The following is a 133,088-nucleotide window of genomic DNA, read 5'->3' as shown; positions in this document are numbered from 1 at the left end:
TATTTATCTTTATTATTTATTTTTTACCGCTGACCAATAGGGTGCTGACAATTTTACAGTCAATCTTCAAATGCGGTGGAGGGGTGTCTTCGAAAATGAATTTGAAATGAATCTGAGTGAGCTGTTTTATGAACTACCAGACAAAAGTTTGGACACTTCTCCTCCACTGCTCGGCGCTCATTTTTATCATTTTCAACATTGTGCATCCAAACTATAAAAGGGCACATATGGAAATAATTGTTCAACAAAACCCTGTGTTTGTTTTCCAGGAACACCTCTGCTTTAATGACTTCTTTGAACACAATTTGCATCATAAACAAGTCACCTGGAATAGTTTAATCCTGATAGATGTTGTGCTCGTTTACCATCTTGTTCACCACAGAGGGTAGAGCCAAAAATGTCCCCTTGGACTCGGTAGAGAAGGTTAAACACTTGTATTATCTAACTTTTGGGCTGAATGCGTGCGCTTCACAAGCTGCAGGATGCACAAACTGACTCCTGACCTTTGTGCTTGTTTGTCGAAGTTCCGTGTTAATGACGATGACTGCTGACAGTGTGTGTGCGCGTGTGTGTGTGTGTGTGTGTGTGCGTGCGTGTGTGCGTGCGTGCGTGTGTGTGTGCATGATTGTGTGCGTGTGTGTGTGTGTGCGTGGGTGTGTGTGTGTGTGTGTGTGTGTGTGTGCGCGTGCGTGCGTGTGTGTGTGTGTGCGTGTGTGTGTGCATGATTGTGTGCGTGCGTGGGTGTGTGTGTATGGTGTGTGTGTGTGTGTGTGTGTGTGTGTGCGCGCGCGTGCGTGTGTGTGTGCGTGCGTGTGTGTGTCTGAGGTGCAGGGGAGGCATAGGAATATATAGAGGCTCAGATGCTAACACAGTGAGGAGCAGGAACAATCTTGCAGCTCAGGAGGTCAGCGGATCGATGCGCAGGGATTACATGGTGCGATGTGGATGTCGATAGGTCAAGAGACATACTCACTAATGAAGCTGAGTTATGACTCATTCATGTGGCTCCTGGCCACACACGCTGCTATCTGTTATTACAGTACTTACCACTTCATTTTTCATTTAAAATTCCTTACTATACTTCCCATTACTTAATACTTTCTTTCTTTCTTTCTTTCTTTCTTTCTTTCTTTCTTTCTTTCTTTCTTTCTTTCTTTCTTTCTTTCTTTCTTTCTTTCTTTCTTTCTTTCTTTCTTTCTTCTCCTGTCTCCTGTCAGAATTAAACCCTCCTTCCTTCATGTTCTCCCACTCCATTGTCTCTGTTCTTACCCGCCTTTCGTCTTTTTCTTCCTCCCTCTGTCAGTGATCTCAAGTTGCTCGTAACCGAATCTCAGGGTTCTCCATTACCTCCCAGCTAATACCCACCTAATACCTCCTCCCACACACACACACACACACACACACACACACACACACACACACACACACACACACACACACACACACACACACACAGGCATGAGTATACAAAGAAGTGGACAGGATATTGCAGTAAAAGCACAAAAGCCTTCTTTTGCCATGTCTGTAAAAATATAGAGACCTACTGTATCGTCTCAATATCACGGATCCTAATTCAAGCTTGTCCCTGTGACAAGTGATGGATACCTGGCAGTTTTAAACCCATAACTCCATTCTCAATTTCTCTTTGGCTCCAGCAAAGTTCAGGGGAAGAGTCCTTAAGATCCATTTGTATCTCACTTTTCAGACCTGTGTTTTCTATGTACATGTGTGCGTCTCAAAAAGCTGAGACAATAAATAAAATGCGACGAGGGTTGAAGCTGTTTGACTTTGTTTTCAGAAAGTGCTCTGCGGAGATACAGTCATCTGTAATACTGGGCAAAATTGCAGCTTTTAGCACTGCTTTCGTAACCACTCTCTCTCTCCAGGCACTTTGTGCCCTAAAACCCTCTCTGTCATCAGCAAATGGTGAGTTTCTCTTGTTTCTGCCTTTCCACGCCGACACATTATAACGATCTGCTCATACAGTATAAACACCTGCCAAGACGGTGACAGAGTTGCTGAAATGTGGCTCCGTTTTTATAGTCGTGACTCCCGGGTGTGCGACCTATTAGTTCGTTATAAGCCATGTCTCTCTCTCTCTCTCTTGTGCGTATGTTAAACTTCAAGTTTGCGTCTCAAACTGTATATGTGTTAAAACCAGCAGTGTTAAACATAACAAGGACGAGCTGAGGGACAGAAAGAAGAAGGACATCACCGACTTGTAGTTCAGATCATTAAAGCAAACAACGCTCAGCCCACGTAGCACTTATGTGGAGTGAATATGTTTGACTTTAGAGCACAGGAAGAAGAAATGAAGCACTAACAGAGCAATAACAGAGTAATTGGTAACAAAGAAACGAGGGGGGCGGTGTTGCCATGGTTACAGGATAGTCCACCATCCTGATCCTCATCACCTGTCCTGTCTGAGAAACTACAGTGACTGGTTGAGGGCGGCTAAGTGGCCGAGAACAACTCCTGACTGTCAAGTTCCTCCTCTTCCAAACGCACAGTCGACGCGTACAGCAAGCGCCGCAGTGGTAACGCGTTTTAGCAACTTTTAGCCTGTTGCTCTGATTCACTGCTCTAATGTATTCTCCTTCCTGACACCGACAAAGCTGAACAAAAGCACAAACATGAAGTGCTGGTGGAGCACAGTAGCAAAAGAGTTAGATGTCTTCAGATCACAAGAATTCATGTCAGAAATGCACCTCCTGATAAGATTTAATAGAACGGGTTTAGTAGCTCCTTCTCCGTATTTAAATTCCTTTCCATAACACTGTCTTAAATATAAAAGCGCATGATAGTGAGTATGTGGAAAAACCCCATAAAAGCTATATTTGTAAAAGGGAATGTTTTGATTTGGTCGTCGTGATTTTGCCTGGTTCTCCTTCTCCTGTGCAGGCTTTCCGATCCCTCTTACATCTGTCGTAAATCACAAAGGCTGCCAAGTGAATAACATGAATCCAGGAAGTTCGTCTCCAGACCTTGAGACACTCTTCTCTTTGTGGCTTAATGCACAACTTAGTCCTGTGAGGGAAGCATTAACTCCTGCGAGCTCTCAGGAATCCCACTTATCCCACGGTTCAACACCTCGCTTTACTTTTACACTTGCAAAGGTAATGTGCTGTAGATAAAATGAATAGATCCGTCACGCTTGACTGGAGAAGGTCCATTTTCCAGAAGCTGTCGCGTATTACGGAACAGGAAGGGAGAAAATGGCACATCTGGTATGAAATCACTTGAATCACAAAATGACAATAAATACCTGGCCTTAATATCACCCAGGCCAAGGTGACACCACGGTAACCCCCAACATTCTGAAAGTTCTGGTTGATTCATCCAATGTGTGTGTGTGTGTGTGTGTGTGTGTGTGTGTGTGTGTGTGTGTGTGTGTGTGCGTGTGTGTGTGTGTGTGTGTCCACTGGAGCCCAAGCAGCCACTTAGGCCACTAGGACCAATGTGGGACAACGCACAATGGATGGCCGAGTTGATTTCCTATTATGTGCTGGAGGAAGGCTTTTGTCTGTGGGACTGCTGCTGTAAAGCATCGTAATGACAGGACTGTGCTGTTCTCAGAGCAGGAGTGCGCTGCAACATGAGGCCCAATTTCTTCGTCCTAAATTTGTTTGTGTTTCCACCCAGAACTGTTTTATCTTTGTGTCAACTCCTAATAGTGTCAACACATCAAGTGTGTGTGTGTGTGTGTGTGTGTGTGTGTGTGTGTGTGTGTGTGTGTGTGTGTGTGTGTGTGTGTGTGTGTGTGTGTGTGTGTGTGTGTGTGTGTGTCAGATGTTCCTGGTCTCTCTGGAATCTTTCCGTTTCTCAGATCTAACCACATTTTCTCATCTCCACCATCTCTCTCTCTCCTGCTCCCTCATCCTCCTCCCACTATCTCCCCCTCCCCTCCACTCCGACCGTTCCTATGGGGCTTCTCTGGGTGTATCTTTCCTGTTTTCCTCCCCCCCGTCCGATGCAATTTTCTCTTTATCAACATTTGATTTCCACCAAGTGAGCTGTCCTCTGCTGAGAGTGCAACAAGAGAGACAGGACCAGAGGGAAAAATGCAAAAAAATCTCACTTATCTCACTTCCTCCTGCTCTCTCTTTATCTCTTCCCAGCTTTCCTCTTTCTTTTTTCCTGACTCCTTCAACAATTCCAAATGTGGCTCCAATTTTTCCCATACGACCAAGAGCTTGAATCACTGTCCCAAAGCAGTGGTGAATTGACTGCCATCCCATCCTATCTTCCTTCATTACTGCGATTCTTCCCAAGGTGGCACTGGCTTTTTAATGGTTCAGTATCTTAAACACTGGCTATACAACTTAAAATTCACTGTAATTCACTGTAACTGTTTTGGATAATGGTTCCTTGGTTTCAGACCAGTGACCTGTGTGTTTCTAGATGATGTCTGTTGATGTCACTGGCAGGTTATATTTGGGCTAAAATAAGCTCACCAGCACTTCATGCAGTTCTAATTAACAAAGTAGGTGCATATGTTTTGGCATTTGCAGTTGTTTATTATTTTTCTTTGCAAATTAAATTTCCTAATTTGTTTGTGTTTTGTCTCCAGTTTTGCAGGAATCTCTCAGGACCATCAAATGGAACAACAAATGTTCCTATTACCCATGAGGGTTGTTTGTCTTAAATTCAAAAGTTCATTGAAAAAAAATGTGTGCAGTGGTCAAACCTAAGGGCCAACGTTCTTTATTCAGCTCTCATTGCCACATTTAAATAGTTTTAAATATAAGCCACCTCCACACACATGCAGGGCTTTAATGCTTTTTGGCCTCATTCTCCAAAAAAGGAAATATCCTACTCTCATTTTGGTCCCACGCCTAAAGACATCCATTGTGACAAATTCATAATTCAAAGTCCTTTTAATGATGTGATTAAAAAGTCATTTTGAGCTTCTTTGTAATCACCCACCCTCATGCACACATACACACACTAATACATATCACACACACATCTTTTCCCCTCTTATTCCTTCCCACCCTCTATATTTTGTCTGTGGAGTGAAATTGTCTAATTTGCTCCTAATGAAGGCTAACTCCTAATGAGGCCCCAGCCTCCTCTTCAGCCTTCACTAGCTTTTGCTCTCCTGAGCAGCATTGATCATTTGTTGCCCAGTTTATAGACTCAGATGAAACACAAATCGTTGCATTACAAGTCAGGATAAGGGGCAGGCACAGTGATGAGGCTGGAGTATGTTATTGTTAGATTTGACAGACAATGGTTTCAGTGCTGGATTTTTACATCATCGACTTCCTTCCTTTCATTAGTTTAGTTTTTTTGACCAGAAGTAAATGTTCACACAATTTACCAGCTCTTTAAATTGAAATAATCATTATGCTATGCTAATCTATGCTAAAATATGCTAAGCTACGCTAAGATATGTTAAGATGAGCGTGATGCATTCACCTTTCATGGTTTCAGTCTTGTCAGATGTTGCTCACAACAATGATTGCAAACTTATTTTCCAGCGTTTCCAGTTCAGTGTGAGTGTTTGCAGTGTATTGTGTGTGTGTGTGTGTGTGTGTGTGTGTGTGTGTGTGTGTGTGTGTGTCCCTTTTAATTTGATGAGCCATAAAATATGAATCCAAGCCCACAGTCAGTATATGTGTATCTCTATCGAGGGTGGCATCGTTCCTGGTGTATTTCTATCCTTATTTGTGTGTCTCCATGTGTGTCTGTGTTTGTTTATATGTGTGTACAGTATATCTGTTGAGACAGACAGATCTGTGGGCACAGTAGCTATTATGGAGCTGCCAGAGCCAGTGCGCTCCATTAATAAAACAGGCAGAGGCAGTCAGAGGTTGGTCCCTGGGTAGCTGGCCTGGCTTTTTCCGTGGCGAGTGCCTCCCTGCGTGTGTGTGTGTGTAGATCTGTCATTGAGGAGAGACCACAATGGTTTGGTTGGAATAATACGGTTGCAGCAACCCCCTGCTTGGAGCACCACCCTGCTGCCCCTGTGTGGTCCTGACTCATCGTGCGCACACAATCACATGCATTAACAGCTGGCCGTATGCCAGCTGCCCAGAGGTGTGTTTGTATCTAAAGGAAGGTTGTGGTTTGTCAGTGTGTGGTTCGGAAAGTCTGCGGAGGCAGGTACGCGCTAGGAGTGTTTTCATTGCGCGTGCGTGCGAGTCCGTGCGGGCAGAGTAGTCGTCTGTGTGAACGTGTGCTTCCTTTGTCGTACTGCTGAGAGGTTAAAATGGGCCGGAGCGGTGGAGAAACGAGGAAACAATCCATCCTGCCGGACGCAACACAATGGACGCACACATACGTATAAAAGACACACTGACACTGGAACTCACACCACAAGCCCGCTTCCTGCTTCTCACCCACACACACACACACACGCACGCACGCACGCACGCACGCACGCACACACACACACACACACATTTCCCCAAAGCCTGTCTTCCTAGAATGAACACACACACACACACACACACACACACACACACACACACACACACACACACACACACACACACACACACACACACACACACACACACACACACACATTTCCCCAAAGCCTGTCTTCCTAGAATGAACACACACACATACACACACTCACACACACACACACACACACACACACACACCTTAGATAACTCTGACTTTCACCCTCTCCTCTGCACCACAAAAAAGTAGCAACTTGTTCAACATAAGAGGTGAGAGCTGGACTGTGATGGAGCACAGCAAAACAACATCGTTAAAATGAATGGTCAGGCTGTCACTGCATCAATTATACTGACAGCCTCTCCCTCACACACACACACACACACACACACACACACACACACACACACACACACACACACACACACACACACACAGATCAAGCAGACTTTATTTCTCCTCCATCCAAATTCTATCACTCATCCACCATCTCCCCCAGCTCCCTGCAGACCTCCGTCTCTCTTTTATTTCATCCTCTGTGGCTCACTCATTATCTCTCTCAGGCAACAGTTCTGTCTCTCTGATCAATCCTTCCTGTCTTCTTCCTTTATCCAAATCTATCCTCCTCTCTCCCTCTCTCAATCTCTCCCTTTCTGTTTTCTCTCTGTGAATTTCTGACTTTGCCATTTGGACTTAGACATGACTAATCGCTATCACAGCTTATCAGACCACTGCTTTGGCAGCTCTGCTCCGGCCTGGATTGTCCTGTGTGTGCGTCCGTTTGAATTGGTTGGTGGGAAACAGACTCATTGATGGTTGGAGGACCGGTGCTGAATCTAAACAGGGGTTTTAGGGATGGAGGGCCTGGCGGCGCGTCACCTGGAGCCCGCTGTTGCTGCCCTTTCTCTCACGCTCTGTCTGGCTTGTAGCTTCTTGGCAGCTGAGCTTTCTCTGAAGTCTGCGTTAGTCGGCGCTGCGTGGCGATCGGGACGTGGCCGAATATTATGTGATTTCAGGACCAGATGTTGAGCATCCAAATAGAACTAATCAGAGATTTGGTTTTATGTGATGTTAACGTAACATTGCTGGATCTCTGTCATACATTAACATCAGCATCCAGATTTCATTGATCTGTGATGGAGTCTAACCCGTTGACTGTGCCTCCTCCTCCCATTATAACTACATGATGTTCTCTCTTTGCCTATCAATGAGGGTCCTAACAATGAGCCGCCATGCATGACACATGAAGTCATTATTTATAGGAAGACAGTATCAGTTGTACAGTCAATGGTCCTTTCACGTCTGCTTAGGATCCTTCCCTCGGTCCAAAGACATTCAGTTGAGGAAAACAACTGTTTCTTACTGTAAGTCTAAATGATGGAATTCACCACCGCTATTGGAAACAACATCTATATGTACATCAATACAGGTTTGTTTGTTTACTCAACCACCTGCTGCTGAAATTTTATTCAGTCGTGCAACACTGTGTTTTTTTACACTGGTATAAAATGTTGGAAATAAATGTTTGAATTGCTTATTTGTGGTGTTTTTTCTGCCTTTTTCCCAGTTGGTTAGGATTTATAGTGTTATTTAAAATCCTGTATTTCTTACAGTGAGTGCTACAGTAAAGGTTTTTGTCATCCATTGTTGATTTAGTTCAATGCCAGAGGCCAGAGTTATGAAATTATAAAGACTGCGAGGATGTCTAGCCTTTAATATGTAACAACATTATTATGTGATGTTTTATGAGGATACAATGTTTGATTGGCAGATGTGACAGGAAGCGTTTCAGAAGCGACATCAATCAGAAGCGTCCACCTGACTACACTAGGGCTTCAAGGTCGGTTGTCGGAGCAGGACAGGAGCATGAGCGAAGACCAACCAGACAACGAGGAAGTTTGTGTTCAGATCAGAGAAGAAACCTCCAGAACCTGATAGTTGGAGAACGTTTACGAGTGACTTGTTTGCTACTAAAACTAAGTATTGTAGCTGCACATGGAGGCTCAGAGGAATCAGGACAGACTGAACATTTGTCTCATACAGGATAATGGTTCATGAGCGGTGGACTGCATCGTTCATTGCTTCCCCTGTGACAGTTTTCCCGTGGCCCTTTTGAGCGATCTGTGGATCTCGGGCTCCTCCTAGGTCTAATTTTCCCATCATGCAGTTGGTTAACTGTGGAGCGATGCTTCCTCCTCTTCTTCCTGCCTTAGGCCCACGTGGCACCCGCATTAATACCTGATGGTACTGTACCCTGTGCTATTGCGGAGTTGCTCAGCGGTCACAGCTGAGTCATCTTTGCTTCTATCCATCACCAGTTGTGTCTTGCATCGTAGTCTGCGTAAAATAAACGCTTTTGCAGTCAGCTGATGAAACGAGAAGGCAAAAAGAACCAACTCAGGTGCTTTGCACAGGTAAGAGCGCTAAAAAGTAGGAAAGTGTTTTTTCACACTGTGTGTTCAATACGTTCCTGCACAACTAAGGATTTTCTCCCCTCTAACTTAATCTCTGATTGAAGCTTAGTCATAAATATTTGATTATAGAAAAATGCTTTCAGGTATGGACGCTCAGGTTGCTGACAGGAGCGCAGTCTGAAATATGATTTGCTTCTCTGGAGGCTGATCGATTGCAGTGGTTCTGTGAGGTGGTTTATGATCTCTGCAGCTCATGTCTGAGGACGACCCTCACAGCGTATTCGCCTTAATTAGCCTTTTCCATATCTAATACAGTTACTGCAGCACTGAAACTTCCACCATACTATCATTCACTCACACACTAGCGTCTATGAGCCTCCTTCTCTTCGTCCAGTAACAGCTGCAGCAGCACAATGTCCGATTGTGTGTGTACGTGCGTGTGTGTGTGTGTGGCGGTGACCTGATTGCTGGGATGGGGACGGGCTGTTTCCTGTGTTTATTTTCACGTCATTAACAGTGTGTGCGCAGGGGGGAAAGGCAGTTCCTAGCGCGGATCGCTTGGACACTCGGTTGACCGGGCAGCAAACATAAACCCCCTCTTACTGGGATTGGAAAAACAGGGCACGGGGGTTAATAAAATATTAGGCACGCTCCTCATTTAATTTACTGACTGCTCTTAATCAATGCTGAATTACCTCCAGAAATGTCCTCAATGAAAATGTCCCCTTTCAACTCGGCTGTTTACTTTGAGAATAACTCAAAGGGCTAAAATAAGAATGTAATTATGGACTTGCTTTTAGTTCTTGAAGGCATTTTATGACCTGGTACAGTGTAGAGTCAAGAAACAGTGAAGAAAGCCGCTGTAGCTTGAAATGAGTTATTACTGCGTTAATGATTTCACTACAGAAATTAGTGTGACCACAGGAAACAGCCTGAAGCTGGGTGATCTCTGGAGTATCGCCTCCACACAAAGCATTTTGGGCAAAGCCACAGGCCCAGTCTGACAGCTACAGCAGGAGACACGCAGTCACTGACATCATTATTTTGAATCAAAACAATATTTAAAAGGTGATTTATCATTTGACGCAGGTTATTATTTTTAGTTTCTAAATCAAGTTAGTTTTCTGTTTAAGTGACTTCCACAGTTGCCAACTTTAATAAGAAGAAACAAAATGTAAGTACAGTAATTGTATAACAGGAGTGGTTATAACCTGCTTTGTTTGTTGTTTGATGGTTAATGGTGATGCAGATGGTTTCTATTTCAAAAAGTCCTCTATGTAAAATCTTTACCTTTTTGATATATAATTTTTTACATGTTTTCTCCCTATAACACATGACATGAAATGACTTAATCCATCAAGCGGCACCTGGATCATCTGCAAATAATACACAGAGGACTCTCCTTGGACAAGGCTGGAATTATCACAGTGCAAGTGTGCTAAAAATCACTGGATAATTGGTGCCCACTCACACTGAGGGCGAGTCGTTGACAGTTATTACAGACAGAATCACAATCGAAGGGCTTTTTTGCTGAAAGCATAATTTTCTGTCTCTGTGTGTTAGGTAGGTTCGGTCAAGTAGCCCTGAAAGGATGAAAAAGGAGGGATTGCGTATTAAATGTCTAACCGTGACACTCATCATTTCACACCATAGGAAAGGTTGGATGAAATGTTATTGCTCATAATAAAAGCGCTTCTATGACTAGAGAACGACTAATCAGCCTTGTGCAGCTGCAGACGTCTCATTTTGTTTAGGTGAAAGACTCTCTTTCATTATTGTTGTATGCTGTCAGTGTCATTGAGCATAAATCCTTGGGGTATTGTATATTGTAGGTGTTTTAATTATTTAGCAAGTGCAGTGTATGGGTTCTGTATGACGGGATGAAAATGTGGATAAGACTCGCTCAGCACTACACGAGATCATCATCAGCTGCTTAGACCGACTCCTCAAAAATTTACTCATGACTAATTTATGAGATGTTCCAGGGCTGGTGGTGTGAATCTTTTTAAACCTGGTTATTAATATGGAGTGTATTTAAACATAAATGATGCCATGTTCACTCAGAAGTTCTACAAACCACCCAAGTTGGCCTCGGTGAGAAAGCTACACTTCAGCACATTTTGAATGAAAGTGTTTTGTTGTCTGAAAATGTACTTCCTTGAACAAGGATGAAAAAAGGGCTCATTCATTAAGTGGGTAAAACAGCGTTTTCCTGCAACATTTATGATTCAAATTCGTAAAACTAAACAACAAAGCAGACGTTTTTCTCATCCAATATAATAACAATGCCTAATAGATATAATAGAAATGAATCCTGAACTTGTCTGGTTCTGTTGGTACCACTTCATGTGTGTACAGATGGAGCTCGCTGTGCTGTCTGAAAACCCCTGCAGCAGAATGACAAAGCCACGTGCTACTACCCGTCCCCCTGTTTTGTCCATGAAGCTCATTGACCAAATGCCAGTATTTCATGCTGCTGCGCCGAATGGATTTCTCCTTTTCAGTTCAGCGGGACACGAACCCGGCCAGACATGAGCAAAGGATGAAGCATGAAAAAAGGAAAGGAAACAGCCAGAGGTATCATGTCCTGTGTTTGAATCCCATCACCTCTGGAAAGCGCAGGCCGACGCCATTGGAACACATTGGAAGTGTTGTGATTGGCTGTAGAGTAAAGGTCAAGGGTCACTGTCGTCTTCTCATGCTTTCTGCTTTCTTTTAACCCTCTCTTCATTCTCTTTAATCTGGTGTTCTGTCGAGTCGGCAAGTTCCTCACGTTTTGTCTTTTTTATATTAGCCTCCACGTCAGCGTGACTTTGTGGCCCGCGTCCTTTCCTTTCTCGCGTCCTTGTTCACTGCCTCCCTCCCTTCCCCTCCTAGTCGTCAGTCTTTACCTTCCTGTCATTGTTCAACACAGCTTCCGTGAATTCATCTTAAGGAAGTGTTGGTTTCCCAGCTTGATAACACCTCATCTGACCTCAACTGATTCGCTCCAGAAGATAGATCCTCTAATTATTTAATATTGGACAATATTGTATGTTGAGCCTGCTGCATGGCAAAATAATAAATAGTAATAATAATTATAAGGACACTTCAGTCATTATCTTTTGTCTAAGCAAGTACTGCATAACTCCATTAGTTTTGTGCAGAGAATTCTCTCGTGGGGAAAATGCGTGTACATAATTCCAGAGATTTGCAGACATGTGATTTTATTTCCAGAATGATGTATGACGTTCATAGAATCCACTTCCTTTGGTTCCATCATCATATCATCTGCTCTAATTCTGAGGACATGAGACAAGACTGCTAAAGTCCGTTACACGAGTGATGAGAATAGTTGGTGATAGTGAATGTGCAGCAGCAGCATTTCCCACACATTTTCAAACACATTGTATTGAAACACAATCCACGTATGGACCTGCCATTATATGTAGGCTCAAGAAGGTGACTGCATCTGACCAAGAAGTCAAACTCTGGAATTTCACTTTCTGAAAACACACGGGGGCAACTCTCTTAAACTGACTGCGCTTTATTCATCACTTGCAGCATTAAGAGGCATCAATACCTCATTGTTAGTTCTGTTCTGTTCTGTTCTAAAAATGATGATAATGTTCGAATAGTAATGGTGGGTTCATCATTTTATAAATAGTACATATAAACCAGAGGATTCAAAGGCTCAGTGTGTCATATTCTTTTCTGGGTCACTGACACTCAGACGTTCATTGTTCATCCTTTTGTTAGCACCAAAGTCATCAGGTTCATGTTCACTCTGGCTTGTTTAGTTTTTTTTTTTTTTAACTTTGTTACCTTGTGCCACATTAGCCACATTTACCGTTTTGGTGTTAGCCGTGTTAGCATGTTTGCCAGGTTAGCCATATTCATTCATGTTAGTCACATGTTAAATACAAGCTGTGCATTGTGTTTGTCATGCTTTTCTCAGTCTAGTCCTGTCACTGGGCATAATGTTAGTTCTTGCTTTAGTCAAGTAGTCACACGCTTCTTTGAATGTGAGTCGCGCTTTATTTTTCATAGCCTTAGCTTACCACACCTTGTTGAACTAGTCTGGATTTTGTTGTGTTCCATTTACAGAGTTTTGTCCTCCTGACTTATTTTTGTTTGTGTTTTGAATGTTTGTTGTTTCTGTTTTCTCTTTGTGAATTCTGATTTTGTTTATTGAAGGACTCATTTTTTTACTCTGACTTAGGTCCCTCATTTTGAGTGGCAAATGGTGACACAATTATCTTCTTAACAGACAAAGAAATCAAATACTACCCTGACTGATACAGCGTTCATCCATCATTCTGTCTGCGTTTCCTCATAAAGGTCGCGGAGTCAATTGCAGCTGTCACTGGGCTACAGGCAGGTGCCCTGGACGCGTCACCCATCCATCACAGGACACACAGAAATAATCATTTCTGGAGAGAAGATGTTTTTACTACTGTATGTTACACTGATGAGATCAAGGTAACAGTAGCATTAAATAGTATCATAATTTATCCTATGAGTATGAATGTAAGTGTTTATAAAACATTTATTAACATACTCAGTCACAATATTAATCATAGTCACAAGACATGTAAAGACAGTGCTAGGCATCAGTGGAGAAAAAAAAAACTCAGGGTGAGCCGTCTGCCTCGATCGATCTCGATGAGGGTGGACAGGAGCCATACAGGACAAGAATGTGGACAGAACACACAGCAACTGGGCTCAGGGGTCAGCGAGACCTGTTGAAAGATAAAGGGGGAAGTTATTCTCATGAAATGCTACAGTGGCAGTAAGTGGACAGAGGCAGAATCAAGGAGGTCCCCCAGCATCTACTGTGAGTCTATAGAGGCTCAACTGAGAGACGCTTCAAAGTGACCTGAACCAGCTTTAACCAGCTTGTATGGGTTATTGTTTCTGCTTAACTTTCATTCATTTAATGCACTGATTATGTTGCGTTCACCCACCACTACATTTCTGACCTAGGAGGTTCTAATATATTAAACTAATTGCTTTTGGGGTAGAATTCATTAAGTGTCATTTTAAATTCTCAGACGGTTTCATCAAAGTGTCATTATTTTGCAAGCAAAGGTATTAGGAGGTATCAGGTAATTAACTTTAATGACGTTCTATAATAGGGATTCACTGTCACGCCAGCGATCAATTAGTCAGAGCAGGCATTGTGTTGTTTTGTTCTGATGGCAGAGATCTGGAGACGAAGGGAAAACACGGAAGCCAAACACAAACACGCACCATATGTTCATATTTTCCTCATTTATCTTAGCAGCGGAATCTTGTAGGACAGTTTCTAAATACTGGCATCTGATCCTGCACATTAACTCGCAGACATGAACGTAATCATCGCGCTAAGCTGCTTTTAACACATGATCAGCCCTACTTCACTCCCACTTCACCCAGTTCCCCACATATGGTCCCTGTCTTAACATTCAGCCTGCTCCTGTTCATTGAACATTGGTGGTGGTTAAATGTTATATTTTAGTGTGATGCAACAAGTGCAGCACCCTCCACACTGCTCAGGGCAACAAACAGATATATTACTTAATATCCCAAGAAATGACTTGACGACGGGGGGATCAACTTGTGTTTACTTGCACTCACTATCTGTTGTTTCTAGGCCACGTCGCATTTCTAAAGAGGATTAAATTTTAAACCCACAACAGGGGGAAGAGTGCCCAGCAGCAGTGCAACCCAAATATGAAGATTAATCTTCCTTCTCCAGCCTAAACCCCGTCGCCGGCCAGACACAGGTGGAACGCTCCAATGTGACGCCTCCCTTTGCCTCCCAACGCCGTGGCTGAGCCAAAACAACAATACTTCTGGGCCAGACGGTACTTACACCTGATGAAAAATGGATACGCCAAATAAAAAATAGATGCTCCTGAAATGGCATACAGCGAGTGTGTTTTTGCAAATACGTGTGAGGCAAAAGCAACATGAAACAATCACAGTGCAAGAATGAAACGAATGCATAAAAGTCCTTTGTTTTTTATTATTAAATTGTTTGTATTATGAGTATTATTGTAAGTATTATTATAGTAGTATTATTATAGTATAGTATTATTTGTGTTATGAGTCGTTTGTGGATATATATATATATATATATATATATATATATATATATATTACACAGTACAGTGTTTTTTAAAATAAATTAAAGATGAGCGAAGACCAGTATACAATGTGTCTCCCAGTGTCTTCACCAAAGAGCCGGGGAGACAAACCTTTACTGCCTTCACTGAGGTTGAACTGACAGGTAGAAATGGTGGAAACCAGTGATTCAGAGGTGCTGAAGTGGCTCCTTGGGCTGTGGGATGTGGGAGTTACCGTGTAAACAGCGCTGTTCAGTATATGTGCTTCTACTGAACCAGCAGGAATTTCTTATGGACCAAGTAAGCAAATCAGCTCGAATGCCCTCAAATTGCTACTTAGTTCTTTATAAGTGCAGTAGCTTACAAGCCTCAGTGTTGTCCAATAGTGGTCCTTTGGGCAACTGGTTGACAGACAGTTATGAACCTGTAGCCCACTTAATTTGAACCGGTGTGCATTGTTAACCACAACAGAGGCTATGGGCTTTATCTTTGTTGTTGTACTCGACCTTGCAGTAACCCCTGTCTGCTACATGCTGCGCATTCTGATTTGTCTGTTATGTAGTAGTCTAATATACAAACTGTACATACAGTATGGATGCTGTGATCACACAGCTGTGGAGGGACGCGGGGCTCAGTTTGACCATGTTCCCCCATAAAGGATAATAAATGAAGCACTAATGAATTTAAGGGCCATCGGCGAGGCCTGGCTAATTTAGAAAGACCAGTAATTCAGTTCAAAAGCTCATCCTTTAAGATGACCATAAAGTTGAATCCACACCTTTTTAAAGATGTTCCAGTAAAGACAACAATATAAGTTTATAAAGAGGGAATTCATTGCAGGACTGGTGAGCTTCACTGCATTTATGTACTCAATAAACCACTAAGTCACTGGAGATTCAGCTCTTGATTGTAGTATTGGCAGCACTTACAACGACAAAGGAAATGAAGAATCTGGCCATTGTTGTTGGACTGTTGACAACTGCTGAAGAAGGAAGTTGCATTTGAAGGAACATAAAACATGAGCCTCCCATGTTACATCCTCTCAATAAAAGCTCCAAGAGCAAGGGAGACACAAAAACAATGCAGCATGACAGTGGTGGCACACGAGCAGGAGACCTTGGCACAGCCCAGCAGCAGGGGAAGTGCCACGGCCTGGGCGGTGGGAAATGCACACTGGTATCTTAAGTAGGATGTCCAAGGTCAGAGGTCATGCGCCGCTGGCAGGATGTCCTGTTGGTCAGCGTTCCCCTAGGGTTGAATATGGGGTAAAATGAGCCCAGTTCCCATTACTGTACATGCAAGAACACGGGGTCAAGTGCTCCAGTAGTTGCCAAGGCAACAAGAAATATTTAATCAATTAATTTAATTAAATGAGAAATAAACAAAAATCTAACTATGTGGCTGTTTAAAAGGGAACTAGGCCAGATGGATTGAGCTTTTTTTCAGTTTCGTCATGAGGGCAGAGCCTTGAGAGCTGGAAAGTGCTGACAGTGTTTGTGTGTGTGTGTGTGTGTGTGTGTGTGTGTGTGTGTGTGTGTGTGTGTGTGTGTGGGTGTGTGTGTGTGTGTGTGTGTGTGTACTCTGTCTCCGTTTTCTTTCCATGTCTTCATCAAAAGCTCCAGGATCCACAGTGAGTTGGTAGCGGCCACTGTTTCTCCAGCAGTCCTCATGGTCGTATGTGTGATATGGATTAGAGTAGCAGGCCAATTATGAGCACTAATAACTAGCTGTGATTGTTTCCAGTGAGAGTTTGGAGGCCAGACAACCAGAGGACGTAGCTGTAAATCACCCCTGCGCCGTTCCTGGCCACACTCCCACTCAGCAACTCTTCGCGCTACCCTTATAATAACTCCTCCTGCCATGAAATATGGAGCCTCTATTCATACCTGCCCTCAGCACAAAACAGAAAGGGCCCAAAATAAGGCATTAAATATTGAAGCATAGACCATTAGGTCTTTCCTCTCAGTGAGCTGACGTGCCATTACTCTCCATGACAAAGTGTAAGCCAATCGCTTTCCTCCTCCTTAAACCCCGTCAGTGACGACATCATTTCCTTTAATGAGCTCTTGCTTGTAGCGCCTCAGGATCACATCGCAGGTCCGTCAGGAGGGGTTTTACATGTTTATATTATGGCCAGAAGAAGAGCATTTAAGTAGAGTCGTATATAAATACAACTGTGGGCCATTAAACCATAAATGATCATTACAAGTCATTGAAGTTCTACCTGATTTTGATTTGCTGACACTTGGGCTCCAACCCCATGGGCTGATGATGTTTGTCTAAAACTGCCTGTGCAGTCAGCTGTAACCTGAAGTTTAGCCATAACCCAGATTTTAACGTCTCTCCACATCTCATTTAGATAAAGAGAAATATTTATTTCTGTCTATAATATACTCTGACTGGAATTATGCAGCAGGATCGCTTCCATGTGATAAAAAAATAAATGGCGAAGCTGGATCCTGTGGTGGTTGCCACAGTGGTTACAGATTGTCCTGGTTCTCAGTCTCTAGCTCTGCCCTGAAGTGGAGGCTCCAGAAATAATTTGTTAGTCAGTTTTAGTGTTCGTTGCTTTATCGTCTATGAGGAAAACGTTTTCTCATCGTGAAGTAAACATCTGCAAGTTCCCACTATCAATAATAAATAATTGTTATGGAGACAAACGAGTCTGAAGATGGGGATAAATAAAATTTTAAATTGAGATTAAGAATTTCATATTTGTACATCATTTAAGATTGTTAAACAAATTGATCTAATATAACACTTCTACAAAGCCATAAAATTATGTTCTAGATAATGACTCATACAGTAAATGTAAAAACAGTCCATGTCAACAAAACTAATGCAAGAAATAAATAAACATGTTTTTTTTAATACATAGGCAAATGTTGATATTTTTTAGAAACAGCTGTTCATTAAATATTTATTTAGATGTTTGGGTTTTAACTAATGAGGTAATGCTGATGTATCAACCTCAGTCTTGATTTAGACACCTCCATTTTTGTCAAGATTAATTAAAAAAAAAACTCCATATATTGTAAGAAATATGATCAATACACTTAAATATAGTGCTTTTATACTGTACCTCATTGGTACTAAAACATCCTCGTAATCAAGACTTACTGTAGCATTAGAGCAATTCAACCGTCAAACAGCAGCTAAACTCGCGTGTCCGAGCGAACGCTGCCCTCAATGACACCGCAAGCAGTCAAGTAAAAATAGATGTGCGCAATTAATTTTGACGACCTAATCACAGCATGCAATTAATGTGATTAATGTTTTTCACTTCAAATGATTCAAATGAAAATGCAGGAGACGAGAAGGGAGCAGGTCTGCAAATATTATATCACAAAAAGAAAAAAAAAAAACTAAAAATGTTGTGTTTGCATTCTGCTCACGTGGGCTGAGTTTGTTTGCTGCTTGACAGAACCGAAAATGAGGCGCACGTTCCTGACCCGTGCGCGCGGCTGCCTCTGGGAAAAAAAGGGGGAAAGCGCCTTCAGGCTCCGAGGAGAGAATCTAGTGCCCTGCTGTAAAAGTTCCTGTCTTTGCCTGCTGGTGTTTGTGTTGCTGGCACCGCGGGAGACGCGGCGCTTCACAGGGGCCGATTTGGCCGGACATGAGAGACCACAATAAGGAGGTGCAGTAACGAGAAGGAGAGAGAGAGGGAGAGAGAGAGAGAGAGAGAGAGAGAGGGAGAGAGAGAGGGAGAGAGAGAGGGGAGGAATAAACAGGAGGCACGAGGAGCAGCCCAAGAGGAAGACACCTCGGGCGCTTTCCATGTTGCGACACGGCGCCGTATCCCTGCAACGCAGACACCTCCGCAGGCCAAACCGTGTTTTATTCATGCAAACGCCATCACACACACACACGCGCTCACAAAAAAGAAAAAGAAAAGTGCCAGGACTCAAGGCTGCTCAGGCTGTTGCTCAATTATTCATCAAGCAGAGAAATGAATCCTGATTGAAGTTGCTTTGAACTTAGGGCATCGTTCCTCACAGCTGTGTTTATTCTCCTTTCTTGTTTTTTTGTTTTTTTTTCAGCGGTGTGTAGCGCGCCGTCAAACGGAGCCGCGTGGCACAACCCTCCTGCCCACCGGGACCCCGCCTGTTAATTCATACCTGCTTCAATTAATTATAATGCAGAAGCTATTCATGCTAAATTAAGCCCTCAAAATGCCTTAACAGCCAGCAGAGCTGTACCCTGCTGCTCGGGCCTTATGTTTTTAGGTTGGATCCCTGAGGAAACGGGATTTCTTTGTCTTTGAAGGAGTGTGAAGAGGATTATTAAAGTGTGTGATCTGTTTCATTGTGGACACTAATGCTGTTATCGCTCGGCGTGAATGGCTCCTCTCCGTCAGCGAAGGCACCTGTTAGGACGGATGCGCTCACACAGAGCTCACACGCTCTACAGACCACGGGAAATGAGCATCTCAGGTATTTCCACTCCAGAAGAGCATTAAGCTGTTTGCGTCGCTGCCCGCGCGAGCTCCAGCCTAGATGTAGATTCCTCGCGGCATCGCTGGAACGCTTCTTCTCTTCCACACACGCTCTCTTCCGTGGACGTCTCTGCTTGCCTTCGGAACCCAGTTTAACTGAACTCTCATGGCCCTGGCCCCCCGCTGTGCAACATGACGCCGCTTTCAATCAGACCTTCCTCCTTTTTCCCCGTTTTCACTCCTTCTTTCTTAGCATCTTTCAGATTCCGTCAACTCCTCTTCTTTCACCGGTCTTGTTGGAGACGAGGATTTGCCACTGGCTCAGCAGGTCGTGTGCGACTTTGGTGCCGTTGTGTCCCAGCAGTGGAATAAAAGCGAGGCGGACACGTGGCTGGGGGCGCTGGTTCTGGGAGGCAAAGCACACACACACACACACACACACACACACACACACACACACACACACACACACACACACACACACACACACTTCAAAGAAAGGTCAGTTTACGGGTCTGCGTTTGTAAAAGGGCTCAGCTTGAACCACAAGGTTGTGTTTGGATTTCAGGGAAAATTAGGATTACATCGAGGTTGGTGCAGCCAGCACATCACTGCCAGTGTTTACAGCAGCGGTTGCTTTCACCCTGTTGTTATTTTTTCTATGATTTATGAGCATTTAACCCACATGTTTGAGACAAGTCCATCCTGTGTTTGCTGCAGCGGAGGCGTTTCTCGCCCGCTTCGCAGACGCACCGCACACGCGTCTTTACGTCGCGCGTGTCGTCGAAGCTCAGGCCCATCAAAGTTGCTCCCCGTTCAAAACTTGCCGCTTGTTTACTGTGTTGACTGACTGCGATTTCTCCCATGCATTGCCCAGATTTCCAACATGAAGGCACTCGTGTGAAATATTAACTTGCTGCCAGGAAGTAAACAAGCAGCCTCTGCTCGCTTGTTGGGACCAATCAAAAGTCTGAGCAGAGGACATGAAAGCTGGAGAGAGCATGTGGCGAGCATGGGGGGGTGGGGTGGGGGCTGGTGTTTGTGTTGCTGCTGACGTTTTGTATGTATATGTGTGGTAATTTTTGCGCTCGTGTGAAATGCTTCTGCAGAAAATCAACATGCAGACGTGTTTACGCACGAAAAAAAAATAAAGAAAGAAAAAAAAATCAACCTGTATCAAAAGAGCTACGAGCTCCATGTGGCACCATCTCAGGAGCCACAGACCTCTGCTGCAGCGTTTGTTTCGCCTGTAATGAAGAAAACATTTTTCAAATACAGGCTGCCATTCTGCAGTCAAAACATGCCCCGGCGGTAATGTTTAATTCCCAGCCTCGCTTTGAAAAGCGCACGCACTCATATTTTCGAAGGATAAGAAGCAGCTTCTCGCCACAAAGAGATTCCTCGTGTTTAATGTATAGCGCGTTGTTTATTTAATTCGCTCGCATCACCGTTCCCGTTGCCAAGGGAACACTTGATTAAAAGGGTTACAGTTTTATTTCGCGAGTTCAGTTAACGCGTTAGCAGCCGGGGTGCGGGTCCTGTCGCCGCGGCGCCCGCCTCATTAGCATATTCCATCATGTTAAACAAATAGCAGGCAATGAGGGCCTCGGGGACGAGGGGCAAACATGTGCCGAGCATGCAGAGCGATCACTCTGCTTCCAGAGCTGCTGTTGGGACGGACTGATGTACATGTAATACCCACGGTGCACTAATACTTGAGAAGCAGGGGGAGGGCGCCACTCGCTCGCTGCTCATTAGGAAACATGATGTTATTGTTCGTCAGGCAGAATGAAATCCTGCTGGGAAATTGAAAATAAAAAAGTGGCGCATTCAAATATTGTTCCCTTTGTGACCAACACGCTGTACGCAGAATCTGCGGCGAGCGCCTGTAGCGTTTCCTGTGATGTTAGCTCCACCGGCCTATCGCTGTAGGACCTGAGCCTCTCCAGGATCTGCAGCTAGCGCTTATTACCCTCCTGGATCCAAAGGCCGCAACTGCAGATTCCTGCGCTAATTTAAGGACACATATGCTCTTGATAAATAACCAGCTCTTATCGTGCTGCCTATTAAAAACTCCAATTACCGTTGAGGGAGATCACGCCGCCTTCACAAAAGAGTCGGGGGGTGCGGTGCGTTTCATTCAAGCGTGCCATTAAAGTGCACATGGCCTGCTTTCCTTTCACTGCTTGACTGTTTCATTCTCCAAATCATTTTCACTCTCGCTTCTTCTCCTCTTATCTCGTCCTCGTGGTGGAAGAACAGCCTGGATGTTGCCATTCGTTTCCATAGAGACTGAAATAGTGCGCTACCCGTCCAAATAGCTCCCTGTGATACTACTGCGCGTACAGTACTGACCCTACTGATACGGTACAGCAGGTAATCCCACTATCTGGATTTGTCCTCCTTAATCCTTAATATACATGCAACCATGTTGAACTCCAGGCTCTCCGGCTCTGGGCAGAGCTTTTGTTTCATATTCACTGTTCCTGTGCGAAGCCGTAAAAGTGTTTTACTTGGACGACACTGTGAAATCCCAGGAACGTCATCATCCACTGTCTGGCAGCCGTCCAGCAACCATCCACCCATGCGGATCAATAAGGTGGGTAATTATTAATATTGAATGTGGATGTCCTTCGGTGACCTCTGTGATGGACTGAGGAAGCTGTGATTGGCTCCAGCAGAGGAAGTGAAGGCAAAGCGAAGCAATAATGGACGGGTGAATCCCAGCATTTAAAGACATAAACTCCTTCATCTCATTAATGTTTAGCTTGTGAACATCGCAGTGCCACAAACCTAAATACTGTATATGCTAGATTCCTGAAGGATGAGCACACACAATGGCTGATGATTGCGTAGCAGCTTCTCTTCATCACAGCTTATACAACTGAAGACTCTTGGACCCTCGCTCGTGTTCTCGCCCTCTTCCTTCGCAGCACGGAGCCAAGGCGGCTCGAAAGAAACAAGCTCCTCCTGCTCTACTGTACGTCTCTAATTTTATTCTAATCGCCAGAGTAAACAAGGAAATAATTAGAGGCAAACACGTTTATGAAAAGCGTGCCCTGACAAACACGCGCCGACTTCCAGCGCTGCAAAGCTGCAGATGCTCCCGAGCGCTTGTGTACACACGAACATCAGCATTACGATTGAAACAGTGTCCGGTTGCTGTCAGAGGATTACGAAAGCAAATACTGAGCGGAGAAGATAGCGATAGGAATAACAGCAAGGCCGGATAAACGTCAGGTTAAACCACCGCTGCAGCTACTTGTTGCAGTTCTGTGTGTCATTTGTTTTCTTTTTGCATTTTGTGATCATTTGCAAAAGTCAGACAAATAATTGTCAGATTCAAGGCGATCGTGCACATGTATTTCACTAACTTGAACATAACGCGCCTGTATGTTAACACACCCTCATCGGGTTTCACAGGCACAAAAGCTCCCAGCTCACAGCCAGCGGGGCAGAACTTGTGCTGCTCGAGTGAAGAGTTTCTTGTAGTTGCATCATTGTGAGGTTTTAGCATTCTATTAAAGACCTTAAGACATGCAAACGTATACAAAGCCCGTCACACAGATGCCAAACAACAGAGACGCACAAGAGACAGTGCAAAACAAAAGCAAACGCCTCGGCGATGCTTTAAACGCTCTATAATTGCAGTCGTTTATTCTCTTAGTCCATTGAAGAAGCATGTTTTTTTTATTCTTATTATTTCAGCCCATTCACCAACGCCTGCTTGTTATTCCCAGCGCATCACCTTGATATCAAGTCGTATTCAAATTGTCACGCGGAGATCTGAACAAATTGGAGCAAAAGACAAAATTTGGTCGGCGTAATAAATAACAGCGACGCAAACGGTTTCAGTTTCACACAGCGAGCGAGATGGTCCGCATGCTCCACAGCTACAGGCAATATCACATTTAAATGCCACCGCATGGGGGGGGGGGGTAAGGGGGGATCAATAGGGGGAGAGTCACAAGGCCGGGGGAGGAGGGGGAGTGGGCGTAGAGAAGGAGCGGGGGGAGGAGGAAGGGGTGGATTTCTAGGGAGGAGCGGGCGTTTGAAGTCGAGACGGGCTTTTCTACACTGAGCTCACCTGAGGGGGGAGGCGGGGGGGGGGGGGGGGGGGGGGGGGGGGCAGGAACGAGAGGGCAACAAGGCCGTGAGTATTAAACGCCGAGAACGAGAAAGCGAATGCGGAGGCAAAACAAGAAAACGGCAGATGAGGCGAGAAGAAGAAGAAGATTTCTGACAGTCTGACTGAGAGGAGACGTTCCTGGATGTTCAGCGCTCCTCTGCCTCAGCCTGATTGAATCAAATTCCATTAGAAAGTATGTGTTATTAGCACCAGCATACATATAAGAGCATTATAATCACTGCCTGCCTGCAGAGCATTCAGCTCTGCACGTTATGAAATACCGCTTAGGCCAGATTGCCAGGCAATCTGGGGTGGGTGCTTCAGGCTGTTGCAAATGGTTACAATTAAACATATTAATAGGGCTCAGATTACACTTGTATCCACATAATCACATTGCTTATAGTGCTTATCTGCTTGCATGGTTTTCCTGTGAAGCTGCTCTCCACCTCGTCTGTTATTACCCAGCCTCGCGCGCGGAGCTAATCTTTTGTCATTACGCTATCACACAATATCTGTTGCTGATGCTAAAGTCAATAAAAACCAATTAGGCACTTTGGAGAGTATCTGTTTCGTCTGTGAGTGCGCGTGCGTCGTGGAGGAGTGCGCGCGGTGGCGAGCTGCGCATCTCAGCGTGGAGACGAGGCGAGCAGGAAGCGCTGTGCATCTCGCTCTGAGGTCAACGTTCAAGCGCCGGGGTCTCCGCGGTCCCAGGTGTGTCCTTGAGCAAGACACTTCCCCGGGCACCCCCGTGTTTGTCACTGAGGGCATGGATCAATGCAGAGAATACAATGTGCCCAAGGGGATCAATAAAGGCTGTATCTTATCTCTTATCCTTTACCACAATGTTGTATACTGTACTATATAGTACTGTGAAGACTCACTGCGCTGTACTTCTTCAGAGTTGTGTACTGTGTTGTCGCTCACTGCTCTGCATAGTAATTCCAAATTATAGAACATATCAGGATTCTGCGGCGATGCCTCAGTACGACTGTCTATCTTCTTCTCCGTCTGGAGGCGAGTCACACAATCCATTCATTAGCCCCCCTTCCCGCTGCCTGATAGGCCAATTGTTTCTCACTGATGCACTGTGGGAGAGATCCACACCGGGGGCACGCTGTTTTTGATACACAACGAACAAGCAGATACAAGACACGTCGAGAAAAAGCATTCACTCGGTTTTTCCACAGGAAGAGGCAAATCTGTCAGATGAAAAAAAAAAAAAAAAACCCAGTACAAGTCCGTGCAGGGCTTTGAAGGCCAGCGGCAGTCAGCTCCGCACTCATCCGGCTGCTGCTGACAGCAGCGGCGCGCTAATGGGCTCATCTGCGCAGCATATTGACAGCGCACTTCGCCTCCGTTCTGCGGCAGACTAGTCGGAGGCGGCGTCGTGCTTTATTAGAGGCGAGACGTGACAGTTTGAGCGCCGCGATCCCACAACTCCACGTCGGCCGCGCGCACCTGAAAGAGCCGACGACCAAAGTGAACTGCGGCGCGCGCCGGGTGATTCTGCACCGTTAGGGGCCGAATGAAAGAGCCTTTGTTTGTGCGCGTCAGATGTCAGTTTTGTACGTTGTTAGCGCGGAAGCTGGCGTAGAACAAAGGCGGCGGCTGCGCAGGTTTGGGGGACGATCCAGAGGGAGTTCGGAGACGGGATCTCGCTCGTTTGGGGCCAAAACGAGGTGTGATTGGAGACAAACTACTAGCTACAATCCCAGTGTTCTTGTTTATCTTTATTATAAAATAAAGGTCACGTGATTTTGTACAGTGCTGTTTGTGGGAGCCACAGGTAACGTAAAAGCGTGTCGTTTCCAGATGGGTTCAAATTCGATCGTACAGAGTCCAGCTGATTCATACATTACGCCGTGTGTCATTTCTAGATGCGCTGCTCCGACCGCCGACACATGACCGAGGTCCTGACATTTGGCAATGCACAACAAAAATTCACTTATCAAATCAAAACAAAAAAAAAAGAAACAGCGGAGCAAATTTCATTAGGCGCTCCCTGAATGCGGCTGTTGTTTCTACCAGAACCAGTTATGGATTTAGCGAGCCAACGGGGATCATCGGGATTACGTGACGAGACAACTCCAGTGATTCATTATCGTCCAAGTCCTATTTGACGAAGACAAAAAACTAATTATGAATCATGGTAACAAGCTAGAACTGTTTTTCTCACTGTGCCCAAGGTCACATTACCAATTAATGTTTACAGAGCCGTGGGTGTGATCCCAGTGGGAAAAGAGGAATCACTCCTCTTCAAGCTGTCCTCTCCTGTGTTTTTTCATTATCGGCTCTAATCAGTCGTCCACTGTAGCGAGACCTCTGATGTGTTTCTCTCTGTCGCTAAAAGGATTGCTGCAGAATTTTCTGCTCCTCTGCGTTGCAAATGTTGCTCATATTTTCCGAGCGTTTTGCCAACATTTGCAAATATAATGGGAAAATGTGCTGTAGTAAAAGTGCAGAAAAAACTGTGGTTGTGCTAAAAGTAGCAATAAGTGGAACATCAGCGAAGGGAAATGTCATTACCTATTACCTGGATAATACAGTCTTTAATCTAACAAATACCAAAGCCAAGGCTCTGTCTGACACTGATGGGTGGGGGTACATAGGGGTCTGCTTACCCTTTCCTGATTTTCCTGTCTTTGATTTTTCTGACTGTGATGTTTGAAGCATTTATGTAAACCCTGGATTTATTGTTTGCTTTATTGCCATACATAGTAAGAAAAACCTCAACCATGATGTATTACTCACTTAATCTTTATCGTCATAGGTGTCAGAGACACAGACAAACATCTTCCACTCACATCTATTGTCAGTTCTGAGTCTCTTAGAGAGAACCCACACACACGGGGAGACCACGCAGAGAGTAGCCTTCCGTCCACACTCCAAACCGCCTGTCAACATCCAATCAGGACCACTCAACTTTCAGACAAACTGCCTGTGGTTTTCACAGTTCAGTCCACCGGCCTCCGGAGGCGCTGTGCTTCTGTTTTGACTGGTGGTGCCACTTCCTGTTCCCCACTTCCTGCTTCCTGTTACTTACATCTGCTGACTTCTTTCACACACCACATTTGTCTGGTATTCATATTTCTACTCCGGGTTTTCTAGTTTTCGTGTGTAGCTGCTACTCTGGTTCGTGTTCCCTGTTTCCTCGTTTGTTTCTTCAGGTCATCCGAGTGTTAGTGTAAGTTTAATATTGTTCTTGATTGATTGATTCCAGTTGTTGTTAATCCTCTTTCAGTATGTGCTTAGTTCGTTATTGTTGTGTATGATTCTGTTTAGTAATTAAACATCTAAATTCATGGTTGTCTCTCGCTTAGCAGTGACTTTAGTTAGTTCTGAGTTATCTGCTGTGTGCATTCTGTAGGTTTTCATTGTTTAGGTGTGTCTCTATTGGTGTCTTAGTTCATTAAATCATTAATCAATCCTGTAGGTCCGTTGGGTCTTAGGTTTGGGTCCTTAAATTACCCAGTCAGTCAGTCAACGTGTGTGTGTGTGTGTGTGTGTGTGTGTGTGTGTGTGTGTGTGTGTGTGTGTGTGTCCATGTTAGTTTGTAACAGTAGTTTGGCTCCTCAGCAACAGTGAAATCACCACCCGCCTCATGATTGAGCTGGCAGTAAAAAGCTCCATCCATAAACTATGGATCAACCACATCCGTCCAAAACACAGTTTAATGTAATTAAACTATATTAAATAGATGCTGTGTCATATTGATGCCAGCTACTGCATCTGGATGAATGCAAACAGAAAGTTGGCAGAGCTTAACTATGTCAAAACGAGCAGAGAAAGCTAGAAATACAGTTCATTTGATATCAACTCAATAAACCTGTGAAATTAACCATTAACATATTTTATTATTACAACTTCAGTCATGCTGTTTACTTATATCTGCTGTAGCAAAGTGACTTCATGCTTCAGTTTTAGTATCTTTGTCTTAACTAAGAAAAAATGACACTAAATGTAACCACACAGTCTGAGTTTCCGTAAACATTAGTTAGAAGCGTGTTCAAATCCCAATAGCTGCTATTACACGATGGAGAAACATCAACAGATCATTAAGGATTAATGATCAATTTGTTCTTTTTCACAAATATGTTTAATTCTGATCAAAATGCAGCCATCAGGAAACTATCACCACTCACACGAATGAGTCACTTCTGATTATGTCTTTCTCGTTCCCGCTATGTGACTTTAATTTTAATTCCTTGTTCCTCCCTGTGTTTAACAGGCAGCCAGACGCCGTCCTCTATACAGCCATGTAACTACTCTCTTTTACATGGGGTTCATTTCCGTCAGCACTCTGGCAGGAGACTAATAGCTCGGCGACGTTATTAAGATGACAAGGCTCGAGTACAATTTGCTCAATGTGAAGAGCACACTCAACTTCCTGTTGACTCACAGCGAGCGGGAATTGGTATCAAGCACTAAGAGAAGGAGGGGCCAGAGGAGTAAGTGGCTAATGTGATGCTGCCTTCAAGACTTGTGGGGAAACTTGTTGGAATAAGTTGACAGATGAAGTATTTTGAAAACTTTGGTTTCCTCTTGATAAGTGTTTTTTTGCCTGCTAAACATTTCATTCTAGGTTTTCACGGCAACACAAACATTTTGAACTACAAAAGGAAAATTCATAAACTAGCCTTTATCTTTGCGCTTTCACTCCCCAGATGGGCAACAAGCAGCTTTCTTGTAGAAGCGCTGGTGTTCAAAAGCTGCAAGAAGAGTTCAAGCGCTCACATTTCCCATCGTCCTCAGGTGACCTAAATGCATCGTGAGACCCCAAACTATAGCGAGGGCGGCTTCCCCTCCCTCCCCTCCCGGGGCGTGGCAGCATTAACGCCTCAGGGCTCCCTCCACCCCCTCCTCCAGCCTCACCCCCATCCACCCCCCCCCCAGGCCTGTGTAGTTTGTGGCGTTCGATTGCTTCTACACAAGCAGTGAGTCCCTGCGGTCGGCTCCTGAAGTTTTTTTTTCCCTTTTGTGGATGGGGGTTGCCATGATGAATTTACAAGGCCCACATATAGACGTGGCAGAGTAGAATGAGTCTGTGTGTGTGTGTGTGTGTGTGTGTGTGTGTGTGTGTGTGTGTGTGTGTGTGTGTGTGTGTGTGTGTGTGTGTGTGTGTGTGTGTGTGTGTGTGTGTGTGTGTGTGTGTGTGTGTGTGTGTTAGAGAGGGAGAAAAGGTGGGAGAGCAAGCGACTGTGAAGTTAATTAGAACATCCTGTGTCTACTTCTCTCCCTCTCACTCGCTCTCTCTCTCTCTCTCTCTCTCTCCCTCCCTCCCCTCTATCTCTGAGCAGCTTTGATGTGGCTTAGTGCCTGGAAACTTAATGAAAAATGTATAATAGCCTTTCCGTGTACTGTCTCTCCCCCCTTTCCTTCCCTCTTCCTCCCCCTGCGCTGCCCTGCTACTGTGGGTCCTGCCTCTGTGACATGGTGCCTTCACGCCACAAAGGGTAAAACGAAGAAGCTCCGCTCCTCTTCGCTCTACATGCCGGGTTGGCTAATTTGGAAGATTTAGCATATCTGCCCACTGTTCAGCTATTTCTATAATACTTTAAAATACTTGGTGTCCAGTCAAGCTTAAAGCCAAGACCAGACGCCAGATAAGACAAAGCCAGATAAGGAAGCAATAAAAACGAACACTGAGCCCGTGGTTTTTAATTCGCCTTCGCTTGTTGGTGCTCTATGGAAAACGGAACCATCCATCAAGCGGGGAACATGGCAGCCATGAGCTCCATGAGCTCCATGAGCTCCAGGGTGATGCCCCGCCGTCAAAACCGCTACGTCTTTGCCGCTAACAAAGTTTAACCATCCAACTTTAATGACGCCGGCTCCTATAAATGCGACCGTCGTGCTGCTGTGACGCCAGACAAACCGCTGCGTTGTCATTGGGTAAAAGGTTGCCAAAGCTCCAGCAGGGTTTTCACATCCATCCCACCCCCAAACTGTGGGCTTTTCTCCTGAAACAATAGAGATTACAGTGGATGAAAGGCAAAACGCTCACAACTTCACCCTCAGTTGTACTCTCCAGTTTTGACCCTCCCTCTCCTCCTTTCCTACCTCCTTCCTCCCCCGGCAGTGGCTTTCTGCCAGTCAGCACATCCCTGGGCGAGGGAGGTTTGATCCCAGCCTCTCTCTCTCTCTCTCTCTCTCTCTCTCTCTCTCTCTCTCCTTTCTGCTGCTCGCTCGCGGTCGATCGGCCACTCGCACACAAATGGTCTCCATTACTTACCGTCAAGTCCAAGTTCAAAGATGACATTCTCCGACTCTACTAAGGCCCGTCAGTTCAACCCAGTTAAGCCCCTGCAGTCGCGGAAGGGGAAAATGAGACGGTGGAATAAAAACCTGATACTGTGTCATGTAAGAGCGACATCAAGGGCCAGAAGGAATTGGCGTCGAGCGCAATCTCTCGCTGCAGATCAGCGTCATCTCTGGCCACGAGGGGCATCAAACCCGGCGTGACGAGCTCCTCTTCGCTCATTCAATAGATGGCAGTTGTTTTTTTTTTCCGTTCACCTGCTCATTAAGCCTCCTCCTCATCCGCAGTTGTGGCGCTCCCCGCTGTGCGCGTCCTCTCTCATTCAAATCAGCATCTCCCATCTGCATCCTCTCCTCATTCCTTCTGGCCTGTTCATACACATTAGGCTCATTTTTGCCTGTCTGTTAGCGCCTCTGCTGCCTCGCGATGGACCCCTGTGCATCGCCGTGTTTCCCGGCGCGTGTGAGGCGTTCAGGGGCCCGTAGGTTTCTGAACACGGGGCCAATTCATTAGATAAATCGTCACATTTGCTCCCACTTTGGATGTCGCGCTCGCTCGCTCCCCTTCCCTGGATTTGTTTGCAGATGAATCTCTCGGTCTGTTAGCGTCTGCTTCACCTTCCGGTTTCGCTTACAAAGAACTAGAGAAATTCGGTTTCTCGATGCTTCTACCTGCTTCAAACAGCCTCCTGGGCTGATCCTCATCCCCCCCGTATGAAAACCTCACTTATCTCTTCTCTGCCGATGGAGGACGGCGAGGTGCGAGCGGCGTTTGTGCAGAATCAGTGTAACTTGTTGGCTAATGGACGTGGCGCTCGGCACATTACTTCACAGACAGTTTAATTCTTACGGATGGAGAGAATATCTTTTTCATCCGTTCCGTTCTTCATCCGCTGCCATTTCAGGTCTGAGCGCTGCTTTGCCTGCTCTCTCCGTGTCTCTCCTCTCCTCCTGGGACCCTTCCTCCATCATACTTAACTCCTCTTCAAAGCCATCCACCCCACCTCATCTCCCCGCCCCGCGTCTCGTTCCCCCTCTCTCATCACTATTTTGGTTTTATGAGCTGGATGTCCTCTGTCTCCTCCATGCACCCATTCACCATTGCAAAAGTAAAGTCGAGCACGCACCAACAGCCTCCTCTCCTCCCTGCGTGTCCTCACTGGGGTGAGCGGGAGGTCGCAGTCATCAGCGGTCCATTAGGGCACAATGGCGGGAGTTGTGCTGCTCTGACAAAGTGCAATGTGCTGTTGTGGAGGCAGCACATGGAGGTACAGCCTGGTGTGACCCCCCCCCCCCCCCTCAGCAGCAGAGCAGCCAGTGCTGCTCCTTCTATTCATTGTGTGAGGCGCGATGCAGCGCTGAAATGCGTCTCATTCTTCAATGTCTGATTTTATGGGCACTTTAAAATAGCAAAGTAAAACTTTGTTTTCATTCTGCATTTGTGTGACAGTGACATTTCCATTGTGTACCAACAACCCAAAAGTCAACCCAAACAGCTGCAGCAACACAAGCCTCCGTCATCTGTCCGTCGTTCAGTCTGTGAAATGAAAGCCACAGTTTGGTTTGAGAGAAAGAATCATTAGACACGTTATTAAGGAAAACCTAAAATTGCTTTGTGCACCCTGGATAATCGACATGGACTTATTATTTTACTGATTTGTCATACTGTCACTATTAAAGGCCTTAAAATGTATTTTTAATGAGCCCTTTCATGAACGATCTTGTCCTACATTTCCGTTCTTGATTTTCACACTAAACTACCTTGAATTTGATGGATTTGATAAAACTTCCAGACAACCAGATAAAGGTATTTTGTTAATTTTTTTTAATATTTTCCCTTGTAGCCATGGATGCAGAGTAGGTTTATACAGTGCCACCTGCCAGTCAAGGAATCTTATGATTCTGTAAAGAGATAAATCTGGTGGAAATGCTTTTAAATCATCACTGCTCATTTGCAGTGGGACAGAAGCAAAGTAGGTTCCTGGCTAATGTGCTGAGTGGTATTCAATCAAGTGACTGGGTGGGGTTTGGGTCCGATATCCAGCTTTTCCCAGCACATGTAGAAATCACCCCCTGGAGCTGAATTAGTGCATCAGCTCAGCATCAAAGGCTGAGACCAAATGAAACTTTTAGAAATGGAGTTTCGGCCGATCTAATAATCGATCAATCAGAATATATAGAATACAGAATCGACATGAAAATTTAAAATCTAATTTTCAGAGGTTATGACGTGGATGAGAGCATTAACAGGCGCATGTTTCACCTCAGAGGGGGTTCGTGAAAGCTCAGACTGTGGACTCAACATTTCACTTAATCAGTAGTTATGGTGCGTTTCTGTGTGAAGACCATAATTTGGATTTGTCACAGGGAGGAATATATGTTTATAAATATGCAGCGCGACATAATGAGCTTGAGATATTAATATAAATATTTAAGAATTATTATCACTTCAAGGAACATTTTCCCTTCAGGCATCACCTTGGTTCACCAGTAATATTCTGCGTTGAACCAGATGACACAGAAAGGCTGAAACTACAGCCTACAGCACTAGCGCGCAGTGGGATTTGAGAAGTTCCCGTCCTTCTTTTCAATTTTACTTCTAACATTAATTCTTAGAAATAGTCACAGAGGGTATGTTAATCTGCCAGCTGTGTTCCACCCACACTTCACCTCGTGGGTCACCTTCCTGGCGTCGCTTTTGTTAATGGTGACATTTTAGTCAATACTTTGATTGGTTTTGTCAGTCGTAGCCCAAATAAAGCTCCGATTGAAGACTTTGTGACAATTAAGCAAACTGAAGCTCTAGCTTCATTATCTCACGCTCAGGTCTCACATAACAGGCCTGTGTTTGTAGACGAACGGACCGATGTTAATGCGTTAGCCGCTGACGGACTGCAAACCCAGGCAGGCGCTGCTCCCCTAGCATTAGTGATGCTAATGAGCCATTTGCAGGAAGCAAACACCGAACAAACCCCGTACTTTGAAATGCAGATTGGGTTACAACGAGCAGCCCGTTTCAAACGGCGTGCGCTTCGCCAGCCGAGGTCAAGGGTCACGGAAAACCAAAACAGCGAGACAGATGCCGCCTTTACACGGACGCGTTCGTGTTACAATCACAATTAACTCCCGCCACCTGCGACAGGTGCTGCCTGCTGTCGGAGACGAGCGCGCGGCTCGGCTTCTCCTGCCTCTTCGAATGCCTGAAGACGCTGTTATAGCAGGCGACGTATGAGACGTAATGCAACATGACATCCCTCAGTAATTTACTGTGTGTGTGTGTGTGTGTGTGTGATTGTGCAGCTTATTGTGGCTCAGTAATACAGACTGAAGCAGAGCTATTTACCTCGTGTGCCTCTTTCTTTTTCCCTTCTTTCATTTCAGTGTCAGTGCCTCACAGACCGAACTAACCTTTCAAAATGGCACCGTCTGTCCATTTCCTGGCAAAAACTGCAGAAGGATCCCTCGCGCGGCCAATAACGTTGGCTCGGCTCCCCTCCGTCTGAATGACTCCGTATTTTTGTCAATCACTCCATCCTTGTTTGCGCGGGACTCAATTTGCTGATGATTGATTCCGCAGCCGTCCGTCCGTCCGCACGCGCTCGCGTCCTGAATTCACGACAAGTCTTTGGAAATTGTCAGCCATCGATTTTCAATTCGCCCGGCTCTCGGCGGCTGAATTTGTCTCCGCGCTCTCGTCATAGCGGTGCAGCTTAATTAGTTTTAAGATTTGTTCCACTTGGACACAAATGACAGTTAATGGTTCTTGTGGGATTTTGCACACAGTCTGTTGTGCTATTGGAATGGCATATAGCCCAGCTGTGAATGCAAGATGTCTTCATTTTGGCCTCAATTGAAGGAAACCTCGTATTTTCTCCCCGACAAAACATTTAACACGCTACGCCACAGGCGGCTAAATAAAGCCGCGGCCATTGTTAACGTTCCCAATGCTGTTGTTTACACAGGAAACGGCGCTCGCATCATCTAGAGCCTGAAAAAGTGCAATAAAAGTTGAGTCTCTGATTCGCCGAACTTGCCGGCGACTGAAAAGGAGATTTACGGAAGCGCTTTGAGGAGCAGCAGCGGTCAATCAGGCACAGGATGTGCTGGTCCTGTGAAATTCATTGTAATCATGCGAGCACTTATTCGAAGGCCCGTTATTTTTGCACCCAAATGCGCGAGCTGCCTTTCAAACCTTTTCCACGCTAAGTGTCCTCATGGTTGAACCCCCCCCCCCCCCCCCCCCCCCCCCCCCCCCCCCCGCACCCCCCGCTGACAAAATGACAGATGGGACGTAGAGGCTTTTATGACCTCAACGAGCAAGCGAGAGGCGCTGGGGTTCCAGAACCAGGTCATAATCAGTCTTTTCATCCGCCCGGCGTTAGGCCAGAACACAGCGGACGGACGAGCGGACGCTGCCTCGTCCTCCCCGTCCTTCGTCCTCATCCGTCGCTACTTCCTCTCTGTCGTCAATTCTCTCCTTCCTCCCACGTCACGCCTCCTCAGCCCCGTGTGTTGCTCCTCCGTTGCCTTCGCCGGCGCTTCCTGTCTTTCTTTCTTTCTGTCTTTTTGGCCACGCTCCCATTTCCCCCAATTGGCTTAGCGGCAGTCTAATCATTCCACGACACCCCTGCTGTCGTCTCCGCTATCTCTCTGCCTGCCGCCGCCCTAATCCTCTGATCAGTAAATACCCCTCTTCAGCACACATTGCTCTGCAGCAGCCCACTGCCTGCCTTCCTCCTCAGTGCTTCTCACGCTGCCTTTAAAAGCAGGCAGTAAAATTAAAGAAAGCGCAAGTGAACAACCCACAGAAGGCACAGAGATGACTAAAATATTCCCTCTGGGCAGCTGTCCACTCTGACTCAGTTGCGTCAGTGTGATGCTGAAAGACAAGTAGAGGCTGCTGACAGGAATGAGGCCGGTTTACCAAAACATCTCCACTGACTCAGTGCCAGGATCAAATATCTTCTTCTTGTCTTTTGCACGCTCCTGCTACTTTAATTTGATCAAACATCCATTTTTATATATTCTGGGTGACTTCACAAACTGTCTTTGAACTACAGTTAGATGCCAAATGAGTCTTTAAGCACACAGTTTCAATTTAATGTCTTTGTGCAAAGAGAAAACATTACTGATGTCATAAAACAGTGTTTACTGATCTACTCGCAGCCTCCAGTTTAACCATAAGGGTACTGATCTTTCAATTATGGCCAGATTGAAGTTTTATTAGTGTTAGTGGTATTAAAAACACAATTAGTATGACAGTGGAGGGGACGTTGTAATTTCAAGAGGCGACTTCTCTCCTGTTCACCTAATCCAGTCATGTAAACCTAAAAGTCCCTTTTCTTACCCGCTAAGGAGCTAATCACTAATCAGCGCGCTCATTATTAACCTAATTAGCTGCACCGGTAGCCTCCGGCCTCCTGACACTGATGCCGACACTGTATCAAGCCTGCATTGAGGATCAGGATGAGGACGGCCAAGCTGAGGTAATGTGGCTGAAGGATTAAAGGGTTCATCCCCATAATAGGGCATTAACCCCAGACGCAGTAATGCCAGAAACCCAATCTATGTTTTATCAACAGCACGTTGGCGCTGGAAGAGTCCTTGTGTTAAAATGCAATAAACTGAAGGTTAGTAGCGAATTGAATGCGTGTTGTGGTGAGTGTTACCTGGTCTCATCACAGCATGAGGTTTTCTCTGCCTTCGAGCTGCGACTTGGACTGAATGCTTAATTAACAAGGTACGGTAACAAATTTACAAAATTTTAAAGTCAACTTTCAAATTGAATGACCCTTTTTCTAGTTTAGTAAAATGACTGTACTTGAATCTGTGATGAGACCATTTGATCCAATGGCGTCATCACAGCAGTAGATGTAGTTCTGTTTCTCTCAAGGCTCTGCTCCTGTTGTGCGACCATTATCATCTGCCGCCGCCTTTAGACATTCTCGTACATACTGTATTTATCATTATTTGCAGATACCGTCAGCAGAAGTAGCCACGTTAGATTTTAAAGGGACGCAAACATTAATCATCTATTCCCATGTTTTTATTGCTTTTTGCATCAGCAAAGACAATTCAACTAAGCTCTAATGTGGAATGAGGCCTCTACATGAAACTGATTACGCAAACCTAACACTGCAACATGACACCGTCTGCATTTGAATGTGAGTTTTCACTCGTTCATGTAGCAAGCTGTGATATTTGCCGGACCTTTTCTCTGAAGCTTTGCCACAATTAGCTCTATAAACCACAAAATGTACTGTACATGCTAAATGTGGAAACAACAGCAGAACCTGTCAGACTTTCTATTAATTGTTTATTAATAGTTTACATACGAAGGTGAGTTAGGAGTTAGGTGATTATATCACAAAGCTTCTACTTCATCTCTCAGCTGAGTCTTTCTGTTTGGAGGTGGCGAGTGCAGCGCGAGGCAGAACCAAGTGATAATTTTGCTCTTTAACTTGCTTGTTTAAGGTCATAAGATTAGCAAGATTTATATAACTATTCTATCCTCTTGCCAAAAGCAACCTCCACATAGCACGAACGTGCCCACCATTAAAACTCCTTACACTTTCTACAAATCAATGCGTTGCAGAGAGCAGAGCAGAGATTGTTTTACTTCTTTCTAACCCGGATCAATCAAGTTCTGTCAGGAGTTTACTTATTGCCTTGTTCAAAGATACTGACAGCTCCTACACACTTGCTAATAATAGGCCTCTTGTAATTATACAGTATGTTTGAATTGAATGTAACAATCACCGCAATGCGCGTCGGCACAGGCTCCTCTGCTGCGCAGGGAAGGATATTAAATGGAGACGTGCTGCATGAGCCTCGCTTTGAGCCGCAGACCCAGAATCAACTTACCCTCTCTAAATCTCAGCCCTGATCACAGGCAATGAAATGCATAGCTGACCGCTGATCAGCCGCGCTCTGGGGGCCACTTATGACTATTCCCCGTGCCATTCGTCAAAGCGACAGCCAGTGATTGGGAAGTGGACCCAGCGGACATGTGTGGTGGTCCCTGAAAGGGTGCGGAGCAAACCCCGGCGTGTGTGTGTGTGTGTGTGTGTGGACTCCCGAGGCCCAATGACTGGCTTTCACGAGCGGGTACCCCTGCGTCGTTCTCACGGGGGCTGATTCGTGGAGGCATTCATCACATTATCACCCTGTCAGCGACGCACATCCGTCGTTTGTCGTGGCGGGAGTTGCGGGTGACGCTTCACCGGTTCACCGTTATATTAATCAGCTGCAGTCTCACTCCTTTACTGACTGAAGGCAGTGATTAATAGATGCAGTAATCGACTGTTCAACATGTCTGAGCTTAAAAAGTACACTTTTAACTGTGCTGTTGCTGCATATGTGGCACTGTGATGTGTTGTTGAAGTGAGGCGCATGGTGACTGGGTGTCAAATCTATGAATGCGCCCTGCAATGGACTGGCGACCTGTTCGGGGTGTGCCCCTCAGCTATCTGGGATGGGCTCCAGCCCCCCACGACCCAGAATGGGAACAAGCAGTAGAAGATGAATGGATGAATGGAATTATGAATGCATGTTGATGGGTTGCAGGCAGCTGTCACATAGGGAGTAAGGTGACATCAAACCCTTTGCTTCTGTGGCTTAGACAGTCAGCGTCTGTCTAGTAAATGGGAGGTCCTTGGTTCAAATCCCAGAGGTAGCAAGCATTTTGTTTTGCCCACCTTGATTACAAGCCCATGCAAATTGTGTTCATTATCAGTCTAACCAACTTCTCTGTCAAATACATTTGTCTGGAGAAGAGAGTAAACGATATCAATCACAGCTGATTTGGAAGGAATTTCACCGCCGCACGTTGTTTATCGTTCGGCTTAGTGTCTTCTTTCTCCACTGCTGAACTTTGCTCTTTCTGCGGCTCTTTTCTATTTTATTGCATTCTATTCTCCTCATTACTAAAGGAGGATCCAGCGCAGAGGAAGCAGAGCGGGTCATCTGAAGGTCGCGCGCTCGCCGTGTCGACATCCGTCTGACTCATAACTTTTTTGTGGCGTCTCACGCTCACGCGCCGTCTCCCCCTCATTTCTCAGCAGCACGCTGCCGTAAAACATAACCCTTTTTACTGACACGCACCGTCTCCCGCTACGCTGAAGAGGCGGCGAGGCCTTGACTGCTCAGTCAATTAAAGTTACACCGAATGAGATCATCTGCAAAAGGCTCGGGTGGAAATGTCTTAGGTATGTAATTAAGCAATGTGTGAAATGGCTCCACAGACATGCTTTTTCTGTACTTTATACTTCTTTACGCCCTGTGAGTGTCGGGAAACTCCCTGAAGTGGAGCCATCAATCATCATTATGACCAGTGTCCTCGTGATAGATGGCGACGCCTCAGATGTGGCTGTGTCTTCATGTGCTGAAGGCAGGGCCGGGTCATCTCACACACTGACTCCAGTGTTTAGGGCGACAACGCGACCGGACTGCTGCAGCCGTAAATAGGCCTCAAACGCCCCTTTTGCTCTGTTTCTGTTTCTGTAATATCTAAAATTTACAGTTCCTCCCTCGCCTTCCTCCATTTTTCATTTAAATTGAATCCAATCCATTTGACTTCTGTAATCGGTTTAATTAGGTTCATTTACCGGAATCAATTTGTTGCGGGCTCCACTGAAGAAGCTGAAAATTCCAACAGCACATAAGCGAAAGAGATAAGCACGGCTAAAACAAAGCGCATCGGCAAAACGCTGCGTGGAAATGAATAAATAATGCTTAATTTCACTCTTTAAAAATGGCTGCAGATCTTCTGTTCCTCTGCAGTTCCCAGTGGGTGACAGGGAGCTGTTTCCCTGCACTGATTGTACATTTTGGCATTTCATCAAGTAAATCCAGCCGCATTCTCATTATTTATTTCCTTTTGCTTTTTTGTTGTCATGTTGCCAGTTTGTTTTGAGAAAGGGAGCAGAGGGTGTGTGTGTGTGTGTGTGTGTGTGTGTGTGTGTGTGTGTGTGTGTGTGTGTGTGTGTGTGTCTGTCTCCTGGAGTCTGCAGTATTATCCCACTGAGCTGCTATTCTTCTGTGGCATCTCTTTCTTAGAAATTTCTTATTTCCAGGTTGGTAACAGAAACAGCAGTAGCCTCCTACATGTTCAGGAGCCGCGGTCAGAAACGGGCGTGAACACAGTGATTAGAAAGCACAGACACATCGGCGGCGCATGAACGCGCAACAGAAACCTTTTTATTGATTTTTCATCAAGACATGATTTTACCTCACCGCCTCAAATGGAGCCTGAGTGTTTCCAGCAGCGCAGCTCTGGTCGAGGGGGAGCTCATAAATCCTGCTGTCCTCTTTATGAAGAGCTCCCCAGATGCCGTTAGATTGATCCACGTTACGCTGCACTCTTTAATTTGATCAGGGCTATTTTATGTTGATTAACTATCTACAGTAATTGTGGATCTACTATAAATACTGTGTCAATAATAAAGATCGGGCAGCATGAAATCTTTGACTTGTTCAGCATCTGTTGCCACCAGAGACGGGACTGAGGAGCGGTTGACATAGTAACATGCTGCTGGTTATTGTCCATTGTCGGTTTTGCTCCTGAGCTAATGGCTCGTGGCATTTGCTCAGTACGTCGCTCATGCTCCGCTGTCTTCTGCCGCTTCGCGAGCTGACGTCTGCTGCTGCTCCAGAAGTGCTTCCACTGCGTGTGCAGCGTTTATCCCTCAGTCACTGATGTTCCACTGGCGGCGGCCGCTTTTCTCGGCGGTCGGCCTTCTTTTATTCAAAAAAGGGCCCGTCGGTGCGGCTGGAATGGAATATAACTGCCCATAAATTGGTGTCAGCGCTAATAATTGTATTTCCCTGGTTTCCTGAGGAAGTGAATCCAGTAGGAAGAATTGAGAACTCCATTGAACTCTATAAGTCAGTTTTCCAGGAGGCATTTGGACCTGATGGCAGCAAAACAAAACAAAACAGGACTTCCCCACACAAGACCTGCTCCAACCCTCCGGCTTCCGGTTCCACTCATCATTTAGGGAAGCAGCCGAGAAGCCATATTTTTAGTTGCTCCACTTTTGTCATCACTTCAGATGTCACCTGGCCTCACCTCTTCCTGACGCTGCTGACTGACTCCTGCAGAGCGCTACAGGTGCTGCGACTGTCAGACGCAGACATTTACCCTTCATCCGTCACTCGGGGCTGTTGCGCACACATCAAAGCGCCCGCTGCTTTTCTTCGGGCGTCTTTGATTTTAATCGCGTCTTGTACTTCCACTGCAGCTGGAGATCCCAACCCGTGTGATCCGGCGGAAACCACCCGCCTGACTTATTTTTAGCCGAGCCGAGTCCACGCGTCGCGGTGCCGACGGGGGACTTTTACCAGGGCGTCTTTGTAGCCGGCCCGTCTTCAGGCCTCGGCTACAAACAGTCCGGCTCTGACCTTGTGCTGTGCTGGTGGTTAATGGCTTTAAAAGCGGGCAGCGCCGCGTGCCTCCTGCCTCTAAAGGCCACTGGCTGTCTGTGTGCACAAGCCTGTGGATCCCCAACGCGCCACAGTACTGTACCTGTACAGCTCTCCTTGTTTATGCTCCTTACTGTAGGAGAACGTGGCACTGAAGAATGCGTCCTTGAACTCATCGTCCACACACAGCCTTGAGTAGCGACGACCAGAAATCAGATAAAGATGAATTATTAATACAGTAAATATTGATTATTTCCCTCGCTCTCTTATAAATAGAGCTTCTTGCAGTGTGTACATCATGTGGCTGTTACTGATTGTGCCCTGATTTATGTATGTTTGAACCAGTTTGTAAGCTATTTCCATCACTGGAAAAATAGTTACAGTAATGTCAATAGAAATGATCATGGATGGAGGGTCGGTGGAAAATGAAAGCACTTGGTATTTATTACTGTGTTAATAAATTAGAGCTGAGCTGGAGCTGAGTTGCCTGGTTATTATTGTCTTATCCTCTTGCATCAGAGTTGACTGGATTCCTCTGTTCCATTCATTACTCACCTGCCGACCTCTCTGTGCTCCAGCGCAGCACGCTGAGGTTCCTCCCTGCTGCACATCTTGCCTGTTTCTAAGTTTGTTGCCTCAGTCGCGCTCATCAAACCTGAGCTCCTTCAGATTCGTGACCCAGGTGCGACCGGGCTTCCGCTGCAAACCCTCGGCCGGGCTTTTCAAATTAAAGTCTTTGAAACTCATTACAGGCTGTCAGCTTGTTTATGGAACGCAGCTTTAGTCAGGAGCAGCAGACGGTTCCACATTCATCAGCTGTTCCACCGAGGATGCGTCTGTGCCACAGTTCAAGCATCACCGCAAAGATGCTTCAATCCATAAAGCAGCCTCAACCACAATCTGAGTTCTCCCGCTGACGTCTTGAGTGTCATTCTTTCCAACTCCAGAGCCCTTCATTCAGAGGACATTAGTAGCGCTGGATGACAGGAGCAAACTGAGCCTCATGCGGTGTGACCCTCCAGCCTGGAAGACGTAACAGGCCTCATGAATGCAGCTCTACACGTGAAGCTGCGTTTTGTCCCCGGCTGAGAGGTCGGCGTTCATGACGTCGCTGCCTGGGAAAATGAAAGACACACACACACACACACACACACACACACACACACACACACACACACACACACACACACACACACACACACAATCAGGTCAGGTATCAGGTCTATAACTCATATCTGTCTTGTAATGGTTAGCTACCTCTCTCTCTATCTTTCTCTCTCTCTCTTTCTCTTTCTCTCTCTCTCTCTCTCTCTCTCTCTCTCTCTCTCTCTCTCTCTCTCTCTCTCTCTCTCTCTCGGCTCTTTACTGTCCTCATCACTCACACCACTTCCTCCCCTCCTGTCCTCCCATCACCCCCTTCCTCCGTCCGTCTGCCCCGCCCTCTCTCTATTTTCGTCCTTCCTCTTCCGCCCGCCAGAGTGGTGTCTTTTCCTGCCTTCTATTTCAGTCCAGCTCCATGTCTCCCCTTTCCCCTCCTCCTCTTCCTCCTCCTCTTCCACTTCCTCCTCTCCCTCCCTGTCTATCTCGTTTCTCCTCCTTCTCAAGGGTCCTGTTCTAATTCAGTACTCATCCTCCAACCTAGTTTTCCACTCTGTCTAATCCCCCCTTCGCTCCATGGCTGCTTGTAGGCACCTATAGTGCTGATCCACTGCCACAGAGGTCTCCCCCACACAGTCCCACTCCTCACCTTTTGGCTCCTCACCCAAGTTTTCCTCTCCTGCGTCTTCCTTATCCCGTCCTCTCTGTCATATTTCTGCCCTCCTCTTCACATCTTTCCCCGCTTGTAATCTTCTCTCTCTCCTCTCCTGACATTACAAAGTCATGGCTGACCGGAGGGCTGGTTAAGAGAGGCTTTTGACAAGACGACTCAGAGAAGGAGAGACACTTTCTCAGTGAGGAATTAAGGAGACGGCTGCTTATCCACCCTCAACACTTCTCAGTCCCCTTTTTTCTTCTCGAGTAAACAACTGTGAGTCGGCTCTATTCTGCTGCTATCTGTCTGGCCACTGTGACAGGCTCCTTAACACAGGCACGCACACGCACGCACACACACACACACACACACACACACACACACACACACACACACACACACACACACACACGCACATACACACACGCACATACACACGCACACACACACACACACACACACACACACACACACACACACACACACACACACACACACACACACACACGCACATACACACACGCACATACACACACACACGCACATACACGCTTGAACATTGTCTGACATCCCAAAACACACCTGCCCAGAGATGATTTGACTGAGCTCATCCGCTGCCTGTTAGTTAGTTTAGAGCTCCCACACTTTGTAACACATTCAGGTCACAAGCAAGAAAAAACACATAAAAGAGTAACATTTGCTTTTTTGTGATTTAAGACATTTAACAAAAACAGTGAATGATAATGGGAAAGGCCTTGATTTATGAGATTAAAACAGACGTTCTAACGACCTGTATAGAACATTTTGAAAGAACTACCTTTTGTTTTACTTTCTACGTTTAATTGCATTTATTTTTCTTGATCCACTCAACTGTTTCAGTGTCCATGTTTTGATTTTTCATAATTTTTCTGTATGGTCTCCTCCAAATCTGTGCTGAACAGTACAGCAACCAGTTGATTCCGATTTTATACAGTACACTAATACTATAGTAATCAGTTAGTCAAGGTTTGTTTATTATCAATATGTGTGAAATGTAAATATGTTTTAATATGTGTACATGTTCCTTGGTTTATTCTATTCTAGAAGAGTGGTTGTGTGCCTGTTCTAGCAATACTTATATGGCCTCGTTGAAAAAATGGAGGTTTTCATGGGGTGCTAATAAAAGCATACAGTATAAGACTGTAAAAGCACTCAGAGCCTGCCCTCACAGCTGGATAACCAGCCTCCGCAGCGCTATCAGTTCCATGTAGTCGCCAGTCATTCATTGTTAAAGTTGTGCTTAAGCAGAAACGGCTCATGGCGACGCATCGCTCGCGCGCCGCCTGCTAACGCAAACGTAGCGCAGACCCCCCCCCCCCCCCCCCCCCCCCCTTCACCCCCACCAAGCTGGGACTTGGAAGCGTGCATGAGATGCAGCTGAATGGCTCCAAGAACTGGCAGGTCCTCCTCGGTTTCCCAGCCAGCACGAGAAACGCAGCTAGAGGACGAACGGTAATGACGAGGAAGAAATTCAAGGCGAAATCCTGCATTTAAAAGAGCCAAGGCTCAAATTGAAAGAAAGGAAGGAAGGAGGAATTGATTCAGACAGAGTCACGGTAATAAACAGGTCGGCCTTCCTGGGTCCCCCCGGTGGAAAGCTGCCAATGTGAGCGGTGCGGCTGATTAGCCAGACAGACAAATGGACAGATCATGCATTTCTACAACTACAGGCCAGACTCTTGGAGGAGGAGGAGTGACCGACGGTCCCTGGAAGAGAGATGATAATGTTCAAAGCGAAGCCAGAACCCTGTGGCACGCTCATTTCTCTCTTAATTAGATGGCAGTTTGAGCTGCGTGTGAGGGAACGCCGTGGCGGCAGATGGGGAAGGTGTTGGTCTTGGATGTGTGGAGCGTGCGGCTTGTTTGGGTGTTTGTTGTTCATTCATCAAACCTTTGCATGAGCTCATTTTATTCTAACCTGATGCATATGCAACAACTGAAGTTGATTTTTTTTTCTTTTGCTTTGCATTTTGTGCTTTTTCTGTGCCTTCCCTCTCTTTCTCGCTCTCTTTGGGGAAAATGGAAAAAAGATTTCAGCAAATGTTTGCGAACCTGTAATTTCCGGGCTGATAAACTGTCTCTTCACCTGGTGTTTGTGTTGTGCTGCTCTGCTTTAATTATCTTGTTTGCCTGGATTCTGGTAAAACTGACTTATTATTTATGCCTCCCTGAGTAGATTTAGCATCAATAGAGGCTAATTACGTAATGACTCTTTGTAAGCAATTAGCATATGTTATACATTTATTACACGTGTGCATATACAGAATTCCACCATATCGTGTAGTTATGTTGGAACAGCTTGTGTTTATTGATTGTTCGTTGGTATGAATAAACATAATGTGGTTATTGGACCTGATTTTAAAATCCAGCAGTGGAGAAAAATCCAGTGGCTATTTATGTGTATACGCGTATGATGATAACGTTAATAAGCTGAACTTTAAATGATTGTCATGTTTGACCCTGACTTGAGGGCAGAATGCAGCTCAGTGGCGATAGTGATATTTTTACTTGACGGTTTAATAGCACAACTCCCTGTGGTGTAACGAATGCAGATCATTTTTGCTTTAGCTCATCTTCCACATTTTCCACTTCTTCGCTTTGCTCATCTTAAATATATGCTCTGTACCCAACATTTTGGCTACTAGAAGTACTAGATGACATATTGACCAGCAATGCCAAGGTGGTTGGGAAACTGTGTCAGATATCAGTTACTGTCCAGCCGTCCGCCCACGTTCACATCTGCTTCAGCTGTTGCTCTGGCCTCCTTCCACACTCTCTCTACGTTTTACATCCAAATGTCTTCCGTCCTTGTTTTTTTAACATCCAGGCAGTTGGTGACTTTAACTTTCACCAACGACAGCTTAACATTTCTGAATCTGTGCTCCAGCTTCAAACATACGGGGGCAATTACGTTGTATTGTGGAGCTTGACAATGCATGTTGATTGTTAATCTACAGGAATCAATATGTTTTAATAATTAATGTAAAGACAGAAGCCCCGCCTTACAGTGGTTCTCTGCCTGTAGCAGTGGCAGCTCCACGTGAGCGGAGTTGCATCACACTGAGCCTTCTCTTCTCTGACGGCCGGAGATCATTGTTCCTGCAGGTCTTTCCATCACCACAATGAAGCTTTGTTAGGTTGTTGGTTAGCTTCCAGTCCAACACCCCGCTTGCTAATTTACTCAGTTTAGAACTTTCCACTGTTCATATCTGAACAATCTTATTATGAATCATTGATGTGTGAAGTGCCACCGTTTTATCAGGGAGTCCCAAGCTGACTTTCATCATGTATCTGCTTGTATTGTACTGTATGTAGCACATTATTCTCAGACTTGCCCCCTCCAGTAATGATGGTGGGAATCTGGCTGGAGAATACTAAATAACAGAGAGCTATTCAGTGTTTAGACATCCTTCCCAGAATCCCCCAAGAGAGCGGGCGAAGGAGGGAGAGGTGGATACAGGAAGTTATTAGAATCTGCATAGAGATTGGTTTGACCTCACGTCCATGCCTCAGCACCGAGCCCACAGCCTGAGTGGACGCAACAGATGTTAGTGGAGGTGGAGTCAGGGAAAGAAGGAGGGGGGCAGAGATGACAGCTGTACATTGTGCACGCCAGCCATTGTTCTGGAATGAATGAAAAGATGAGAGGAGGAGGAGGGCGAGAGAGAAAGAAAGAAAGAAAGAGGGAATTGTTGATCACTGGCATTTGCAAGTGCATTTGTGCAGTTTTGGCAGATTTGTCAATAATGTGATTGAACTAATGGAAGAATGAGGAGTGAGAGAGCAGAGAAGAAAGTAAGAGACCGAGGGAGGGAACAAACGAGAAGGCTTTGTGTGGAATTACTCAGTGCTCTCTGGGCTCAGGAGTCCGCAGAAATAATGGAATCTGAGGCACTTACAAAAAATCCTCATTCTGTTGCGTATTGATAATAGAAGGTCAAAACTGTTTTAGGCTTTTGCCATTTTAATAATTTATTGTCAATGCTGTTTTGGCCATCAGGTTTAACAGTATTGGCGGCAGGGAGGTTAACGCAGCACTATTTACAGAGGGTGTAAATAATCGATTATTAAAATGTGATTGTTTGTTTCCAGTTCAGAAGAGAAATTAAATATGGGCAATAGTCTCTAAAGGCAGAATATCTGAGTGTGAGAAGGCTTTGATACAGTTGTATATTGGCCAGTGGGATAAGATTATTAGGATGCATTCTGCTGGCTGCACCCGCAGAAGCAGATTAATACTAGAGTGCTGAAAACGGATGAGAACGAAGGAGTAAGTAGGATTAACACAGAGAGACGGAGACAGATGGGCGAGCGAGGGCAGGCATCCCGGACGGTGGACAGCCAAGGCTGACAACTTGATATAGACCAGAAAAAGAAAAACGGCTGGGTCAGGCAAGAAACCCTAGAGGCGAGGGAGAAAATTCATGACATTCACCGCACATCAGCAATATCAGTTTACCGAGAAACAGAAAGGCTGCGCGTGCCCACAGACAGGGCCGAGAAAGGAGAGAAGCTGCAGACGATGGGAGCGATGATGCTCCCACCCGAGCACGGGAGCGGCTCACTGCCGCGGCCCAGAGCCGGCGGAAAAGCCAGCGTCTGCGGAGGTTTGGACCGGCGCCGCCGAGCGCGTCCCGAGGGGGAAAAAGTGACGAGAGCGGTTCCAGCGTCAGCTGTGCACACACACCGCCTTTTACCCACGCTGACCAGCAGCCCGCAATTATAAAAGACGAACGGCAGCAGTTTTATTAGCCCGGAGGCCCAGTCGCTACATCTGTTTTATGGAATTAACAAAATGAAATCGATTGTGTTGACAGACCATTGGTTTTTGGGGGGGTTGGGGTGGATAATGATTTTTAGTGCAGCGTTCTGCAAAGAAAAGCCAGGCAAAGTAAAAACACAAGGAGAAAGTCAAAGACTTAGACGCAAACAGGAGACGTTAAAAGCCGGTGAATGTTCATCGGACGCCGCGATGAAGCTGCAGTAATCGATACATAATCAGCAAAACATCGGCTGGATATGTGTAAGGTAGAAGGAGTCGCTGGAGGAAATGTCGTTTACTGTCGTTCCTTCACAGAAGCCAGATATTCAACTCATAGTAACTGTGTTCTAAAAATGAAACCTGATGAGACTAATATTAAAATATTCCCCTCTCTTAATTAAAAGCCTTTTTTTGGATTTCAGGTGGGATTTTGTGCATTGCTGGTTTCAGAGAGACTCGTAAACCTGCAAACCAGGTCATCTAAGGTTTTATTCTCGTGCGTGCGTGTCTCGCTGTTGTCGCCCGCTGGTCAAACGCGACCCAGCACCGCCTGCTCACAGGCCGGAGGTGTTCGTTTCTGCCTGGAGTGCAATGCGGAGCAATGATAGCGCAGGGACGCCATTAAATATTTACCACTACATCTTCTCCCCCTCTCCAGTCAGCGGCTCTCCAATAGTCTGGACAAACAAATGGCTGGTGCGCACACACACACACACACACACACACACACACACACACACACACACACACACACACACACACACACACACACACACACACACACAAAGGGAAGGTTAAGTTGAAATCTACCTCGTATCCGACACCCACACTTCACGTCGCACTCATGCACAAACAAGGAGAATCTCAAGTAGGACTGTTCATTCCCAGTTCGTACTTTTTTAGAAATACAGAAAACTAGTGATGTCTATTTAGATGATATGAAAGCAAGTTAAGATCTCAAAACAGGGAATATGTTCATCGCGTCATTTGCATTTTCCTCCATCTGAGAAAATCACATAAGGATCCGGGAACCACGACAAATGTTGGATGGTTTCATATAATCAGCTCCTGAAGGAAAAGCTTTTGTGCTACGTGTCAAAATATATTTGTAGCACAAGAGAAACAACAGAACGTTGTAGGTCATTTGAAACAGCTGCCAGAAATATTCAACTCACATCTGATGTCTAGTTACAAAAGTTTAATATTGCACAGCCACCAACTGTTGCTGTCCTCAAAGTTTGCCACGAGGCGTTTGGAGCGGAAACACGAGAACATTGAGTTTGATTCCATTGTAAGAGGACTTGTCCCACATTAACATAAAAAGCAGTAGCAGCATCATGCAGAGGACAGAGTGGTTCAGGGGCTCAACCATGGTTTAGCGTTTAGCACTCGGAGCAAGAGGTTCTTGAGCTCGTTTCCAGGTTTGACTATAACAAAATAGATTCTGCACATTTTAATGGACTAAAGGCACAGAAGCAGCAGCTGGGGTGTCTCCAGTACAGCAGGACGGGCAGCTGCTCCGCTTTGCCCCATGCAGATCTGCCCCTGGTTCCACTGCAAGTGATGATGTGTGTGTTTATAGACGCTCACTCTTTACAGAAGAAATGGGGAAATCTGTATGCAGCAGCTCAGATGGGAACACATGCTTCAATCACGCCACCCCCTGCACACACACACACACACACACACACACACACACACACACACACACACACACACACACACACACACACACACACACACACACACACACACACACACACACTCCTGTGCCCACAGCTCCGGGCCCGCCTGTGTATCCACATCTCAGAGTTGCCATTGTGCAGGGCCACTCAAGCAGGTAATTCAGTGACAATGAATAAAATGAGATGTAATTATTTTGAAGCAGTCACTTGTTGAGCCAGAGCTGAATGGGCTGAGAAACATGTGTTGCTCCCGGACTCCATTACTCCGTTTTACAGTAGCCAGCCAGAGGTTAACGCGCCGCAATCAAATTGGACGCCGGCATGTGAATGAGCGTGTGCGAGTGCTGTGGATCGGCTGGGAGTGGGTGGCGGAGGAGCATTTAGACGGGGGTGTGGCGCTGGACTGATTGGAGAGAGAGAGAGAGAGAGAGAGAGAGGTGAAGAATAAGCCTCTGGCTATCATCACAGGAAATGGCCTGAGACGTCTATGTTTCTGTCTCAGCGCCCCACTCCCTCCGTCTCCCCCCCCCGTTTCTCTCTGCAGCCGCCGTCACGTTCTCTCCCCGTGGCTCTCCTGCAGCTCCTCGTCCTCCCTCTCACCCTCCAGACCTCACCTCCTCGACATCTGTTTAATTTTCCCTCAGCGCATCCCCTTCCTGATATTTTTTTTCCCCGCTCGCTCACATTATCTCCCATTCTCTCGGCCGCTGTATCTCCCGTGCTCTGCTCGTGTCACTCTGCTCTCTGACGTACCAGAGCAGGTGGAGGACAAGCTGATAAGTCCCAGTCTGATACCGGGCCGCCAGCTGCCCTCCGATCCGGCATTAGCCCCCCGGAACCCACCTGCGCCGCTATCTGCGCGTGCTTGTACGGAATATATATGCGGATCACCCTATCTGTGTATATACGTACGACTGCATTACAGCTCGCGCAGATATGGCCACCGCCTTTGAACCACTCACACAAAGGCAGCGCCGCCGCCTCGCCCGCCGCACCAAAGGAGCAATTCCACACGATTTCATCCCGGCCTGTCTTGGTAATTTGCATCCATTTTCTCAGCTGCTCTTTTTTCCCCTCTCTTGGCTCAGCGTCTTTCATCTGCAGGCAGCGCTCATAACACCCGCGCATCCACTGAAGCTCGTGTGGCGGGGGACACGCATGGCGCTCCCCTATCTCTCTCTGCCTTGGCTGGGTGAGGGCGAGCGAGGGCCGGAGTCAGATCGTTTAACATATTACCAGCTCCCAGGGGTTCCTGTTTATGCCGGCGCGCGGCGCGGCAGATGAGTGCTGTTCCGGCGGCTGCTGTGCATTAAGTAGATCTCGGCGGCTCCGCGGGGCCCCGGACGACCTTCAGATCTGACGAGCGCTACTGCACCAACGCTTATTAGAGATATTCAGAAATTTAGCCTCTAAAAGTGCGAACCTCCTCCTGGCATGCGACCGTGGGACGCACAGATGCCAGGAGATGCACTGGTTGTGGTGGACAGCTGTCACCGTGGAAACAATTTGAAAGGAGATTAAAAAGAGCAGCAGGTGTCAGTCGCTGTATTAGCAAGTAAAAATGTAAAGTTCTTCTTCCCATTAGTAACGCTGACATGATAATGAGGCAACTCACTTCCAAATGTTTTGGTTGCTGCTCACATCTCAAGGATGTTTCAGTAATTCAAATAAGTTGGAATGTAACACATTTCATGGGTTTTTCTTAATTCATCTCAGTGTTGCCAGATTTGAATTTAACATCAGTCGTTGCCATGTTTGTGAGTCAGGTATGAACATACTGTAGCGTGGCCATTGTTAGTCACGTCTACGCATCTTTTCTTTTTGCTTTTTCTGTGCAAAACAACCTTCAATGGGCAAACGCCGGGCCCATTTGAATTGCTGAACCATCCTGGCTGCCTTGTTAGCATGTTAGCATTGCTAATTGGAGGGAGAACAGAACCTTTGCTCAGGTTGGCATGTAGCTTATGCTAATGGAACAGCTGTGGCTCGTTGAACTGAGACTAACAAGACTGTGACTAGTTCAGTTGTAATTAGTTTTAACAGCATCCTGTCACGAAACGCTGGACTGAATGTCAGTGTACATTCAGGAAACTTTTCAGTTCGGAATGAGGTCAAAGATAATGCTACATTATCAGTTAAGAAGCTCAGACGCCATGACTCAACCCCCAGAGTCAGCAAAGCAAAAGCTACAAGTAATCTATTCATATTTTTCTATGTATCAATAACAAAATGAAATCAAAGTCTCTAACTAGAAGTCTTTAGTATATATCTTTGTCAGCCTACGCAGTTACACTGTGGATTTGTTTGCACACACACACACACAAACTACTGTGTTGGTGCAGAGCAACCTTGTTACAGTAACGAGTGACATTGCTCACCACATTCGAGTCAGCAGTGCATTCACATGCTCGCCAGTACAACAAGGCCTCTATGCTGCTGCTCCCGCTGGGAGAGGAGGTTCAGAATGTATCCAAAGGGCACCGGCTGAGACAACAGAGGCCCGTGTTCTCCTGCTGCTGCTGCTGCTGCTGCTCTGCTCTGCTCCTGGCCTGGTGGTGGAGAGCACAGGGGCTGCTGATGGAGAAGAGTTTCAGATTTCAAAAAGATTTTTTTCTCTCTCTTTTCTCCATCCAACCGGATCAGGGCAAACACATACACAACACAAGGGTGTGTGCGTGTGTGTGTGCGCATGTGTGTGCGTGGCTCATATCATGAGGAGAGTCCCATGTTGTGTTCTCATAACCACCTGATCCCACCAGAGTCTCTGTGGAAGCAGAGCCCAGCGTCTGAACGCGTGTGTACGCGATGTGAAAATGTGGACAAAGCAAACATGGACTCGTTATGTCACGCGGCCGCAGGCCAGATTCGGCCCATGTGCGCCGCATTATAGTGGGCCACGTTTAGAAAAAGGCATCACAATGCCGGCGAGGCCGGTCAGCGGATACCACCCCAGGGAGTCGCGGAGGGGCTGCAGAAGTTCAGAACCAGGAAGTGTTTTGATGAAAGCAGCCTTGGGGGACGTTTCTCGGCCCCTCCTCCCCCCGTTTGACTTTCCCTGCCAGCTTGAACAACATCTGCCTCAGCCCGACCTCCCTTCCCTCCCCGCACACCTACAGTGCAGCTTCAGCCTCGGCTCAACTCCACCTCCCTGTACTTCAGCCTATAGAAAATAGAATGCATTTGAAGCCTGAGCCCGATGAGACGCAGTGTGTGGCATCAACAACATTTAATTGCTGTAGTTCAATCGAATCTGTTTTGGACATTGTAGATTAAACATGTTTTATGCCTCCGCAGAATAAACATGCTATCAGCAGGCAGGATTTATCTGCCCACGGAGGATTACAATAACCGCACTGTAGCTGAAAAACTATCAAATGTTTGACATTCTCGATGAATTATTTCTTTCATTCGGCTGCTGTTTCTCCTCGACTCTGATCCAATAACGTCCCAAATATGCCACTGCAGTCCTCCCTCAACTGGAATGACACAGCGACAGGAAGTGAGATGACTATCGCTCGTGTAAACTGGTATTCAGTTTGCTTTGGTCTTTTAGCTGCATGATAATAAAAAAATGACTGTGAGCCTTCACTTAAGCTAAATCTGTGTCCTTGCAATACTGTGAGCAAATATGAGGATTTGCTACGCTGCGATAAACAGTTAGATCCTCCACTGTCAAAGAAATCTCATCAACTGTAATTAGGAGACCGCCCAATTAAATTCCCACATTTTCTAACTTTTGTTTTTAATGGGCAAATTTCAAACTGATATTAAATTTTATTATTTTATCAATAATAATTTGGTCAAAGTCTGAATTATGTCTTCAAGATGGCACTAGATGAAAACCCTAACCCTCTTTAGCATTTTTATATGTACGATAGATGTGTTGACATCAGCTATGTACCAGTTAGAAAAACACAGCAGATCTCAGTGATACAACTCCGTCTTACCAGCTAGTGTTTGGACAGACTGTGCTTTCTACCTGGAGAAAAGTGCCTCGTCGCCTACTAACCCACTCCCATTCCCAGAAATTATGTTCTCCTTCTGTTAAAAGTGAAAAAGTCTGGCTTTTAAGAAGGCCATTTTACCTTGAAGTGCTTCTCTGGTCATAAATATCACAGAGAACATAACAGATCCTTGGGTTAAAAAAGACGTTTTGGGCCAAAGTAAGCGTTTACATTTTTAAAATCAAGTCGCACATAACGTCTGCTCTCCATCACTATTAGATAAGGTGCAGCCAGACTATAACGAATTGATGTCAGAGAATGAACAAACGAAAATTAAGAACATATGGCAAATGAAAGAGACTGTATCGCCTTCGCCAGGTCTTGGCACAGCTCCTCCCCCCGTATTATTTTATAGGTCTCACCTCTGCAGTTCAGAAAAACATTCATTCATTATGGGCTCAACTTAGAATTACAAAATTTCCATCAGGACTTAAATGCAGCATAATTGCTGAAGTTGTGCTTCCTGGACCCACATCCCACATCTCCCTCTGCCCAGCGCTCTGGGTCTGGCTGCTGGAGAGCTGGTGGTGTTTTCTTTGTGCAGCCAGGCCTCGCGATCGCATTACTGCACACATGCTGATGAAGCAGCTCCTGCAGCCCTGCTCCACCCCTCCTCCTTCACCTCATCCCAGGCGTTCGCAGCGAGCCGCGCCACAATGGGCTGAAACAAATTACCGTTTCAATTTAGGTAATGCCACATTACAGTTTCCAATCACAAAAAATGTTTCGTTACATTTGTTATCAGCATTTCTAAATATAAGATTAAAGTTGAATTATCCAGGAAACACATCCCACCCACACGCCAGCCGCCCTGATTAATTTTCCTAGAATTAGTCATCGTCCCCTTGTTCATCGCACTGAGCTCAGATGGGAAATGGCATAAAAGTTGACTTTGCCTGGAGGGAAGCTTCTCTCAACTTTGATTTTATCAGGGAGCACATAGAGGAAGAGAAATTAAGTTGAGTCCCAATTTTAGAGGATAAGGGGATGCAGCCGACAATTTTACAGCTTGGTAATTTAGTGGTGGAGAAACTACTTTTCCCCACAGCAGGAATTGAAAAGCAGGTACTGTATGTTAGGCCACTGAAAGGAGTCCAAGCAATTGTGAGTTACATTACCTGACTTATTAATCATGTTCCTTCTTGGCAGCCGTTCGCACAATCCGGGTCAAAATGTGTAATAACTCAACTTTCTGTCTTGCTTGTGACCAGGCTGAACCAACAGAACCTTGGCATCTGGTGTACTTAAACAAAGGCTCGTCTAATAAAACTAGTGACCATGTCACAGCAGAATGGGTTTGAATGTTAAGGAGCCAAGGAGCTCAGCAGAGTAGAGGGCAACAGAGTTTACGCTTCAATAAAACACTATATTAAACAAACTGAGCACTACAGTAGATAAACCAAAAGACTCCTTCTAATAAAAGAGGCTCGGGAGGGCAAAAACTAGAGGTTCAGCAAATCTAACATGATAACATGACTCGGCATGAGCACAGCCCATGATTAACACCTACAAGATCAAACGTGGAGCCATAGTTCCTGTTCCTGCAAAACATAAAAACAAGCTCGCGCTTGACGTCTAAACTGTGGCAAAAGCGTGCAGACGGGAGCATGAGTGGGTGAGGATGCCGTACAGTGAGGCAGGAGGAAGGTTGGATGGTGGGGCTGCTAATGGAGACGGAAAATCTGGAAGTGGGGGTGGTGGGACAGAAGTGGGCGTGGTCAAAACCAATGGGCGTGGTTGAAACAAAGGGGGCGTGGCTGCAAAGAAAGATGGCGCAAAGCCAGGCTAGGGATCAGGACAGACTGTAAAAGAGTGGTTAAAAGTTATTGCTGGGGGCGTGCGGACGTTAAATTTAAGTTTTTAATAATTGTTTTTTCAAACCCATATGTTTGACTTCAACCATCCATCCAGTATTAAAGAAATATCACAAGTGCTGACTGTGCACTGTGCCATGAGCAAGCTCTTACTTTACACATAATATTATTTCTCAGAGCAGATACATTAGTTACATCCCAAGCTACAGCGTGTGATAAAACAACTGCCAGCAATTAAAAAAATTTCAAAAAAATGTAAAGCTTAATTTAAACGTGTATTTTCAGAATTTAAAAAACATTTAAAAAACAAAGGTCAAACAAGTCGCCACTGCCCCCTGCTCTTGATGACGCTTTTATGCAGAGAAGTGGAACCGCTCCGTCCTTGTGTCCTCCGGGTGAAGAGCTCTTTAACTGAACAAACATATCGAGGCCTGACCTTTCTGCACGATAAAGATTATAACAGTGGGCAGGACGGGAAAAGCCACCAGCTCTGGTCAGGATCTGCAGCTGCACAAGTGCCCTCTATAGCACCAGACCACGGAAAAAAGCAGCAGGATCAGTAACACTGTTTATTTTTCCTCCCGGTAGAAAAGGCCTTTATTGAAGATTTTTTTGGATACGCTGCCTTTTCAGAGACACGCAGCACTTCTGACCTGGCATTTCTCCCCCCCTGCTCCATCGTACCCAGAAGCTGGAGGAGAGCTTGTAAAGTCAGCAGCCATATGTTGTATTATAAAAATAATCCAGGTTTTATTGGGATTGCCATGGGAAGGTAGGGGGGGGGGGGGGGGGGGGGGGGGGGGGTTAAGTGGTTACACAGCACAATTCACCTCTTACTAGAAAGAAGTGCACTGTTATATACTGTAGCCACCGACTGCCCTGGAAATAACAGTGATTTCCTGGAGACGGCGCACAAAGGTAGGAGTGTTGACGCGTATGTGTGTGTCTGTGTGCATACGAGGAGGCAGTATGTGTGAATCAGCATGTGGGGGCATTAACAACATACTGGTATTTAAACTGCTCTCCCAACAATGGCTCTTCAGTCTGTTGCCTGTGCCCACAGTCTGTCTGCTAATGGTTTGAGTCCACTCACTTACGCAGCAGGATGGAGACAGTTCAGGCTTCCAGGAAATCCTAAACATCACAAAATAAAGGATCCTATGGAGAATTCTGGCCGAAGTGCCACAACCTGGGGTAATCATCCTATTTTCGCGGATGCACGAAGTTTTAATAGAGGTTGTCAGGAGTTAGATGCAACAGGGAGGCGGATATGTCGAGACGCCCGGGGAACATCTTAGTCAAGGTGGACGGGGCGAAAGGTCACCGAATAAATGCGTCTGTGTGAGCGCGAGAGCCGTCCGAGGCGTTTCCAGGGCGAGACAATCACAGGCGCGCACCGCCGGACAGTCACGTAGCACTTCAAGGCTTGAAGGACAAAAAGGCTCTAGAAGAAATTGATAGATTAGAAAAGGCCACGGTCAGTCATTTGTCTTTTGTTTTCCTTATCAGGCGCGTCTGTGCTGCCGGGGACCACATTATAAAGCGTGGAAGATTGCCTAGCTTATGGGCATTTATGGCAAGTGTAAGTATTTGGAATGTTTTTCACAGCTGACTGACTTGCCCTTTAGGATTGCAGAGACGCCTCAGAAGGGCACTGCGACGCCCCGGCTCCGGAGAATGCAGGCTCAGGGCAACGGGAGCCTTTGGGCCAGGAGGCCCAGTGTCCGTCCGTCCGTGGGGGTCCGGATGCCCCAGGAGCCACCCAGGGGGAAACGCCCCCAGGGGGAAACGCCCCCAGGGGGAAACGCCCCCAGGGGGACGGGCGAGGGCGCGAGTCATATTAGCGCCCGTCTCCGCCGTCAAATCTGTCTCGCCCCCTAACAAGATGAAGCGGTAAAATTAGCCCGCTGGAATGGGTGGTTGTTACGGTGACAGAGGGAGCGCCGTGACAGGGATATTTGCTGAGAATTGGATTAAAGCAGATGGCTTTCTGAAACCCCAAACCGGCGTGATTAGATTTTCGCTGCTGAGCACTGATTGAAGGATGATTGTATTAGATGACACAGGGGCGGCAAAATACACACAGAAACAAGCTGGATCGGAGCGGTGTGAGTCCTGCCGCTACAGTAGCGCGTGGGCACCGCCGGCCACGCTCATTAACGCCGTGATGGGCGGCTCAGGTGTGCGTGTGGAGTCCAGGTTCTGGTCGTGGGGGTGCGGAATGACGACGACGGAGCGCCTTCGGGGGGGGGTCCGGCCGGCGACGGGCTCCACGCCACCTGTCACGCTCGCATGTCGGGCTGTTTGTTGTTCTGCTTGACTTTTCATCCCCATCATTCCAGACGCCCGCCGCTCCCCCCTGTCCTGCACCACCACCCCCCACCCCCCACACACACGCTCGCTGCCTGGCTCGGATGCATCCCTCCTCCCCGACCCACCTGCTGCCCATCTTAATTACCGACTTGTAGTCATGCCAATATGCTTCTCTTAATACTCTGCCAGCCTGTTTATTGTGCCCTTGTAGCCATAGCGATGCAGCTCTTGCCCACTCCTTTGTTTTTTCTTCATCTTTGGACAGATTGGTCCTTTCATATCTCACATTTGTGTTAATGAGTTTGCTTCTCCTCCACACTCTCCGATCACAGCATTAAAGGGGAGCTTTACAGATGCTTCTGAGACGCCAGTATAACTCCAGCACGGCCAACTCGTACCTACAATTGAGTTCATGAAATCTGCGGAGAGAATTGTGGTCAGGACGCTGTCATCAGTTCCAGCTTGATTGTATCTGCAGGTAATTAGTCCGTCTTGTCAAGATTAGAGCTGAAATATGCAAACACTTTGTACTGGAGCTTTTCCAGACCACAGCCACACTGTTCATGCTGTGAACCAGCACCGGGTGCGACGCGGTGGCTCAGTTAGCCTTAAACGCCTCCCGGTTGATGTCACCGGACACAAGCGCTCCATGCTGGAGTGGTGGAGCTGGATTCAACATTCACAGCTTTCTCCAGGCAAACAAGTGGATGCGAATGATGTGCATTCATAGCAAACCGCCAACAAGCCGGAGGCAGAAAATGGCCTTTAAGAAATTGCCCATTTTGTTAAAGCGAGGATTGTTTTCACTCAGACGCTGGCCGAACCTTTGACATTCAAAATAAGAGAATCAAACCGCAGGCATTCGCGGCCGATCCCCGTGTATCCTGCAGAAGAACAGAGGCGCGTGGGAGGTAGGATGTCCATGTATAATTTCTCTCATGTTTGCCTGCGTTTGCATATGCATACAATAGCTGCTGAGAGGAGCTTCGCCGGGCAAACACGGCAGCCAGTGGAGTGATGGAGCTGAGGGGAAGAGAGGGCACTCACTCCGCTGTTTATTATAGCAAGGCAGCTGGGGGCCAGGGGCGTAACAGAAGATGGAGAGCGCTGATACGAGGCTCCCAGGGGCCCCAACCCTGCCTCCCTCAGCAGTTCTTCCCCTCGGTGCTGACAGGCAGCACACTCTCATTTGGGGATTGAAGAAATCCCAGTTCTTGGAGCTTCCAGTGGAATTTAATAAGCCCTGGAAATGACTGTATTTACATAAGATACTGTAGATGATTAGCATGCAGTTATCCCGTGGCGAGAAGGAACCACGCGAAGGCCGTCTTTACACGTATCCAAATTAAGCAGAGATCCAGCCGTGATTTATAGGCTGGGTGCCTTTGTGATGTTTATTAAGTGAGAGAAACTCAGGGCTGCAGCAGTGGTTTATCTCTGTCATCTCGCTGATCTATCACCCCCACTTTTAAGAAAATTAAGTTCTTTTCTAGTGTGGGAAAAAAAACACACTCTGAACAGAACTACCTTACTTTGATGAAAGCCGGATCTATTCTTCCCTTTCGCGCTGAGCACTTCACATTTCATCAGCAGGTCAGATCAAAAACATTAAGCATGTTTGTGAAGCTGTAACCAAAAGTGATTTTTTTTTGCTCTCCCTAAAAAAAAAGCTCTGATTAAAACCTCGCCTATCGCCGACCGTCTGCCTTTTAATGAATGTACGATTTGAATGAAATGATGTTGTGTTGAGCTGTAATTTCCTTTTTCTGTCAAGGGAAGGAGGGAGCCGATCGTCGTATGGGACATGCTTTAATACACTCATCTCAATAGACATTAACCGCCGGGCTATTCCGGTGGCAACAAAAACATTCGGGCCATTCATTTCAGATGAAGACAGGCGATTTCTCCACTTGGTTCCACAAATGTTTACCCATGAAATTGCAATGAGATGAAATGTGACAGATCAGCAGCGGCTTGAAAGCGGTTTTCTGTCAGAAAGCTAACGTTGCGAAAAGACCTTTAGATAGATTATGACAACTGTGGCTCGCCGTCGTTTAGATTCAAGCTGCCACTGCTGGGCGTTAAAACCAGTCATTACTTTTCATTTCAGTCTCATTCCTAATTCTGTTAAAAGGTCACTTCTGTCCACTTTAATTGGACTGATGTCCATCAAGCGGACGCGTCAATTAAGTAAAAATTGAGTATTTGGACTGTGATGATGTCTTTGGAAATGTTACAGGCTGGGTTTAATGTCTCGCATTAAGACATTTAACATTGATCTGATGCAGGAAAAAGCCGTGAAAGTCTTTGTTTCTGTTTCAGCTTCATGAAGTAACTGTTCTCGTGTGAATGTCAGTGAAAGTAGAGGTCTCCCAGCGATGGAAAGTCCGAGCGGAGCAGGCGGAGAGGAGCGGCCCGCGGGAGGCGACCTGTGCTCCGCCTCGTGATGAGACCTTACCCCACTTTCTGCCAGACGTGAGCTAAATAATCGTCCCGTTGCCGCTTGTCAGTCGTTCAACCTTGGCAGTCGCCGGTTCTGGGACACGAGGATGTGGAGCAATGATTTAGCATTTTGACTCCGGCGGCTGAGGATGTACAGTGTATGAAAGGAGGGATTCTTGTTTTTGTCCGGCCTTGAAGCTGAAGCTGTTTAGGGCTTAGCTTCCATCAATACCAGCAAAAATCTCTTTCTCTGTTGTTGCCGGAGAAGATTGACCTGAATTGAATCACTACAGTTAATCCCTCCTACGTTTACTATATGAAGAGTTGGATTTCCTGAGCCCCGGAAGCTAACGGTTTAGATTAAACTGCATTCTGCGTCAGGTTGATGTTTCCCTGCACGCTGCAAATGTTTCATGCCTTTATTTTTGAGTCAGTCCTGTTGCCAGATTAAATTGTTTGAACTGAACTGTCCTGCAGCAGCTGACGCATGAACTGCACAATGCATAAAAAAGTAAACTAAGTAGATATTAGATAAGTAGGAATTGTAACATGTAATGAAACTAATTAGATGTAATATGACAGTTGCTCTAAAAGTGAAGGTTGGGTGAACTATTGTTTGCACACAGACTGTATCTCCAGTGGGTGAGAAATGCGGGGTTGACAGTGTGACTAACTCAGACTCCACTAGATGTTTAAGTCTGCTGAGAACAGTCCCCAGTGAAAGGTGTGACAGCAGCAGAGACAGCAGGCTTGTAGGAGCAGTCCTTCACAGATCTCAGGTGGAGCCGCCTGTCACCGAGCCCTTGGTCGCTCCGTCCCATCGACTCCAGTCTGCGGCTGAGATGCCGCCGGCCCATGCGAAGGTGCCGCCGGACATTCACAGGGAACTTTCGGGGACCGCTTCAGGATCAGGACGCGTCCTCGGCTGACCTCGGCTCGGGCCGCGTGCGCTCCGGCGTGTTTGCTGTCAGGCCAACTAAAGTGCTGCATAAGCTGCTGTCAGACAGCAGAATGTGTTTTCCCGCATGAGGCTCCACGTGAAGGGGGACGGGGGGAACTGTCAAATCAGTGAGGTACCTGTCAGCAACTAGTCCACACCTGGGATGCAACTATGTAGAATTTGTTGTAGCCCAAATGAATCCGGACTAAATGTGTGGAGACGAACACATCGGGTTCCATGTGATCCATCGGCAGCAACTTGTTTTAGTTTCGTTTCGAGTCAGCGCCTCCTCAACTGCGTCATCGCAAAAGTTTAAAATAAGGCAGTTTCCTGTGTCCCACGTTGTGACTCTGTGTGCGTGCGTGCGTGTGCGTGCGTGCGCGTGTGTCACATCCTCCGCTGTGCTGCTCGTTCACTGCTGCAGCCTGTGATGTATTTTCTAATCTTGAGATGATCCATTCAGCGTCTTCCGAGGCGACATGCAAATCTGCCGTAGATCTTTGTATCCGCTGGTGAAAAATTTTCTGAAAAACTACATGCTACAGCAATGCTGTAATTACTTGCATATCCTTGTTATTGTTTATCAGACGCTGCGAGAAAGTGTAAGCGAGAGCTCGGCGCCGCTGACTTGCTATCAGCTGCTGTCTTTCTTTGACGCGCCGTCAGCCATTAGCCTATAATTTATGCTTTCACGCTCTCAAGGCCTTATGCTCAAAGCACTGGCGCTGCTGCGTGCGGCAAAGTCTTCGCTTTCAGCCGGTACGTCGACTGATAAACAGGGATGACGGCAAATCGAGCACTCCTCCACGCCCACCGCAGGTGTTGGAACAAAAAGAAAACAGGGTTTCTCTTTTAAAAAACAGGGAGTTTAAAAAACTCCCATTGGCGTTGAAGGTATGACTTAAACGCCAAACGTGATACGCTTTAAAAGGTTGGACGAAGGGAGGGAAGGTTCGAACGCGTCGCGGCGTCCGTCTATCAGTGAACATGACCATGACGCACAATGAAGATGGAGATGCTACTTGGACGTATTGTCAGATCCACATCATAGATTCCATCAGAGTCAGCTCCAAATGGCTTCTGCACATCTGGCTGCCGCTGTTCAAATTGCCTCAGTGTGTAAGAAAACAAGTAAAAAAAGAGACCACGTATAGCTGCTGAAAACCTTATTTATTCCGAACCTGCCGCTGAATAGGCAGCGCTGCACATCAATAACAAATTGAACTCGAGGTCAGGCATGGAACTTCACACACGACTGCTTCTTCACACAAAGCGTCTGAAGCCTATTCTGTCCAGCCCTGAGCACACGGGAGCCCTCCATATTCATTTTCAGCCCAGTCCCTCTTTATTTCTGTGTTGGTACAGTATTGTTTGTGAGAGACACTGGAAATATGTGGGGAGGTCATGGTAGAACTCGGGGTTTCATATTAAAATGCTTTCTTTTTATTGCCACGCTTCGGGGCCGGATGGAGGAACTTTCAAGCAGCAGAGCCGCGTTTTCTGGACAGAGCGCCTTCGATGTGGCCAAACTCATTAACCAAACAGATCTGTGCCAGAGCGCCGGCGTGGTCACTGAGCCCGGTTCGTTCGAAAACCTGTCCGTGCGAGGACTGAGGCCTCCGCGGTGCTTCCAGCAGCTGAGCATCAGACGCTGCAGACGGTTAATGTGGTGAGTGCATCGCTGGCTGTAACAGACATCACCTCCGACGCGCAGTCCAAGACGTCTCGTCCTCCTCTGGGAAACAGCATACGTTAGTCTGAGTTTATTGATCTGAGCCAGGGTTAAAAGGCCCCGCGGTCTCTGCAGCAACATCGATACTTACACTGAGACAAAAATCACTTGGACTAATCCATAGATGTTTTTTTTCTGATGTTTGCCTTCGTATCTGCCGACTTCATCTTTGGATCATAATCCCGAATTATGCATGTTGTTTTGCTGTTTGCTAATGATTATTGCTCTGCTGCACCCTCATAATAATCACATTAAATCCCCAGCAATTCGGAATCGATAAACGTTTAACTGAGTGTAGATGTTTCCACTGAAACACTGGGATGCAGCCCCGCGGGGAAACCTCTGCACCAGGAAAACAAACTGATCTGTTTTTATGTGATCTCACTATTTTATTGGATAACAGTTTATTGTGCTTTAGAGTAAGTCCCCTGCTTCCACAAGTCTATTGTTGCTATATTGTAAGTTATTAAAGGAGCACTCCACTAATTCCACACAAGGTCGCTTTCCCAGTCAAGGATAATGAATCCGTCTGTGAACGTGGCTGTGGAAGGTTGCCTGTGGCAGGCAGCAGCTCCGAACATCTGAAAATGAAGGTGGGAAATGTTGTAGAGCTTTGAACATATATTAGGAATAAAAGTCAATATTTTAGTCTCAGTTTTTCTGGTTTTATTTCTTTTCCTTTTTTAAGGCTCACTTGTTGGACAATAGCCCTTAAAGGCATCGTATCCGGCAGGAGCAGCGTGCTTAGACTGTTGCCTTACTTCTGGAAGTGACTGCGCAGTGACTTTAGTTCAACAGTAGAGCAGCCAACGACCTCAGGGAGTTTATTGGCTTGTCCTGTTCTCCTCAGGCAGGATGATGAAACTATTCTTCAATAACAGGGCAGAACTTGCAAAATATGGCCCTTTACTTTGCTAATGGGAAATAATGTCCAGTGTTCATGTTGAAAAAACCCCTTATGTTTTAAAACCCATGCATTGAAATGTTTCTATGAAAGCATCAATTATCTTCTTAAAGTTTCGTAAAACTGCAGTGAAACACTTCTTCATCTATGAATATGCAAATGCAAATTATTTTAATATTCAAGTGCTGGAAAGAGACATTTTCCTACTTCAGTGAAACGTCCATTCCTCGTGTCCACTGAGAATTCATAAAATGTTTTAGGAAAATCCTTTTTTTAATAGTAAAGGCAGGAGCCTTGATAAATAGCAGCGCTAATGAGGGAGGACAGCCTCAATTTTTTTATGCTCCTCTAACCATTAGATCACCAATGCAAATCACTGCACTGATGTTGTAAAAGACTTGTTGTTGGCACTGGCACAAAGTCAGGTTCTCATGTGGAGCCGCCTTACTGCCACTTCAGCAGAGCGCAATGGAGCTTGACCCAGCTCTCCCAGTATAACAAGAGTCTGCGTAACAGACCGACCATTGTGTGTTTCAGGTCAGACCACAGGTTGAGCAGCACTTTGCTAAAACAGACCTTCGCTCTCCACACAACGACGCGCTCTCGATCACAAGCGGCGGCGTAATGGCTGCTGGGGGCCCGGCTCGCGTGCGCCGGGGGCCCCTGGTAGCAGGGGCTAATGAGGGGAGAACTGTTTTGGAGCCTCTTTTTGAAATCCTCCCAGGTCCCGCTGCGATGCGTACTGCAGAAGCAGGCTGGGGGCGCACACGCGCCGCAGCGCCGCGCACCACGCGCACGCACATCATTTCCAGCGGAGATTGGCACAGAGACGCAGCGCCGCGACCGCTCCGATACGTCCGTTTGAAGAAGGACTGCTCCAACTTCTGCGCATAGAGACAAAGGGGCGGATGGGTCCATCTGGCTCGTCCCAGATAGAGGATTACATTCACGCGTTCTTTCCTTTTTTTCCTCTTTCTTTCCTCCTCCTCCTGTGGTTTCGTGTTACAAAGCCTTGGGAGGGAGTTGCGCTGAGAGCCAGTTCCTCTGTGTAGAAACTGAATGACAGGATCATATGGCTTCATTTGCCTTTTAGTCCAAACATTTGAGGAAAAAAAGAGGAAAACAGCGGGGGAGGAGACGCGAACCGCGGGCGAATTCATCCGAAATTAACGAGGATGTGGAATAATCGACAAGTCGAAATCTGAAACAAATCCGAGATAACGGAGGAGGAACGGCGAGAAGGGGGAGAACAGGATACTGGATTTGTCGTCAGAGAGAGAGACGGCGAGGAAAGCGCAGGACGCGTCGCCTGTAATCGTCCCCGCCATCACCGTAATAACACGGTAAGTTTGGAGCCGTCATTTATCGCCACGGTGGCCGCGGTGCCGCGAGGAGGCTGGACTAAAAGTGGGCGATGGGGGAGCGGCGGCGGCGGCGGCGGGGAGACTCCGGGGCTCCAACTGTTGCCACGGAGCCCCCGCTTCTCTCCTGGAAACGAGACGCGCCGAGACGCGGACGCGTTTTGCGGGCAGAACCGTCGGGGCTCCGCGTGATGCAACTTTATCCGCCGCTCCGCGCGGAGTAAACGCGGCGCACTGCGGTCGCCAGCAGTTGGACGGGGATCAATCCCGGGCACTCGCCGTGGTCTTTGTCGCCAGCGTTCGCCGCGCTGCCCCCCGAAATTACGGCGAGTTGCGCCGCGTCGCACGTTCAAGGCGCTCCGGCGCTCGAGCCACAATCACCGGGTGGGTCGGAATAAAAGCCGCTCCGCGTGAGATCCGCCCGCGTCATCACCGCGCCTGGAGCGTGCGCTGCCCTGTAATGAACTTTTCTGCGCCTTTCGTTGGGTCGACGGTGTTTTGCGTCCTCTGTGGCATCGGACCGACCCCCATCAACAGCATAAGTTACTCTGGGGTGACTGCTGGCAACAAAGCGGGGGGACAGAGTTGGCCTTTTAACCAGACGTGAACTGTCCCAGAGTCGAACACATGTTCTCAGAGCAACGACATATCGTTTTCATGCAGCTGCTTTAGATTGCACGGACTGGAGCGCTCACCCACTTCCATTACCATAAAAGCAACGAGTCCCTCCACGTCAAACTTGCTCAGCTGATACTCGGAAACTAAGCTCTTATGGTGACTGTAATCCACTGGCTTGAGATATTACTTTGGAGTGCTTCGCCTCCTTATTCCCCCTCCTGGCTTTTTTTCTTGCCTTAATAAAATAAGTATTAGCTTCAGTTGACTGATTATTGTAATTACTGAGGAGGAGGGTGTAGGAGGGCAGGCGTCCACACTGGTCAGCCAGGCTTTTTGTAAGGAGGTGGTGTCAGGAGGAGACCTGGGGCCGATCTGCCTCTTTATGCCCACTACTTTCTGTTTTACAAGCTGGATGGTGGCTGCCAGTTAAGTGACAGACTCAGGGCTGTGGGTGAAGTTAGCCCAGTCATGTTACGGCCGTGTGGGATGGAGAATGACTTCACTGTGTGCGCCTGTTGTTCAAGGATCCACTTCCTGCTGTGATAGTGGTGGTTTTAACCCGTAAACTTCGCTGTAAGATGTAAGAAGTCGGCCTCTGATACGGCACGGTACTGTGTGTGCGCGCCAGTGTGTGTCACTGTGTCATTGGCGGAGATTAATGGAAATACTACGGCGGCACAGTTCTACTGTATGTTCACGCTGAGCTGCAGGTTGACATTTGCAGTGCAGGGGGGGATGGAGCGGCGGATAATCCCGCTGCAAATTCACATTACTCACCTTTTTAATTTGTGAAATCAAGCCCGCGCAGCCTTCAAAACACACAATCCCCAGAGTAGATTAGACAAGATTACGAGGAGAAATGTCTGAAAACCAATTCGGTTGTTTGAAGGACTCATGCTGACATCTGCATTATTTCTAGGCTGGTTTAGAAAAAAAAAGCCTTGAAAATCCAGCCTTATCCAGGGCAGTTGAAACAAAAGCATGCACACGCACACACACACACACACACACACACACACACACACACACACACACACACACACACACACACACACACACACACACACACACACACACACACACACACTGCAGCCCTCTGGCCCCAGATGTTAATGCCTCCATTGAGAGAGCCACAGGACTCCTGCAGCCTCGATCTCTTCATTGTCGGACAGACAATGGACTCCACATCCTGACTGCCAGCCTCCTTCCCATCTTCCCTCACACAGTCCTCCCTGCTCCGCTCCACGCGTCACGCAGGCAGTCAGGCAGACAAAGAACCACATGCATCATGCATATAGTACATGCAACCACACGTGCTCTCACACCCGACTGTGCTAAACTTTCATCTGTCATGGACTGTATGCCACATGGGTCCCCGTGTCCCCTTCTGCTGCTAATGAATCTGTCAGTGATGTTCTGCGTAGTTTTTTCTACATTTCCCTACAAGCCAAGCTGACGCCTACAAACACGTCTTAATCCTCAGGTTTAAACTGGAAAAAAAGGTGCGTTTTGGATTTTCTGTTTTAGCGTCCAAAATGACAAATCATTTATGGAAATAGTGGCAGATTCATTTTCTGATGACTTGATTACGTCAGCTGTTCCTACCTCTGTCAGTGCCAGTGTGTGCCTTTGCCTGGCGTGATATATGTGTGTGTGTGTGTGTGTGTATACTGCATGTGACATAAACTGTGTGGTTTGACACCAAAGGGCCAACACAGCGTCATAGTCGTTACATTGTCACTGCACCAGATGTCTCCTGTCTGCTCCGTGTGTGTGTGTGTGTGTGTGTGTGTGTGTGTGTGTTTAATTGTCGTCACTGTGTCACATGTATCACATCAATGCAACACATCCCGTAGCCCACATGGTGAGCAGCTGAATGCACAGTAAACTCCTGTGATAAGGGGATGATTTGGGATTATGTAACTCAAATGATTCACGTTGAGGAACGCACATGTCGACCAGTGAGCCTGTGTTCACGCAGGCTGTGCTGTTGCCTTACGCGTATGGATCCAAATTTACTGACGGTGAAGCTGTAGGAGAGTTTTGTTCTTGTTTATATCTTCTGCTGAGCAACAGCTGATGTGCCAGGTTCCATAATATGATTCAGATTTCCTAAGCAGGCCATACATCCCACCCGTTATTTAATTTCCTCCGTCACTGGGCTGTATCTGTAGTTGACATCTCCAATCATGTCCTTTATGTTCTAATCCATGAGCAGGAGCACCTTGGCTCAATGTGTGTGTGTGTGTGTGTGTGTGTGTGTGGCAGACCAGATGCAAGGTCTGGAGAGCAGAAGCAGATGGGTCGAGTTTGTGTGTGTGTGTGTGTGTGTGTGTGTGTGTGTGTGTGTGTGTGTGTGTGTGTGTGTGTGTGTGTGTGTGTGTGTGTGTGTGTGTGTGTGTGTGTGTGTGTGGAGCAGCAGGAGGCACGGCTGGGCTGGACAGGCTGATGTTTAGAGAAAAAGGAAGGGAAGAGGAGTGTTTACAAGAACATGATGGTAAATGGGCTTCGCTGGGGAGCAGGGTCACACAGATACAAACCTTATGCCTCCATGCTTTCAGTCTGCAGGAGTCTTCATTATGGCTGGTTGATTATCAGGAACGCAGCGCTCTGCAGAGACGGTTGCGTGCGCGTGTGCGTTTGTTTGAGAGAAGTTGCGATATGTGCACAGCTGCAGCCTGAGAATGACACAGTGACACCAGGATGTCAAGTGCGATTCACTGACTCATCCTCGCACACAAACAAACACATGGCTTCATTTCATTTACAGGTTTCGCCAGATTGAAAATCATGAACTTTGTGCTTTCTTTAACTACATGTTGCGTCTCATCCTTTTTTTTCCGTGGCGATACGCTCTTATTTGTCCGGGTGTCGGGGCCTTTCTCAACCTTTCTGTCTTTCCGCCATCTGCTGTTTTTGCAACGCGTTATCTGTAGCGCAGGAACAGCAGCCTCCGTTTCTCGTCTGTCTCAAGTCTTTTCTTTGTGCTGTAAATTGATTCGGGGGGCGGAATCTGAGAAGTCTCTTCAAACTCAAACACAGGGAAACGCTGCAGGTTGTGCACAACACAAAGAAAGTAGGTTACGGCACGAAAAAAACGGAGAGACGCGTCGACGGGGACGAGACAATATCAAGTCCTGCCGCGTGCGCGCATTTGAACTGGGATGACAGGTTTTAAATGGGACAAACCCCTAAGCGTTTTGCTCACTGTCCTGATGAGCGTGTGACGGTGGCGCTAACAGCTCACCTGGCTGCAGCTTGCATTGATATGATTACGGTGGTCGATGAGGTCGACTCAGCACATGATTAACTGTTATTCTGGTAAATGGAGCCATTAAATAATAGCTGCTTCCTACAAGTAGACTGTGGTCATTCGTGTTTTGCTACTAATGCTCATGTTCATCCCATTTTGTTTTTTCTAAGAAATATACTTACATACTACTTCTGGGTATTGAAGCCACCCATTGATGATGTCATTTTCATCAGGCCTCTCTAGGGTCCACACATACAGACACTGCATCCTTCCTAGGCATCTGCATGAGTTAAAGCTTGTGTGAGTCAGCAGCATGAGCCTGGGACTGTCAAAGGGAAAGGTTCAATTATGAATTGGCCCTAATGAATTTATACAGTCCATCTATTAGCCTAACCCCTTTTAAGTGTCGGGGGGATGGAGTCGGTACCAGCCGTCGCTGAGTGAGACCATTTCAGGTTTAGCATCACTGCAGCGGAGCGCCACCTGTGAAGCTACGCAGTGCACATAGATAATGATCCTAATCAAACAGGCTTCATTCACATAGATTCTGTTCTAAAGGGACGTTTCTGCACGTGCACGCACACCGAGCCCCCTGCACGCGCCGCAGCCCGCTCTCCGAGGCCCAGAGGCCCGTCGAGGAGCGTCCGTCAACCGCTGGGGCCGGATCCAGAGGGCTTTGGCAGCAGTGGGTGATTGCACTTGTTCCGAGACGAGAAGCTTTTGCTCCTCTGAAACGTCGCCTTCCCTTTGAGCTGCCTCTCTCTCACCCACTTACACACGCACGCAGTTTTCATTCCCGCTTCCTCTCTCTCATTCGTCTCGGCTCAAGTCGAGCTGCATAATGAGGTCATTTTTGCATTGCCAAAGTGGAAGCTCTTACCCCTTCTATACTGTAGCTCGGCTTTAATTGAACAGGCGAGTGCGTATTCAGCTTATTGTGAGTGAAAACTATAGAATGGAGCAAAGCAGAATAATCTTTTTGGTGGCTGTGATATTAGTGCCAGCAGCCCTAAATGCCCCGGGAGCAGCCAATATGGATCTTTCTATCTTTCTCAATCCAGTCAAATGAAATGAAGCCTTATTGGCATTATTGTCACAAATTAACATTATTGCAAAAAATGCAATATTTTGAGACAATAGAAGACAAGGCAGTAATAAATATTTGTCACTCCCTATGAATGATGCAGACCCCCTACGGGGCAATCAATAAATAAATAAGCCTGGAGGGGGGAGAAGTGTTTCCAGGAAAGTCAGAGTGGTGGAAAAACCAATATGGTGCACATTGACTTTCCTGAAGGCACAACAGTAGAGTAAGAAGAACCGGATGCAGCAAATTTATCTCATTCTCTATTAAGGTTTTGTTTATCAAAGCTTTGCATTCGGACCTATCATTTCCACAGTCGCTCTGATCAATGTAATAGTAAAAATGTCAGTGTGCAGCGGCGAGAGCCATCGCCCAAATCTAATGACTGTTGTCTGTAGCAGATGAACAAATAGAGAGTGATCCATATCTCCCCACTATTAAATGGGCTTGTGCTCTCCTCCACAACAACAAAGTCTCCGGTGGCGCGGCTGTGGGTGGCTCCGGTCCCCTGCATTATTTATGAGCGGCAGCGTGGAGGTGGAGGACAGCCCTGACCTGCTTGTTTGCTGCTCGCTGGCCACTCGGCCATCTGCTCCCCGCCGGCCTCGTCCCCGCTCGCTCCCCAGCGCCGTCCATGCTTCTGCCTTCGTTATGCAAAGCGGGTCGCGCGGGGGTCCAAAGGGTTAAAACGATTTTGGATTCGAGGCGGCGCAGGGTTCGCGTTTATATGAAGCCATGACGACGGATATTGTCACAAAAAGTTGGACATTAAACTTTAAGCGCCGAGTGACTGTGATGGAGGCAGCTGGTGGCCATCATGCACATGAAAAATTAAAGAGCAGCTTCTGTGATTTCCAACTTGGCGACTTTAGGTTTAAGGAGTGACTCAGTGGGAACGAGCCGCTCGGAGCGACGGTGCAGATGGAGCCTCGCACCATCTACTGCATTTACCCACATGTATTCCACAAAGAAGCACCAGCACCTGTCTGCTTGAGGCTCACTCAGTCAAACTGGCTGCCGCATCCAGCTGAGAAGTAGCCTCACACCTGCTAAACTCAGGTAAACAGCGCCCGGCTGCAGTGACACATGTGGGCCTTTGATTAGCCTCCTCATCTGTCAGCGAGAAAGTCGACAAACGCAATCTTTAAAACATGTAGAGCTACAAGTGCATTAGTTCAGCGTTTCCATTTCGTCCAGTAGTGAAGTTTTAGAAGTGCTTTGTTACCTTTGCACTCATTGAAGTTGGCTTGTTTCCTCATTGGCTTTAAATCTGAGATCAATCTTCTCAGTCGCTGCTGGAACATTGTTATGTCCCAGACTATTGAACGGACTGCAGTGATGTCACACCTGGATCGTTTAGGATAGAACATCTACGTGTGTGCATCACTATCCAGCTATGTATACGATGTTACCAGACCAATGGATCTACAGACAGACTCCAGGAGCGAAGTGCTTGTTGTTGTTGTGACATTCTGCCTGTTTTCTCGTCACACAGCCGCTCTTTCCTTTTTCTTGGACCTGTCCGTTGGGAGTGACTGTAATATGTTCAGCCATGAAGCCAACTGGGTTCCGGAGACGCCGCATGAGGCTCTTAGCGTGTTTCTTCCGGGGCCCTCGACACGCCGGTTCATCAACCGCTTGTTGTTGTGTTTGTTCCGACTCAGCAGATGTTTTCCGGCTGGGCTGTCGTGTACAGGGGGCGCCGGAATTGTTGGGCTTTTTTGTTATTCTGGTTTTAGTGACACGTCAAAGCTGTTTTGGACCCGGTGTGAGCGTGGAGGTTTCCCATTGTTAGCAGTCAGTGGCGGACTCTGCTGCGTGTGTGTTTGCTGCCACAGTGCGTGCCTGTGCTTATTCAGCGCTCCCTCCTTGCTGTTCGCAGGCATTGTTTCCTGGATGGTGGATGCAAATGCGTGCGGCCTAGCAGCAAAAAGATAACGGTAAGAAAAAGACAACAACAACAAAAAAAAAACACTGGCTCGTGGGCTGAATGCGTGGAATTGTGTGCAATAATGTGTGCGAACAATGATGCAGATAAATGGGGGGGGGGGGGGGGGGGGGGGTCAGTGCAGAGGAGAGGAGGCCCCAACCTCCTCTCTCCTGTGCTAACCAGAGCAGGGTAGTTTGTTTTTATGGCAGCCTTTTTTTGGCATTGTTCTGGTCCGGTGGAGCTTGCCCTCCCTGCCGTGGGACTGGCCGTTAGTGGGCAGGAAGTGCCGGGAGCACATACACACACACACACACACACACACACACACACACACACACATACACACACCCGTACAGCCTCTCCCATGCTATCGCCCCACACTTACACATAAAGTTCTGAGAAGACAATAAAAAGTGGCCCTGCAGCTCTCGGCCTGGTAAATGCAGCGTATTCAGGAAGGAGCTGGAGCCGGGCTAATGGCCTCTCTCCAGGGTAGGCACTACGGAGGGGCCCGTGCAGGCTTATCAGGAGGAGGGGGGGGTGCTGCTCTCTGAGGGCTCTGTGCAGCTAGTGTGTGGGAGTAGTTAAGCTTTCACAGCGGCTCGGAAACTGCGAGCTGCCCTGCGTACTTCCTGCGCTGCTTTGTCTACTGTTATCGTGGTCTGTAGAAAAATCAAAGTGAGCCATTAGCTCATTCTAAATGAAAATATGGATGTTTACCCAGTGTAGCACCTCTAATTGGAAATCCAAAGTTAACTCAGCGCTGCACTTCCTAATGGATACCAGCCCTATCTAGTTTTACTAGGGGGTCAATGGTGCCCCATGATTGTTGAGAAATCAATGTTAGACCTGTGTAGATTTTTATTATTAAGCAAGAAATAGGAGTTTCGGAATCACAGGGCTCCTCTGGCAAGTGTGAAAACGATGTCAGACAAGGTGAGAAACGGCGTTTAAATATCTCCACAGCTGAGGAGTATTTCTTCGCCTTAATTGGAAATGTCTCAGTTAAGCTCCTGCGTGATTTGTTGGAAATTATTTTAAAGTGCAGTGAAGAGGAGTGAGATGTCGTGCCCCCCCGACTGACTAATCAGATTTTGCCTCATGTATCCCAGTGGGACGACTCCGGCGTGATCCCAGCCCATGAGTCACTGCTCCTTCGCCTCATCCGCAGCACGGGACGAACGGGTACGGCTGTTAACTCCGCCGCGGTCCCAGGGGATTTGTTAAACGCGGGCCTTTTTCATGCCTTCGAACGGGAACTTGATCCAGGTGGGACGTTATGATGCGCAGATCCCCCAGTCCGGCCCCCTGTTTCTGCTGATGATGCCATCTCCCACCCAGACGCCTGCTTTTCTGTATCGCCCGTGACAGACGCAAAGGGCTGCTGCAGACAATCCGCTCGGTGTAATGGCGTATCGATTAGAGCGGCACAGCTACGTATTAGCTCCTGGTAGACACAGCATTGTATACCAAGTACCAGGAGCTACGACGCCATGGTTCCACACGGTGTCTGCCTGCTCACGGTTGGCGCGCTAGCCATTGTCGGACAACTCGTTAGGTTTCAGTGGTCGCTTTTAATAAAAACAAATGTTTTTTGGTCACCTTAGACACAGATTTTTAGACTTTTATTTTGAAATCCACCCAAAGCCTAGCAGAAAGCGCTAGAAGTCAGCGCATGAAGCTTTTACATACTGTAGTGCTGGTTCTCCACAGGTGGCTCAGTAGATAGTAAAAGTTAAATGCTCCACTAAGAAGTACCTCTACAGTTTTATCGTGGATTTATAGTCGTGTGTTTCTACAGAGAGCATTCACGTAGTGTCCACAGATACCAATCACATTTAAAGCACTTTAATGGAAAACCTACACTCTCAGCATCTTCTTGAGCTTTTTTTTTTTCAAGTATAAACCCAGCTTTGCCCCTTCTTCTCCAGGGCTTCTCCTCCAACATCTGGATTTCTGCAACTCCTTTAAATTTCCTTCAAGCAAGGCTGAGGGTTATTAAAGGTAGCTCTGGTTAGCATTATTAGCTTCACCTTGAGCCCTCAAGTAGCCTCCGCTCTCAGCCCAGCTGTATCAGCAGCTGCAGCTATAATAGACCTGTTGTTTAGGTGTCGGCCGGCCTTGTGCGGTGGGAAAGGAGGGGGGGCAGAGAGAAACAGAGTCTGTGTCTGGCCCCTAACCCTCCCCTATCCTGCTGCAGACTAACCTTTGACCCCCCGACTGGCTCCACTTCCCCCATCGCTGCTCACCGCATCATGTCTGACTCTCAGTAGAGGGATGGAAAGCGGGAAAAACAAGGAGCAAAGCGCTGGGATGCTCTGACAGACAGATGATAAAAAAAGCAGGAGAAAGACAGTTAGGGGAGAGTACAAGGGCTAAAAAATAGAAGAAATACATGGGTTGCCAGATTTGGTCAGCACCTAGAGAGAGAGCGAGAGAAGCTGGAGAAGGAGAACGAAGCCAGCGTTCAGACAACAGCCCTGAGGAACCGAGATAAGAGCCGACCAGCAGTCAACAATTACACCATCAATTTCCAACCCGGCTTTCACCTTCTTTCCTCACGCTCTCTTTCAATCTTTCTCATCTTTCGCTTCGTGGCTCTCGCTCCTGTTTTTTTCCGCTCTTCAGTTTCCACTGCTGTGCTCCCCGTGATCTTCTGTAATGGACCTCTCCACCAGCCACCTGCCACACACACACACATACACACACACACACACACACACACACACACACACACACACACACACACACACACACACACACACACACACACACACACACACACAGGTATGATCTGTTTAGCATGGCGAACAGATCCACAGAGAATTTCAATAAGCTTTGCAGTTATATAATATTTCACTAATATGAGTCAGCTACATACAACCTGTAAACATAGTCTAAGTTAAAAATAACTACAAACTCTAAGATTGTCTGTACATTGTAACTGGCGCACACAGACCTGTGGCATATGGAACCATTTACCTCAGTGTTTTTTTTTTCTCGTACCTATTAGGCAAAGTCTTTTTTAGGAACACCGGGGAGGAGAGAGTGGAGAAAGGCAAACTCTTTATTATGTTTTTTCTTTTTTTGCCTGAGGTTAGACCATCCACGTAGAACCCGTACACCCCCGCACACGCAGGGAAACATGGCAAATGTGCACACATGCACACACTCTCAGCCCCCTCTAGGGCTTCTATATGTCCAAAATCAATAGCATGCTTCTTTAAGACAGTCTGAAAACTAATGAAAAGAGACAATGGGGGAGTGAGGGAGGCATGCTGATAAACCCCACCAGCATCCTGGATGGACGGACGGACGGACGGACGGACAGACGGACTGACGGACGGGCGGGCGGGCGGGTGGATGGACGGACAGACGAAGTACGAAACAAAGAGAAATGTCAAATTGAAGCATCTTTGTTAAATTGCCCTACCTGTTTAAAATTCACTCACCGTCCACCCTCCATCCATCCTACACGCTCATATCTGTACTGCTGAATAGCTGATGTGTATACTAGGATTAAATTCCTCAAATTTGTCTTTTACTCCCAGTGGGAGAAGGCCGTGCTTTTAATTAATTGATTTTAAAATGAAGTTAGTGTGTGTGTGTGTGTGTGTGTGTGTGTGTGTGTGTGTGTGTGTGTGTGTGTGTGTGTGTCATGATTCATGTTACGTGTCACATCCTGTTTTATTTTGTTAACTTCCTGTCACGCTCCGGTTCTCATCATCCACACCTGTTGCTAATTAGTAATCAGCACCTGTACTTAACCTCCACCTCTCACCCACACCAGTCGCCAGATTGTTAGTTCATGTACTCTTTCCAGCATTCCGTAGTAGCCATTCGTGTTTTGACCGTGACCGCCTCGACCATTGATTCTTGCCTGAACCCTGTTGATCCTGCAACCTGTGAAAGACCTGTGCCTGATAATCTGACCGTGAGTTTTTGCCTGATCCTTGTCTGTACTGTCGCCAAGTCTGCTCGTGTACCGAACCCTGCCTGGACCTTGATTCCGAGATTGCCTGCTCCTTTGTATATTGCCTACTGGAACGTACTGTGTTTGACCTGGACTGCCTGACTCTGATTCACCGAATAAACCTGCACTTAATCACATCTGTGTTTCTGCGCCGTGCATGTGGGTCCGACACCTGCCCAAGCCTGACAGTGTGTGTGTGTGTGTGTGTGTGTCTTCAGCGACGCCACTGCACAGCATAGCGCTGAGGCTAAATCAGAAGTGTAAGACGACTGTTTCAGTTTTTACGAGGTGCCGTCAACACGGCCTCTAACACAAAGCAAAACTTGTTAGGATTAATTAAAGAAACTGGATATAAATGTTCAAAAGCATGGTTATTGGAGCCCGTAGTCAGATTTGTTAGCTTTGGATGGAGGTAAAGCTTCCTGGCTGCTGACTGTACAGCGGTATTCATCTTTCTCGCTGCATAATACAGAAATGTGAAACTAATCTTTTAAGAAATTAGCATAAGCAGTGAAAGAAGCAGTGCGGCCCGTCGGTGTTTACGTCCTGTGTGAAATAAAGTAAATCTAATTTTCTGCTAAAGCAGCTAATTGACAGTGGACTGTAGGTTTACATAGCAACACGCTGTTCCAGGCTTGGGAACACGTTGTTTACACGCTTTACGAAGTTCCTACGTTATAATAACAGACGCACCGCCGGGTTTTGTCAAAGACACGTAACACATGCAGTCGGTGCTGTGGGATTAGCGGCGCTGTGAGCAGATACAGAGCTGACAAAAAGGCGCTGAGCTCTGATGATAAACGGTAATCGGATGCTACACGAAAAAGGCTTCCCTCAGCGTAATTACACGCCTCTGCGTCTCCTCACCCAAACGCCTCGCCTGCGCAGCCCGGCTTCTTTCCCAGACCCTCAGCCGGGCTGCGCTTCCTCTTTAAGGGGTCAGTGTTGGACCTAAAGCTGCAACCAAAACAACTGTTACATTAGGAAGAAGCTGCAATCAGCCTAAGTAGTATTTATTGTGTCCTTATGGCATTTTCGCCATGCTGCTCAATGAAAGTACAGGAACTTTGGGAAGAACAGCAGCTGGATGAGTGCCTCCTCTTCAACCTATTGGGATTAAACGCCACTATTATAAAATTATAGGCAGCCAAGTCACAGCCACTTAAGTGTGCATGTGAAAAATGGTTTATAATCATCATCAGTCTGAGCCCGTTGCTGTGCGTGTGGTCCACTCTTCTCCTCTTTGAGCTTCGAGGACACGGAGCTGTTGAACACGCTCACTAGAGCCGCCGTCGCTATTGCAGCACATTGTCTCCGCACTCGCAGCCTGTGATGATTGTGTCAGTCATGTGCAGGCCGCTTTGTGCGTCGCAGCACTGGTGGCGGCGCGGCTGCAGGCTGTCAGGCCCACACTGGCTGTTACAGTGTGTGTGTGTGTGTGTGTGTGTGTGTGTGTGTGTGTGTGTGTGTGTGTGTGTGTGTGTGTGTGTGTGTGTGTGTGTGTGTGTGTGTGTGTGTGTGTGTGTGTGTGTGTGTGTGTGTGTGTGTGTCTCTGCTTTAAAGTCTGTGGTTCTTTGTGTCTGTACTGGTGTGAGCGAGTGTGTGCAGCTCTTCAGAATGTTTGTGTGTCAGTGTGTGTGAGGGTGTGCCTTTGTCTGAGTGCTTTGTGTCTGTATCTCCTGTTGTCTATTAATTATATATATCTACTCAGTGTGTGTGTGTGTGTGTGTGTTATCACAGTTTTATGACAGATAGATCTCCCGCTAGACTTTAATAACAACATTTACTAGGATCTCTGCTGGGTTTCTGAGCTGGAAGATTATGATGTGTGTACATGCACACACACAGACACACACACTGACAAAACCGACACGCAAAGGGTTGGAAAAGAGAAGGTGTGTGTGTGTGTGTGTGTGTGTGTGTGTGTGTGTGTGTGTGTGTGTGTGTGTGTGTGTGTGTGTGTGTGTGTGTGTGTGGTGGGGGGGGGCAGCTTTGCTAAATCAACAAACACATGCGCTGTGGCGTTCTGACACACTCGCGGACGCGCTGTTCTCACATATTCCTGTTCTGTCGTACATACTGCGTCACACCTCCCACACACACACACACACACACACACACACACACACACACACACACACACACACACACACACACACACACACACGCAGTTTAGGATGGACATGAAGCTACTTACAGTTTTGGCCTGCAGGATGTGTGTATAACACGCCGTGTGACTTACCTCACACTCATCATGTTCCAAATGTTACCAAGTTCTGAAGACATGAACGCATGTATCTCTCACTGTGAGAGTCGGTGTATGTGTCTGAGTTTGTGCTGTGGGTTTGCTGATCTCCTGGTTCCAGCTGGTTGATTAATCAATCCTTTGTCATTTATTTAAATAAAGACGCCTCACAGGTAGACAGATCGATCCTTCTGTTGTAATCATTGTGACATAATTATGGTGACGTGTGTGTTTGGTGCAGAGGGGGAGGCTACACAGGATCCGCTGAGCGTGCATGTTTTCAGTAAAACACAGAGGTTCTGTGTTTCGATGACTCTCAGAGGTGCAGTGTGTTGTCCCTTCAGTCATTGCGCTAAGCTAAGCACGCTCCGGTTTCATATGCAGCACCAATATGTGCAATAAAGCTTCAAAGAGGAGCATCGGAGCGGAGACACTGAAGAGGAGCCCGAGTCGAAGGAAAAGGTAAAAGGAGGCCGCAATGAAAGAAAGGACGGAGAAAATCCACACAGAGAGAACGGGAGCCCGAGAAGTGGCCTGAGATGATGAAAGGGAGAGAGGGAGACACCGGCGCGATGCGCACGGGAACAGGAAGGCAGCGGAGACTGCAGATGAAAAAGACGGAGACAGACAGTGTGATTGTTGTCGCCAGCCGCTGTGTGACTTATGCTCAGTGACCACAGGCCTCCTCTGCACTTCATTTATTGTCAGTCTTTATTTGATTTCTTTGTAGTGCTGCACCCCCCCCCCCCCCTCCCTGTTTGCCACCCAGACACCCTGCCGCTTTTGTTTTTCCATTGCAGCGACAAAATGGCCTAGTTCTCTCCTCTAACCTTGACTTAAAGGGCCAGAGAGCGGTTTCTTACTCTTCGATGCTCTTTAGAAAAGTTGTAGCTTCGAGGCTTTGTTTTTAATCTAAGCTACATGATGAGGTTACCTTGGGGTCTGTTTTTACAATTAGGGAATTGAATAAACGTCTCAGTAGGTGTCCTCATTTTCTTATGATGTGATGCTAAAATGCAAAATGTCTAGAATTTGACACCTTCCTCTTAAAGACTCTCATCTGGATTTAAGCTGCGCTGTGTCCAAGCAGCCTGCCCACTGCACATGTGCAGATGCGGCTTCCTTTCACGATGCCACAGACATTTTACCATTGCAAATTGACTGCTGAGCTTTTGATTCGAGGGCTGACAGAATGTGTCAGCTATTTTCGGAGGCAGGTTTGTTTATGTTGATGTTATTCGAAATGGTCTGCAATTTGTGACAGACGATGTAAAGTTGAGAGCGCTTTTTGAGCGATGAAGCTGCGTTTGATGACAGTCGCTCTGAATGAATTACAGGTGCTAAAAGCTGATCTTTATGTCTCCGTGAGGATCATTTCAAGTTGATTTTATTGATGCTCCATATTTGATGTAGAGTCACGATGCTTCTATGCAAACTGCCCACCTTAAGGACTTTCTTTTCTTCGGCACCTAAGCAGCGTTTTTTACTCAGACAGGAATAAACTGCACCAAATCCGAGCTGCTCCTTCTCATTTTTCTGGTCCTGCGTCTAATTGCATCACATTTAGCAGAAACGCTGCAGCTTCGTTGCACAAACGCCAACCTCTCCCTTCCCCGATCCTGGGGGAAATGGACTTACGAGGCCAGACTTCCTGCTCACGCTGAGAAGCGGCATAGTCTTTAACACAGTTTCCTCATCGTCCATTATCGCACCATTGATTCCAGTTAGACTCACGTTGGAAATGGATGGAGTGTAAGTGAGCTGAGGGTCTGAGTGGAGAGCCTCATCCAGCCTCTGCTGCGCCAACTAGTTTAAAGTACATCAATTGGCTGGACGCCCGCTGTGATCTCACGGCGAGGTGATATAATCCTCCTTGGTCACGGTGTCTGGGCTGTGGGTTGTTTACCAGAGCAGTGAGCTGTACGCCGAGGCCTCGCTTCATTTCTACTTTTCAACAGTCCTCGGGTTTACGTCTAAATATACATGCGAGCACGAGGCTCATCAGCAAATATAGTCCCCTTCAAGAGTCGCCGTCCCTCGTGAAGAGGGACTCACACAGCGAGCGCAGTGTGCTGGAAAGCCCCCGGGGCGCCCGCGGTCTGAGCCGTAAACTCCTGGCGCTCAGACTCGAGTGGCGACGCTCGCGCTCGTGCCCCGAGCGTCTCCGCAGCTTCCGAGAAAGCGGCTTCGCGGAGTTGGAGGGAGACGGTTTTATTTAACTAACTGTTAAGCGCAGCCTCGTCGGAGTGAGACCCAGCAGCTGTTCTGCGTTTACTGAGACGCGTCACGTGTTCTGCTCCCGAGCTGCCTTCGCTTTATTGGAGAAGTCATTATTTATCTCGCTGACTCACACATGATGTATTGTATAACTACTCTAGCTAAATTTAACTGTGTTTTAACGATGGATTCATGTTATAGCCTGACACTCTTGTTTTGCGCTTCCAAAATGATAATTCGGCATATTGTCGGTTTGTTTTGTCGGTTTGAGCGTCTGATTTGGATGCTTGGACGTACATTTCATGAGAATCCCAAACTTACTGGAGGGATTAAACATGGATAGATGCGTCTGTCAGCCCCATTAACAAGAGCCCCGTTTTCACAAGGAACACCAGCTTGTGAGCAGAAGAAGATCCACCTGCCGTTTCTTGCTCAAGGGCACTCCAGCGTGCCACATGGCTCCGGCACTGCAGTTATTTCAGGTCAGGCCCCAATGTTCCATCACCAGCCCTCCAGAGCACAGCTAGAGTCTCCTTCTCCAAGAGCAAATATTACCCACAAATCCTGAGAGGTAAACATCCATAAGCAGATAAATGAAAGCCAACAGACAAGCACAAATAAACGTCCATGTAATCTCTCCCTCACACACACATCAACAAACATTCTTAGGCTTTGAAGCAAATTTTAGCTCCACTTCTGGCCCCCACACACGCACACGCACACTCACCACACACCTGTCCTCCTCCCTTAGGCGCGTCTCGCAGAGAACCATCCCTCTCCTTTCCTGTCAGTGGGAACAAATGAGCCGGGGCATGTTTCTTAGTGTGTGTCTGAGCATGTGTGCAGGGGAAGCTTCCTGTCTGTCTGGCCTTCCTCTCTGTTGCTTACCCCAAAACGCACGCACACACACACACACACGCACACACACACACACACACACACACACACACACACACACACACACACACACACACACACACACACCTGCTTCGCACAGTTACCCTCTGACAGATCACTGACATGCTGTCTCTAGGCCACCACTTACTGTGTGTGTGTGTGTGTGGGTGTGTGTGTGTGTGTGTGTGTGTGTGTGTGTGTGTGTGTGTGTGTGTGTGTGTGTGTGTGTGTGTGTGTGTGTGAGAGTGGTTACAGACCAGCTCCCCACTGTTTCAGTCTGGCAATTGCCATTTCTCAAGGAGCTAAGGAAGGGAGGGAGTGTGGAGAAAGGATGGAGAGAGGGCAGGGTCCTTGATGTGAGTGTGTTTGTTGTCAGAGGGTATATTAATAAAGATGACCTCAGCTAGAGTTGCTCACAGGGTGTGTATGTGTGTGTGTGTGTGTGTACAGTATGTGTTTGTATGCATGTGTGTGTATTTGTAGCAGCTTTGCTTCCTTTCTCCTCGCTATGTGATGCCTTGGTTTAGTCAAATAATTATGATTTTGAGGAAAGATTGCATATTAAGATATTCATATTCCATTTTTTTGCCTCTTGTCTTCCGTCAGTTCGTGGCCACAGTCTGAAGCGTGGACTCGCCAGCGTGTGTGGGTGTAATCGGGATAATCCTTCTTGATATAATTCCTTTGTGTCTCAGTGTCCGTGGATGTGATTATGTGCTTCATTATGTGGGGCTGAGTCCACAGTGTGCATGTCTGCAGACGTCAGTCACCTGCTGGGTGCATTAGAGTGAACAGATGTCCTTGCACAAACGGAAAGATGAGTGATTTCCTTCAAAGCGCTGGGCAGCCCGCGTGTCAACACCGGGACTGTCCGTCTCTGTCAGCGAAGCAGTCAGTTCACTCAAACGCTGCTATTTCCTCTCCTCTGCAGCGCGAGCAGGCGGAGCCTCCACCGGTTGTTAGACTAGACCATGTCAGACGTGATACATGGAGCAGCCCCCATGGAGCCAAAACACCCAGGACCACCACAGAGCCCCCCACCATTAGTCACCTGCAGGTGCTCAGGCCTCTGTGTGTGTTGCTGCAGGACCTTTATGTTGTGTTACGCCTCCTAATGGTTTCCCGTGAATGACCCGACTCTCCCTCCGAAGCGTTTTTTCAATACGACGTCAGACGAAAACTGTCCCATCAGCATTCATCAGCGCGGCGAGAGGCTGTGGAGCTGAGATCATGTGTTGATCTCATTTGTCTCACCGTCTCGCCCCCCGCGGACCGGAGCGGGAGCCGGAGTGGGACGACCCAGCCAGGCGGCGCGTCCGCGGGGCTTTGAAGTTGCCATGGTGTGAGAGGTGTGCGACAGCCGCCCCCTCTCTGGCAGAGGCCATTAGAGGCAGGGTCCTCCTGCAGGAGAGCCACATAATGAGATAATGCACAGGGCTCGCACTGTTAGAGCCACCTACACACACACACACACACACGCACGCAGCCACATGTGCACATGCGCCGCTCCACAAGCACACAAACTCCGGTGGGAATAACGATGTGCCGCATGTATAGACTCAGACGCAGCCATGGGAGCAGATGCACGAATTGATCCGCATTCACATATATTACTCTTTAGCCTTCGTCTCTGTCAATAATCCCCCGATGGGGCAGAGTTCCCTGGCTATTTGCTATTGCAGCTGCAGCTCCATCCCTCAGCCGTCTACATTTTGTTGGACAGGCTGCAGCAGCAGTGAGAGGAAAGCTAATGAAAGAGGACATCCCTGCCTCTGGTTATTCCACAGGAGAAGACGAAGAAGAAAAATCACACTCTCTCTTTGGTTTTGAATGAGGCTATGAAATCAGAGGGTGGGCAGAGGCTGGCTGGTGAACGGGTTCAGCGCCACCGCATGTGTAAGGGTCCAGGGCGCTGCAGGGGTGCTGCGGTACCGTGTGTCGGTAGAATCACCAGGACGTGAGCTGTGAAATCATGAAGATGTCGACCTGCGGGCTGAGCAGCAAAGCGACGTACATGCGTTTGCTGATGATGACAAAGGCGAGTTCATTAAAGCGTCACCGCTGGAATCAGCCGGGTTGATGTGACAGGGCTGCACACAATCAGCCAAAGGAGCAGAGCCGTAAAATATGAACGTGACATGTTATAGATGGCGCATTTGACGCCTGGATGAATAGCACGTCGCGTGTAGAACAGAAAAGCTCCTCTGCGTGGATGGAAAGGTTGGGACCTGGCACCAGCTGTGGGACAAACAGCCACGGGCAGTGACATCACGGTGTTGGTTTTATTCCTCCCTGAGACAAACATTGGGATAAACCTCCGCTCTGCGCTGGGTGTGACTGGGAAAAGGCCAGTTCGAATCCAGTGCTCTCGCATCACATCCTCCCACTTGTGTAAACGGTCCCGCACGCATGCTCAGACCTCGGAGCGCGTGCACTCGCCCCGCTCCTCTCAGACACTGTTATACTAATAGAGGTGAAGTGTTTCTCTCAGGGGGCGATTTAATCGCTGTAAACCTTCTAAACAGGTGAGGTCCTGTGGAATGTGCGCCTGTGGTATAAAGCCAGTGTGTGTGTGTGTGTGTGTGTTAGGAGAAATCAGCCAATGCGAGCGTTTGTCTTTCTCCGGGTGTTTCTTCATCAGTTTAGCTCACGCACCAGGTGCTGCTCAGTATTTCGTGTCCACTGCGGCTCCCGTGTGTTCTGGCACAGCAAGAATAATAATCACGGCGCCTCGGCCCGATCCCGTATCATTTGCCAAAAGCGCCAACACAGGCTCTTTGCTTCACACAGGAAACGGGTGGATGATAGCAGAAAGGTCCCACTCCACCGAAGAAACAATCTAAATCACAGTCTCTTTATCTGTCAACACCTCCGATTGCGGGGGATTTCTTTGTCACGGCGCGGCGGCGATGGACTTGAAACCGAGCGCTGCCGTTCGCTGGGAGCCGCGGTCAATGAATTCACAGCGAGCGCGGCGCGCGCGGGCTTTGATAGCATCTGTGCTGTGGGCTGCAATTACAAGTTCGGGGCCGGCAAAGGTGATTTTCTCTGTTACTGGAATGTTAAAAGCGAAAGGGAACATGATGACAACATGTTTTCCATCCACCTTAACAGCAGGTGCAACTACTGAGTTTTCTCATAATAGGAGACGTCTATTGATTATGAATGATCTATAAATATACATAAATGACCCAATCATTTTAATTGAAATATCCTTCATAAGGTTTATGAATATATGATAGTGTTTAAAGATGTAACAATGATCTACAGCTGAATTTAAAGGACAACTTGTGCGTTGCAAGGTTGTGAAAGCTTCTTCAGCTGGTTATTGTTCCATTACTCCTGATGAACAGTTGGAAGTTCTTAATTGGACCCATTAAGCTTCAATATTTTAACTTTAAAAGTGTTACCAATGGGTGAAATACAGGACATTGTAAGAACAGGATGACGTCAACCTTCACTAGTCTTGAAACAAAGCGAGGAGCAGCAACGGGACGAGGGAACAGAGCAGACGCCATATTTCACATGAAGAAGGCGAAAGGCCGTAATGTCGCCCGTGTGTTAGTCATTCCGTAATCGATGCTTCAGTTGTGCGTGGATTGATGATCCTCACGGGGGGTTCCAGCGTGGACGGAGCGTGTCGCGCCTCAGCGCTGATAATGGCCCCAACAAATCGTGAGCGGCTCCTGGTTCCGGCGTGTAAATCACAACCCGGGAGCGATGGCTGGCGCTCGGAGGGGTCCGGGTTAACGGCCCAGTCGCTGAGGAGGGCGAAGACGCAACGTCCAGCTCTGCATCTCAACCATTCTCACTCTTAAAAGGGGTGCAGGTGGCGCTGATGTGATGGGGGGTGGGGGGGGTGGGGGGGGTTGGCAGCTGGCGCTCACTGCTCAACTTTACTGTAGCACTGACCTTGGCCAGATGTCCAGCCAAATGGAATGTGTGTGTGTGTGTGTGTGTGTGTGTGTGTGTGTGTGTGTGTGTGTGTGTGTGTGTGTGTGTGTGTGTGTGTGTGTGTGTGTGTGTGTGTGTGTGTGTGTGTGTGTGTGTGTGTGTGTGTGTGTGTGTGTGTGTGTGTGTGCGTGTGTGTGTGTGTCTCCAGCCGGGCTCTTGGAGAGGACTCGGCTCTAATGGCGACTGGCAGGCGTTTTGTTGAGCTTTATTGCCGCATGCCTCTTCCAATCGCGCTGCTGATTAGAGCTGCCATTACTGCTGCAAACAAACGCGTGCAGCCCGCGCTCCGGCCCCTTGCACGTGATCAGCGTCAAGGCGCTGACGCTGAGACAATGGCAAATCTGCTGCGGAGCAATTGAAGGCCCGGGTCGTCACAATTGGGCCTGATGGGGACGTACGGCGGATACAGCGTGCCCTGCTGGAGCACTCACGTGGGCTCACAGCACATCCGCCCACACACACACACACACACGCGCGCCTTTACAATAAGCATGCAGCCGATTAGCTCACAGAGCGCAGCTTTAAACTGTTAGTCATTGCTGATTCACAAGCGGCTGGCCGGCGTCCACAGAGCCACTCACTGTGCTGCCTGTCAAACACGCAGGCAGCCAGCAGCTGGACGCGTGTGTATGCAGGTGTTTTTACAATCTAACAGTCTTTCTAACCAGAACCCCCTGCTCCCCACCCATCCGTCATCCAACTTGGCCTCGCGTGTGTGTTTGCGTGTGCGGTTGGGGTCCATGTACAGAATTAGTGTGTGTGGAGAGTTGTGTGCTTGTTTTGTTTTTTTATGGAGCCCTTGCAGGGTTTTGGCTGCTAGATTCTCCTGGAGGGAGCCAGTGGAAAGCTGAGGTCTGGATGACTTACTTATTCAGGAAAAACTTACCAGAGATGGCTCCTATGCTGCTGCGTTGTCACATAGTCATGTGGTGCTGTGTGTGTGTATATGTGTGTGTGTGTGACCTGACTACCAGCAGCATATTTCCTTCTGGAGAGGCGGCCTTTAAAGTTAGTCTGCTGCTGTTAAAGCTTTTAAAGCAGACGCGGGTCAGTCCCAGGTGAGACACTCACCAAAGGGTTAACTGCTCTACCAGACACACACCCGCTCATATGGGGAGTTAGTCAGATCCACGAGGCTCCAGATTAAGTCTAAACTCATTTTCCAGGACTTTTAATTAAAATAACTTGATTTTGGAGTGTGTGCTGTCAAACTGACTTTCAGATTTCTACTCTATGTAACTTTTTTCTTTCAACCATCAGATGAAGATTTATGTCAGGGGTAGATTTCATATTGTCATTCCCCAGTGGGAACGCTGAAGGATTCAATGATCCTTTCCGAGTTGACTTGCTATCTCCTTATGAGAGCAGAAATGATTAAAAATGCCTCGGTGCAAAGATAATATTTTACGTTTGCTTTTCAAGGACACTGGTTTTCTTTCACGCACTAATTGAGTTTAAAGGATATTGCGCCATTCGGGTAAAAACGCTGGATGTTTTTTTTTCCAATTTCAGAAGCTTTTCGGAGGGTTGTGTCAAGGTTCCATCCACAATTTGAGTTATCTGTTTTTTGGGGGTTGAATCAATAAAGTCTGCTGAAGATCACAGCTTGTCCAGTCAATACGTTGCAGCCCAGTGTGCACCGGCTGCAGCTGAGTTTCCACTGCCCAGTTTATTGACAGCTGTGAACCGACGACGTCAGGGGCTTGGGCTTTTTCCTTTGTGTGCTACCTGTGTGTAACACTATCCCGCCCGCACGTCTCGCCGGCAGCCTGAGCGTGGTTCTCGCCGCTCTCACTGTGATTAGCGAGTCCTGCTCCATGTTCACACGCGTGAAGACACGCACACAGGCAGGGATTTCACTTATACGGTCTACAGCATCTGGGGCGCCTGGAGCGTTCAGGTGTGTGTGTGTGTGTGTGTGTGTGTGTGTGTGTGTGTGTGTGTGTGTGTGTGTGTGTGTGTGTGTGTGTGTGTGTGTGTGTGTGTGTGTGTGTGTGTGTGTGTGTGTGTGTGTTTAGATTTCAAGGCAAGTCCACCATTGCCGCAAGATGTTGGCATCTACAGACAGACTGATCTTAGCTGCATTAAGTATAATGAGATAATAATATAATAAGTACCTAATGGAAAATACTTGATGGAAATGTTCTATGTTTTAACTTTAATAGTGGATCATTCAATAATTCAGTTTAGAGCAGCTGAATGTTACTGTGATATTTTGATGTATATAGTGTGTATAGTGTATATAGCGTATGTGAAATCTACCAATGTGTGACTAACACCACCTCTGTCACTCATCGCCCGTCTCTGCTTCTCCCTTTCTTCTCCTTTTAGCCCAATGTGACCTTCACCCGAGCCGTTCGCGGAAAGAAGACAGAGGCGAAACAACCTGAAAGGGAGACTGAGGAGAAAACGCAGAGCCGCGCGAGGGAGGAGAAGAAAAACAAGTAAGGAAGTAAAAACAGAACAAAGGGCGGAGAAGAAAAACACGGCGGCATCTCGCTGCACCTCCGCTGGAGCCTTTCTGTGCACACAGCACCACTGGCAGAGTGAATCACAGAGAAATGGGAGGAAACGCAGTGATGAGACAGTGATAATATGAGGAGGAGAAGCAAAAGCTCGCAGGATGCAGGCATTACAGGTGTTTTCAGCCGCTGCCAGGGAAAAATCTTTGTTGACAAAGAGACAATGAGGAGGAGCAGAAAGACGCAGAAGCAGAAAAGGAGCTCGCGAAGAACGTAAGACAGGGAAAGATGCTGAATCCTGGCCCACGGCGGAGCATTTTGTTAAGAGAGATGTGAGTTATAGGTGTCAGACGGAGCGCGTGCCTCGGGGAGGGAGGGCTGTTCGCACCTTTTGCTAATTCTGTGAGTGCATGCGGCCATATTTCATCTGAAGTATAAAAGCGGCAAACAGAGAGCAACGAGACGGAGGCAGAAAAAGGAGAATGTATGGATTTCCGCGCCGCCGCGAGTAAAGTGGACCCGACTGACCGTGACCAGAATGAGAGGCGCGGGTTTTACTGAAAATGAATCTTGTGATTTGTAAAACAAGGCCATAAATTCAACTTTAAGTTTTACCTTTAGGATTACTCACTGAGATGGGCGGCGGCCGGCGGTGCGGCTGCTTGGATTCCAGCACACACACCTGCACCCGGTGGCTGCCGTAAACCCCGCTGTCCTGGGTTTTGCCTCTCGGGTTTAGCTCGTCGGGGTGGTCGGGCTTTTATTTCAGGCAGATCTGCAAACACAAGCACAAATAACCCGGGGCAAAGGCAGGAGAGGAACGGAGCAGGGCCATCGTCCTCAAAAACCGTCCTTAAAACACAGCCCCACACACACACACACACACACACACACACACACACACACACAATGTCAAAATGACACTTGTGCCTTTAAAGAGGATTACTTGTCTCTTTTGTGGCAGCCTCCCAGCGACGGGGCCTGCTTGACTTCTGTCTGCGTGCTAAGTCCTCATCTCGCAGGTAAAAAAGAAACTTTATACTTCTTCAACTACTGCCAAAAGTGGCAGTAAGTAAAAGCACAAGGACGTGTCTGTAAAGACAGCACGGTCACACTGCTGAGCTCAAGTAGCATAGGCTGTGGAATGTACAGGTACAGGTAGCTCACTAGAAACCTCTCTAAGTTGCTGTTAATGCTGCTGTCAATGCACCAAACTCCACTGCAGATTAGTTCCATGTCGCTGCAGAAACAAGGTTTCTTTTGCGTCCTTGACTCACAGTAGTAGCCGGAAATCACCTAATGATGGAAGCAAGTGAAACGTTTCTAAAGGAGGAGATCCTTATTGTGAAATCATCTCCCTTTGTTTGGTGCCTTTAACTGCTAGAAACCTTCAAAGGAAAAAGAAAATGTGACAAACAAAACATTTCTAATTATGGATGAAATGAAAAAAATGTGTTGTCTTCAGACGGAAACAACATCAGCAGATGGTGAAGGTGGAGCTGGTTGTCTCGTTTTCTATAGTTAGAGATGAAGCGTTTGCAAACAAATAAATAGATCCATGAGGTAAATACAGTAAAAAGCACAACTCTACAGCGAGGTCCAGAAATATTGGAGCGCTGCCCTGATTGCGTGTGTGTGTGTGTGTGTGTGTGTGTGTGTGTGTGTGTGTGTGTGTGTGTGTGTGTGTGTGTGTGTGTGTTCGCTGACGAGCTTTCTCATTTACAATACGTTGTCTGATTGATGGAGCGACTGTGCGTCTGGCAGACTTTAGTAAATGGTCTCCGATGAGGAAAGTCATTTGTATCCCAGCTTCCGCCTCCCGACTACAGAGTTGCATTGGGGGACGAGGGGGGGGCAAAAAACACGCTGTCGTACAGCTCCCGCGATCAAACCATCAAGCTGTGCGCACACATTCATAAGCCTCAATGTTCCTCCATCGGTGTTTTTTCCCCCCTCCGCGTGTGCGTGTTCCTCGCGCTCCGTCACAACACACTTATCCCCCCGTTCTCTCTAATAACGCCGCATCCCTCTCTCTTTCTCTCGCCGTCTCTCACACGTTTATCTCTCCGAGGATATTGGTTGCCGATCATAAATAGCTTTTCCTCTGACAGGGCGCCGTCACAGACGAGGAGAAGGGGACGGGGCAGGAGGTGGGAGGGGGGTGAGGGGGTGAGGGGGGGGGGGGGGGTCGCAGGACGTGACAGCGAGCAGGGGGAGAGCGGGAGGAAGAGGAGGATGAAGGAGGGAAGGCTGCTGTGAGTGTGACAGGTGCGCATGGGTAGATTTATGAACACATCAGCGCGCACACGCTGCGACAAAGCAGCGTTGGAGCGACTCGGGCTGCTGCTGTGAACCCTCAAACAGCCGAGCGGGCCTTTATTCGTCTCGGCTGTTGAGACGAATGGGGAAAATGTATTTGGTCATATTTTCGTGACAAGCTGTATTTTGAATGGCAAACGCACACAAAGAGAAGGAGAGAGAGAGACGGAACGAGGGTTGGGGGAAATTGTGAAGCCGTCAGAGGACGCGATGCGTTCAAGTGCTTCTGCTGAGTTCTGAATGCAGAAACAATAAAGTTCATATACTGCATATACTGATGACATCGTGTGCTGGCATTGGACGGTGAGCCGGCCGGTCCTCGCTGTCCTCGGGCCGTGATGGGGTGATGGAGCGAAAGCCTCCGCTCCTCGCAGCAGCCGTCCTGCTCGTCTCTATTGATTCCAGTTTATCTTACCGTAAACCTGGAGCCATTTTCTCTCCTCCTCACCTCCTACCCTCTTCTCCTTCCTGCTCGCCGGTATCGATCAGCCCGTGTGTTCAACAAAGCGCAGAGCGGGCAGCTGGTAATGTAAAGCCGGGGCCATAGTGGCACTGTAGCCTATTGCCTTTCACTCAGCTATCAGCTTCTAATAGACCCTTGGTTAGAGCATCATGTCTCCTCTATCCTTCCTCCTCATCTTTCACTCCTCTCCTCGTCTCCTTGTCTGCCTCTAGGTGCATTTTTAGCTGATGAGCGTCGATTTCGCTACCTGATCCGATAGCTGCAGATATTTCCATACATTTATTCATCCACAAAAGGATTTGACTTCTGCTGACGGTGCACGCGCCTGCTCGGAAATGCCCCGCTTGGCATTTTTGTCTTCTACAGAAACGCACATTCATTCCTGGGAGCTGCCCAGCACGACCACACGCCGCTAAATTTGGCCACTGGAAATGCCGGGCGCAGGAAGCCCAACTCTGTCATTGTCTCTAGAATTCTCTCAGTCGCTGAGCACGTTGGAAAATGCTGGGTTAAGTATGTTGCTCAAGGGCCCTCCAGCCCGTGAGCGAGGTCGAGAGGAGGCACCTGAAGCTACGTTCAGCTTTTCGGATTTGAACGGCAGCAACAATAATGGTCGAATTCAGACAGATTCCTCGCGTGTTCCTCGTGTCTGATGGTTCCGTAGGTTCCGTTGATCGTCTCGCTCTGGAACAAATCTGCCTCGTTCGGTCCCGCCGCCGAGTCCGAGGCGCACGGCATTTGATGAACATGAAAAGTGACTGAACAAAACCGCTGAGAAGTCGGAGGAATCTAAATGCTAATGCGCGGCGCTGCTGGGGAGTTAAATGCCCCGAAAACACGCTGCGGCGTGGCATCGAGATGCTCGCGGGGCAAGTGAGCATCTTCGTGCTAAAATTGGTTGTGGTCATATGTGTTTGGACGGTCAAACGGAAGATGTGAATATAAAACAGCTTCCAGATACCAGAGCTTTGATGTGGACCATGAAAGCCTCAGCCCACAAACGTCCTCCAAGCCTCGAGATTTACATTACAGTCAGCTGCGCTCGCTCCCTTTCAGCCCTGCTGGTAATCTATCAGCCACCATTCTGGCCACTCTCTCCATTGTGCGTTTCCTCCCTCATCAAGGTGTGTGGGTTGTTTCCATAGGAACCTAGCTAGGGGTAACCTTTCGGCCCGGTGGCTCCTCACCGGCACCCAGGGCTCCGGACTCAGCGAGAGCTCCATGAAAGGAGCGGCGCTAAAGAGAGGGGCGAGCGAGTGGGAGGTGGAGGCGAAGGAGCACTGGCGGAACCCCCCCCCCGGGGGGGCGAGGTGGGCGGCCCCCGCGAAGCCAGAAGACGGAGCTCAGGCACAGGAACGATGCCGCGCGTGGGCGTGTGTGCCGTAGCGTTGTGCGTCCGCACGCCCAGCGGTTGTTGTTGTGAAGCGAGACAGTACGTCGGGCGCCCGCGGGCGTCAATACGACCGCCTCTATTATTCAGAGCTGATTACGGCGCTAAAGCGTGCAGCGGTGAACAGCTTTTAATGAGCTCTGAAATACAACAGAGAAAGTTTGTCGGCTCTTTGTTTGCCTGGATCCGGTGGCGGGGGGGAAAAATAGCCTGTTTGCCTGAGTGATTTGATTAGTGCGCTGGTGTGTGATGAGCACGTTGCAACATATGTGAGCGGCGGGACTGAAGTGTGTGTGTGTGTGTGTGTGTGTGTGTGTGTGTGTGTGTGTGTGTGTGTGTGTGTGTGTGTGTGTGTGTGTGTGTGTGTTTTACTTGATGTTCGGGTGCGTTTAGGGTCTGCGTACAGTGGATGCATGTGACCGCAGCGTCGGACCGCTCGCGTGCGATCGACCCGCTGCTGCACGGCGCTCGTGGATCAGCGCATGTGCTCTGACGACCGCTACTGTACCCAGCATGCCCCGGGCCCGCGGGCCGGGCCGGGCCGGCGGGTGGGCGGGTCCAGGCCGGGGACGCGAATGCGTGTGGATTTTGCCAGTTCTCCCCGCGCTGACAGCACAAGGTCGACGCGGGGGGAGGAGGGGTGGTGCTGCTGTGGAGGGGGGGGGGTCCAGACAGTGCGTCTGCTCCCGCTAACGTATCATTACAATTATTCACATTCATTCATATTCCTCCATGTAGGTTGTGGAGGCTAATCTTGACAAGGTTTGCTAAGTTTGTATTTGTAGAGAACGACACAGAACATGGTTAAGTACAGTTGTCTAATTAAATTTGCTTAAAGGTTATGATTTAGGTAAGATGATTTTCATTTCGGGGCGAGTTCTACAAGTGGCTCATGATCAGGTCTCCTCATTTCACTGATTACAGATTTTACCAGAGAGGCCGATGCACTGATGAAATTAGCTGATGCTATAAAAATGAATCTCTAGTGAAGATGGTGGAGAGCTAATGAATGCAGCCATCTATGAATAAGGAGAGAAAGAAGACCTTTTTTGGGTTACTTGTTAAATCCTTTGGTAGCGTATTTACTGTAGCTCCTAAGAAACATATTGTACAGTATTTGTCATTGACGTGTACTTTTCCACAGGATTTGGAACGTTCACTGGGTTGAAGGCCCTGTGAGTTGGGTTCCCTTCACGCCACTGACATATCAAAAGCTTTACAGTCTATTGATCAGCATTTGCAGAAGACCTGTGGAAGTCTGTATAAACGTGTGATGCTGTTTCCATAATGATGCTTTCTGGGATCCTGTTTCTTCTCATTAAAAGGCAGAGTAGAGCTTCTGACGTTCTCAGCAAGGTTCCAGGTCCCTTGTGGTGGAAAACTATCATATTTTCCAGTTCGTCAACAGAAGCCAGCAGAAGTCTTGGTATGAGCAGAGAGAGTGAATCAAAGTTGAATAAATCAGCTCCTGACGTCTACAGAGAAGTTGATCAAGTATTGTTGATGCTTAATGATATCACATTTCATGTCCACCAACCAAACGATTGGACTCAGATCTGCTTCTACCAGGCATCCAGCCACCACCACGAGCCAAACGCGCAGATGGTCCCTCGTCTGATTAGCTGGACGTCGACTTCTCCAGCTCCATCACACCCACACCTCCTCCTCTATCACTTCTTCAGGTCTGAGCAGGTGTTTGGCCTGCAGTCTGAGTCCAAATCAGATCCATTTCATCTGTAATCAGCTGGAGCCACTGGCACTGATGGGAGAGATCAGAGCCCCGATCAAAGAATTATAAGCCGACCACGCCTGGCCAGCCGTCCGTGACTGGAACAGGGCAGCGAGGGAGGGAGGGAGGGGTCTGTGGGGGTTGGGTGGGGCGGAGAGAGAGTGTGGACGGGCGAGCAAACGCTACAGTAGAGATGAAAGAAGAGACGATGGAGATTTGAAGGCCTGCAATTTCTCCCAGGGGAGAGACATAAAAGAGCGGGGTGCTGGGCGGAGGCTAAGATGTTTCTACTCTCCTGCTTTGTTTTGGGGGGTTTTGACGTTTCCATCAAGTGGAAATATGTTGTTTAAAGTCAACTGCAGCTCTCGGTTCTCCTTCAATGCGAAGTAATTAGCGTGAGACGTGAATTCTAATCAGCACGATGCATTTGAACGCCTCGGCGCTAGTTAGCAGATCGTTTTAGTTTAATTGTGTGCAGAACGAGGAAGCGACGTGCTCAGGTGCATGACAATAGATGGAAGCTCGCGAGCCGATGGACGGCTCGCTTTTAAGAGGGGCGATTTCAGAACGCTTTGTTTGGAAAGGCGTCAGCATCGCGCCGAGCACCGTCGCACAATTCCTCATTCATGTTCCACATTCATAGACACACACGGGCAGTTGAGCGAGTACCTCTTTGATTATCAGGCTTTTATCTGTGGCAGTTGAGAGCGCACACACACGCACGCACACACACACACACACACACGCACACACACACACACGTACAGACGCGCGCGCACACACACACACACACACACGCACATACGCACACACACACACACACACACACACACAAACACACACACACACACACACACACACACACACACACACACACACACACACACAGTCTCGTCACCATTAGCTGGTCAACGTAAAGACTCGACACCTTCCCGTCACCTACAGTATATGTGCAAACGATCCACTGCAAGTGAAGGTGTCACTCAGCCGTGAATTCAGATGATGCACTCTTCCTTAAGTGTCCACCTGTGTCTTTGTGTGCATACGGGGGGGTGGGCGTGTGTCCATGTTTAACTGTCGGCCGACAGACCACGTATGCTCCATTAACTCCACACCGTGAACAAAGCTGTGCATCAGGTCTGCTGCACCTCCACTTTGCTGTCAGTGCACAGGAAAAGGCTTCTTACGTAGAGCTGTGTTTTTATTTCAGCCCTGTTGCACATGTAGCTCCACAGAATCTGGATAAATGTGTAAGAAGGAATTGCCAAAACACAAATAAATGCTCCCTGTTAACGTCCCTCACTTTACATCCCACAAGTCATCGGTTTTGCAGGCAGCGCTGCAACACAATATTTTTCATAGTCATTTTGCTCTGAACCTGAACTCAGGACCTTGAAATCTTTTCAAGGTTTACAGCTGGAGTCATTGTACATTTTTAAATATTTCAAATTCCAGACATTGAACTCAAATGCTTCAAATCCCTCAAACTTTTTTGACAGGCCTTCATGTTTTTGGAGGCCAACTGGCTGATCAAAACATTTCAGCTGCGCATATTTATCTCAACTGGAGACATTACCATATGATGCATCTTCCCCTAAGGCTCACGCTCTCAGATAACGTTTTGAACCTTTCCGAATACATCTGAATCACAAACATGATCACAAATTATCACTTGGTCATAGATTTTTCTACAGTATAAAAAAAGCTATTCATCTTTGGGAGCAGTTTCCAAATCAGAAACAAATCCATAGCATTAATCAGGCTTGTGCTCGTTCTCAGTGACCTCCATTGGCTGTAATGAGGATTCAGATCACAGGAGATGATCTTACACGACACGAACATGCATCGAAAAACAAACATTCTCACCTAAAATAGTTCATGCTGGCATCTCTGTGTCCATCATTCAGGTTTAGTGCCTTGCCTAGAGCTGTAATGCTAAGATAATTATAAATTATACCAAATTAATTTTTGCCTCACTTTATATGCAAGGTTTCATTTCCAACAGCTTTTTATGCCGTTGCAGAGACTATTATTCTGTCAAGAAACACGTTTTTTTTAGTTTCTTTAATTTTTTACGTAATGCGTGTGTTGAAAATGAGCCATCAGCTGCTTCAGAGGCCCCTACAAGCCCGAGCGTTAATGCACCGATACGTCTCCAGTTTCCCTCTGTGATGCTTTCAAAGGGAAGGAAACACAGCATAAAAGTGCTGGAATCGCTCTCATCCCTCCGTCCACGAGGTGTGAAATCGTTTGATCCAGCTTGTTCTGTGCACTGTGGACAGCTTTTGTGTGTGAGACCTCTCACTTGTGTTTGTACTTGAGTGTGTTTTTTAAAATGCTGCCGAAGCAATAAAAGGTGGAGGGCAGGAAGGAAGGAAGGAAGGTAGGAAGGGAGGAAGGAAGGGGGGGGGGGGGGGGTTAAGAGGGTGAGGGGGGGCGGCTCTGTTTGTTTTGTAAGGAGGTGAGAGGGGACGGGAAGGGTGGGGGCTGCTCTGTAGTCCATCCATCTAACAGCCAGAGGTAATGGACATTAAGTCTGCACCGGTGTGATAGTAGAGGTGGGGAGCGGCGGGTGATGCCCCCTGATTCAATGTAACAGGTTTAGAGGTCGGGGTTAAAAAGTCAAACAATGCCTACAAGCAGCAGCAATCAGCCGGGACTCCCCCGGAGGTCAGCGAGTGTGCAGCCGTGTGGCAGGAAGGGGAGAAGCTGTCAGGAAAGCAGAGGTGGGGAAAACAAAGGCGTGGAGCCATGCAGAAAAGAGGACAGACGAACGGGGGGAGGCAGCCCTATTTTTCCCTCGACAGCCACTCACTCCGAAGAAAAACCCTCCTCTGCTTCTCCCAGCAGGGACTCGTCTTACCTCCAAACACACTTGAAGGGGAAACACACACAATGACAAGAATCGACAAGCGCGGCCACAAAATCCCACACGGCAGCCTAATCAGAACATGTGGCCTATTTCTCTGTATGTTTTAATGAGCTCTCCATTGTGGAGCGCTGACTGATATTATTAGACTGCTGTGTCTCAGCTCATTAGCTTAAACCAGGCTCGACAACAACACCAGCAGCTGAAAGATGATTTGACGCCGCCTGCAGAGTTATGCGACGCGGCCGGAACCTTAAAGAGGCCGCGGTGAGAGACGCGAGCCAGTTAATTTGGACGTCGGGGGGAGAAGCGGGGCCGCATCTCGCTCCGCGCACCGCGCAGAGGCATCATAAGGCTCCGACTGGTGCAAAGGAGAGAGAACGATGCATCATGCGGCGGCGGCGGCCGTGTCCCCGGGCCTTCGCGCAGTTCCCTGCGGACGACACTTAGAAATTCAGCTATTCAGTGAGAATCTTAGCAGTGGAGTGGGCTCATGTCGCAAACAAATGGCCGACGACACTGAATAGAAAGCAGCTCTGCAGTAAGCGACTGTGTTCCTGCTGATTGTTATCGCTCTGCAGTGAACGGCTGGATTTACCCGCTTGGAACCGTAGAAAAGTCCCTCCGCGCCCCGCGATGTATGTATGTCAGATGCACCATGTTAAAAATGTAGTGAGAATGTTCAGTGTTCAGATTTCCATGTTTCTCCCTACGTTTCCCAACGACTAGATCCAATTCGTTTTGCTGTTTTAGCACTTGCATTTACTTTGACAAGCTTTCGTCTTTCAGTAGCGTGATAGCGTGTCTGAAAGTGGGAAAGATCAAGTGTGAGGTGTTGTGATGAGGAAACAGTCAGAGTTGATGGATTTTTTTAAATCAATAAAGGATTTGCCTGCTGATTGAGCCGGCTCAGAATCATATTTTCACCCCACTGAACTTGTTAGTGTTATTTATTTAAAGTCTCGGACTGCATGAAGGTCTAAGGTTTACTCCATCTGCTCCACCATCTACTTCCTCCCCCCCGCGTGGCGTTAACGCGCTGTGCTGTTCACTTAATCCAGCCTTCAGGATGCCCACTTCGCTTTGTTACATCTCAGCGCCGAAACGGAGGAGTGGATGTTCAGATGGACAGAAAAGAAAAAAAGTGCAAGCCTCCTGCAATATCTCCAGATGTGATTTTTTCTTTTATCTAACTCTCCCTCCCATTCTCTTCTCCTCTCAGCCCTCCATCTCAATCTCTCCTCGGCTCACTCAAGCGTTGGCCGGCTAGGCCTCCAGCATCGATCCAATAAGGCTGATAGTGGGCACCGCTCGGCTCGGGGAGATTTCGCCCGGGCCTAGCGTTTAAGCACGCTCATTTAACAGCACGTCGCCGTGATCCGATCTGGGGGGTGGTGGAGGCGGGCGGAGGGGAAAGTTTGATAGATTTTTTCTTCTTTCAGCCTCTTCTTATTCTCTCAAAAGTGTAATCGATAACAGTCACGTTAGTTGGATGTGGCCACACAAACACACACGCGCACACACACACACACACAACTCTCAATTAGCTGCGCTGCCAATCCAGCAAACGCACGCGTGCTCGGCCAGGAATTTTGTCTTCACGTGTGGGAACGGGTGGTGGAGCGCAGGAGACCAAACGGGTTGCAAATGCAGAGGTACACGCCCACTTTGTGCTGGGTTAAAGTAAATACAGTTTGACATTTTGTGCCTGTTTAAAAGTCAATGGCTTCCTTTCTCCGATGAGCACGCATCAAAGGCGCCATTTCACTGGCTCTGATATGCAGCAGGTGTGTGTGTGTGGGGGGGTGATATTTGTGCTGTGCATCTGCATGTATTTCAGTACTTATGGAGATATTTGGTCCTCATAAGAATCCCAGCATTAGAAATAACCTTCATACCTCCTCATAGCTGCAGAGGTTGGGTTGGTAAAGTTCCGGCAGCACTGTAGCAGAGAGTTCAGCGGGTTCAGCGAGCTGCAAAGCTAAAGTGTTTGTTCTAACTTACTCATCGTGCTGCTGAGACACGCGGATAGTTTTGGTTTCATGTTCAAAAGCTTTTTAACATATGCATCTCTGAGGCTGCCTTTAGACTACAATACCCGAAAACTCAGCCCCAGCATTTTAAAATGACATTTAAATAGAACCGTGTCCTCCCTTTGCAGTCAGGGAGCCAGTTACTGTGTGGTAATCTCATACCAGATCTCCTTCATCCTACTGGGAACTGGCCCCTTATGTTACAAAATACAGAGCTGAAAAACCGACAAACCAAGAACTAAACTTCACTGCTCATACAGGCACAAACTAGCAAGAAAATATAAAACAAAGGACCTGTCTTTCAAAATGAAACCAAGCAATGAACAATAATGAAAACAAACAAGGAGCATGAGGATCGAGGACAGCAGCAGGTGATAGTGATTAGCCCAAACAGGAAAGAGGAAGTGAACATAGGAACAAGTAGGAACAGCGCCTCCGCCAGGTCGGAGGGCTAAACTTTAACACCATTTGACAAGCGTTGCCTTAATAGCAGTGTTGGGTTTTATAATGCAGCAGAGGACTGTCTCTCAACGTCTTGACGGTTCGGCTGTGACCTGTATTTAACCAATAAATCTGACTTTCTTGACTAATAAAACCATTTGTGGAGTTCTATAAAACAAGCACATGTTATTTCCTTTCCTCCCACTCAGCATCATTGATTGAAGCTTGTTAGCACAGGTGGCTGCGGCGCGTCCACTCATGACAGCAGTCAAGTATAATTCACCAAAGTTGTTTTCACAGCCTGTGTGCGAAGAAAAAAATTTAATTTCATTACTGCGGTTCATAGTTGATTTCACAATTCTTCATCGATAACTGACATGATTCATTACGAATGTGTTGGTCGAGCAGCAACACGATGAGTTTTGGAAAGAACAATTCTGCACAAACGCACCACGAGGTAAAGGTTCAGTCGCGGACAAGTCCTCACGGACGAACAAAACAACACCTGGGAGTGTGTGTGTGTGTGTGTGTGTGTGTGTGTGTGTGTGTGTGTGTGTGTGTGTGTGTGTGTGTGTGTGTGTGTGTGTGTGTGTGTCTCTCACCTGCAGCGCCGTACAAAGTCAATCTCCCTGCGTTGTTAGTGGAACGTAATGCCTCTCTGCCGCCGCACACTTGACACGTTCATTAGGCATAAACCAATTCATTTACAACCTCAGTACTATTGGATTGTCCTTGCCCTGACATTCATTTCCCAACACATTGGCGTTAGATGTGTTGCCAGCATCAATTAACTTTGATAACTCGGGCCCGGTTTAATATAGTGCTGCTGTATTGGCCTGACAGGTGATAAGCTATTCCTGAGCTTTTTGAGTGGCGATTGCTGGATTATCATTCAGAGTAAGGAACTCAAACACACACACACACACACACACACACACACGCTTCACACAAAGTGATTACAGCTTCATCCGTGCTGTTTGTTTTATATTATGACGGATTTTAATGACAAGGTTCACTTGTATGGTTCTTGTTTTCAAAAGTGAGAAATTAATCTCCCGCTACGGCTTCAATATGTGAATGTGCGTCGTGCGGCTCTTTGAAAAATGTGCATGTTGTAAATTGTATTTGGACAAAAGTGTTTCTGATAAACAACCGAGCCAGTGGAGGGAAAGAAACGCTGCTTCCAGCTGATGTGTTGGTTTTTCCTTCTCTCGGCAGGCTGCCAGGAGCCCGACTGCTCTCCAGAGTCCCACCGATCAACAGATTGATTCCTCGATCCATCACTCAGCGGCTGCTCTGACGAATGGGAGCTGACATGGGAGCCGTGGGCGGGACCAAGGTCCTGCTCCTGGTGTTAATACTCGGGTGGCAGAAGTCGCTGGGGCTCAACTGGAACCCGACCCCCCGGAAGACTGTGCGGTACCACAGTGAGTGTTCTGTGTGATGTTAGTGGATCGTTTTGGGCCGAACACCTGCCTAAAGAGCCGCTGAGCTACCGTCCAACGTGGCGACCAGCACAGGCTCAACAAACACGTTCACAAACACTTTTAGCCAAAGTAGAACTTGATGCAAAACCTTAACCTGTGTGGATTTCCTCAGCTGCTGTAGTGTCTCCTCTGGTTGCATCACTTCCACTGGAACAAAGTGTTTTTTGCTGGGAAATGTCTGTGCCTCATGAGACAAATCTAATATGCTGTTGGTAAAGTTCTCCAGCATGACGTGTCTCCCCAAATAAACAAACCCAGCGTGTTACGAAGCTGCCTTTCGTTTGCCCCCCAGTGGTTTCCATCACGTTTGAGGTGGGCGAGTTCTGATTCTGGCCCACGTTGACCCTCAGTAAAACAATCCATCAGCCTAATCCTGGTGCTCAACTGTGTTTGCACTCTTTATCGCAGCCCTCCTCAGCAGTCAGGCCCAGCTTTCTTCAGTGAACAATGCCAATTGTTGCAAGCTGAGAAGTCGTCATTTTTAATCCCTCAAAGGGGAAGTGCTGTATTCTCCCTCTTGGGGATTATGGAAATTCATAAAGAGAGAAAAAACATATGGAGAAAGGAGCTGTATTCTTTCTGTATCACTTATTCCACCTTTCATCCCATATCTATCGCTTTCCTTTCCTACTCTTCCACTGCTTTCTTTTTGCCTTTCATCCCCACCCTACTTTTTTTTGCTTTGTACGCCGTGGCTCATCGAATGAACCTGAAATGCTCTTATGGTGTTTTCACAAAGAGCTCCGATTTCAGGCGCTCTCCAGGAGAATGGCGCAGGGCGGTGGGGGAGTGGGGCTATTTCAATAGCTGCTTTCTCATCACGCACGCACACACACACACACACACACACACACACACACACACACACACACACACACACACACACACACACACACACACACACACACACACTCACACACATCCTTTTTCTTTTTTTCATACAGTACCTTCATCTCATTCCTGCATGATGAAGGTGTACCTGAAATTCAGGGATACAGAAAATGAAGGGGGGTCTCATGTGATGAAGCAAAGCCGGTGTTGGCAGGGAGCTGCGAGGATCGCTTATGTCGAAGACGCCCAGGCAAACAGGGACTGCAGCAGATATAGCGGGAAAATGACACGCACTACTAAAAAGTATCTCATTTTTACTATTTTCCCCCAAAAAATGGATGAATAACTTTGTCTGTGGGGACAAGATAACTGTTCTGGCTCCTGGCGCAGGATTACTGTTTTTATTTTCAACGGCGTCACAGAAATAAAAGCCCTGTCATGAAACACGGGAGACGGCATAGCGCGACGCTTGTATCATACTTGATTTGAGTGTGGCACTTGAGTGCAGAAAGAATCTTGACGCAAATTGATTTGCATTGGGAACAAGTGGGATTATCTTACCCGCTGACAGATTTCTCCACTTGGTTAAAGAAAAATGAGATTTTCGAGCTCAGTGCTGGGTTAAATGACTTATATGGATGGGTTCTTGCTACAGTGCTGAGGAGGAGATAGGAGACAGACGAGATGGAAAAACAAAGCTGCAGAAAGACTTAGAGGGAATGGATTGGAGGGGAGAAGCAAAATGAAAAGAAAGACGGCGATCTATAATGGAAAAGAAAACACAAAAGAGAGATAGGTGGAGTGACATAGACAGAGAGTGAGGGAGAGAGAGGCCGGTCACATGTGGCCTTAAAAGGACAGAAAGTAGCTTCACACAACGACACAGGGAAAGGAAAACACACTCTCACACACTCGCCAGGCCCTTCACCCTGTGTCTCAATTTGCATGGAAGCATCTCCCTGCATGGACACACAGCATCAATATTATCATGTGCGTGCCTGTAAATTGCTTTATTTTTATTTTTTCTACAAGCTGTGGGAGTTTGAAAGATAGAGACAAGAAAAGAAGTAATAAAAAACAAGGACGAGAGAAAACACGGGGGCACAGAGGGCGTGTGTGTTTATACATGAGAGTGTGTGTAGCTGTGGGTCTGTAAGTCTAATCCCCCTTTGTTTATGTGTGTGTGTGTGTGTGTGTGTGTGTGTGTGTGTGTGTGTGTGTGTGTGTGTGTGTGTGTGTGTGTGTGTACTGCTTAGGCAGGCAGTCTGAGGGATTTGGAGCAGAGGGGTTGTACAGGAGGGACGTGTGTGTGTGTGTGTGTGTGTGTGTGTGTGTGTGTGTGTGTGTGTGTGTGTGTGTGTGTGTGTGTGTGTGTGTGTGTGTGTGTGTGTGTGGCGGGGAAGCGATGGTAGAGCGATAACATTCACGCCTCTCCAACCTCCCACCCAGCAATTACATGAGTCCCTCTCTCTTTCTCTCTCTGTCTCTCTCTCTCTCTCACACACACACACACACATTCATATCCACTTCTTCTCTTCTCACTTTTTAAAAGTCACATGTTGACATTTAAAATTTAAGGCTGTTGTTATTCCTCACCAGCTGCTCGTCTCATTAATGGGAGAAAAAACACAGATACATAGAACATTTGTACGGTCCTCATGGAGCTGCTACTGAGAGTTGTACCCAGTTGGTCCTTCATGTTCATATTCCTCACGCTACATTTTTCTATACATACAGTATATTATTACTTTCATTACATACAAAACGGTAAAACTCCATGAGAGATTGAAATGTCTCCACACCAGCAGGTGGCAGTCATCTGTTTTTGTAATGCAAAGTTAAAAAAGCAAAAGACCAGATCAAAAATACCGTTTCGTATTTACTTTACCAGGGTTTGTAGGTAAAATCTACGCTCGCTCCGTTTGAGTTTCTTCACGACAATATTGTCTGGAATGTACGTTCTGTCTCTGCCCACTTGATGGTTTGGATGGTTTGGTCGCTTCTCAGTGATCGGCTGCTTCACAAGGTTCCTCTGCAGTTTATCAGCTATAAAGCTCAGCTGACTCCATGTGACTCCGCCTGGACCGTTTCACTGGGGCATTTCAATTACTCCTATCATACACAGACAAAGACATTTGAATCAGCTTTGATGTGATGTGTTTTATTCCTCCCCGTCTTGGTGACCTCCTCTTTTTTGTTGCCTCCTATTAGTTGCTAAATTGGCCACAGCTTTTTTGAACATCCATTATGTTGCTTTAAGTTGTTTTCACACCCTTAACCTTGGCCTGTTTTCACTGACCACAGAAAACATTCAGCTGCTAACACCACTTTCTCTCTCTCTCTCTCTCTCTCTCTCTCGTTCCTCCTGTCGCACGCGTGCAAACACGAAACCGCACACGATCCTGAGCCCGGTGACAGAGGCTAGCAGGCAGAAAGCATGACAAAACACAGCAGCTGTGGTTGAACAAAGAAAGGAAGGATTGCGAGAAAGAAGTGAAGAGAGTCTTAGAAACTTGATATTTAGTTTTAGCCCCTTTGATGCTGCGTCTTTATAGAAAAGCCAAAGCAATTGCACGGCTCTGGATTTAGAGAAAAAGTCGGATACAGCGAGAGACGGCGAGAGCAGAACAACACAAAGCAGGAGGAGAGTGGAGGAGGGCGGGGCCTCTGACCTCCGACAACCTCGCTCCCTGTCTCCCAACCTTGCTTTTTTGCCTCCTTTCTGTCTCTGTGCCGTATCTCTCCAAACCCTCCAATTACAGTAATGAGTGGTTGAGAGCGAGGCAGCGAGCGGCTGTGCGTGACCGGGAGGTTAGATGGAGGAGGAGGAGGGAGCGCAGGAAGGAGGGGATTCATCACCGCTTTTCATATCTTATGAGTGTCACTCATCCCCTGACCCCTCACTGATTGGTCAGCCAAGATTAACAGCTGGGACCAGATGTCAGGACCTGGAGGGTCCTCGGTTGTCGCGCTAACTTTGTGAGGGCTGATGTCCGGGGCCAAGTGGGCAGAGGATTCAAATTAAAATGCCACTCGAAGTCGGCTCTCGCACAAAGCACCTTGTTGCCGCGGCGATGCCACGGCTGAACCGGTGAACGGGTCTTTAAATTGTGAAATCATTCATCACCTTCGTGTGAGTGTTCCGCGTGTAGCCAGGCACATTTCTTTTCTTTCATTCATTCATTTTCATTAGGTGTAACCGTGAGACATCGCACGTGAGAGAAAAAATAACAAAAACACCAATTATTTCCTGGTTCTGCTTGATAAGTGATTTTCTCATCCATATTATATTGTGGACGGAATATTAATGGATGTATTGATCAAATAGAACAAATAATTAATGTGTGAAGGTCAACAGTCAGTTATTTCTAGCATCTGAATGAAATTATTCCAGTTCCTAAATTACAATGAGTCCTGTTTTATGCTACAAAGTGTGTTGTAGAAAAAAGAGCATTTGACAGCAATCTTCCAGATAAGTCACAAAACATACGTGTACACTATTGTGTTGGTTTCTCTTTATCGTTGCCTGACTATGGATTCAACTTCATGAATTAGAGAGTGTGTCCTGAGCTAAGCTTCAGTGTACTGTGCACCAGCTGTGGTGATGGCTTTAAGCTGAGCACACTCCTGTCGATGCTCTTTAGGAAAATGAGCTGAACCTGGAGCAGTTCAACCACTGCCAGATGCTGTCCAGCTCTGTTTGGACTCGATCGAACTCAATATATCCCAATTTAAAAATGGGTTCAGAGTTCAAGTCTAACTGAGACCCAGAGGAAAATAGCAAAACAGAATTTTAAGACCACATACTTTCTTTGTAACGTTGAAGCATCTGCAGGTTTAAAACACTTCAGCAAGTTCGCTTCAGTCCTTCCTATTAGAGCACAATTATTGACAAATCTCACTTCCGTGGCTCCAAGGATTCAAATTCAAACACTATGTGGATGCTACAGTGGGCTTTAGCCTTGTTTTCTACATCCTCCACATCTTCTTGCAACACTCCTCCTCCATGTGAAACAGCAGTTCGTGTCATTTTGGCGTGTAAATTGTCCAGTGAGTCAAACTCCAAAACTGTAGCTGTGCTGCGCTGTGCCGCCGAGCCCCACGGGCGTCCTTCTATCTGCCTTTGTGTGTCATCGACACAGCACTGTACAAAGAGGTCTAACTCTTCCCAGCTGGTGCCCGCCACTGTACCAGTCACACTCACTGAACCGTGGAGCCAGAATAGAAGAAGAAAAAACTCACTTGTGGCATCAACCAGCTCTGGATTTGTTCTGCTTGTTGTGGATTGTAATATGCAAGACAAGCCCCCACCCCCCACACACACACACACACACACACACACACACACACACTCCCCGATGGAGCGAGGCTGTTTTATCCTCAGTCTCGCTTTCATCTTCCCTCTTAACCCCCTCGAAAGCCCCCACACACAACCACAACCACACACACACACACACACACATACACACACACACACACACACACACACACACACACACACACACACAGCTCGCTTGTCCTGTTGTTGCATTAATCCACGTATACCACTTCCTTTCTTTCCTCCCACTCTCCCTTCATCTTCTCTTCCAGTCCCGCACTATCGAGTCTCCTGCCATGATCAAAAACAGCCACGATGAAGCTGTGTAGGAAAAACAAATGCTCCGTAACTGACAAACTTTACAATATCATTACATCTATACACCCGAAATTCGCACTCAAAAGTACAATGTGAGAACAGATGTAACTAGTGAAAGTATGTATATCTTCTCCTTTAGTCTCTCCACATGCTCTCATTCTGTCTTACACCTGACTCTCCTGTGAACTTGTCATCAGTTCAGCAGACAAAGCCCGCGCATCTCCGTGGGAGTGTGCTGTTTTTCCCTCCTTCAAAGAGGCTACCTGCTCAGATAAAGGGTCTGGCAGCGCCCCGCTCGCTCGCTCGCTCCCTCGCTCGCCCGGCGTGCGCGCGTCTGCGTGGGCGCTGCGCAAACGTCTCTCCCTGCTCCGTCTGTCTCCCGTCTCTCATTCTGCTGTTCGCTTCAAACGCTCGCCCCAAAATAGGCCTTTAATCATAGTTTGGTGCGCGAGCGGCTCGGCGGTTAGACGCTATAAGCAGGCGACGGGTGTATTTATAGCAGGCAGGGAGCGGGAGGCTGGAGCTGGGCTTTATGGAGGCAGATCACAGAGGCAGGGCGAGGCCAGGCGAGGCATGGGGACCTTTCAAGCCGGCCGGGAAGCAACAGGCGCGTCCCCCGGAGCGACGGCTTCTCCCTTCGCCTCCAACCCACACGCGGCCGCGCTGGGTCCAGCTGCAGCGCGACCCGCAGGCGCCCAGCGAGGAAGTAGAAGAAGAAGTAGGAGAAGCGCAGCAGGCACATCTGGTGCATGGCTGAGGAGTCATACTCGTATTGTTTCCATGGAGTCAAGCCTATTGATGTTACAGCAGTCAGTAGTATCGCTGCCATGTGTTTCTGGGTTAATAAGCGTAAGGTGTGTGGCTACACATTACTTCGAACTATCTTCAGGTTTACTGGCAGGTTTCAGTTGGGTTCGACGTGCCGTGAATTTCAATCGGGCGACCTTGAAACAAGAGAACGGATGGATCAAAGTGCACGTTTGTCTTTGTTGGTTCATTCCAAGAGTCTGTAAAACGAAGGCTGACTTGAACTCGTTCTTTGCTCAACGGTGACAGTCATCGTGAAGACGACTCTCTCTTTTGGCTTCTTACGCCGCATCGTCCTCCTCAGTGTTCTGCGCTTCCATCACAGCCGCGTGATGCTTCAGTGCTACACTCAGTGATGCACCAACACAATAAATACGTGAGACATAGTATTATTGAGAGAAGTGTAATAAGATTTCCAGTACCACTGAGCTTTCACTCTCCAGAAGAAGACACACACACACACACACACAGGAGCAGAGCAGGGTCTTGTAGAGCAGTGACCTGTGATCATGTCCGTTAGCATCAGCGACCTCGGCCAGGCCATTGGACTCCTTTATATTCTACATCTCGCCTACTGCTTTTTATTTTTACCCTTTGTTACTAATTCTTATCATCATTTTTTCTTTGATTTCTTCTTCTCAATTTCTTTCTCTATAAACTGTTGCATCCAAGCATCAAAGGGCTTGTAATTAAAGTCAAACCACTGTTACAGTACACACACACACACACACACACACACACACACACACACACACACACACACACACACACACACACACACACACACACACACACACACACACAGACTAGTTAAAACTACCATAAAGGATTAAAATAAGCTTGTGTGAATGTCTGTCAACTGTTTAACATACAGCGAATAAAGAGCAGATTTCTTTCAGAGAAGCATTCAGTGTGTTGTACAGTTGTACAGCATATAATACAGTGTTTGATTTACCTATAATTACATATTTACACCAGCTCTGAGCCACAGGTTGAGCCAGCTGGGTTTCGCTTCGAAAATCTCAAGTAGCACAGGTTACAGCCATGATCTACACACACACACACACACACACACACACACACACACACACACACACACACACACACACACACACACACACACACACACACACAGGTGGCCTCAGGGCTGCCACAGTATGGTGACAGCCGGTAAGTGCGCGCGTCCGCATCACCTCTCACAGACTGAGCCACTGATCGCTTCAAACGAGCCACTCAGAGCAAAACTTCTGTGGTGCTGGTGGAGAGGGGTTCACGTTTCTGAGCACGTACCCTGGAGAACCACTCAGGGCCGCGTGTGCACAAAGCCAAAGCGCAGATCGTCTGTTCCGTGTGTGCGTGTGTGTGCGTGTGTGTGCGTGTGTGCGCGCCTACAGACATGCACTGATTTATGTGTGCAGCCATGTAGCGCATGCACAAGTGCCAGAGTGTGTACCTCAGTAAAAGTGTGTCAGCTCTGGAGTTTTTTTGCCCGACTGTGTGGAACACAGCAGATGTGCTCAGTTCTCCCCCGAGGATGCAGCCTCTCTCTCTCTCTCTCTCTCTCTCGCTCTCTCTCCACTCACTCTCATCTAGCTCGCTCATCCGTACATACCCTCCAATGTTTATACATCGCTGCTCTTCAGATAATAAGCTGACTGCAGTACTTATCCCCCTTCCTTCCTTTGGTTACTTATTCTGTCCTCTCTTAGATCTCTCTCCTTTGCTTCTTCTTCTCCTTCCTCATTATCTGCCACCACTCGAGTTCTTTAAACCACAACTTGACCAAATCTAATTTGACCACATTGATGGAAGACGTGCGACGGTCAGTTGCTAAGTTTAGACGTGAACATAATGTCTGTTTTTGATACCAGAGTTTGCAATAAAGTCATTAGGAAGCCATTGAGATTTCGGATGTGAGGGAAAAGGATCTGCAGCTCTTCTTCAGCGTTTGCAAGACCTTTACAGTAGTTTAAACCTGCAATAATGTTGTGCTGAATCAGTAGATGATAATCTCCTGCACAGCTGTGAGCTCAGGTAAATAAACCGTTTCAAACATATGGCACGCTCTTCACTGACATGTTCAGTTGTCATGGAGATGCAGATGTTGAGTGTTATATTACTTCCTGTCCATCAACGTTTGAGCTACAGAGTGCTCTGATTGGCTGCCCAGCTGCCTAGTAACAGCACAAGAACAAAACCCGCATCATTTGGATTTTTAACTGGCCTCCATGTCCCAACATCAGGGTAAATTCAATGCACTAGTGTGGAAATGATAGGCTAAACTAGTCCTTTCTGACTAGTGCAGACCATCGCCACCTGCTGCTGTGAAGTGATATTTCCACTCAAACAGGATCAGATCGAGATTTATGTATTATTTTCAGAAGCATTTGGTATAAACATGAGGAAAACTGGGCTCGCAGTTGCAGTCGGTGACACGAAAGCTGTCTTCCACAGGTCTCAGTAAGAAGTATCACTTTGCCAACCTTCCTCTCTCTGACACAGACACACACGCTCTCCTCCTCCATGTGTATAAGTCTATTTAGTCCCAACTAGGCCACAGCATCACATGAGCACTTAGTCACACCATAAATCAAACCGGTCCCTGCCGTTCCCTCCCTGGATTTCAGCTGCTATTTTCAGTAGGAGCAGACAGTCATAAGGAGTGAAAATATTCATGCTTTTTGAAACAAAAAAGAAATATTCTTATTAAGCTTACGAGATCGCATTATGCGCATTGCAGGTCGTCGTCGCCTCGCATTTCGCACGCGCTCAACCGTCCCGGATAAAGTGGAGGAGAGGGGAGAGGGAGAACAAGGTGACACCACAAGCAACAAGAGTGTGGATAATGAAAACCAAACAGCGTTTCTCCTCATGCCTCCACGCCACTAATCTGTCAGGCACGGGATCTGAACGTTTGCGTGTTCAGTAACAGTCATATGTGGGTTTTCAACAAACTTGGGAGCCGAGCAGATTTCACCAGAAGGATCGTCTTCTGGTGCAAAAAAAATGCAAAATGGAAGATCCGTCGACAAACTGGACACCTCTGAAAAGAATCAAATTAATTCAACTGTTTCACACAAAAGGATCAATAACTGGATGCACAACAGGGGCTGATATTCTGTTAATCCTTTGAGTGATGGGCTCGTCAGACTAAAAGGCCTCATTTAGGCCTTGTGTTAAAATGCGATCTGCATCTGGAGGTGCTGCCCGGATAATGAACAGTCTAATTACGCCCACAGATTTACACTCATTATTAGTGTGTACTTAGAAGCATTCTTACACTCTGCATTCTGCCCACGTTGTCCTCGGAATCTCATTTTCCATTTGCAATAATGCTACTAGCTCCAACCCTAAATCCCTGTATTGTTGTGTATAGGTGTCTGTGTAGCCTGGATTAAACCTCCTCCTTTCTATAGAGGGAGTCTGCGTAATCATCCTCCGTCGAGGAGCAGTGTTGAATCGAGGCAAAAGCCAGTTTAGGTTGATCCACAAATGAAGATCAGCCGATTTTCAAATTTGAAAAATTTAGTGATGGTTTTATTAAACCCGGTGTATGATCACAAACATTTTGGCTTCTTTCCCAATAAAACACTGGCATGAAAGCCCTGATTGATTGGAGCTTTAGCAGGGAGGATGATTTTTTGTTAGAGACATCTATATCGGATTCTGCCGGTTGTGCAGCGTTGCAGTCTTTCCATCATTTTTCTTCAACAATATCGTGATTGCTTTAAAAGCTGTGCGTGACTATGCTGTCAGTGTCTGTCTTTGAACGCAGCACTACCGTTTTTTGTCGAAACAAGGGGCGCGGCTTAAGGAGCAACGTTGCTTCTTGTTTATTTGTGCAGCTTTTTGTAAATAGACAGCCACCTTATCTCGCTGCAGACACGCAGATCTGGAACTTATCAGACTTGGCCAGGAGACTTGCTTGCACTCCAGGTTCTCAGAGTAAACACTGGTCCTGGGAAGCTTTCAACGAAGCAGCTCGTCCTGCAGGAATGATTTACAACAGATCTTGGACCTGTTTTCAGCAAAGTCATTACAACCCGATGAGATAGAACCATTACAGCTTTCAGCAAAATTGTTTTTATAATGTGAGTTTGATTTTATGTTGTGTTGATGTTTTTGGTACTTTTACTGTAGGAGTTAATTTGACGTTTTCATTCCTTGGCTCCTGCTGTAATGCTTTTGTAGTTAATGACGTGGCAGAGATGTAAAACTGAACCAGAGTTGGTCAGAATGTGTCAAGCAAATGTTGAGCTGAGCATCAACTAGATCAGGCATTTACTAAGCAACACAAGCCACTTTTAAACCTTTCAAAGATTACTCATTGTTGAATTATTAGTTTCGAAAGTGTGTAACAAACAAAACATGTCATGTTATGTTCAATATTCACTTTTCTTCTAGCTCTTTATTATCATCTTGCCAAAACAAATGTCTATGTAATAACAAGGGTCTATCTGTGGGGCGTATGATGTTCAGACATCTTTCTTTCGACTTTTTCTCTGCAAACAAGTCTTCTTTGATGAGTGTGCATTGCAAGATGGATGTGTATTTTGTGTAGTGTGGGTTGACAACATCACCTCCCAGTCTTGAGCTGCTCTTCTTTGTGTTTTATTAGCCACCTGTGACTGCTGTGTTTTGATGAGGACGTGTAGAGTGAGCAAAAATAGTGAAGCTGCAACAATGAAGCCAAAACTTTGGGTGTGAAAAGCTTAAAAGATTAATTGTTAGTTAATCCCAGTTGTTGTTTATGAACTTGGACCAGTTAACGGAAGCTCAGATCCTGAGCCGATTGTCAGACTGCAGTGTTTAATGTGCAGCAGCTCTGAAGCTATTGGTGACTTGAGGGAGGAGGATGATGCTAAGTGATACAGCAGGTGGTGGGAAAAGCGGCACAATGCAAAAAAAGATATCAACAAAAGTCACGTGTCAACAGTTCAACGTGAGTGTAACCTTTGTCTCCTCATGCAGATGTGTGGGACAGCATGGCGAGGTTCAGCGTCCAGGGCGTCTTCAACTACAGCATGCTGACCCTGTCCGACCACGAGCGGACGCTGTACGTGGGCGCGCGGGAGGCGCTGTTCGCCCTGGACCCCAACGACATCAGCAGACAGCTACGGACTCAGGTAACGCCCCACGCCTACTGCACGGCCCCGCACGCGAAATGCAGGGAATGAAACGATAACACGTTTAATTTAATATCCCAGCTTCGTGATGGACAGTTCAGGAACAATAAGTGTCATCTTCTTAGCGCGGATGTGCTGCCGAGCTCAGCGGAGATAAACACTCGTTTCAAACACTTCATTTAAATACGCCAATTGCAATGTGATTACATTATTATTGGAAAATAACAGTTTAAGAGCTGTCTGGATAAGGAGGAAGGGAAACAAAAGGCTCGCAGAACCTCTCTGTCACAATTTAAATATTGACAATGACTTTATTTGTAGTTTAAGTCATTTTTGGATTTAATCATGTTGAACATGGTCCGGACCCAATAGTAGACTGCTCCATTAAAGCTGACTGTGTCATGCTACTTGTTGTGTTTTATTGGTCTGGTCTGGTTTTATTTTATGTAACGTTTAGTCTTTGTAGAAGCTGTCAAGCAGTTTATTATCGTCTCGCAGCTCCCTAACGTCGCCTCTTCCGAGGGTCAAAACTACTATAAAATTGATTTAATTTGGCATCAGAGACGTGCGTGCGTGCGTGCGTGCGTGCGTGCGTGCGTGCGTGCGTGCGTGCGTGCGTGCGTGCGTGCGTGCGTGCAAAAACCTGAAACTGAACCGGTTTCAGGCTTTGTCAAACAGTCAAAGTCTAGCAATGTTTCAGACAATTCATGACAACAACTAGTAAACTTCCAAAAATGATACAGTACAGTATGATCAATGCCCTATTAGAAGGCGATGAAGAAATCCTTTAAGTGTCCCACTGAAACGGCTCCTCTGCATTTAACCCTTCCGAGGGGGAGCAGGGTGCTGCCATGCAAGATGAGGGAGCTAACGCAAAGTTTCTTATTCAAGGACACACTTGGTGCTCTGGTGGGTTTGAATCTGGGACCTCTCACTTCTCAAGTCAATGCTCTACCAACTGAGCAACCAAGTCGCTCTTAGCTTACGGGCTAAATAGCTAACCTACTACTTTAATACAAATGCAACTGTTCACAGTAAATGTGATAGTTGTTGATAGATGATATGACATGATATGTTGATATGATGATGTGTTTTTATGCAGCAGAAACAGTTTTTAAATGAATATTAATTATATATATATATATATATTTGGTTGCTGAATCACCAAAGTCGTTACTATTTGCACCTAAACCAAAATACAAAAAGCATTTTAAGAATTTGGAAATTGTCATAACTTAGATTTTTGCTACTTTATTTAGCTCTTATTTTATTTAACAGTGACAGCCTGAGTAAGCTGCCAAATAATATATTATCATAATATGTGCAGCTATTGGCTCAATATTTCTCTCCTATGAGCGTAGCCATATCCACTGTGAACGTGTGGGCGTAAACAGGCTCTCACACATAGACCTGCACAAGCTTCAGCCTCTGCCTCTGAGTCTATGATGCACTTGTTCAGTTGTGCCTTTTCATGGTTTTAATGGTTTAATTTGTAGAGCCTGTTGTTCTGCGAAGCACTCTGGGGCAAACTTAACCGTGGCTCTACAAACATCCATGGCTTTGCCTAATACACACATACTTAAACATGCAGAGTTGCTGAAAAGTCAGATAATCAATCTGGTTTTGCTTTGTTCCCTCTGTAATTGGTCCATATTGCAATCAATACCATCACAGCAGCCGGGTGCAGGTGCACAGAGCAGCACTGTAGCAGGTTGGGAATTGTTATCTGATTTACTGTCTTAATGAGCAGTTATTAGATACACACACACACACACGCACACACACACACACACACATTTTATCATATGCAACACCAGCATAAGCTGTTTGAGTGAGGGTTATGAGCCTTGCAGTAATAATAAAACCACCTGTTGCCAGCCCCCAGTGTGCAAACTAGGGAGAAGGAGCCGAGACAGAAGGATGACTGAGTGAGGAAAAGGGCCTCGTCCACCTCCTCTGTCACCATGTGCCCATCACTCGCTTGCCCGTCCTCTCCTTTCCTTCATTCAGCTGCCACTCTTTCCTTTTCTGTGCCGTCTCACTCGCCGTCTCTCTTCATTAGTCGGCCTGTCTGTCGGCCTTCCCTCGATGACTTCTGGAAATGTTTTTTTTCTCAGTGTTTAGGCTTTTTTTTCGAAGACACACAGCCTCCAGTTGTGTGTGTGAAGTTATTTCCTCTTCGTTATTTAGTTATGTGCTTTCCCAAGCTGATGGTGCATTGTTTTTCCATTCTTCATTTATTTATTCTGTTCAGCTGTTTTCCAGTAAATTCAGGCAATAGTGTAGTTTTTAGCATCTCTGCAACGCTGGTGCACTGTTTCACATGGTTCCTTCCTTTCAGTAATCATGTGCTTCACATTATCCACCTGTGCTTTACTAATTATTTTATGTGGCCGTGAGGGGCTATTATAACAACTTCATGCAGCAATTCAAGTTACTTCAGACCTAAGCTCTTTATTTATTCATTTGCAAAACTGTAGACTTAATAGATGTTCTTAACACAGATGCATGTTGGGAGATTATGACATTAGCACATGGCTTTCAAAAGGACTGAGAAGTTGTTTTCACTGCTGTTAACTGTGCCGATACTGTGTGTTATCAGTGCAAGTAGAGGACATTTATTTGGGCAGATATGATATTAGTCGACTTGCTGACTGACTTCTAGCTAATATACATAAAGCATCAGGTCTGTGGCCTTAGCCCCGAGTGACTGCAGTAATAAATGAGAACAAATTAGAAGTAACATTAAACTGCTGCCGTTGGCATGTTTCATTTAATCTGGTCTTTCTTTGAAAGTCCATTAGACAGAACCTCAGATCCTAAAGGTAATATGTTACAGTCAGTGATCCCAATAATTAATCCAGCTTTTTATCTTAAATATTAGAAATCTGTCATCTCTGAAGCGAACACAGGAAGTCTGAGCATTAAATCAGGGGACAGTGGTAGGATAGGGATGGGGAACATTCCTGTGTCTTATTAGTGAAGCGTACTATTGAATGTGTTATGTTCATGTGTTAACTATGTTCAAACCTGAAGGAAATTAAAAACGATGACAAAGATATGCTTTATGGCAGGAATCCATTGCTTGGCTACTGACTTTAACGGGGCCTCACATCATTTATTCGCTCCCCAGCCGCCATGGACAGTCATTCACAAGTTGACACATGGCATCGCTAGATATTTAGCTCTAACTGAAGTACGGAAAGCTTTTTATGAAAGCATGAAGTGTAAGAGAAGAGGTACAGTCTCTTCATTGCGTTGGGGTCTACACAATTAAAAACAACCTGTGATGCATGTAATGATGCTTCAGTGGGAGCGCCCCTTCTCTTTGGGCCTTCAACACTGATTTCTCTCACGCTGCCTGTACAAACGTCTCTCAGCGCTGACCTTGGATAAAAGGGAGCAGTCTGTGTGCGCTCGTATCTCATTAGGACGGGAGTTTGGCCACTGTGAAACCAAACGCTGCATTTACTGGATGCCTAAAAATATGGCAGGCAGCTACACAGGACACACAGCACTCAATTTCATTTGTTAATGAAACTACGACATAATGAATATTTATGTTCAGCTTATCAAAGAATTTGTGGTATATGACTGTGTTACACTCCACTGGGTGTTAATGTCAGGCCCTGCCGCCACTGGTTTGACTCCAGTCGAGTCAACCGGAGTTTAAATGGGAATTTGCAGCCGCCCCTTGTCTGTAATGGCCAGTGTAATTATTTCTAATGATGTGAAAACCTCTCTGTAAACACAGTTCATATTTTAGACCTCTGTCTCCAGACCAAAGTTCAGCCGTGTGTAACGCGGCCATTAGGAGCAGCAGCCACGTTTAGTAACACAGAGCAGCGAGGGCTTTGTGTTTTAGCGGTTTTTAGCCTGGTCTATGGGAAACGCTGACGCGCTGCCTCCGGAGACCGTTCACCACCTGTTTCTGGACTATTACTGACTTCACTTTGTCTCTAGTTCAAGGTGAACTAGTGTAACTTTGCGCTCTAATCGCTCAGAAATGACTTTTTCTAGCCTATCTGCTAGGTCGAACAGAAAGCGTTGTCATTAGGGCCCATTATGTGTCTATGAAAAAAATTATACTTTTCAAGACTAAAATATACTTGTAAAATGTTCTGGCGTTAATGTTGCTATGGTTACAGTAGCCATTGGTCAAGAGTGCAGAGTCTATTGGCCAAGATGAGTAAAATGGCTGCGAGGAGAGAGAGGCATTTCTGGCCGTCACGTGTCTCTAAGTGCATCCATTACTGAGAAATTAGACGATGACATTTACACGTTTATATAAAGCGTGCGCTATATTTTTGCTCTGTGCCCATAACCGAAAATGTTATGCTGGCACGTAAAGTAATGTATGTGCTGAGTGTATTACTCATAGGCCAAAGGCAGACAGGCAGCGGCGTTCGCGGAAAAGATGCGTTGTCCACAACACATCACCACATCATCACGTGTGTGTTTCTCGTCTGCAGATCGACTGGCCGGCTCCGCAGGAAAAGAAGAGGGAGTGCGTCGCCAAGGGAAAGAACAACCAGGTACAGTAATGTTGTTGGCGTTCCTGCCTTGCTCAAGGGCCAGTTTGTTAGAGCAACATTTACCGTTTCACCTACACTAGAAACATTCCAGTCGTTCTTAGCACTTTGTCAGGAAACATTCAAGCCATTCAAGGTTAGGCTTTTAAAGGTGATCTTGACCAATGATTAAAGATTATAATGCAGTATTACATTATGCAAATTCAATAACTTTGTCATCACAAGTGGAATGTGCAGGAATTGAACAACCCTTTAAAGAATAATTCCCTCTTCTTAATATTTCCACGACGCATTTAAGTGAGCTGTAAATATAGTTTTACTATTAAAGTCTCCAATACATCACTTCAGATGCTTTAAAACTCAAAAGCATTTGCCTTTGCTTTGAGACGAGAACCTTTTGCTTCATGGCACCAGTCCATCACGAGGCCACATACACAGTCACTCACTCTGATCAATGCCTGATCTAGAAGGTCTCGCCTCTTTCTGCTGAAAACACAGACAGTGAACAGACAACAGCTCCGCCCTAATATCACATTTGCACCATCTGCAAGAAGTCTCCTTTAATATTTTACAGACAAACACAGAGATTTTTGGAAGCGAAGCTAAAACCTCTCTCTCTGCACAGCAGAAACTTTTGATGCGGCTTTAAACACAGGGGGAAATGGTTTACTGGAGTGCAGGAGCAGCAAAATTACTTTCACTAAAATTGACTCCGACTGGAGTAAAAAATACATGTCGAGGAACTACTTCAGCTGGAGCTTTAAAAGGGAGTTCAGTGTCTTTAAGTAGCCATTAAAAGTTAACTCCCATTCAAGTTTATGCTCCTGAAATTTGACAGTCTTCTGTTTTTTGGTGCAGTACAACTGGGTGTGATCACGTTAAACCCACATTTGTTCTGCCAAACCATTGCAGCCCAGTGAAAGCCACATCGCTGAATGCTCGCATGAAATGCACTTGTTATGCAAAAATAAGCATATGGTGTTTACACTGCCCGTCGTTGTATTTAGCGATTAGCCTTTTGTGCAATGTTATGGTTGGGCCATGTCTGCCAGACACATTGCATCCTGATTATCCTCAGTGATTGCGAGAGCTAAAGACGCATTGCTTGTATTACAGCTATGAAATATAGATATTGTTTTGCTCCTGCAATGGCTGCATCAACTGAATGCGATGAATATTTCATTCGTCTATTACGCATCATGTGTGAGCATCTGTTTCCAATCGCATTCAAAGAGCTTTATTGTCCATCACAGTGCAGGCATTACAGGCACCTCTCATAAAACAGCCTTATGCTCTTAATAAGGCGTCTACAGTACAATACTCTATTGATGCCTTGAGTGCTGTTTGGATAATGTGGTTGCGTCACTGTGTCATCTACTAAGTCCTTAATGTGACACTGACTTGATTTGTCCTAAAGTTTATCCCATCAAGCAACATTCACATTAAAAAAACATCCTCTAATTTGAGCTACGTTTAATATGTGATATACATATTATATGTACACTGTGATATACAGGGACACAGGCTCATGCTGCAAGGCTGAGTTTGAGAAGACGTTTTCCATGTAATTCTTCTCCTCTCTGTCACAGACCGAATGCTTCAACTACATCCGCTTCCTGCAGAGCTACAACCACACGCACCTCTACACCTGCGGCACCTACGCCTTCCAGCCCAAGTGCACCTACGTGGTACGTTTGCATGTGTCACATTAGACCTCATTTCCCTAAACAGCAAGTCCCAGCGAGCCAGTGCTGACAGCGTTCAACCCGACATGTCGAGCATCCGACCCGAGGCGACGATCCCTGTGAGAACGGATGAAAATAAATGCGACGAGAAACGGGGGGCCGGACGTGTGAACGTTCGTGTGTGTTGTGTGCATGCGGGCGACGCTGATGTGAGAGGACAGCGCGGTGAAAGCTGAGACTACGAGCGCGGTCACAGGCAGACGGGGCCTGCGGCTGCATCATGTGGGTCATAATATTTACTGACCGCCCACCACCTGTGCTCCTCGCCTCATATTTGTGCGTGTGACTGTGTGTTGGCAGAACGCGGACCAGTTCACCCTCAACAACGCGGCCGTGGAAGACGGCAAGGGGAAGTGCCCGTATGACCCGGCCAAAGGTCACACTGGCCTCATAGTGGGTAAGAAGGAACACGCACAGCAGAATAGAAAACCTACAGGGTTTACGGTAATGAAAGGATCAGTTCTAGTCCGGCAGCTCTCCAGTAGTTATGAATTCACTGGCACCCATTAACAACACAAAGCACCAAGTGGTTCCATGTCAGCAGACTGTGTGAGGCAGTGTACAGTTGCCATGTTTTAATAGCTGTAACTGAACCATTAAACATCCATCAAATCTCTACAAAGCGGCCCCCTGCATCATTTCCCATCTGTTTTCTAGGTCGTACAATTGTACCGAGAGTCCAGACGTCTCGTTTAACGTTGCACACTGCGTCCACTTCTTGTCGATCCTCCGTTCTCTGTTCCGAGTAATTAAGTATGTGCGTTTTTGTTGCTGCAGATAAGGAGCTGTACTCTGCCACGCTCAACAACTTCCTAGGTACTGAGCCAGTCATTCTGAGGAACCTGGGCCAGCAGCACTACAGCATGAAGAGTGAATTCTTGCCTTCCTGGCTCCACGGTGAGTGGAAAAGAATACGAGGTAGAAAGGAAATACAGTGACAAAAATAGAAAGGATGGAGCAGAGGAAATGTTTTTTTTTTTGGCAAATGAATGTACAGATGTCAGATCTGGTTTGAGATAAATAAAGGTAATCACATTGGTGCTTTTTTTTAAAGAAGCAAACTAATGCAAAAGGACAAGAGAAAGTGGAACGAGTTGCAGGAAATGAAGCGCAGGAAACTGCTCCAGCAGAAGGGTTCTTTTATTTTTTCCCGAGAGGGGAAACGAGCCACTTGGAGAGAAATGGGGAGACGTGAGGATGAAGTCACAGCAGGAGAAACGGGTGATGAAAGAACGTGGCGTTAGAGTTGGCGAGGACAGAACAGCGCGAGAGGTGAGGGGAATGGAGAACGGAAGCGGAGTGAGGAGGGACATACAGATGAGGCGGAGGTCTGCTTTTAATTCATGTTGATGGAGAGATCTCATTAAAAAAAACACACCTGCAATGAAGCAAGCTTAACTTTAATTCAAACTGCTTCTGACCAGACTAAAAGCGTTTAATCGCTCTGGTGTTCAGTGTGGAGGACGCTTCAAAGAGGAAACCGTCCTGGGAAACATTGAGTCTTCATAAAAAAAAACACATCAGCATAACATAACTGAGTTCGTGAGCTCCAAATGAAGGATTCAGGTGGGTTCTGACGCTGTTCTGGGGGGGTCTGGTGTGTTCGCAGAGCCCGACTTCGTGGGTTCGGCCCTGGTGCGAGAGAGCGGCGGCAGCAAAGAGGGCGACGACGACAAGATCTACTTCTTCTTCAGCGAGCGGGCCCCGGAGCTGGACTGTGACAGGGAGCTCACTGTGGCCAGAGTGGCCCGCGTCTGCAAGGTAACGGGCCCCGTCGATCGCCAGTCATCCCCGCGCGCGGGCGTTTCCGACGCCGATCAGAGCTCCGGCGCTCGGGGACGGATCGGTCCGACAGGCTCTGACTACAGAAGCACGGACTCGTGCACACTTGGCTTGGAATCAGGTGTTTTCTGTTTCCTCCAGGTGTTTGGCAGCTGCTTCCAAGCGCTCAATAATGTGATGCAGCGCGGCTCACAGGCCTCCAACAGGAGATGCCCGTAGAAGGAAGCGAGCGCCGGAGCTCTTTTATGGAGAAACAATATAAGTACCTACAGCTGATAAGTCTAGCCAGCCAGAGTTTATAGGGTGACACGAAGACAGGGACCTGGGCTTTATTCTCCTGCACTGCAGAAGTGCACGCTCTGAGCACAGGAAGTCGTTTGCATAATCTTAGATGAACACATTCACTGAAACAATCAGTAAAGCTCAGACTTTTCATTTATCAATCTCCACTATTCACTTGGGGACTAATTAAACTTCACATTTCTACATCGCTCCCACCTTATCATCAAACAAACTTAAATTTAACTCCATTGTTTTGCTTTTGTTGAGGCTTCACTTCCTCTGCAGGTTCTGTAACAGTTAGATCTAATATATATGATGTATTTCTGCCTAATACTTCAAGAGTCTATCAGTTCCAACACTAGTTTAATGAAGAGTGTTTTGTGGAGGCCGCTGTACTGATGGAGATTTATGTGTTAATTACCTAATTTGCCTAATTGATGGCCTTGTTAGAATAACTGATTGGCTTTGATAAACAACGGTGTCCGGACATCAGACTGCGAGGGGACTCAGTCTGAGGCTTTCGCAGTGTTTCGTGACCTTTTCTGTTAACGCCGCGAGGGTTTAGTGTCGCGTCACCGCCACGTACGATCTCGCTAACATTTAAACTGTGCAAAACAGAGACAGATTGTTAACAGTTCGACGAGAGGTGGGCGATTAAGGTCACAATATACGCTGTGTTTTACAGGAAAATGCCCTTTAATGTCTGTGCTGTGATGAACAATAAAGCTCTTTGATTCAAATTAGAAACAGATGCTGGCGCATGATGCGTATTGGAGCCATGAATAATTCAGCGCATCCTGCTGATATTGCTATTGCAGCACAATGTCTATATCTCATTGCTGTATTATGAGCATTTGCATTTTTTGAATTTCTTTTTTACAGCTTCTGAAATCACAGAGCATAATAGGAATGAGACGTGTCTGACAGATGGGCCCGCAGAACACAATAGAAAGGGACTAATCGTCAATACGCACTGTATGCAAATTTGGGTGAAAAATTAATTATTAAGTGATCCTTATCCTGGGTTTCAATAGTAGCTCTGAACATCGTACAGTGGAAAAGCTCCTTCCCAGCACGACAACAGTTTTCCCGCATGAAGCTGACTGAATAAATCCACCGATGTTTGTGACACAGGGGGATCTGGGCGGCACCAGGACCCTGCAGAAGAAGTGGACCACCTTCCAGAAGGCCCGGCTGGAGTGCTCCCTCCCCGAGCGCCACGTCTCCTTCAACAACCTCAGGGCCGTGTTCACGCTGCCGGGCCAGGACTGGAGAGGCACCGCCTTCTACGGCATCTTCCACGCCCAGTGGTGAGCGGCGCGCTGTGACAGAGAGCGGAGCTCTGGGACCTCGTTGCAGCATGAGCTCGTTGCTACACAGAGCATGACACGACGCCGCAGTATCCGATATGTCAGATGCTGGATTTTTCGATGTTGACACGGTGGCTCTAATTATGCACTCTGTGTGATTAGGCATTTACTGTGTAATTGGCCTTTTAAATGTAATAGGCCTTTAACTGACACTAATGTGAGTTATTTAGTGGTTGAATATGTTTTATTGGTTGGACTAGTCGTGTTTCAGATGACACCGAGTCCATTTACTCAGCAGAAGCCGACTGAATAAATTAGACCTGCTGTAGAGTATGAAGAGGACCTGTTTTAATACCGTAGTATAATGTAAATCTCTCTATAATGTGTCCAAACTGACCTACTGGTCCATACAAATATTTAATGTTACTCATTACTTATCATGTTTTATTTCCTCCTCAAAGCAGGAACAAATCCTGGCTAGTGACTATTTTAGAAACACAGGACATGCTTCTGAATGTTGTCCTCTGTGGAGAAACAAACCCGGGTCTTGTGAGTTTATTTTGATAAATGCAAATAGATTTAAGAAACTTTTTTTAACAACTGAGAAACACGAACACGTTTGAGGCTAATAAACTACAACCATGTACACAGAGAGTTGGCAACAGTGTTTGGATCTGTTGGTTATCAGTGAAGAAAGAGGCGAGAGGTTTTCTTTCGGGAGGAAAGTTGGAGACTCACTCTGTCTTGGAGCACTGCCCTTTGATGGGATTCTTTTGTGTTCTTCAATAAGATATCGTATCACAAAGTGAACCAGCTTTGAACTTCAGGCTTTGTTTTTTTCATTCACAGCTTCTATTGCTGCTGTTAAAACCTAATCCTTTTTCTCCGTGTGACTCGCCGGGGATTCCTTAAAGCCCTCTGGCTTTGATGGAGATAATATTAAGATAATTGGACATTATGTAAATGGTGACTCGAGGTTCAAGTCGTAATCTGGCTGAGTAGACTGCTCAGCGACGTCGGGGCCGTTCTTTGGTTGTTATGCTCACCTTGTGTGGCGCTGGTACGGGTTCCACACATATGAACAGATTTAGACAACCTCCTCTTTCCTCTTCAGTTTTTTTTAAGAATGACATTTTACAGCAGCAGTAAACTGCTACTTTATGGCTCAGTTTAGGCTTCAATGATTGCTGCCAACTGTGCGACTTTGATTCTTCCTGAGTCTGAAGAGCCAATACAGACTTTTTAGGGCATAAGTCTGAGCTATATATATAAATATATATATATATATATGTGTCATATGTCAATATCCCATTTCCACCTAAGCGGGTGCAAAAAAAAATAATTTCCCACAACATCAACCTTGATATTAAGCGAAATGCAATTCCTGAGCAAAGCACAAACTGGTTGATTTCAGTTGCAGTGCATTACATGTGCAACAACCCATCCATGATTTTACTTAGCAACTGAAAGATTGGAGTCACGACTGGTTTATTAGTGAAATCTTATTAGAGAAATCTTACTCTGTGACATTAGTATGATCACTGATCATACTGTGTAAAAGCACACGTAGTGATATGACAGTTTTAGGTTGTAAGTTCTTCTTTCTACTTCATTCGGACACATTTCACCGGCGTGTTTTCTTTCTCCACATGCTGCATATCAGCCTGGCTTTATTCGTGCCACACGCTGGAACCCTGCTGGATGTTGAAAAGTCCTGTTTTTGACATTTCCAACGGCGTGACAGGTCTACTTCACGTCACTAAAGCCGTGCCTTGCCACCGTGTTTCAGGGGCGACGTGGACGTGTCGGCAGTGTGCCAGTACCAGATCGCCGATGTGAAGAAAGTGTTCGAAGGCTCCTACAAGGAGTACAGGGAGGCATCCCAGAGGTGGGGGCGCTACACTGGTGCGGTCCCTGTCCCCCGTCCTGGATCGGTAAGAATATTTGAATGTGATGTGTGTGTTAAAGTGTTTTCAGACAAATTCAAGGAATCAAGAAAATCATACTGGAACTAATAATTAATTAATTAAATACGATAAACTATCTTGTTTTAGTCTGTTTTATATCTATAGTACAAGTGTATAAAAAAAACAATGAGTAAGAAGAGGGAGTCTGGGTCTGGGTTGTGAAGGGGTACAGGAGCAGTGGAGGTGAATAAAAGAAAAAAAACTGGCACAAAATGGAAAACTAAAAACATAATGATCCAGGACGCAGAAGATGGGGAGTAATGGCCAGAGGAAGTGAAAAGAGGAGGCGAGCATCCAACCGAGCCAACCTGTGCCAGCACTCACCGCTTCCTTCCCCTCCCTCTGTCTGCGCTGCAGTGCATCACTAACTCGGACAGGGAGAACGGCTACAACAGCTCCCTGCACCTGCCCGACGCCACGCTCAACTTCGCCAAGAAGCACCCGCTGATGGAGGACAAAGCCTCGGCTCGGCCCCTGCTGCTCACCAAGGGTGTCAACTTCACCAGGCTGGCGGTGGACCGGGTCAGCGCCCTGGACCAGCGGGCCTACAACATGCTCTTCATCGGCACAGGTGAGCGTCACAGAGAACAACGCACGCGATGTGCAGGGTTTTAAAGTGGAGCTCTGGCTCACGCTTAAATCTCATTTCTACTTGCTTTGACTTTGTTTCTCTCTTTATTTTTGGTCTTAATGCATCAAAATGTTCGGGTCAACGGGTTACACTCCTCCCTCTCGTCATCACTGAATATTATTGTGTCGTCCACCTCTCTCGATGCTCTGCCTCCGCACTCTGTACACTGACTGCCTGTTTGGGAAGTTGCACTCGCCATTTGTTGAGCAGAGGCGCGCTCACAGGCCGTGGCAGCAGACAGCGACAGGTTCCGGTATTAGGTACCGTGATACAAGACAACATGCCATCTGGCCAGACATCAGCTGGGTTTCAATTAGGCCCTCGATTTGCATGCTGAGATCCATCTTTATGCATCAAAGGAAAACATCCACGAATGCACAACTTAATTAATATCTGAAGTCGGCCGCCACAGGGCCCGTATGCAGGTGTCCGCTTTTGGCACCGGGCTGCACGTAGCCGGCCCTAATCCTGAATAACACGGGTCTGACAGTGGATTCCAGGGAGTGTGCATTTGAATGCGGGCCGTCTCATGAATGGAGAGCGACCGGGCTGCTTACCATTCAGATCACTGCAGCCGCGGAGCGGCCGCGTGGCGGCTGACAGCGCCGCGGCGCCGGACTCGCGGCTTTCTCTCCTGGCAAGCGCGGACGCAGCGGCGCGCGGACAGGACAGGAGAGCCCGCTCACAAATGGATGTACGCGCTCGCACTCCCCGAGCCAAGTGCAGTCATCCCCGCTCGCCGTGCTTCACAGCACAAACTCAACAGGGCCCTTGGCAGACGGGCGCTCACGCTGCCAATTGGGCTGCGGGCTTGATTAGCTATTAGCTGCAGCATAGCGACAGCTGATGTGAAAACAGAGACGGGGAGCGCTTGTCGGAAGCGTTTTTCTGACAGAGCGGCTGCGGGACCGAGGGATTAACGGACGCTGGGTCGTGAAGCCGATAGGGCCCAGTGTGATGATATGCCTGCTGCTCCCTGTGTGTGTGTGTGCCGAGGTTCCGTCTCTCCTCCTTCCTGTTGGCTAACGGTCCAGCGTTTCATATTATCTGTGACAGGCTCCTAATCGAAAGACCCGCACAGGAAAGCTCATGTCAGCACGTTAACACTGTTATACACACACACACACACACACACACACACACATCAAGGTGACCCCACCAGCTGCGCCTGAAACGCTTTTCATCACAGGGGATCTCGACTCGCTCACGACGCCGTACATGAAAGGAGCAGAGGATCCTGCCTCTGTCCTCCAGCGTCAGCTCCCTACGCGCCGCTCCAAAATGGCTTCTGATAATATTGCCTTTTCCCGAGGTCTTTGCAGGCCACGAGCAGCTTCTCCACTCTTTTAACTTCACCGCTAATAGTTTCTTGCTGAGCTGGACAGAGCGATGCAGCTCTGAGTTTGGGCTTTACTGCGACGGCCATTAAAGTTGAGTTAGATGGGGCTGTTTTGTTCATAATATGACAGGAAAAGCCCAGTAATCAACGTTGCTGCCAGCATACATAATGATATTTACCCTGTGCTTTAATATGCAAATGAGGCATTATGGAATCAAGTGGGAGCGTTTGCGTATTCTAATCCCTGATCATTAATATTTCATTAAAAGAACAAACTCCTCTACAGTCACAGGTGTGTGTTTATGAATATGTCTGCACGCCATTAATATTTAGGTGGAATATTGCCCAGGTGTGTTTACCAACCATTAATATTTAATTAACTGATCTGCAGACACAGGTGTATGGATTAATTTAATATTGCAAGTCATTATTCAAATGAACAACATTACTGTGTGGCTGTGGAGCATTTCTCACCTGATGTTGGTGATAAGGAGCCGTCGGAGGCTGTTGGACATGTAGGCGTGAGCACCGAGGCCAAATCTGTATGAGCCTCCACGATGGAATTGGAAAAATCACCTAAGGAAATCATGAAATTAAAGATTGAACTGAATCCCGGTCTTCCTCTTCCTGCAGCCGAGGGCTGGCTGCAGAGGGTGGTGATCCTGGGCGCCGAGACCCACGTGATCGAGGAGATCCAGCTGTTTGCGACGGCTCAGCCGGTGGACAGCCTGACCGTCTCGCACTCCAAGGTAAGAGAACGGGGACGTCGCTTCTTCGGTGCGATGTTTCCTAGACAACGAGGACGGCGTCAGCACGCATTAACAGATGCAACAAACCGACGCTGGAGTGAATTAATGACGAGAGAAGTCCTTCTTCTAACTGCTCATTCGAGACTGAGCTTCCTGCCGCTGCTACTTGAGCACGCACCCGTTTATGAGCGTGAGCATTTTGTCGCGCTCCCGCGGTGGATGCATTGTTTTCTGTCTTTTAAGCAGATGAGAGATCTTAATGGCCTCTCAGGGGAAGAAGTTGTACAAAGTTCCTTTGTTGTTTAGGGAGATATCCTGTCTGGCTGGTACATCCAGCGTGTTCCTGTAATTCATTTGATGATTTTCCTCAAAAGCAGACTGGGATCCCTGTTCACTTGCTCGGCGTTGCGTCACTCGTTTACTGGTATCGGGTATAAAACTGGCACCTCTGTCGCTCCACGGACACTCGACGCAGCGCATGCGGCCTCGGCAGATGTTTTAATCAACACTGCCCTTTTTCAGATCAAGTGTCGCCTCGTGAATCTGAAGTCTTCTTCAAAATGACAGTAATTAGAGTCCGTGGCCACAGTGGGCAACTTAACCTTTGCCACTGTTGTTTGCTCGAACTCCCGGGCCTATTAGCTAATCCTGCGTCATGTTCTGTGTCCCGGTGGTTTTCCAGGACCGTGTCTGCGAATCATTGCTTTTTTGATGTGACGTGGTAAAAATACTTTAATGCTGCCTTAGCAAACGTACATTTTCTAACACTTTTTACAAAAAGAGTGCAACTCCTATTGGAGTAGAAGAGGGTCAGGGGGAAGAGAATGTTATTGTAATTGAGAGTGATTATCCCATTATCTTCTCTAACCTCTAACTCAGGCGCTCTCTCTGTTTATCCTTCCTCTTGTGCGTCATCTCTCCCTGGTTTCTGTCTCCGGATTGAATGGCTGGACCTGTTCTCTGTCGTCTCCCTCCCGCTCTTCATCTCTCTTTGGGTTCTCGCTCTAGAAGTACTTGTACATCGGCTCTCGCTCCGAGGTTCTCCAGCTGCCCTTGGCCAACTGCAGCCGCTATCAGTCTCAGCCAGACTGCCTGCTCGCCCGGGACCCTTATTGCGCCTGGGACAGCGAGGGTCGAGCTTGTGTCCGCATTGACCTCCACCGCGGGTGAGCACAGTGCATTTGTGCATCCATACGCGTATGTAGGTTGCACGAGGCCTGGAATTGACGTCTTAAATTCAATTCAATTCAATTCAATTCAATTCAATTTTATTTATATAGCGCTAAATCACAACAAAGTTATTTCAAGGCACTTTACAAAGTAAGGTTTAAAACCTCACACAACTAAACCCAACAAATCCCACATACAGCAAGCATTTAACACATACAGCAAGCATTTAAAGTATCTGGACAAGCTTGTAGAACTCTTCTTTTCCCTCTTCACCCACAGGTCCACCTCCTCCTTGTCACAGGACCTCATGTTGGAAAGGTTCAGCCGAGGAAAAGCCAAGTTCGATAAGCCTGTTTCCATCCCCAGCCCCGGTGAGTGTGGGGCCACATCTCAGCAGTGGTCCCTGGTGGAAACTGAATGTCATTACAGGAGCAAGTCAGTATTAAGAGCAGGGAATGGACCTGACATGGCCTCAGTGAACTTGATTAGATCAAGCCCCAAAATTGAATTACACAGAATAGAGCATTCTGCTGCAGAATATAAATAGAAATTCTTATGTATGACGCTTAAGTTGTCCCTGTCGCCCTCTCGCTTTCCCCTCTGCAGAGCACTCCCGTCTGCGGAACGTAACAGTGGTGGTGGGGTCCGACATGGTGCTGCCCTGCCAGCTGGTCTCTAACCTGGCCCAGCCCTGCTGGTTCTTCAATGACCGTGAGCTCCTGCTGGGCGACCCTGAGGCTGGGGGGCCGCACTTTGACCGCACCCTCAAGGCCCTGGTTGTCCCTGAAGCAGGCCAGGTGCAAGCAGGTCGCTACATCTGCTACTCGGAGGAGCAGGGGGTCAAGTTCCAGACCGAGCGCTACCAGGTGGCCGTGGTGGCCAGTGCGCCCGTGTTTATGGAGGCCCGGGCTCCAGACACCAGCATGGGGCTGTTCTGGGTGCTGGTGATCACCCTGGGGGCGGCGTGCCTGATGCTCCTCATAGCGGCGCTCTACCTGCGCAGGCGGCTGAAGCTGGCGCTGGGCAAAGGCGCCGACATGAAGCCGCTGGAGAGCACGCTGGTCTATCCCATCACCCTGCCCAAGGAGCCTCCCACCTTCGTGCCCAGCAAGATGCCCAGCGACGAGGACCGCTTCTGGGAGACGGGCGCCAACTATTACTACTCGGACGGCTCGCTGAAGATCGTTCCCGGCCACGCCGTGGGGCCCAACGGCGTCGGCGGCACGGCGTCTCCCAGTGCGATTCCCGGGCAGCCCATCCACTCCCCCAGCCGTCTCAGCCTCACCAACATCCGGGGCTCCAGTGGCAACGGCTACATCCGCCTCAACCTGAGCACAGCGGGGGAGGAGAGGGCTAGCGGGGCTGGCACTGGGGGCGGCGGCCTCGGCGGCCTCGGCGTGGGCAGGAACGACTACTCCAGCCCCTTCAAGGAGGAGCTGCGGCGCACGCTGCAGCAGAGGAGCGTGCTGCCCGACGCCAACCCCGAGGAGTCGTCCGTCTAGGCCGCGCCTCCTGCGCCTCCGTCCCGAGTTGGAAAAACAAAACAACCAACCTACCTCCCTCCTCTAGAGGATGCCTGCTCTCTCTCTCTCTCTCTTTCAGTGACTCGCTGTCAGTCCCCCCATGCTCCCTCCCGCTCTGCCAATGCCTGTTTGGCTCACTGTAGACGTTTATAGCACACAGCATGTTAAATATACACACCCATACATGTGTTCTCGCCACCGTGCAGAGGTGGTTGTGACTTTTTCTGCTTTCACTGTCAATTGCCACTTGTGTAAATTGTGTATTTATAAAGACTGAACGCGGAGGAGAACACCTCAAGCATGGAAATCAAACAAACGGCGTTATATGTTTTCTGAGGGGCACATTTCTTTTACACTGAGTAGACGAGCGAGGCTTTTAGCCCCCGTACTGAAACCAGTTGACGAAAGGCATGGGCAACCGACTGGAAATACTGAACTGACTCTTTATCCTTCTGTTGCTTTGAGAGTTTTTCAGCTTACTGCACTTAAGAACTGGAAGCGTGTCTTCCCCTTTTTTTGTATTTGTGATGCAGGAGTGCGAGAGCGGTCGAAAAACAAAGGACTAATTAATCTCGAAGCACGACGACAATCACGTCCCTGTAGCAGGAGCTCTGCTTGGGACAGAGAGGAGAGAGAGCACGAGACAAAGAGAGGATATTAAATGGGAAACGAAGTGAACGGGAGTGAACGACAAATGAGGGTTTATGAATGAAGGACAATCTCTCAAGACTTTCTCTGCTCAATTTGTATTTTTCCCCCCACATTGTATTTACCCCTGGAGAAAGCTCTTGATTCCTTCCACTTTAATTTGTTGTGAGGGTTGGTTTGAATTGAGACATTTCTTGCAGTTTCTTTTTCTACGTCTTACGGACCACAGTGGTTTTCAACGGACTCGTGCTCCTGTCTGTGAACGACGAAGCGAGGGCCAGCGCTTGCATGGCGACCTTCAGACGCACCTTGAGGCCCATTATACGACGCGGCACACTCCATATGACGCCCGGGCCCGTGTTCTGATTGAGCCCTTTAGGGCGTTCATTCACCTGCGTATAAAAGAAATAACTATTTGCAGGGAAACAGTAATTGCACACTTTATTCCAAATTGAAGTTGACGTGAAAATATTAGGCATAGAGAATGTAGTTGAACCCTCACTGATGTGACCGCTGTGGATGTCTCAATAAGTGCTTTACATTTTCTGCGTTTATGTGAGGGCGGTAACCTGCACTGCCAAGAAGGACAGACCCCCCCCCCCCCCCCCCCCCCCCCCCCCCCCCCCCCCCCCCTTACTCGCACAGATCAACACACAGTTGCAGAGTAAATGCCAGCCCTGCACCCCTTCCCCCATACCGATGCCCAGAGACTGACCGGGGCTACTGTGGACGTATGCAGAGACACACACACACACACACACACACACACACACACACACACACACACACACACACACACACACACACACACACACACACACACACACACACACACACACACTGTTGATTGAGGAATGGACAGACCGATCGCTGCTGTGATGGGAAACTGCTGGTTCCTGGAGGGAAGCAGCCACCGACGAGCGAAAGGTATTGTTCCACTTAATTAAATTCATGCAAACAGTTTTAAGCTAAGTCCTAACCTTTAAAGATTTCCAATTTAGCGTTTTGGCTCCTCACGCTGCTCAGTGTAGTGTTGAGAGTTATTGAGTTTGTTTATCTGGCTTATCTGGCAGTCCCTGTGCTCAGCTTATGATTTATGCATAATTCAGCACTTTAGGAAATACACTTTTTTACTGTCTTCCCCAGAATTAGATGAGGGGATCAATACCGGTGCCTCATCTGTCAGTTAATTAGGACGCTACAGTTCAGGGTCTGTTAACTTCATCTTTAACTTGCCTGGCCCTGTCTAGAGACTTTACTCACAAACGCATTGTGTTGCTTTGCTGCAAACAAAAATCACGACATCTTCTTGGGCGGGAGCAGCGACCTTTTAGCATCTACAACCTCCATTCTTACTTTTAAATTAAGATAATGATGCATTTGTTAGGTTGAGTGAACAGAACTGTGAATAGTGCCATGTGAAATATTCTTTATATTCTATTCTTATTTCACTTTCACTTTTAACACATTTAAGAGCCCTTACACTTTTGTGTATTCAGTGCATTGCCTGTTAAAATGTTAACATTGTAATCCCATTCTACCCACGAGACTCTAAGCAATGGCATTGAGGGTCAACTGACCAACTCAGGTCAATGTATTTAAAGTTTATGGCGACTCAGATTCAAAAATATTATACCCTCCTAAAACTCCACAATAGCATCCAGGTACTTAGGTGACTGTGGGTCAGAGCACCGCCTTGACTTCTCACAGCATGACTATATGTCCTGAGTTTGAGTTAGCGAGTGACGGAGATGACCTGCACCATTTCCCCAGACTGCATTTCATCAAAAGTCTGGGGGGACGGGTTCATTGGAAAAAGTACTTTGATGGTGAAAGATAAAAACAGCACCTGTAACTCTCCGAAGCTCAAAGCTCAAACTTTCTGATTAAAAGTAAAAATGCTGCACACAGCCTAAAATCAGCTGACCTAAAGGAGCCCCTTGTAGAGCTGCTCTACCTGAAAGACAGGACCTTCTCAAACCAGTCATCTACTTAGTACTGACACATACAATCTACTGTCTCATCTCTAGAAAACCCACATCCAATACGTTACAATATGAAAGTGATGAAACTGTTTTCTCATGGCTGTTTTCTTGTTGGTAATTTAAAACTATTTTGTTGTTTGACCAGCAGGTCTTGACTTGTATGGGACGTTTCCTTTGGGACCAGATACTCGAGCGCAGCCAGAAGAAAAGGAAGGACGACGACACTTTGTTTCGCCTCGGAGTGTACAGAGCGGGGACAGATGTAGAATATCAAAAGCTGAAGAGGCACTCAGCCATCGGCACTCCATCCTAGTGTTGCATGACCCTCTGCAAGTGGACTGTACATGTTTGATATGATCATCCTTGTACAAGTGCTTCATTTTTGATCAATCCTTTCTGGACTGTTTCAACACTAATCTTGTGGAAGATTATTTGTCTCTGAAAAAGAAAATGCCAGTGTCTCTGATTCATGGCTCAAGGGTTGTACAGGAATTTGTGGCTGCATTTCAATATGTTTACTTTTTCGGTGCCTCTTCACGTTTTCGGATAAGCCAAAGTAGACTGCAGCTGCTTCTGTTCTTGTTGAAATACTTCAATTAACCTTATTTGTTGTTTCTAGATCGATATTTAAGTTTCAGCAGTCCGTCCACTTTGCTATACCGAGCTGATGTGTGCATGTTTTATCCGCTCCCTCGAGTGAAATGCAAAAAGGCTGAAGGCTGCTTCCTTCCTTTTTTTACATTTCAGTAGTGACAGACTGCGCCCCCCATTTTTATAAAAGGCTGAATGATGTACCAAAACCATTATTTAATTTGTTGTACCCTGAAAAAACCAAAAGAGATACTGTTGATCAGTACTAGAATGTGTCCTCTCCATTGTGTTAAATTACCTGAGAAGAAAGATGAGAAACACGTGAGCTCTTTACACTGGTACTTGGTTATGTCCCAATATAATTCTCTTTAATAGCTTTTCTTTTCATATGACGTGCTGCAAAAGCAAAGAAAAAGATACAATAATACAGTCTCATGCTTAAAACAAATGCATGTGTAATGTATTGTATGCATATTGTTTCATTTTGATCGATTTTCCTTTCACACAAGGCTTTAACTCAAAAAAATGCTGTTATAACAAATTATTATTTGTATTATACTATTATACGGATTTCATTTTGCCCCATTTTGCTTGTTTGTTTGTTTTTAACTTATTTTAACTTGTAAAAAGTTGTTGATATTTATTATCATTGTACATATGTCCTTATTTTTTATATGTGTGTATATATATATAAATATATGTATACACAAATAAAAATAGAGATATAGTTAAGGTGTGTGAGTTTCTTTCTATCGTGTTTTATACAGGGAACAAACATGTATTAGAATTAATATGTACTGTATGAGAGATTTAGGGACAGTGTGTTTGAGAAAACATAATTTGGATGAATGAGATGTGGAACTGAAAATCAGTGCCTCATAGGAGTGTGGGTGTGATTATGGTTTTCTGGCTCTATGTGCCTGACCTGTAATAGACAGGTCTACAGGCAACCTGTCTACAGAAGCTCTTAGACAGTGTTAGCCGGAATCAAATTATCACCATGTTCCAAAAGACAGGGGAATGAGAAAGGTCTGAATGTATCAAAACTAAATTGTAAAGCCTGTATAAAGTAAATACAGTATGTACTGTATGTGTATAACTCTTTGTTGATTCGGACTTCTAGTTTGTGGAGTCTCATTTCAGAAAGGAGCATAGTGATATTTTATGTTATTACTTCCCCAGCCTGTGCTGCACAGCAAATAAAAAGAAGTCAAGCTTCCATCAATTTGCACAGCCTGGTGTCAACAGAATAAGATGCTTGCTTCATGCGGTAGACAGTCCCAGCTGTGGAGAGAGGCTCACACTCACTTTTGATCTCAGTGTACTCAGCTGCAGCACAGATTCTGTGTGTGTGTGTGTGTGTGTGTGTGTGTGTGTGCGTGCGTGCGTGTGTGTGCGTGCGTGTGTGTGTGCGTGTGTGTGTGTGTGAGTGCACGGTTGTGTATGCGCGTATGTGTTTGTGTGTGTGTGTGTGTGTGTGTGTGTGTGTGTGCGTGCGTGCGTGTCTGTGCGTGCATGCGTGCGTGTGTGTGTGTGTGTGTGCGTGCATGTGCGTGTGTGTAAGCATATAAATGTTGTTTTTTGTTTTTATTTTGGTGTTTGCTGTAGCCAGCTGAACATGAATCTTAACCATTAAATCCAGAGCAACTTAACAATTAAATCCCCCAGAACTACAGTAAGAGTATGGATGCAAATGCTCCTGACACATCAAGCTGCAACAACACAAACTACAATTTGCATTTGCTTTACCAGTTTCCTGCTGAAGATCTAACTCGTTTTGACAGTCGGTTTCATTTTGATTAATGTCTTTTTTGGCCTTTGCCTGGAAGTTCTGAACTCACTGGATCTACAGGTTTCCACAAGGCACAGAGTGAATTTAAGCATTTCAGCTTTTAGAAGAAGCATTATACAGTGTACTGAGTGACATAAAAATAATGGTTCCTTATTATCATCTGCAAATTAAAATTTACATAAAGCTTTATTATTTTAGAAGTGTATAATGAAATCCTAAAATAATAAAGGCTCATTCTAAAGGTGACATTGAATTGCTTAGTTGGACAAGCGTAGCTTAATATTAGCGTGTCATATATTCACTCTCAGCTGTGCTTAGCGGAGGCGCATAGATCCAGTGAGTTCAGAGTTCCAGGCAAAGGCCAGTTTCTG

The 133,088-nt window shown here is 46.9% G+C and overlaps 1 protein-coding gene and 1 long non-coding RNA gene across 5 annotated transcripts; both read left to right on the top strand.

The window, feature by feature from the left end:
- The first annotated feature begins 25,903 nt into the window (after positions 1–25,903).
- On the top strand, positions 25,904–31,885 carry LOC129604655 (uncharacterized). The gene is made up of 3 exons (XR_008695724.1): positions 25,904–26,662; positions 27,707–27,926; positions 31,187–31,885. It is a non-coding gene; the product is annotated as an uncharacterized LOC129604655 (long non-coding RNA).
- A 31,459-nt stretch (positions 31,886–63,344) lies between these two features.
- sema4c (sema domain, immunoglobulin domain (Ig), transmembrane domain (TM) and short cytoplasmic domain, (semaphorin) 4C) lies at positions 63,345–131,652 on the top strand. Of its 4 annotated transcripts, XM_029161481.3 has the most exons (18): positions 63,345–63,889; positions 70,745–70,802; positions 86,410–86,522; positions 99,003–99,211; positions 110,517–110,671; positions 115,144–115,206; positions 116,793–116,891; positions 117,249–117,345; positions 117,726–117,845; positions 118,558–118,709; positions 120,147–120,322; positions 122,112–122,256; positions 122,647–122,860; positions 124,893–125,008; positions 126,017–126,174; positions 126,458–126,549; positions 126,785–129,276; positions 130,480–131,652. In XM_029161481.3, the coding sequence occupies exons 4-17, from the start codon at positions 99,088–99,090 to the stop codon at positions 127,678–127,680; spliced, it is 2,607 nt and encodes an 868-aa protein (XP_029017314.1). In that variant the 5' UTR covers positions 63,345–63,889; positions 70,745–70,802; positions 86,410–86,522; positions 99,003–99,087; the 3' UTR covers positions 127,681–129,276; positions 130,480–131,652. The 4 variants fall into 4 exon arrangements, with proteins under 4 accessions (XP_029017314.1, XP_029017313.1, XP_029017312.1 ...); XM_029161480.3 differs by lacking the exon at positions 70,745–70,802 and having other exon boundaries at positions 130,483–131,652; XM_029161479.3 differs by lacking the exon at positions 70,745–70,802.
- The last annotated feature ends 1,436 nt before the right edge of the window (positions 131,653–133,088 follow it).

This window comes from Betta splendens, chromosome 9, assembly GCF_900634795.4.
Source record: "Betta splendens chromosome 9, fBetSpl5.4, whole genome shotgun sequence".
NCBI classification, from domain to species: Eukaryota; Metazoa; Chordata; class Actinopteri; order Anabantiformes; family Osphronemidae; genus Betta; species Betta splendens.
This window is presented reverse-complemented; position numbering and strand designations above follow the sequence as displayed.

Bases quoted from the DNA above. Each gene is read 5' to 3' on its own strand.
- sema4c (XM_029161480.3), top strand. From the start codon at position 99,088: ATGGGAGCTGACATGGGAGCCGTGGGCGGGACCAAGGTCCTGCTCCTG. The intron at 116,892-117,248 runs GTACGTTTGCAT...GTGTGTTGGCAG, and splicing joins AGCCCAAGTGCACCTACGTG to AACGCGGACCAGTTCACCCT. The intron at 126,175-126,457 runs GTGAGCACAGTG...CTTCACCCACAG, and splicing joins CGCATTGACCTCCACCGCGG to GTCCACCTCCTCCTTGTCAC.